The sequence below is a fragment of the Vigna umbellata genome, chromosome 4, assembly GCF_029865625.1.
Source record: "Vigna umbellata cultivar VRB3 chromosome 4, Vumbellata_1.0, whole genome shotgun sequence".
Taxonomy (NCBI): domain Eukaryota; kingdom Viridiplantae; phylum Streptophyta; class Magnoliopsida; order Fabales; family Fabaceae; genus Vigna; species Vigna umbellata.
The window spans coordinates 49,683,494-49,827,672 of record NC_142168.1 but is presented as its reverse complement, the minus strand read 5'-3'; the positions used below and the strand labels follow the sequence as shown (position 1 = coordinate 49,827,672).

General features: G+C 35.4%; 4 protein-coding genes, 1 non-coding gene and 2 pseudogenes across 7 annotated transcripts; 2 read left to right on the top strand and 5 right to left on the bottom strand.

Annotated features, from left to right (window-relative positions):
• Positions 1-1,398: 1,398 nt before the first annotated feature.
• LOC124820916 (uncharacterized) lies at positions 1,399-9,074 on the bottom strand. 2 transcript variants are annotated; one of them, XM_088114344.1, is made up of 6 exons: positions 8,938-9,074; positions 8,553-8,853; positions 7,445-7,570; positions 6,927-7,133; positions 6,254-6,306; positions 1,399-1,559 (listed from the first exon to the last, which is right to left on the bottom strand). In XM_088114344.1, exons 1-6 carry the CDS (start codon positions 8,986-8,988, stop codon positions 1,473-1,475), a joined length of 825 nt encoding a protein of 274 aa, XP_087970470.1. In that variant the 5' UTR covers positions 8,989-9,074; the 3' UTR covers positions 1,399-1,472. The 2 variants fall into 2 exon arrangements, with proteins under 2 accessions (XP_087970470.1, XP_047148662.1); XM_047292706.2 differs by lacking the exons at positions 1,399-1,559; positions 6,254-6,306 and having other exon boundaries at positions 6,615-7,133.
• Positions 9,075-30,944: 21,870 nt separating this feature from the next.
• LOC124820917 (ABC transporter I family member 17-like) lies at positions 30,945-38,014 on the bottom strand (annotated as a pseudogene). The gene is made up of 4 exons (XR_015785924.1): positions 37,859-38,014; positions 32,422-32,437; positions 31,391-31,776; positions 30,945-31,239 (listed from the first exon to the last, which is right to left on the bottom strand). The product of XR_015785924.1 is annotated as an ABC transporter I family member 17-like (transcript).
• Positions 38,015-39,020: 1,006 nt separating this feature from the next.
• Positions 39,021-43,711, bottom strand: EMB2775 (ATPase family associated with various cellular activities (AAA)). Its single transcript, XM_047292707.2, has 11 exons — positions 43,540-43,711; positions 43,344-43,454; positions 43,167-43,199; positions 42,512-42,680; positions 41,646-41,827; positions 40,534-40,670; positions 40,294-40,392; positions 40,039-40,108; positions 39,879-39,953; positions 39,565-39,610; positions 39,021-39,352 (listed from the first exon to the last, which is right to left on the bottom strand). Exons 1-11 carry the CDS (start codon positions 43,621-43,623, stop codon positions 39,294-39,296), a joined length of 1,065 nt encoding a protein of 354 aa, XP_047148663.1. The 5' UTR covers positions 43,624-43,711; the 3' UTR covers positions 39,021-39,293.
• Positions 43,712-44,973: 1,262 nt separating this feature from the next.
• LOC148200475 (E3 ubiquitin-protein ligase RDUF2 pseudogene) lies at positions 44,974-110,017 on the top strand (annotated as a pseudogene).
• A 243-nt stretch (positions 110,018-110,260) lies between these two features.
• Positions 110,261-112,827, top strand: LOC124836442 (DEAD-box ATP-dependent RNA helicase 39-like). Its single transcript, XM_047311604.2, has 5 exons — positions 110,261-110,907; positions 111,686-111,775; positions 111,891-112,067; positions 112,185-112,325; positions 112,421-112,827. The coding sequence occupies exons 1-5, from the start codon at positions 110,365-110,367 to the stop codon at positions 112,592-112,594; spliced, it is 1,125 nt and encodes a 374-aa protein (XP_047167560.2). The 5' UTR covers positions 110,261-110,364; the 3' UTR covers positions 112,595-112,827.
• An 8,999-nt stretch (positions 112,828-121,826) lies between these two features.
• TRNAI-AAU (transfer RNA isoleucine (anticodon AAU)) lies at positions 121,827-121,900 on the bottom strand. Its single transcript has one exon. It is a non-coding gene; the product is annotated as a tRNA-Ile (tRNA).
• A 7,506-nt stretch (positions 121,901-129,406) lies between these two features.
• On the bottom strand, positions 129,407-133,057 carry OTP51 (endonuclease). Its single transcript, XM_047311606.2, has 2 exons — positions 132,503-133,057; positions 129,407-131,518 (listed from the first exon to the last, which is right to left on the bottom strand). Exons 1-2 carry the CDS (start codon positions 132,959-132,961, stop codon positions 129,680-129,682), a joined length of 2,298 nt encoding a protein of 765 aa, XP_047167562.1. The 5' UTR covers positions 132,962-133,057; the 3' UTR covers positions 129,407-129,679.
• Positions 133,058-144,179: the final 11,122 nt, after the last annotated feature.

Sequence of the window (144,179 nt, the reverse complement as noted above, 5' to 3'; positions counted from 1 at the left end):
ACTACAAATGGAGTTTTTTTCTCTTAAGGAAGAAGATCTTATTGTTATAGAATTTTTCTCAAAAATTGAGTTATTTGGGATGAGGTTGACAACTTTAGGCTTGAACCTACTTGTAGCTACCCTACAAAATGCTAATGTGAGGTTGTTCCTTTACACAAAAAAAGCTAAGGACCATGCCATGTTGTTCCTTTACACAAAAAAGGCTAAGGACCATGCCATTCAGCTCTTGGTAGGATTGAATGACCAATACAACAATATTAGGTCTAGGGATGGTAAGAGATTGAGTACGAATAGTGTTTATCCGCAATCTCATCTGCAAAATGAAAACTTCACTCGCAACTCGTTTGTTACCCGCGTTAATACTCGTTTTAAAAAAACTGGTGGATATTTTAAAATCCGTGAGTATCTTCATATATCCGTAAATATTTAAAAACATATATATTATATATTTTTAAAATAAAATTTAAATAAAATTATAAAAAATATATAAAATTTAATATAAATTAAAATTTAATTTTAATTAAATTTAAACTAATAAAATATAAATTAATTTTATTTTAAATTTAATTTAATTAAATAAAATATAAATTAAATTTTTGTTTTTATTTTTTGCGGGTAACGGGTATCCATGGGTCGAGTAGTATAATACCCGTACCTGACCCGTTTATAAGCAGGTATTAAAATATTCATTATCTATAATTGTGGATAGTAAATGTCTGTGGATACCAACTATATGTCGTGGATTTTTCTCCTAGTATCCGCGAGCACGAATTTTTTTACACATTCTTCTTGTCGATCCATTATTCAAATTAATAAAATATTTTCTTATGTTGAGAGAAAAAAAACAGATTGTTGAAAATAGTTTTTTTCCATGTAGAACCTAAAATTAATGTTATTGTTTTCATAACATTAAGTCTTGATGACCTTATTACTACAATCTAATGTTGACAATAATAAAGCTTACATGTAGTTCACCCAATGGACTCTTGCACATTTTTTTACCTTTGTAATTCGTTCAAAAGAGAACTTTTAACCACCTAGATTATTGATTCATATGCAACTTCTTATATATATTTTTTCTTTTGAATTTAATTTCTTATAAGCAAATACAACCTGTAGTTGTTAGCTTGCCTGATATATCTAAGGTTATGGTCACTCATGCTGGCATTGTCAAATTCAGCCATGCTTTGTTTTTTTTTTGTTTTTTTTTTTATCAAAGATGTCTTATACACCTAGTTTTGCATATAAATTAACTTCTATTTCTAAACTAGCTTTTATTCCCAATTATGAAGCTATATTTATTTCAAATTTATGTGTTATTCAGGATCAGAATACCAAAGAGAGTACTGGTTTAGTTGACAATAATGTTGGTCTTTATGTGTTTAAAACTTCTATACAATATGAAAAACGTTAATTATGTTATTCTTTATTGTAATTCCATGAAATATAATGTTTCGATAAGATTGAGATCCCTAACTCAAAGCATTCAAGGTTATTCGCTCCATCATCCAGTTGTGTTGTTCTCTCTCTTCTCCTTGTCCTAGCCGCGGGGAGGGTGCCTGCAAAAGACACTCAGACGCTCAAGTCAGTGACTTTGCGTAATAATATTGTAATAAAGATTAATATTAGAGTAAAATTATCTGCTTTATCTGTCAGACAAATATTTATAAATTATTATAATGAGTTTACCATTAGTCTAACTCATTAATCACCAATAAATAACATTATTCCTGTTAATTGTCAATAAATGACAATTATTTTCATTAACTTCCCATTGATTTCTCAGATTAATTTCCAGACCGGTCAGTCATTTTCTTGTTGGACGGTCAGTCTCCCGATCCTTTGGCTGACCAGGTGGTCCTACGGTGCACAAGCCCCCCAAGCCCAAACGTGCTCTTTATTGGAAGAGGTGCGTCTGGGTTATTGTGAGCCTGAGAGAGACCATTCGCGTTATATTTAGGGAGTATATTTCGATGTGCTTTAAGTCTTCATTCTTCTCAGTACCGAGCAACAAACTCTAGGAGTTCTCTTTGGAACTTTTTCCTAGGTTGAGCAGTAGACGCCTGAAGTTCTTTTGGAACTTTTTCCTGTGCAAGATATTTTCATTCACAAAAATATGCGTTTAACAAAATATTAAATATTTTATTTTGATAATGAGAAGCCATTAGAACCTAACAAGGTTGGACTTTGGTGGTCCAACTACTGATGGAAGTTCTTTTTAGAACTTTTTCCTATGTTGATAGGAGTTCTTTTTAGAACTTTTTTCCCATGTTGAGCGGCGACTGATGGGAGTTCTTTTTAGAACTTTTTCCTATGTTGATAGGAGTTCTTTTTAGAAATTTTTCCCATATTAAGCATCGACTAATGAGATTTCTTTTTAGAACTTTTTCCTATGTTGATAGGAGTTCTTTTTAGAACTTTTTCCCATGTTGAGCATCAACTGATGACAGTTCTTTTTAGAACTTTTTTCTATGTTGATAAGAGTTCTTTTTAGAACTTTTTCTCATGTTATGTAGTAGACGCCATGATCCTGTTATCTGCATTGAAGAAAAATAACAATTCGATTTTGAACAGTCAGAAAAATGTAGTTAATAAAATTAAGCTAGTTTAAGTTATAAGGCCAAACAACCGGACAAGCAAGACCGTTCTGCTTTCGGTTGAATGTTTGAAGATTACAATGGAGAATTCACATTAGGATGTGTCACAGATGAGTTTGTAAGTGCTTTACTGCTGCTTTGTAACTATCTCATTAGACTCATATATGACATAACTAGGTTGTCAACTCTCCTTTGGCAAATTTCTCAATCTGCTATTCCTCCATGATCAATCATATGATCGCAATTTGGAAATAATAATGCTAAATGAAGATAATGACACCTCTTCATTTTAACAAACTAATAACAAGCATCTTGGATGTACCTTTTTCTTGTTTCCACATTAAGTGATACAAGAAAAAATTTGCCAACCTTTTTCTTCCAATGAAGTTAGTTCAATGCGCCTTTTAGGCTTGCCAATGCCTGCAACACCTTCTCCTTCTGAAAAAGCATTTCCGTTACATAATTTTAGGTCCATTACTGGGGTTTGAAGATTTATAACAAAAACTGGTTGTTGCATGTTTCTCGCCAAAAACGTTTATCTGGATAGCATAACCTAACTCAACCTCAATCTCAACCTTAGCTGCAGCCTCCTCGTCAATTAAATACTCGAACGCACCAACGGAGTACGACCTCCCATGCGTTTCCCCCTTGGTCGCCGCTTCACGGCAGCCGCTACTGCTAATTGTCCCCCCCCCCCCCCGACCTTAAGCCAAAAGCTCTTGCCATCGGCGACGTACGACGAGCGGGAGATCTTGGCGAGGTCAGACTCCGACGCGCTAACGGCGGATCGGCAAAGCGGACCCGTGAGGTTCAATTGGAACCATGGTGGAGTAAATCGGGCGCGACGGAGATTTAGGAGCGGCAGGGCCGGATTCGAGCTTTTCTTGGAAGAGGCTGTGACCTGCAAAAGACACTCCGACGCTCAAGTCAGAATTTTTCTCTATAGGTCTTTTATGATTCAATAGTAGGTCAAAAAGTACGTTTACCTCTCGAAAGTAAACCCCTATTTATAGAGTTTAAAGGAATCTGACCAATTAATTTTACCTCTTAATGATCATTAATGCAAACCTTAACTGCTTAACAGTAGCCGTTGCGACATTAATTGTGTCTTAACTCAACGGTTGTCGGGACTGAGCGGTTGCGAGACGCTTTCTTGCATATCCACCCGCTCGGTTTTATCCCTGCACTTTGTCACCCTTCTCGATCGATCCATAGTAACATATAATATTTGGCATATATTAAGATTGGTTACCCTTATGATGAAAGACTTGTTGTTATGAAACACAAACATCCTCATATATAGTTCATTGAGTCTACTAAATGTGGCATTTCTCATCTTGCAAAGCAAAATAAAATTCTTTTTCTTATAGCACTTCTCATGAATGCGAACCCTTTAAATGGATTCATGTTGATATTTGAGGTTCATGTTCAAATTCTTCTCTAAATGGTGATGGATATTCTCTTTCTATTATTATTAATGACAGTACTCAATATACTTCCTCTACATTATGAAAAACAGGGTTGAAACCCTTATACACTTAGTTAATTTCATTGCATTTATGAAAATTCAATTTGGAAAATTCGATGAGGTCATAAGTTCTGATAATGGATGAGTTTGAAATGAAAAACTATTTTAATTTTGATGGCATCACAAACCAAAACAAGTTGCATTGGAACTCCTGAACAAGACATTGTAGAAAGGAAACATCAACATGTCTTAAATGTCACTTGTGCATTAATCTTTCAATCTAACCTTTGTATGCAATTATGGAATTATGGAATTATGTTGTCATTTTGTGATTCATTTGATGAATCGTATTATCATTCTTTTTCTTAAAAATCTTTCTCCATTTGAAAAATTATATGATGAAGGGTTTGATTTGACTCAGATCCATGTATTTGGATGTTTATGTTAAAAACAAGGAATCTTCTTGCTAGCAGTGAAGATCAATTCAAATCATGATTCAGATTGGGCTAGATGCTGTAATTATTGTTGCTCTGTTAGTGGTTACATTCTCTACCTCAATCATTATCCTATATCTTGGAAGTCAAAGAAATAGCCAAATGTCTCCAGAAGTACAATGACTTAAGCACAGAGTTCTTGCTTCAACCATTTGTGAAGTACAATGACTTACTTATCTCATACAAGATCTTCAAATCCACCATACACAACCATCCCTTTTGTATAATCACAATCAGTTCGCCCTCCAAATCGCTTCTAATCAAATATTTCATAAAAGTATCAAGCACATAAAAATCAATTGTCACATTGTGAAAAAAAAAAACTATCACGATGTTATCAAACTTCTATACATATGCTTTAACCTTCAAAAAGCTAACATCTTAACCAAAATTCTTCCTCCATCAACTTTGCTCCAAGTTGGGAGTGCTCAATTATCTACTCTTACCTTGAGGGAGACTCTCAAAATTCATCAAAAAAAAAATCAAATTCTGCATGATGCGGTCACCATTTCTCCCTCTCGTTCAACACAACGACTGTTTTTATAGTTTTCTTTGTTGCGGTCTAGGACACCTTGTGTTGCACTTAAGTGCAATTTTCTGATTTTTTTTTCTATTATATATAACATACGTCTTGGCCCAGGTTTGTATATGTTAGAGTTTTGCTTTCAACAGTATTAATTTCTTTCATATTTTATAGCCTTACTTGTTTTCTTCTACTCTTTTCTTTTAGACATTTCTCAAATTTTTAATTATTTGAAGAATACATTTATAAATTGCAGCCAAATCAAACACCTGAAATTGTAAGAACTACACAAGACCTCTTAATATTAGTTGTAAATGTAATAATCTATAAAAGAAACAATAAAATTACAATAATAATTGATAAAAGAAAAACAATATTAAAACTATGTCAAATATTCCTTACAAAGTACAAAGTGATACTCAAGTTTTATTTAACAACATATCAATATTGATTGAATCTTATTCATTATATTTCAAATTTCACTCTTTTTTCCTCAAATAAAAAAAAAATCATTGTATAATTTCACATGTACCGTATTCTAAATAAGATTCAAATTATATTAAGGATTAAAACCTTAAATTGCCCTTTTTACAACATCCATACTCTTCTTTCATTTATCACAAAATGAATATCTCAAATAAAAAAACAATGAATCCTTGTTTCAATAAATCAATCAAACACCAATACTAGGGTGTTGCTCCCTCCACCTCCTAGCCTTCTCACTCCACCTCCCTAATTATCTTTAATTCCAATTATATCCTTAAAGATAAAATCTTTTATTTTTATTATTTTATTATTTTAATATTTTAATATTTAAATATAAACTAATATAAATATACATTATTAAAATACATTAAAAAGATATTCAAAAATAATAAATCAAAATATTAAAATATCTAATAAAATAATAACAGAAACATAAAATTAAAACAAAGCTTAAATGGATGACATCCTTCAACGGATGTCAACATCCGTTTAAGGCGAAACGGATGTCGACATCCGTTTTTGCCTTAAACGGATGTTGACATCCGTTGAAGGATGTCATCCGTTTAGGCTTCGTTTTCATTTTACGTTTTAGGGTTAAAGGATTATTGGAAAGATTATTGGAAGGATTATTGGAAGGGTTTAGGGTTTAGGGTTTAGGATTATTGGAAGGATTATGACTACGTACCTGGAGAGGAACCACGACAAGCACATTACACCACAAACGCACTGCACCACGTACTGCACCGAAAGCAAGAGAAAGATTGCTTGATAATTCTTTTCACGATCACTGAGCTTTGCAAAAAAATATTTTACTCATACAAGGAACTACGTAGGTTATCAGTGAAATAGGTTATAAATGAGTAAAATTAAAAAACAATAATTCTAAAAATAAAATTTTACTGAGGAGCAAAATAGTAGAGGAGAGGTGGAGGGAGAAGGCTGTGGTGGTGGAGGGAGCAACACCCCCAATACTAACGCTATATTAGTTAGTGGAGGAACCCTAAACAATAAGCTCTGCTCTGATAATGATCTACATAAACACTCCATTCTTTCCTCAATCGGTATGCAGTGTGCTCGTGGTCTTAAGAAAGGAATTGTAATTTGATCATAATTTTTTATCTTCCCTTCTAATATATACAAACCTAACATTACAAATAGCCCAAAAAAATAGTACTGTTTACATTCATTTGTAGGATGCTTTGTTATATTCATTTCATAAGTAGTGATTTTTTCTAGTAAAAGTAAAAAATTAGTCCACACAATCATAAATACTGATACAATTCACATAAAATCCGGGTGAATATCATCTTCCACCCTTTCATTAGCTATTGTCTCCAAGACAATGTTAGCACATGAACCTGAATTTTTGTCCATGTTGAAGCTTTTATTCAGTCCAAACTCTGAATTGTCATCGTACTCATTTAAGTAACCGCTCCATTTGGAGGCTATCTCAGTGCTTGTTTGCTTGAATTTTTGAGTAACCTGATCATATTGTGTCAGGTTATTTTTTCGTCTTTTTGGATTGTTTTCAATCATTGATGTAGCTCTTTGTATAACTGGATCCTCTGCATCAAAGTGAAACCACGTAAATGACACAATGTGCAAGTTATTTAATGAATTAATTAATAAATTAAAATGTTTTTAGTTTAATGACATAATTAAATTTTACAATATATTTTTTTTGTTTACCCTTAATCCTTAAGACATAAGTAGATAAAATCTCACAAAATGAAGTAACAAGCCAATAATTCTCAGTTGGTAATGCCTAAGCTAAGTGCAATAAAAAAAGGTATAAAATTTGAAGTTTTGTATGCTCTGAACCATCGGAAGAAATTGAAATATACAGAAACACATTGTAGAATAAAGGAATATGCACCTTGAGAGTTAAGGAAAAGTGTCTTCTTGAAACACTTGCCACTTCCTGCAGCATTATTCTCCGTCACCCTGCTCTTCTTGAACATACCCGTCGGCAACTCAGTCACTACAAGCCTTTCGCAATCATCTGTGCAGTTCAATCCGTCACAATTTGGAATTTAACTTCATATGTAATCACTATAAGACCAGTTAAAAACAGTATTAACATTAAAAAAATACTCTAAAAACCTTACAATTTATATATACATACATACCACATGTATAACACAATTAATATTATTAAACCTCTCCAGTTTAATTTATATTTAGTCTTAGATGTTTTCTGTAAATATATTTATACCAAATGAATGAATGAATTAAAGAGAAAAGATTTTCTTCACTTTTTACCATAATTAGAAGTAGTCTTACAAACAAATATGAGATTGGATAATAATATAAAACCATTTTACCTGAATATATAATCATTAGGCTCTAAATTAAATTCTAAAATCTATTCTTTTTAAATTTCCACCATATGATTTTAAACTGTGATCCGCAATCACAATTATGACCACAATAATGCTTTTGTAGAGTTGTCCATAACAGAATCCACCAAATTTCAGTCATACAATCTGTTGTAGTTCATCTACAGCAAATTCAAATTTCAATTTTCATTTTAATTTACAAGTGTCACCTCATTCACAACAATTTTTAATTTTTAGTTGAATTTATAAGTGTCACCTGTCAAATAGTGTGGTAGTATGGAATGTTGAAAAAAAGTAAACGAGGTACCATATGGTTTGTGCATTGGTGGGAGATTTCATAAACAGTAAAAGATACACCGATGATAAAAATAATCTTATAGTTCTTTCTAAAGTTATGTAGAAACCCTAAAAGATATATCAGTAATTAAAATACTTGTATAATCCTTTCTCATGGTTGGTACAGACAAAAAGTTTAACATTGCACAACCGCAATGCTCACAATCACAACCACAAAAACACAATTTAGAACAAAACCAGCATTTATTTTCAGGAAATTCTAAGGCAAGAAAATAAGTAAAAGTTTACCAAAAACTAATTTCTAAAATTCAGAATACAAATTTAGTGTACAAGTGCTGTAAAACAAACCATCGTTATGAAGTTGTTGCTCCTCAAGAGTGTGATGATCCTCTTGGTCGAGGTAGGCAGACCAATCGTTTCTCTTCTTTTGGCGGCTAACTTCGCCGGCGGAGATTCCTGGTGCCGGATCTAGGGTTCCGGCGAGAGGCAATTCTCCGTCGTCGAAGGACTTGCGCGACATGTTGAAGTCCTGAACGAACTTGCGAACGTCCTTAGCCATGAATCCCTGGGCAAAGACTCTTCGAACCGATTGCTTCTGGTTACAGATCGCGCAACTCCATTTGTTGCTGCTCTTCTTCTTCTGCTTCACCTGAACACATTCACCGAATAAATAAAAATAGAATTAGGATTAGAATGAGAATGAGAATAAGAATGAGAGAGAGAGTTTGTGTACCTGCATGGTGGAGCATTGGTAGCATTGGAGAGCGATGAAGAGCGTCGACATTAGATGCAAAGAGAGTTCTGTTTTCAGACGATACAGGGAAAATTGGGGAAATTTATCTTTTTTTTTTGGCGCCTAAGTTTTCCAAAGTTTGTTTTCAAATCAAACAGTTTATATTTAAATATTTTCATTTCAGAAATTATAATGGTAAGATTTGAAATTATTTTTATTTTACTGATAATTTATTTGTAAATATTTTAGTTCAAAATTTAGTTTTGGTATTTGAATCTATCATTTAGGCGTTTGAATTTATATGGAATATCCAACTTTTCAATGATTAAAAAAAACGCACTAACAAGAAGAGAATTACTTAAATCAAAATATCATAATATTTTTTTATCATGATATTGATAAAGATTAATCATAGCCCAAAGTATAATTAATATCTTAAGTGCAGAAGGTGAGTAATTTCTTCCGGCATAATTTATTTCATAATCAAAAGATTGAAAGCACGAACACGTTACTTATATTTAAAATTTTCTACTTTTTTTTATTTTAATTATAAATTCCTTTTATCTTAATTTAACATATTTTGTATTTTCAAATATTTGTTTCTAAAATCATCTTGTATCAATCTTTTGTTTAGAACTATTTTAATGTATTGAATCAAAGTTACTACAATTGTTAGATTCAATATATTAAGTGACATTGTCACATTTTCTCTAATTACATATCTCACAAAATTGGATGAATAAATTACTTGAGTTACATTTAATCTTCTCTTATATATGAATCATATATGAACATTAGAAAAGTTTATAAATAAAGAAATTATCATATATTATAATAACTTTGAATCTAAAGCATTAATTACAATGTCTAATATATATTTATACAATGTTTTGGCTATAAGATCTATAGTTTTATCTTATTCATTTTTATGACACTTGTTGCTTTTAGGGTTATTTTAAAATGTGTACCCATTATATTTAAATATTGAATAGTTGATATAAAGATAAAGAGATGTCGAAATTGAGTCTCGATTTGTTTCCACTTATAAAAAATGTTCGTGCATGGATTTGGAGAAGCACCACCATTTGTTTTTGTGGTTGTACAAATAAATGAAGGCGTGCAAATGAGAGGATGTGTCCATGTCTACTTACGTATATAATAAAAGGAAAATGTTTCTTTGACGTTTGCCAACTTTCTGACAACGCCAACGAGGCAGATGTCCATTGGCTAAATTTGAAAAAATAATTTCAATATTCAATTGATCAGGGGAGGCTATTCTGGGAAGGAAAAAATACGAAATTTGTTTTCGCGCTTTCCTTATTCTTCTTTCATTCGCGGTTTGGCTCTCTCATCTTCAAAATCTCTGTGTGGAACCCTAAAGCCTTGGCCCACCTTCGTCTCTACCGTTGGTGTTGGTCGGTCTCCCACCTCTATTATACTCCTTGTTTGTGGCGTGACCCAACACGTTGTTGTGCAACATTGAAGTTGTCTTGGACGTCCCTGTCCACCATTGGTATTGTGTTCTATTGTGGTCTTCGTGTGTTGCGCGAACCGTAAGCATATTCTCGAGCATTGGTGTTTTCGCGAACCCTGACCTTCGTGTCCACTGAACCCTAACCTTGGTGTCCACCATTTTTCCATTGTGCCTCTTTGTCGCAAGCCACCCAAGATTGAAATTTTACCCCAAGGTTGGTAGCATTAAATGTTGGTGGTTTATTATTGTTAGTGGTATTGTGACTGTTGATGTTGATTAACTTGTGAAACCCGTAAAGAAATGATTAAGTCATTGTTGTTATGTTTATTTTATTGTCTTGTTTATGTAACTTTGGTTGTTGTGTATTATTTATTTAATAAGTATTCTATGTCTTATAACTGCAGGTCAAATGACAACCTAAAAAGGAAATGTAAGATGCAATGTATTTTTTTTATAGATGATGTTTTATCTTGTGAATGTTAGTTATTGATCATGTTTTGTTAATGTTATGTAGTAGCGCCTTCGTACCTCGATGGATTCATCCAACATTGTTGAAATGAATCGCTTACTAGGAGAAGCTCATGTAGAGCGCATTAGGATGACTCCATTTAGGTGGTGTTTGCATATCCTTAGCCCTTTGGAGGTGAATTTGAAATTATTGAAGGTGATGGTCTGCCGCTGGGTTGGGCACGATGCTAGTTTTAAAGTGAGTCAACAATTGGTCTCATTCACTGATTTTGATGTTTTCATGTGCTTAGGTTTAGACATCCCTTTTGATCAATCAGTAGTTGGTAAGGTTGGTGAATTGTTTAATCCAAAAACCACTACTTTGAAGGAGTTGATGGACATGTTTAATGTGATTGCGTAGGATGAAAACATTGAGGTTGATATAGTCTGTAGGTTGTATTTTATTTTACTAGGAAGTCTGTTTATGTTTCTAACATGCCTTGTGTAGTGTTAGATGACTTGGACAGTTTGTGTATATATGATTGGGCTAGCGGTGTACATAAACATATTGTACATAATTTAAATAAATGTATGAAGAAAATAATGTCGGGAGCTATCGCCCAGTCACTGAGTCTTATTGTCAATGTGATCGTTTTGCAGGTAACATGATTTGTAATTGTTTATGTTAATGGAATGGACTACATTGTAAAACATGGCTCAGTATTTTTTTTATATTGTAGGTTTGGGCGTTTGAACGACTTTATTTGCATGGTCATTCTTCTCATAGGAGGTTCCCGCGCATATTGCAATGATTCTCGTTTAACTCAAGAACCAAAAAAATTGAATATTTATTTCAGACCGGAGATGTAAGTTTGTGTGCCTTTGTTATATGTTTTTTTTAATTATTGATGGTGTTATTTGATTAGTTTTGTTGTGTGTGATTGGTATAGGTAAATATTCATTGGTATGTAAGTAAGGAAGATCGTGAATTGTTCGCCATTCATGCTGCTTTCCACATGGATGACGGAGGGATGGTTGAAGGATCGTTGCCTGAATCATCCAGGGTTGAGGAAGCGGGCAATGAAAGCTCCGATGACGACACTTGGGAAGCAGGTGCTAAGGACAGAATGAGGAAAAACAATAAAAAAATCATAAGATTGAATGCCAAGATTGGAATTATCACGAGGGAGTTAATTGAAATTTGTCAAACTTCAATATGAAGAAGCTGCATGTGGTAATGATGAAGAAGGTGGTGGAGCTCATGAAGCACCTGTAGGTGGAGGTGATGAAGAAGCTGATGGTGGATTTGATGAAGAAGCTGCTGGGGGAACTGCTGAAGACCCTGCGCATGAAGATGACAAAGTTTCAACATCTCACCATCCAAGTGTTTGTATTGAAATTGATGATGATGGTGATGATGATGAAGGGGAGGTACCATTGGGAATCCCCCCTTTGCAAAGTTATGTTGGTGATCCAACTAGTACTGTGAATGTGGACAAGTTGTACTATGCAGCCAGCGTAAGAGACAAACAACATAGGTAATTGATGATCATGTTATTTGACATTGGTGAAAGGTGATGGTTTTTGATTGAATAATGTTTTTTTTTAGGGTTGTATGTGAAATCATTGGCTAGACCTTGATCGCAACTTCATGTTACACTTTAGCGCCATTGGAATACGTTGATAACATGGTAACTATTATGTGACATGGGTTTATGTTAAATGTTCATAGTTATGTTATTGATTGTACAATTTTAATTGTGTTGATGATAATTTATGATCATTCATTATGTAGGTGGTGTTATTTGCTACTATTATTTTTATGCACTTTGAGAAAAGGTTCTACGGTGTTGTTAAGAGGATTCTATTTAGTCCATTATACGGGGTAAGTAATATTTATTTTGATAACATATATTTGATGGTACAAATTGTGTGTAAAGCATTGAGATTTAATGAATTTTAAACTATACACAACACCCTATTCTTGGTGATTATAGGAGACGTCCCCAAAATAGACACGTGTTTACACTACATAATTACAACTCTTACTTGCGTTCTGATTTTTTTGGAGTTGGAGACATTGTCACAGCTGACTTTGTGAGTTAGGTTTAAATTGTAAGGACAATGTTTGGCTATTTTTTTTGTACATGTATTGACATTTGGTTTTCTTTGTTTGTAGTTGTTTATGCCCTTTGTACATGATGATCATTGGTGGTGCTATTAAGTGAAACTTAGCACATTACAAATATTTGTCATTGACTCATAGGGCAGGGTATCAAAGACCGGAAAAGGATTGACAAAGTTGTTGTATGTTTTCAAAATTTATGATTCCAAATAAACGTGTTATTGCCATTTAATGTGGGATTTGATTAAGTTGTTTTTGTACTTGGTAATTGGTAGGCTGAAAATGTTGAAGGATTTTTTCGCATGTTGTACAATAGATCCGAAGGGAGTATTGGACCTTTGGCTGTTGAACAAGCAAATATCTCATCCCAACCAAACTTGTAAGTTGTTATAAACATTGTATGTTGTCCATAATGTATGTTGTCAAAACTGATATATGTTGTGGTTGCATTCTTTCAGACATGATTGTGGTATTATAATGTTGAAAGCAATGGAAATTTGGATGGTGAGGAGAAATACAATGGGAAAAGCATGCCTCAATATACGAATGTAAGTAACATTACGATTGTTAGAAATAGTTGATGATTGTGGTAATTTCTAAACTGTAAAATTTTGGTTTCAGGAGGAGTTTCTTGGAATTAGAAAGAAATATGTATGGGACTGGATCCTCAACAACGAGAACATTAGAAGAATGGAAGCGCTAGCGGAATATGGATTGTTATAGGATTGATTTCATTTGTACATATTTTGTTTGTATATGACAAAGACGAGTTTTTGGCTTTGTAACAAACATTGATATTTATGTACGGATTGTTATTGCAATAAGATGTTAGCTATCATGAATAGTTATTGTGCAATGTGATTTGATTAACATTGTGTGTGTTTTGATGACAAAGTAATGGGCAACGTCACTTTTGTAGTACATGATTGTGTTAAGTTATTACATTGTTAATTTGACGATGTTTTTGTATTCGTTTGGTTGTTGTGTTGAAGGAAAATTTATGTAATATTTCCTTCGGTAATCGTTTACAATAGTACAACAATCGATTACGCGAGAAAAAATTGGATTTTGTACAGAAACGTGTACTACAGGAGCCATTTGTGGTAACCTGGGTGACCATGGTCAATAGTTTTAACTTTTTTACATGTATCTAATAGTTTTTAGTAGATTTTGATGTTCAAGTGTCAGTACAGGGTGAGAGGTCATGTATGGGCACTCCATCATGGAGGAAAGAAACAAGTTTTGTGAGATGGCCAACTTAGGTTAAGTCCTGAAACTTGTGCAGGCAAAAACGCACTGAAAATCGTTAACAGGTGGCTCGTAAACGATTACGAGAGAAAAATTTGAGTTTTGTACCGAAAGTTGTAAAACATGAGCCAGTTGTGGTAACTTGGGTGACCATGGTCAATATTTTTAACTTTTTGACATATAACCCATGGTTGTTAGTAGATTTTGATGTCCAAGTGTCAGTACAGGGTTGGCGGTCATGTATGACCACTCCATCATGGCAGAAAGAAACAAGTTTTGTGACATGACGAACTTAATTGAAGTCCTAGAAGTTATGCCCGCAAAAACACATAGGTAATTGTTTACAATTGTCTCGTAAACGATTACACGAGTGAATATTGGGTTTTTTTACAGAAACTTATATCGTAGGAGCCAGCTGTGATAACCTGGGGTACCATGGTCAATACTTTTAACTTTTTTACATGTATCCAATAGTTTATAGTAGATTCATGGAGGAAAGAAATAAGTTTTGTGAGATGACCAACTTAGGTTAAGTCCAGAAACTTATGCAGGAAAAAACACACTGGTAATCGTTTAGATGGCTCGTAAATGATTACGCGAGAAAACTTTGGGTTTTGTACCGAAAGTTTTAAAGCAGGAGCCAGTTGTGGTAACTTGGGTGACCATGGTCAATATTTTTAACTTTTTGACTTATATCCCATGGTTGTTAGTAGATTTTGATGTTCAAGTGTCAGTACAAGGTTGGAGTTCATGTATGGGCACTCCATCATGGAGGAAAGAAACAATTTTTTTAAGATGACAAACTTAGTTGAAGTCCTGGAACTTGTGCAGGCAAAAACACATTGGTAATTTTGTACAGTTGTCTCCTACACGATTGCCCGAGTGAAAATTAGGTTTTGTATAGAAACTTGTACTATATGAGCCAGCTGTGGTAACCTGGGTGACTATGGTCCATAGTTTTAACTTTTTTACATGTATCGAATAGTTTTTAGTAGACTTTGATGTTCAAGTGTCAGTACAGGGTGGGAGGTCATGTATGAACACTCCATCATGGAGGAAACAAACAAGTTTTGTGATATGACAAACTTAGGTTAAGTCTTGGAACTTGTGGAGGCAAAAAGACATTGGTAATCGTTTACAGAAAACTCGTAAACGATTACACCAGAAAAAACTGTGTTTTGCACATAATGTTGTACTACAGGAGCCAGTTGTGGTAACCTGGGTGACCAATGTCAATTTTTTTAACTTTTTGACAAATATCCAGTGGTTGTTAGTAGATTTTGATGTTCAAGTGTCAGTAAAGGGTGGGAGGTCATGTATGCGAATTCCATCAAGGAGGAAAAAAACAAGTTTTGTGAGATGACCAACTTAGATTAAGTCCTGAAACTTGTGGAGCAAAAAGACATTGGCCATCGTTTACAGGAGGCTAATAAACGATTACGCGAGAGAAAACAGGGTTTTTTTATATAATGTTGTACTGCTGGAACCAATTATTTTAACCTAGGTGACTATGGTTAATACTTTGAACTTTTTGACAAATATCCAATAGTTTTTATCAGCACAGGGTGCGAGGTCATGTTTGGGCACTCCATGCTGGAGGAAAGAAACAATGTTGGTGAGATGACCAACTTAGGTGAAGTCCTGAAACTTGTGCAAGCAAAAACACACTGGTAATCGTTTACAGTTGGCTCATAAACGATTACGCGAGAAAAATTTGGGTTTTGTACCGAAAGTTTTAAAGCAGGAGCCAGCTGTGGTAACTTGGGTGACCATGGTCAATATTTTTAACTTTTTGACATATATCCCATGGTTGTTAGTAGATTTTAATGTTCAAGTGTCAGTATAGGGTGGGAGGTAATGAATGGGCACTCCGTCATGGAGGAATGAAACAAGTTTTGTGCGATGACCAACTTAAGTTAAGTCCTGAAACTTGTGCAGGCAAAAACAAACTAGTAATCGTTTACAAATGGCTCGTAAATGGTTATGCGAGAAAGTCTGGGTTTTGTACAAAAAGTTGTAAAGCAAGATGAGTTATGGTAACATGGGTGACCATAGTCAATACTTTTAACTTTTTGACAAATGTTCAATGGTTTTTAGTAGATTTCGATGTTCAAGTGTGAGTATAGGGTAGGAGGTCATGTATGGGCACTCCATCATGGAGGAAAGAAAGAAGTTTTGTGAGATGGGCAACTTGCGTTAAGTCCTGAAACTTGTGGAGGCAAAAAGACTTTGGTAATTATTTATAGGAGGCTCGTAAATGATTACGTGAAAGAAAACTAGGTTTTGTACATAATGTTGTACTATAGGAGCCAGTTGTTCTATCCTTGGTGACCATAGTCAATACTTTTAACTTTTTGACAAATATCCAATGGTTTTTAATAGATTTTGATGTTCAAGGGTTAGTACAGGGTGAGAGGTCATGTATTGGCACTCCATCATGAAAGAAATAAACAAGTTTTGTGAGATGACCAACTTAGGTTAAGTCCTGAAACTTGTGCAGGCAAAAACACACTAGTAATCAATTACAAGAGGCTCGTAAACGTTTACGCGAGAAAAAATTGGGTATTGTACAAAAAATTGTACTACAGGAGCCAGTTGTTTTAACCTGGGTGACCATGGTCAATACTTTTAACTTTTTAACAAATATCCAATAGCTTTTATTAGATTTTGATGTTCATGTGTCAGTATAGGGTGGGAGCTCATTTTTGGACACTCCATCATGGACGAAAGAAACAAGTTTTGTGAGATGACCAACTTAGGTTAAGTCCTGAAACTTGTGTAGGCAAAAAGACATTGGTAATCGTTTACAGAAACCTCGTAAACGATTACGCGAGTAAAAACTATGATTTGTACAAAATGTTGTACTGCAGGATCCAATTGTGGTACCCTGGATGACCAATGTCAATTTTTTTTAACTTTTTGACAAATATACAATTGTTGTTAGTAGACTTTGATGTTCAAGTGTCAATAAAGGGTGAGAGGTTATGTATGGACACTCCATCATGGAGGAAAGAAACAAGTTTTGTGAGATGACCAACTTAGATTAAGTCCTGAAACTTGTGGAGGCAAAAAGACATTGGTGATCGTTTGTAGGAGGCTCGTAAACGATTACGCGAGAGAAAACTGGGTTTTTTTATAGAATGTTGTACTACTGGAGCCAGCTATTTTAACTTGGGTGACTATGGTTAATACTTTGAACCTTTTTACAAATATCCAATAGTTTTTAGTAGATTTTGATGTTCAAGGGTCAGTAGAGGATGAGAGCTCATGTTTGGGCACTCCATACTGGAGGAAAGAAACAATGTTGCTAACATGACTAAGTTAGGTGAAGTCCTGAAACTTTTGCAGGAAAAAACACACTTGTAATCGATTACAAGAGGCTTGTAAATGATTACGCATGAAAAAACTGGGTATTAAACAGAAAGTTGTATTGCAGGAGCAAGCTGTTTTAACCTGGGTGACCATGGTCAATACTTTTCACCTTTTGAAAACTATTCAATAGTTGTTAGTAGATTTCGATGTTCAAGTGTCAATACAGAGTGGGAGGTCATGGGCACTCCATCATGGAGGAAAGAAACAAGTTTGGTGAGATGATGAACTTAGTTGAAGTCCTGGAAGTTGTGCTTGCAAAATCATATTGGTAATTGTTTACAATTGTCTCGTAAACGATTACACGAGTGAAAATTGGATTTTGTACAGAAACTTGTACTGCAGGAGCCAACTGTGGAAACCTAGGTGACCACGGTTAATAATTTTAACTTTTTGACAAATATCCAATGGTTTTGACTATATTGTTCAAGGGTCAGCACAGGGTAGGAGGTCATGTGTGGGCACTCCATTACGCAAGAGGTTATCTAATTTGGTAGATTGATTTATCTATTTATCATAAATAATTTGCAAAGACTTGACGTAAACATTGATGCAAAAGAATTTTAAATATCCTTAAAGCACTTGAGTATTGAAAACAGTACAATATTTAAGAAGCAACACAGTAACCGTTGAATGTTGCTAATGAAAGTAAATAACAGTAAACAACCAATTCTAACTACGAGGTTCTTCCGATGCCTCACCAATATTGGTTGCACGAGGAATTAATACTCGAGTAAGAACGTAATGAAGTATTTTAGGTTGAACCTTCATATGCCCTGCCAATATTCTGCTATATATGTCAGCATCAGGTTTACACACGAGTTGCCTAGCACTTATAGAATCATAATGGTACTTCCACTCATCGGCAAAAGATCCTTCATAACGAACACCAGCAGATGGGAGGGAAGTGAGCTGATGAAAAAGAGAAGTGCTTATTCTGATTTTCACCATTCTCACTTCCCTTCAAATAACACCGGTATCCGAAATGGTCATGTTGTTGTAGAAGACTCGAACTAATTCTGGGTAGAAATGTCTTCTTAAAGACACAAATTCCATGAGCCCAGCGTCAGCCAATATGTCGTAGAATTGAAAATTTCTTCCTTCAAAGCAATCATCCTAGAGATATTTACTTTCCAAGATTTCATGACTGAAAAAATGTTTAGCAAACTTCTCATATTACTCATCCGACGAGAAAAGGTTATTTTTTGTAACTGGTGGGGATTCTGGTGGGGATGGTGTTGGACTACGGCGACGACAACGTCTAGCAGTAGAAGAAGATGCCATTTGTTTCTTGGTTGCGCGATCAACCATTGCAGATTTCTTAGGGTTTTTTGAGGGACAATAAGGTTGGAAGGGTACTTGAAGAACTTTAAGAGTGGGTAGTTATGAGGGGGAACAAAAGTGGGAGAAGTGGGGGGAGAAAAAGAATGGTCACATGTAGACTTTTGGCGGAAAAAGTTAGGGTTTCCTTAGTGGGCATGCTCAACCTGTTTTTGTATGGACACACTGTCATGTGTAATCGATTACAGTATTCCTGTAATCGATTACCAGATGTTTTTTGGCCTAATCATTCAGTACTTGTGATTGAAATGGATTATCAAAAATTTCATGTATTGATTTACACAACAATGTCAAACTAATGTACATATAATATAGATACAAGATGGAAGTTATATACATCAAAGAAGGTTGTTATCTAAATTGTTATGTACGCCGACAACAAATACATAAACCCAGAAGGAGGTACTTCAGATAGTTATGATACTTGGTAAGGACGGGATCAAAATTCAAGGACCTCAACACTTTTTGTGACATCAGTCCTTCTTGTCTCCTCAATCAACACAATTACAATTAAAATACATTTAACCATTTTACGTAATAAATGGAAGACACAACCAATTTAATTACTCACAGCTTGTTCTACCAATTGTGTTGAAGTTTTTTTTGGATTAAGCGTTTTTCCTTTTTTTTTGTTATTTTCTCAACTGTTGACTTCAACATGTTGGCGCGTGGTCGGCCTTTTCGCTTCACAGCTAAAGGGCTACGGAAAAGTTCATTAGGACTTCCACTTGCAGTGTCGTATGCAATATCGTTGACCGGATTGTCATACCGTAGTTCACCTCCCTCACTAATGATGTTATTTGTCATGGATGAACTGGACCCAAACATTTTAGCAAGGAAATGAAGTTCTTTTTCCAACTCATTAGAAGCAGCTTTCGATTCACAAGCTACCTCGGCTATTTCATACAATTGTTTGCACAACAATTGGTATCTTTGCATCGTCGTTCATGATTGGAAGTACTATACACCGATCTAATGAGTGTGTGCCTTATACGGATATTTTTGCTCCATCGCCATAGAACGTATTTGGAGGACACATTGTACACATCTTCCTAACCGAATACCAATATGGAATGACGACAAATGATGCCTTTAAATTCAAATAATAGGCACAAACAAATGGTATTTTGTGTTAGTGGATCTAATTGCACTTGATAAAATTTTCCGCACATTTACCCTGCCACATGCGCTCCTCTTTTATTGTGTAAGTGTTGAATAAGTTTTCTTTTAAGGTTTCTTTGATGAAACAATTCATCATAGACCGAAACTCTGTTTACACTTCGTCATACTTTGCATGTGTGTACTCTTCTTGAAATTGTCTCTCGATCGGTGAATGAGAGCCACATGCAACCGTGGTTTTGAGGGAGGAGAAGTCAACTTGTATTTTTTTGGGCCTTGACTATAAGGGCATTGTCGTATTGAACCATAAATTGGTTAAGTGTGGTACTAGAATTGATAAATCCATCAAAAAAAGCGTTCATTCCCTCACTTCTTTGAGTAGTGGACATACCCACCCAAAAATGATTTTTCAAGTAACAAGGTACCCATATTTTTCTCTCCTCATACAAACTACATAACCATTCATTGTCCTACAATCCATGTTTGGTGAGTAGTTATTCCCAACCATTCTCAAAGTTTGTTGAACAACTAGAGTCATACACAAGCGCTTTGAGATCGATTTTGATAGCCACATAATATAGCCTTGAAATTTTTCGGGCAACTTCTTCATAATGTGCCATAAACACCATCTGTGCTTTGTATTGGGAAAGAATTCTTCAATGGCATTTTCCATTGCCCTACATTGGTCGATTATAATACCATGAGGAGCCTTCTTACCCATGCATCTAAGCCAAGATTCGAACAACCATACAAATGAGGAAGTGTCCTCTGACGAGAGCAATCCACAACCAAGTAAAATGGAGTGTCGTACTTGTTTGTTAAGTACGTGGTGTCGAAAGACACGACATCACCAAATTCTTCACATGCGGCTCGACTTCTTGCATCCGCCCAAAATACGCTACAAATTATATTTCCTTCATCCAATTCAATGTCATAGAAGAACTCGTTATTTAAATATTTCATTGATGAAAAGTGTCGTAGGAGGGCTTGACCATCATCATCCTTACATAATGATCTTCTATGTTGACCAATGTAGTTTCACGCATCTCGCTTCACGAAGTCCATGTTTTCAAATCCATCTGCTTCACCGACGATGCTAAGGAAACTCTTATTACCCATGCATGCTTAATTTTCTATTGCCAGGAATTAGCTTAGAGGTATTAGGGCAAAGATCATGGTTGTGCTCTAGCACAACTGTCTTTATAAACCATTTATAATCCTTCCTTGCAATGGTTATCCCAGCTGGACATTGCTTAGTTTGACTAGGAAGTGTTTTCACCTCGAGTCTGATGGAAGACACATACTTCCCTTCCCTTGAGCAAACCAATTTCAAGTAATAGACATTGTTGTTGTCATCTTTTTTAGAAGTTCTTGTCTGTACAACAAATCCACATCTAATGGTGTAGTTTGTGTAAAAAAAATTTGCTTCGTCTATTGTCTGAAAACACATATGTAAGGTTGGCTCTAACTCCAAAAAACTGTCATTATGGTCACTAAGATTGGAATTACACTCAGCCAGTTCAGCCACATTACTTGTGTTGTTAGCCATCAGTAGAACCTATATCCAACCTGATCATAGTGGATTGAAAAAATAAACAGTGATGACTAATGTACTAAAAGTAATACTTTTTACTAATGATAAAGATTCTTTATGAGCTAATACGTCATACGAAAATGTGTATCAACATATAGCACAATGTGAACAAAAACTTTATTCCAAAAACCTTTAATACAAATCAATAATGAAAAACTATGTTCACTAATAATAGAAATCAACATATATCGTGGTCAATATTAAAATAATGAACAACATCAAATACATTCATTTAAATGACCAATGGAAATAATGAACAAGTACAGGTACCTACACAGTAGTCGTCAGTGCGCCCTTAAATGAAGCTTGACTGTTCCTCACCAACCTCCTCTGAAGGATTTACTTCGCTCTTAAATGAAGGTAATGTCGTCCTCACCAAACTGCACAACGGGATTGTTCAACGTGTGTTTAATGAAGAGAGATGTTGGAAGCCGGAAAGTTGACGTTGAAGTTTGAAGGATGAAGTTTGTTTGGACGAAAGAGCCTCACTACAAGGAAAACAAGCTACGTTCACCAAACAATGCATTGGATAAAGAAGAATGCATTAAATTTGCTGACAAAAAAGTTTTTCCTCTTTCATTCCCCACATTTGATGCAAGTCACTTTTCATTCCCCACATTTAATGCAACTTTATTCAAGCAAGATAAAAGATCTTCTCTTTCATGAGATTGTGATAAAAAGTAATTGGCACTAGAGCTGTCAAAACCGGTAACCCAACCCGACCCGACCCACCACAGGTTGACCATTTAGTGAGCTAACCCAATCCGGCTCATTTATTAGCGAGCCGAAAAAATTCGAACCCGACCCGACCCACCACGGGTTGTGGGTTAAACGAGTTGGCTCATTGGCTCACTTAATTCACTTTTTTTACACCCTCTTCTTCTAAGATTCTTATAACATGTTACTTTGATCGATCAAATTGAAACAATAATAATTGGACCAATTGATATAAAAGAAAATGAAACAAAAGAAATATATTGTTATATATATTCTAAGCTATCAAGCATAAAATTTTGCCAATTTAGTTTAATGAAACATACACAACCGTTTGACTAAGAAACTATATATAGCTGTTAACAAAAATATATAGCACAAGATAAAACTGTCATGCTTGTAGATAGGTCTAAAAATAAGATAAAACAAATGATATATTCTTGAATTATCCAATCTATAATATATCCATCTATTGAATTAGAGTCCTAAATGGATAAATTCACAGTATTATGCTCTCTTGAAGCGTCTTCTTCTTTATCTCCATTTATAATATTATCCAATCTATAATCTTAGGGTTTTATTGGCAGAGGGGAACTTTTGGAAAGACAACAACATGAAAGGCTCTATTGCTAAATAAAGGTTGTGCGTTTTGAATAATTAATTTAATTAATTTGATTCCAATAAAAAAAATAGGATTTGAATAATTAATTTAATTAATTTGATTTTGACGGCACTAACTGGCACGTTAATCAACCAAGTTATATTAGTTAAAATTAAAATCTAATTACTTGGTCCATAAGTCTTTATATAACGGACACACACCCATCGTTGTGTAATCAAGTTCTTCACTATATTTGTAAGTCATTTCAAATTTTTTGAATTGTTGTGAAGTAGTTTTATCTTCACATACATTGTTGTAGTGACGTTAACCTTAAATTCAAATTCTTGCAGATTATTAAAGGATAATTATGGATGCATGGGAAGGCCTTGCTTTTGATGATGACGTCCTTGAATCATTTTTTAAAAAATTTGATGCTTCATCATCGCCTATACCTGGTCCGACAGGTAATGTTCAAGCAGATTTCCTCAATAGGAAAACAACAGAAGAACCAAAATCGACTCAAGAATTTGCTCGTGACGTTGCTCAGGCAACACATGAATGAGATTTCAACTCAAATGCATGGAAATGGGCACAAATGTTCATTCAACACCATGGTAGGATATTTGTTACAATCATTAAAACGTAAATGTTAAGTGAGACAATATGATTTCTTCTTCACATGTCATTGACAGTTGCAAATCTCGTCACTGATGGAAAATTCGAGAACGTGAATCCCCTTAATGATGCAAAATCATTACAGATCCTACCATTTGTTGCTTGCATTGTCAAAGAGTGTAAGCCCAATGGTTTGAGAGACATGCAATTGACTATCAAGGTATCATTTGTTCCAAACTACAACATTTGTTGTTTATGTAAACTAATGGATGGTTACATGTGAGCAGGACCCAACAACAACAATGAAGGCTTCCTTGCACAGGAAAGTTCTTAAAGATCCTTAATTTGGACAAAATATCGGAGTTGGCTCCGTTTTTTTACTCAATCTTGTAACCCATCCATTGACTACTTAAATTAAATTAAGTTTTACTTACCTTTGATTGTAAATTTCATATTAATTATGTATGTTCATTTAGGTACATTCCTTTAGGGCACTTGGAAGAATGCACTACCTAAATATCATGCATCGCAACGTAGTCAAGGTTTTTCTAGCTGAAATATGTCCCCCCACAAACGACCTGGTAAAGGAAACCCCAAAACCTATTATTCGACTACCTCTCTGGGCAGAAAACAATGTGGATGTCATCCTCCGCAAATTCGTTCCTCCATCTCACGAACCATCATCATCCAAAGAACCACAGAAGAAATAGTTTTATTATGAAATTATTTGATAAGTATTTCGTAATGCAGGCGAAATTATGACTTCTACGGATGACTGTAATATTATTTTATGACCACCACTAAAACAATTTGTCAGATTACTGTAGTATTAATATCCTAGACTTTATGATGTTGTTAAGGATCACTTAATTTAATATTTAAAAATGTGATGTTATGTTACAATTGTAATGATCTTGTTCACCGTAATGCAAATTGAATTCAATGTTTGAGATTCTTTTTTGCCATACATTGTTTCTTTCCTCCATGATAGGTTGTCCAAAATCTAGTGAAAATCATTGGATATTTGTCAAAAAGTTAAAAATATTGACTGTAGTCACCCAGGTTAAGGAAGCTCGCTCCTGCAGTACAACAATTTGTACAAAACTCATTTTTCACTTGCGTAATTGTTTACAAGCCTCTTGTAAATGACTACCAGTGTGTTTTTGCCTACACGGGTTTCAGGACTTAACCTAAGTTGGTCATCTCACAAAACTTGTTTCTTTCCTCAATGATGGAGTGCTTACACATAACCTCCCACCCTCTTCTGACACTTGAAAATCAAAATCTACTAACAACCATTGGATATTTGTCAAAAAGTTAAAAATATTGACCATGGTGACCAAGTTACCACAACTGGCTCCTGCTTTACAACTTTCTGTACAAAACCTATTTTTTTCTTGCGTAATCGTTTACGAGCCTCTTATAATAGATTACCAATGTGTTTTTGCCTCCACAAGTTTCAGGACTTAACCTAAGTTGGTCATTTCACTAACATTGTTTCTTTCCTCCATCATGGTGGGCCCAAACATGACCTCTCACCCTATGCTGACCCTTGAACATCAAAATTCTACTAAAAACTATTGGATATTTGTCAAAAAGTTAAAAATATTGACTCTGGTCACCCATGTTACTGCAGTTGGCTCCTACAGTACAACAATCTGTAAAAAAACCCATTTTTAACTCGCGTAATAGTTCAGGAGTCTCTTGTAAACGATTATCACTGTGTTTTTGCCCGCATAGGATTCAAGACTTAACCTAAGTTGGTCATCTCACAAAACTTGTTTCTTTCCTCCATGATGGAGTGCCCATACATGACGTCCCACCTTGTACTGACACTTGAACATAAAAATCTACTAACAACCACTGGATATTTTTCAAAACGTTAAAACTATTGACCATGGTCACCTAGGTTACCACAACTGGTTTTTGCTTTACAACATCGTATACAAAACCCAATTTTTTCTCGCGTAATCGTTTACGAGCCTCTTGTAATGGATTACCAGTGTGTTTTTGCCTGCATAAGTTTTAGGACTTCACCTAAGTTGGTCATCTAACCAACATTGTTTCTTTCCTCCATCATGGAGTGCCCAAATATGACCTCCCACCCTCTACTAACCCTTGAACATCAAAATCTACTAAAACCTATTGGATATTTGTCAAAAAGTTAAAAGTATTGACCATGGTCACCCAGGTTAAAATAATTGGCACCTACAATACAACATTCTGTACAAAACACAGTTTTCTCACGCATAATCGTTTACGAGCCTCCTGTAAATGATTACCAATGTCTTTTTGCCTCCACAAGTTCCAAGACTTAACCTAAGTTGGTCATGTCACAAAACTTGTTTCTTTCCTCCGTGATGGAGTGCCCATACATGACCTCCCACCCTGTACTGATCATTGAACATCAAAATCTACTAAAAACTATAGGATATTTGTCAAAAAGTTAAAAGTATTGACCGTGGTCAGACTCAGGTTAAAACAGTTGGCTCATGCAATACAATTTTCTGTACAAAACCCAGTTTTTTTCTTTCATAATCGTTTATGAGCCTCTTGTAATTGATTACTAGTGTGTTTTTGCCTGCACAAGTTTCAGGACTTAATCTAAGTTCGTCATCTCACAAAACTTGTTTCTTTCCTCCATGATGGCGTGCCCACACATGACCTCCCACCCTGTACTGACCCTTGAACATCAAAATCTACAAAAAACCATTGGATATTTCTCAAAATGTTAATAGTATTAACCATGGTCACCCATGTTAAAACAGTTTGCTCCTACAGTACAACTTTCTATACAAAACCCAGTTTTTTCTGGCGTAATCATTTACGAGCCTCTTGTAATCGATTATCAGTGTGTTTTTGCCTGCACAAGTTTCAGGACTTAACCTAAGTTGGTCATCTCACAAAACTTGTTTCTTTCCTTTATGATGGAGTGCCCATACATGACCTCCCACCCTCTATTGACCCTTGAACATCAAAATATACTAAAAACTATTGGATATTTGTCAAAAAGTTAAAAGTATTGACCTTGGTCACCCAGGTTTAAACAGTTGGCTACTGTAGTACAACTTTCTATACAAAATGCCGTTTTTTCATGCGTAATTGTTTACGACCCATCTGTAAACGATTACCAGTGTGTTTTTGCTTGCACAACATTCAAGACTTCACCTAATTCGGTCATCTCACAAACATGACAATCACAATAACGAAGGGAATAACAATTCAATTAACATTAACAATAATTAATGGAAGCAAAGATGCATCTTTTATAACATTCAACAAAATTGAGTACATTACACTTATTTGTTCATCTACGTACAATGTTGTATGACTTTATATAACAAATCAATACAAAAATCACTCATTTCGGATTCTAGGCATTATAGTTCGAGTGTACGGAGTGGTAAGCGCTCTACTTTTGTAACGCTTTTATGATCCGACCCTCACAAGCTTTTGCATAGGAGGTTGGTTGGTGTACATACCAGCCGGGGAAACAAAGCCATTGTCCATGTCTGGTTCTACACAAGGCGCACTCTGTCTACCATCATCTTTATTTCTTGTTCTAGCCTTCTCTTCCGCCAACAGTCCCTCCAAAACAACAACCCTCCTTTGAAGTTCTTCAATTAGACATTCTTGCTCCTGTAAGGCACGCATAACACTTTCTTTGCGTATACTTTTTTTTTATGTTTTTTGGTGTTGGTTGGTCCTCCTTCTTATCCTCTCCAACTTTAGTAGTTGTTGTCTTCACAGAAGAAGAACAAGTTCCCTTTATTGAAGCACCAACATCATCATCAACCTGAAATTTAACAATATATATCATAGTATACAACCAATCATATTCTCATAATATCACTGAATATATCATAACATACAAAACAAAAACAGGAAACCACATACCATACTCGTCTTCATAACCGTTTTACGAAGTTGTCACCCACATTTCTATTCATCCAATGCAATATTCTAGGAAATTTCTCTATTCGACCTTCGGGAGGAATGAAATGCTCACAAAACCATACCTAAAAAATATGTAAATCTTAACATTTAGTCAAAAAGAAAATGGAAGCCACAACATCAAAAAAATTACATCTTAAATCAATAAATATCTAAATAAAAATTACCTGCAACATGTAAACGCAACCGTCAACGTAGACGTTCCTTATACCTTTACCTTTCTTCAAAGCTAAAGAAGCTTTGCATAAACTACGTAACAAATAACGATAAACTAGACTACCCCAACAATAATTAACGAGACCACTTAAATTGTCAACAATTCCAAACATTATTGGAAACACTTTTCCACTATGTTTTGGAAATAATACCTCACATATCCCTACCAATATGTACAAGCTACAAAAATGATTTTTTTTATGTTTTCTCATAAAAATTTTGTATATCAAATTCAAATCTTGTGTTCCTTTACCTATGTATTTGACACATGTACTACCTCTCATTTCGTCCTTCAAGTTAATATTTTCACCATCTGAACTCAACCTCAATCTAAAACAAAAATCCCTTTCATTCAATTGAACAACTTTATCTCCAAAAATAAACCCACCACTGGAATCAACCCCCTTAACCAATAACTCACTCAAAATATTCCTACCAAGTTTAACATTCGCACTCAAATCTAAAAACCACCAAAATGGCATCTTCGATATAAGTAACCTTGCTCCTCTGTCAATATTTCGTTCAAAGTGAAAATATACTTTGTTGAAAAAGAATGACGAACGCACAACTACCAATCAACGAAAACAAAATAAGAAAAGGGCAAATCACAAAAATGAAAACAACACTAATTTCAACACAACGACGAAAACCCAAATACAAATCGAAAACACAATCAACAAAATGGATCAACCCATTTACCTTACTCGAAGGACCATGGTCATCGAACATTGCCATTGCTCACAAAACTGACAACAACAAAAAAAGACCTTCAACAAATCTTCGACGACGAAAATGGAGGGAGAACGAAAACTGAAGAGAGAGAGAACGAAAACTGAAGAGAGAGAGGACGAGAGGAATATGAGAGAACAAAGAGAGATTAAACAGGGCAAGGGGTATTTTTGGAAGCAAATATTTTTGAATCGGAATCCCTTTTCCATGTCACAATTTAACATTACAATTTAATTATAAAAGCACCAATCATGTGCCACCACGTGGCATTATAAAAAAGTTGGCAATGGAGTGTTTTCAAAATAACGGGATCCATAATAAAATCATAGCAAGTCATGCTACAATAACAAATTAAATTAAAACATATTGGGTATGCCTGCTCCTTGTGATCCGGCCCATTATTTCTCCTTAGAGCGTTCAAGAAGTGATCTTGGACAATCAAGGCTTCATTAGTTGATTACCAATAAAAATTCTTTCAAGAAATTGTGTTAAAGTTGTTCTGATTTGATCTACACTAGAGGAGTGTGACTTTGAGATCAGATTCATCATAAACAATATGTGATTGTATATCTGTGTGGGATTGTAAGGGGTTAAGAGTTGTGATTGTTCTCGGTTGTGTAAGAGAGTGAGGTTATTCATCTCTTGTATTGTTATATTGATTTTAAGTGTGGAGAGGAGTGCATTGAGAGGGGTATCTTTGCATTCCTGTAAACTCAATCAATTATAGTGGAATCCCTTCAATTAAGATTGTTGAAGGAGGACTGGATGTAGGCTTGGGATTAGCCGAACTAGTATAGATTGTTTGTGTTGATCTTTCTCTATCCTTTCTCTCTTATTGTTGATTCATTACTTTTTTCTTATTGATTTCAAGAAAGCCAAAGAACTCATAAAGATCTTGAAAAGAACATTTTAAAAAGGGCTAAAAAAAATCCCCCCTTCTTGGCTTGAGATATAAGGCATTACTTTTCTTACACTAAGAAATGACCTTAAACTTCTGATTTCCTCTTCTAACCATTATATCAAAATCTCAACTGTCAAAACCCTAAAATTGAACCTAAAACCTTCTAAAACCACCCGATTGACTCATACATATTTTCTATCAGACTTTTTTATCAACTCAAGGTGCTAACCAGTCTCAAATAACATATAACCATACTTGAAATACCAGATTTCTCAATTCAAATACTATGCCCCAAACTTGCATATCAAAACCTTCATTTTTAACCACAAAAGTTGTCTTTATCAACTCATTACTCCTTAAACCTTTCAGTCATTTTCAAACATCAATACAACTCCATAACATATAGTTCGTGACAACAATAGCATCAAAATTTATATGACACCAGAAATCCATCATCAAATAGCCAATTACACTCATTCAAATGAACTAACATGAACATAATTATTGTAATCATAATTAAATCAACTTAACATACACACAACCACCAAACTTACACAACAAACATCATTTAAAATTAGACAACTAGCTTCCCTTACCTTAGACCGAAGCTACTGAGCTCTAAGAACGCACGCACGTTGCTTCAATCATAAGGAACTCTAGAAATACCTACGAAACAACGAATTGGAATCAGAATGAGTCCTTAGAACCTCATATTAACAAAGAACTAGAAGGAGAAATCATAAAACACATGTGACAAAAAAGATCCTTATACATGATCTCAAACAAAGAACGAAAGAGAAAAAGGAATCAAAACTTGCGTGTTCTAAAAGAAAATCTTATCGATAGAGAATGAAGATTACTCAACTATGATCTCCTAGGAACTTCCTATCGTGATGATCAAGGAGTTACATTTCTTAAAGAGAAGGAAAGAGAACTTGAAGGAAGAGTTTTAGAGAGATGGTTTGTGTTTTAATAATAAAACGAGTTTAAAAATACTATTTATATTATGAAATTATTTTAAAATAAAATACTCGATCTCATTATTTTAAAATATCTACCAATTCTAATACTCTTGTTCTAGGTTTTTACAATTATTATTATTATTATTATTATTATTATTATTACTATTATTATTATTAATTATTATTATTATTATAATACTTATTATTATTAATTATTATTATTACAATAATAATTATTATTATTATGGCTTAAATGTTTTTTTGTTCTCCAAGTTAAGTGGTTTTTTTAGTTTAGTACCCAATTTTAAAAGTGCATACATTGGGTTTCAAAGTTGTAAAAATTGTATGAATCAAGTTCTTTCTGTTAAATTGGCAGAAACAGAGTTAACTCTCAACTGAAGTGGAAAAGAAATATGCATTTTTTCTTCTCTCTTATTTGTTTTTCCTTTGCAATGCCCCAACTTTTTTTCTCTTTTTTTGTATCTTTAATGAAATACTTTTTTTTCTCTCTCTCCTTTTTTTAACCAATCTCATCCTCCACTTCCTCAAACTCTCTTATTTCCTGTCAATAATTAGCAAGTACATTCACAGTGGCTCATCTAACAACAAAACCTTCAATTCAAAAATACCAAATAAAACTAACATCACAAGCAGAAATGCAGACAAAAAATAAAGTTAAGAGACAAAAAAATAGTTTTATGTTGCCTCCGGTGAATTAGCCGAAGTCCTAGCAAGTGCAACCCTTTGTGCTTGACCCACAGAGAATTTATCCTCGGACTTATCCATGAGAGAAGCATCTAAGTCCATCATTGTCAGCAACTTGCGCCCCTCATCATCGGTTAGCTTTCTCCCTCTAAGTCGTGGTCCTTACGTCACATTGTCATCAACTGTGCCTATAGAATAGATACCCTCCAACATTATCAGAAGGTTCAACTTAAATCAACCACGAAAAACTAATCTTTCTTTCAACACATAAAGAACCAGTAAACTAGCAAATGAATATAGTGATTAATTTGGGAAGTTGAAAGGAAGAGAGGTTGTGACCTTGAAAGAGGGCGGGGAGTTGAAAGAGCATGCCAACTTTCCAGCGGAGGGAAAGAACGTCGAGATGGGAAATGTCTTGGTAGTCGAGGAAGACGGAGGCGAAGGGCAGTTCCCAGAGGCGGTTCAAGGCTCTTAAGAACGTTGACTTGCTGTTGTCATTGGGGTCTATGACCCCAACGATGACACCTTTGGGATGTCAAGGTTGATGCCTTTGAGGATTGAAACCCCACCATCGGAAACTCTGGTCAGATTTTTTATCTGGAATTTAGGTTTGGCATTTGCAGCCATTTCCAATAAGTGTTCCCTGCAATCATCTGTTAGAGTTTTGAGTCCAAAAGAGCCAAAAACAGCATCATTTGACTTTAAGAAGATTGAATCGTGCGAGGCTTACCTAGGAGAGAAGACATGTGAATGAGCTTCAAGGTTGAAGATTGAAGATGGAGGATTGAAGAAGAATACGAAAGATATAGAAAAGAGAGAAAAAGCTGAGGCATTACAGGAAAAGCAGAGGAGAGAGAAGAAAAAGTGCAGTAGCTAGGAGTTAACTCCCGTTTCTTTCCATTTAACGGAAGGGACTTGATTCATATAATTTTTACAATTTTGGGATCCTATACACTTTTTTAAAATCTGGTACTAAACTAAAAAAAATTAATTAACTCAGGGACCAAGTAAGTATTTAAGCCTATTATTATTTATGTTTCCTTGGTTGAAGATGGAATACATTCACACAGTTATAATGGAATGCATTCACACATTCATAAATGCAAGGTATTTGATGATAAATCATCTCAAATCCGCGTGAGGACCGGTGATTGGAAAAATAGTTTATCACGCAAATCTTTACTTTCAATCGCTCGCGAATCTTTCTAAACGAACATAAAATAAACTCGAAATCTGTCTTCACAAATTAACGTTGACAATAATATACTTGAAAACGAACAAAGCGAAAATGAACACCAATATGATCAACATAGTTGTCGAAACCTTCCTTCTAATAAGTTTTGTCTTTCAAAGAAACTGGTTTTGATTACCATCATTCCACCCCACCTTCATTTAAATTATCACGTACGTCACAAACTTACACCTCGTTCACTAATAACTATCTGAAAACTTAATTGTTAATGATTTAGATATCGTCAATTAAATTATTAAATTGAACAAAATTTATAAAATTTATGTCAGAACCATTAAAAACGCACCCAAAAACCCTCTAAACGGACGCCAGGTGTCAAGCGGAGGTGATCCGGAAATCAGATAGTGGAATGCAGGTGTCAGCAGATGAGCGGACGTTCGTTTTAAGCAAAACTGAGTTTTTGGAAAATTGTGTCACACTCTCTGCATGCATCTTCTTCTCCAAAACTCTGATATTTCTCATTTCTCCTCCTTCTCACTAAAAGCTCTCCCTTCTCTCTACGAAATCTTACCTTTTCCCTTCTCCGATCACCGCTCAGGCACCGTAGAAGCGTTTCCGGCGTCAAGAGCTTTAGATTGAACCGAACGGTTTCGAGTTCTGAACTGGTAAGTTCTTCTTGTCCTTAGCCGTTCGTTCTCTTGTACATGCAAACCAAGTTCTGGTTGCATGATGTCGTCTTGTCTGAGCCATTGCTGGTTTTTTGTTGTTTGGTTTAGTTTGAAGAATTTTTGAACGTGAGGGTAGAAGAAATTGTAGTCAGGCGAGCCTTAATTCTGCATTTAGGACGTTCGTTCACGCTCAGAGGTAAGGGAAGCTTATTTAATTTAATTTGGTATGTGTACTGTAGTGCATGAACGTTCGTGATGGATGATTGGAAATGACATGTGATTGTGCTATTTTCTGATATATGAAATATATGAAAAATTGATTATGATGTGAATTGTATAAAGTTATGAAACTATGTGTTAAGAAATGAGTTGAATATGAATGAATTCTGGATATGAAATTTCCCTATGATGGTGTACGTTCGTCACTGAACGGTCCTTGACCGTTCGGTAATACTAGTAACCTTGGTTAAAATTGGATTCTTTCATTTGGAAAGAATCCTAGTTGAGAACGAGCATCTTCGTGTGGTAATATTATGCTTGAGTGTTCGGCCAAGCGTAGTTGTATCTGAGTAGTCTGTGATAAACTTAAATTTGTAAATATACGTATTTGTATATTTTAGTTATTCTTAAACACTATTCCAATAGTATTTCATTATATTTATTAAGCTTTCTATTTATAAGTTTAGTAGTGCTCGGTCTCACACCAAGCGCTCGTAATGAGTAGTGCTCGGTCTTATACCAAGTGCTCGTATTCGTTTCTTGTATGATCTATCTTGATGAAAATAGCGTTCATCCAACTTCAATAGAATTTTCTCTACCGTGTTCGGTCATTGACTGGCATTCGGTTTCTAAATGTGAATCCTTCTAAGTATTTTCCTCTGAAGGTCTTAAAGTGTATACAATCATTTGGTTCCGGCTTAGAACCTTAGTATTTGGCATGATTCTTTCGGTGTTCGGTTAGAACTCTCAAGAGTCAGTTCATTTAATTGGCTCACTTTGTAAGTAACGTTCGTTCTAGTCGTTCCAGTGATATATGATTATGCTCGGTTTCTTTCTCAAACCAATAGTGACCTCTCGGTCTTATCCTATTCTAGAACTCGAGACTTCACTATCTCATTCCCTGCGTTCGTCCTAATTCTAAGTGAGGATTGAACGTTCGGTATTAAGTGTCTTTAACAATCTTTGAACAAAGAGGACATTAAGATGAGGGAGAATGAAAGATGAAGAGAATATGATATGAATGAAATGTATGGATTTTGAACGACCGTTCCGGGGAGGAACGACTCCTGAATGAATATTGAAATCTGTAAAGTATGAATGTGGTTATGCTAAGCTGGCAGTTCATCCTGATGTTCCGTGAGTACTCGTCCTCACGTAGAGGGGGTAAGTCATGTGTGGGAACGGCAGGAGGTCCTAGTCCTTAGGGTTACTTTGGACAGATAGGACTAACCTCGGGTGGCAGCTGTTGAGGGTATCCCAGTTACTACATCACCCGAGTGCACGAACGTCGTAGCTACATAGATTTCATACAGTCCAGACAGTCAGTCTAGTATTAGGCTTTGTATGAAACGTATGACGAAATCTATTTTGTGTGTGTTGATGGTATGAATTGTATGATTATATTTGAATTAAATTACATAAGCTTACCCTGTGTTCCTGTCTTGTCGTGTTTTGTACGTTCGTCTTGTCATTGCAATGATCATCCGTGTGGATGTGAGCAGAAGGAGACGAACTGTTGGAAGATGCGCTAGAAGAAGAGAACTTGGTCGAGGTAGAAGTGAAGACCGAAGAGTAGGACGTTCGGTCAGTAGTCTAGTTATTGTAAGGTGGTCGTTCGATCACTTTCCCTTTTTGTTATGTATGGTCGTTTGGTATTTTATTTTGTAAACCGTTCGGCCAGATTTGCTTATCCTATATAGCTTATGGTAATTCTTTTTGTAAGGTCGTTCGGCCGTAAGCGTACGTTCGGCTTTTAGTGTAAAGACTGATCTGAATTATTAATTAATGTGATTATTTTATTATATAGTTTTGGACTGTATTTTTGGAATGTTACAATTTAGAACCATTTTGGACACCCAAAAAAATCAATAACCACTTTAAATAAAACTTAAAAGAAAATAGATATTAAATCTTTACATTGTTAAGTTTTTAAGATTATGAAATTAAGGTATTGTACCTGCTGAGCTGAATCTTGGGATCCAAAGCCACCTTATCAGGATTACCCAACCTAAGGAATCAACTATAAATCCCCAAGATTATACATAAGTTATCTGTTATAATATAATGCTCTTAAATTATATTTATAATTTATAGCTAAAATATAAAAAGCATCTTCATTAGAAATTTATACAGTTTGTTGGTTTCGTTCAAAAGCATTATTTCTTAAAATGCATAACAAAAAGATGGTATGAGACTGAATCATGAAGTGTCAGATCGTGATACCTACACGTTGGGAATGGTTAAAATTTGCAGGCGTAAAATTTAATTGAGGTTCACCATTTCGATAACCACAATTCACAATAAATGCCAGAGGAAAAAATATATATTAAATATTATTGGAAGTGCAACACTGAGGAGACAACATATTTTTCTCCAGTTATTTGGAAATCACAAAAGTTTCTGAGCTCTTCAACTTCATTTGTTTGGATTGTTTATGATTTTAAATCATCAAGCGTGCACCAATAACATTGTGCTGGTGGCTTGGTGCTGAAGGTGGGACAACACCTTTTCTTAAGGACAAATAACCTAAATTTGTTGACATCTCAAAAGTTTCTTTTTTGGCTATATTTTTGCTCCTTGATCACAAAATTTGGTGTTTGCAAGGACACTCTCACTTTCTGCTAATAAACTGAGTAAGAATATGAAAAAAAGAGAGAAAGGGGTTTTGAGACCTAAGAAGGTATACATGACTTCTTGATGTTTGGCAAAGAGAAGTTCTTTGGCTCAAGAAACAATGAAGAGATTGATTATTGAACACATCCTTTATATAGAGAAGAAGACATTGCCTCTATTTCTTTTAAATATAAAAACTAATAATAATAATAATAATAATAATAATAATAATAATAATAATAATAATAATAATAATAATAATAATAATGGTTAATCATGTTTTCAGTTAACAAATTTAGATATAAAATTAAAATTTCTAATTGTCCCAAATTTTAATACAATTTGGTTTCTAAATTGAATAAATATGATTATTTTAATTCAACTACGTTAGATTTTGTCATCATGTTAAATTGTGTTTCATATTGTTTTCGTATTCTCATTTAGATTATTTACACATGTTTAAGTTCAAATGTCAATCTTGAACATTTGTTTAACATATAAAAAAAACTAATGTCAATGATTTAAAAAATTTACTTATTAAGTTTGGAGGCCAAAATATATCAAAATTTAAAATAAGGACATTTTGATTGTTTCGACCGATTTTATTGATTTTCAACCAGTATCGACTTAATTGAATTTCTCTAATTTTGACCAAAACTAACTCGACTAAGTTTTGGTCATGGTCATCTAAATCGAATTAGCCAATTTTCAGTCAAGGCATATTCGACCAAATTCGGACAACTTCTTATTAGGATTGAATATTGAGCGAGCTTCGTCTACGGACGATCAAGGCTGAGACTTATTCGACTGAGTTTTGACTGTGCGCGTTCCCATTAAATTTTACCAAATTTCAAAGGTTTACATAGCAATTTAGTTTATATTACAGTTCAGTTTATATTACAATTCAGTACAATGCAATTTGATAGAAACAAAAAATACTTCAGAACAAAAAATATTTTGGTTCAATTCATTTAAATGAACTAAATTTAAGTTCAGTTTAGATAAACGTTCATTACCGTTTTTAACAATAAAATTCAGCATAATTCATTTTGCCCATCCCTAAATAAAATGTGTAAAGTGATTACAATAAAACAAAACAATGTATTATCTCTTATATATACGAGTGAAAATACTACTTTTTTTTGCTATATTGTTGTATTTAATAAGTTACCGTATAATATTTATATTAGTTTTATTTTTATGTATTTATTTTAATATTATATTTAATATATATAGGTTATTATTTGAAAACAACGTTGAAAAAACAATATAGATTTACAAATATTATAATAAATATGTAAGAGAAAAATAAAGAAACCTAATTTGTATTATAAACAATCCATGTACACTTAGTTTTCAAGGAGTAGTAGGTTCTTTTCTATTATTTTTTTTCTTTATTTTTCTTATTTTTACATAATAAATATGGTAAATTGATTGTTTTTCTTCATCCCTTTTTACACAATATAGATTTCAACTTTTATTTTATGCTGATATCTAATTAAACTTTACAATAAATTTAACTCTTTAATTGCGATTGAGCCATTAAGATTTTCTTAACGTTTATAATAATAAAATATGGATTAATCTTTATTTAAATCATAGTTGGTGCACTACGAACGTATATCTCTTATGGATGTGATTCATGGTGGGATGTATGTTAGATGGATATCATAGTTAGTATTGATAGATGTCTTATTTTAGAATTTATTAGAATGTTATGGTTACTCAAAATTATCATTAGTTTCCATTGCACGCCTTTGTTTAGTTGTGGTTATGTCTCTTTTACACAAGCACTTCAGTACTTCTGTGACGTGAATAAAGGATATTGTAGGCGGTGATGATATTAACCAGTAGATTCAGTACAGTGAAAAGAGTTTCTTTTGGAAGTGATGTATATAAATATATAATATAGTGTAAATTATTAACTGTATTTTGTATTTTGAAGGATTTTAGTAATGTTATGTGTTTTGAAATACTTTATCCTGTGAAAGGAATGTAACTATAATATATTAGTATACTTGTGTAGATTTCTTCTGTCCATAGAACTAGGTTTGTTTAATACTTGAATTGTAAAATTCAAGATAGCAGAAGTATTCTATTTTCTTAGGTTCTTACGTCATATGCTTCTTCATTTGCTTCATCCCTATCATAATGGGCATTTTGAGTGTTCTGAGATGATGAAGTTACAAGTTTGAAAGTTTCATCCTTTAAACCAACATTGTAATACTCAAAAACCTTAGAGAGGAAAACAGAGTAAGGAAGCGGATACATGGCAACGCAAATGGATCTTAAATTTCTCCCTCTTGGTTGTAATGCAAAGTAAAAAAAAAAAAATTAAAAATGAAATTTGAATGTAACTATTAGAGATGAGTTGTCTAAAATGTCAGCAACACTCTCTACAACGAGATTCCCACCATGAGGAGTTGGATAAACTACTAGAGGAAGATATCAAGGAAAATATTACATAGCTACTTTAAATGAAGTGAGGAACGGCTCTCAATTACTTCCTCGTAAGCAAAATAAAGGGTAAAACAACCTTACATAAGGAAACATTAATTCACATTGGCATGAAATATCGCTTGTTTTCAAAAATGTCGTGTTTTTAATAGTCTTAAAACACAAACCGTAACCAGCTAAAATTGTGTTGTTCCGAGATTCACAAAACGACTGTTTGTTAGTATATTTCATCAGGGTTATTCATAGACTCATGATTATACACTCAACGAAATTATGTTATTAGACTTGAATCATTAAGCTTGAGGAGCTTTCCAACTACCTCGAAAGATATCAAGATAAAAACAGCTGGGTAGTTTAAAAACAAAACTAAAATCGATGAATTGCAAATAATTACACAATTATATACACATAAACAACTAAAGATATCATAATAACCCAAAAGCCTATGTACGATTTCACCAAAAGGTGTACTGTAGCATTTCTAATACACAATATTATCACTTTGATCTTTTAACTCATACAAATAAATCTCCTTATAATGCTTCCTGAGTATATAGCTTGAAGGATGTTCACCTTTCTTAACAGCTAGTCTCGCAATATTTCACATTCTAAGAAAAAACACACTTTTTAGATCATTTGTCAAATCGCATATTTTTTAGATAAAAGCCCACAAGATTGTTAATGTTCAACTATATTTATTTCACCAAAACCGATTAAATTTTCTATATGCAATTAAAATAAATGAACAAATTCACGACACATAAAATTGACGCTTTTAACACCTAAAATTTAACTTACATTAGATCAAGGACCCAAGATATTTATAATAGTGTCAAATTATGAAGCCAGTAGTATTAATACCGGCAGGCATTCCAAAACTAAATTGATAAATATTTGACGCTGGGTTAAGCAGGAGTGTCTAGCTTCATGCACAGTCCACGCAATTTAGTAAAACATTAGCACCTTTGCAGATCAAAACATCATTCTGTAACAATTGCGGCATACATGATAAAATTCCATTTTGTAAGTTGTTTACCGTACACACTTCATTTAACATGTTGAATCACTTTAAAGTATACCATCCTCTTCACCTTCAGCCGAAAGTTGCAATAAGGAAGGATTTATAAATGCTCATGAACTTGGCCACAAATGCTGCCAATGTAAACAAAATAAAAACAAGGTGGTCGGTTAGTAAGCAATTTTTTAAGGCCTATATTCACTTTGTAATTGTACAAAGGCATTACTTTAACAAGTAGATATAGAGTCCACAAAATAAATATAAACAGGCCTATAAAAGAATTCACAATCGTCAACCATAAGATGCAACTGTCAATCTGACTACCACAATCTATCAGTCAAAATACCTTCGATGTGAAAGATTGCCTTTTGTCCAAGACGCATCCGGTGTTCCTGATTCAATGAAGGGAAAATCAGGAACCACTTCTTAAAATATAATATACTAATATAACTAATTCCACGTTAATGACTAATGATGAGAAACATACGATGCGGAGAAAACACAGATGAGTTATTGTACCAAAGTACAAAGTACATTAGAAGCACAAAAGAGTATCAGTTAAATAGGAAAAAAAAATGTAGCAGCTTGAACTCTTGTAGGAGACATTACAATACCAATTCCATAAGCTCATACGAAAAACAATATTCCTAAAGCACTTACATAATATGCAGCCCAATGACATACTTCATGCTTTAGCTCTGCATCCAGCTTCCTCAACAGCTCATGAAGAAGCCTCTGAACCAACAAATATAATATAGCATCAAAATAAATGTAGAAACATAAAAAACTAAACAGTGACAATATAAAGAAACATGTTTACCTTCAAAACCATCTCCGGAGGAATACAATTTATTAGCAAGTCATAAATCTTCCCTCGAACTAGAAACAACCTAAGGTAGATGAGACAGAAGATGAAATGGGCATTGCACACCACTAAAGTCACTGCAATAACTAACTGAACATATTTGTTTACAACACAATTTCAATAGGTGATCCACGAACCTGACAAGTTACAATGTGAATTGAACATTCAATTTATCAGGAAAGAACAAAGTATATCGCTCTGAAATCAAACCTTTTGGGGCTCTGTTCTTTCATTATGTCAGATGCAATTTCAGAAATATGTTCTTCCCAGTCCATTGGAGGAATTGTTTGTTTGTTAGTGAAAGGATACCTGCAAGCATAACATGTGACAATATGTGAAAGAGATGGCTATCAGTAGTTAACTAGTTACCCCCTTAAGAGCAAAGCTTTGAAAAGGAATTGAACATTTGAAGTTATAATCCACTAATAATAGGAAGCATCCGAAACTTACTGTTGCACACGACAAGTCTCAAATGTCAATATTGCCCTCCTTAAATTCCGATTTGATTTCTCTGCAATGCGAGCAGCAAAACCAGCAGGAAGTTGCAGCTCTTCTTTCCTACCAATGAGCTCTAAAACTTCAAGAATCTGCCATATGGATTTCCAAAATTCAATAAAGATAAATATTAAATTCAGAGAATGGGTAAGCTAAATAAGATCACTGTATTTTATACTTATAATGTCCATTGAAATAGTACATTTTGTTGAATGTCAATCTGTTACTTTGAAATTTTTTATATTTAGTATTTTATGTGCAAGTATGTATATATAATTTTGCATTTTCCAAAGAATCTTATGTTGCTTGAGTTACAATCTTTTCACCTCTTCCAATCCTTAACTACCCTAGAGTTTCACAACATTACTGATTATAACTAATCCAATAGTTTTTTCATATTCAAGAAAAGATCAGGCCTAAGTATAATGATTAATTGATTATGAAAGAAAATTTTAGCATTGTTTGACATTTAGAAACTTGTAAATTTACATTTATATATTCTATAACATAAAACACAATCATCCTCTCCAACTTTCATATCAGGTTTATAATAAGAGAAAGAAAGGACTAAATAAAGGACTTATAGTTTGTTATATTTGCAATTGTTAGTCAGAGTTCTATATGTATTTGTTCCAGTTGTCAAAGAAATAAATTTCCCTTAATAAAGTATTCTGGTTAAACCCGGATGAGGCTAGGAAATGTTGACTGTGTAAACTAGAAATTCCAGTGTAGAAAAGGAGAGTGCTTCTTTCAGGGATAAACTTGTTTATCATCTTTAATGCTTGATACTTGGATAAAGAGGTATTACAGTTATCTGTTCTTGAGAAAGGGAGGAGTATTTGTTTTTCAAGCTTGAATTTGGGTATCTCTGAGAGTGAGTCATAACAGCATAGCACAGATCTTGAAAATGAATAATGCCTAACAATAATAGAAATAAGAATAAACAATAACATGCTCACAACGGAAACACATCATTAATCTACTCGAAATATCTCAAGCAAAACAACACAAAAAAACCAAATTCCTAACTTTCCTTTGCCACCATTGTATATATTAAAAATAATTACCTGTTCTTCACTTGGTGCGTTTATCCTTACATTGAGACATCTAGAGCGGATTGCTTCTGTGACTCTAGAAGAACTATTGCAGCATAGAATTAGTCTGCAATAAGCACTGTATTTTTCCATTGTTCTCCGAAGAGAATGTTGAGCCTCTCTAGAGAGTTTGTCAACATCGTTGAGCACGAGTACTGATAGAGAATGAAATCAAACACAGAAAAAGTTAAAGGTAAACAAATGTAGTCCTGACATTTATACCAAGGTGGGACAAGTTGCTAAATTGACATACACAAAAGGAAAAGGACAACTAAGATATTAGAAGACCACATTACAAAAGTAAATTAACCACTATCAACCCACGCTACATGGTCAACAATCAAAGAGAAGATGTTTTACAACATAAATCAAAATTGCAAGATAGTCTTACATGAATTACAAAAGAATCAAAAGTGAAAACGAAACTAAAATATATGTTAACCATGCAAAGGTGCTATTACACACCTTGATCAAAAATCAGAATAATTCCCAGATGAGCGTAGGTAGACCCTTTTCCACTGAATATACCTCAGTTATTATTTCTCAACAATTGTTTACAAAGGAACTAATTTTCCTTTGACAGGGCATTCCCTATTTACAATACTACAATTCTTCCTAACCTCCCATCCCCAAGGAAAAAGATTATATACAAACTTTCCAAAAGTCTCAGCCCCATAACCGCTAACTGTCACAGCTAACCACGACTATACTTAAATTTCTTTCTATAATATACTTTCCAATCCCTATCCTTATTCCTCTGTCTATCAGGATTCAGGTGCACTTTTATATTTACCTAAAACAACACTAGAGTAATGATGAAAACAAAGACTTTCAGTTACCTTTAAATCCTTTCTTCCCCTTAGTATCAATGGGTCTATTCTTAGCCATTTCTTTGATTACCTCTTGAACAACATATCTGTCTTGAAATCCTGCATCACTCGGACTTATTTCAATGTGGTTGGCACTTGACAATGTTGTCAACTCTATATCAAGAGATCTACTCCCAGCCTGAAACCAATTCACAAACAATTCAAAATAGAAACAAGCAACAACAAAAAAGAAAAAACTAATTATTTAGTTTCACCATGCATAACAAAACAATAGGAATACAATTCAAACTTATATGAAAATGACACCAGCATAAAGTTGCAAATGAATGATCCATATATGTTGCACACATGATATGTCTAAACGAAAAGAATCTAAAGAATGTTTGCTTGTTGTTCATCAAAGAGACATCTACCATTTTCCAGTAAATAAAACACAGCTCCTCCGTCAGAATACTTTTCACAACAAAAAGCTTCTCTCTCTTAATAAAAATAAAAAACCTCGTAAAAACATAAAGCCTTCTTTTGTGCTGATATGGAAAATTTTTAGGTATTGGCAGCCACTAACCACAGAGGGTAACATTAAAATCATACAAAATTCCTGAACAATAACAACATTAGAGCATTGAGTTTTAAAGCCACAACATAAAAGATGGAAGAAGCTTACATCCACTTTCCACGTCCTATTTTCCACCTTCACCTGCAAGGTTAACAAAGCCAGATTTCAGTTTCGAATGAGGGTATCCAGAAGAAAATAAAATACACCAAAATAAACTAAAATACTAAAAAAAAAAATTGTCCTTTTTTCTAGTGACAAGTAAAGCAAAGAATAGAAAAGGAAAACCTTTTCAGCACCAGATCCAAACATTTGGCGGAGAACGGCCATGATTAGGGTTTTCTTGCCAGAGCCAGAAGGGCCATAGAAGAGTAAATGGGGGCAATCTTGTTCCTTCACCTGCAATAAAAGAGTAACAAAATCGAAACAAAATTGAAAACGAGGATAAAATGCTTAATTAGGTGGAAAATGAAGGACATGGTACCAATTTCTTGAGATTGTGAGCGATATCGGTGTGGACCATAACATGGTCGAGGGTTTTGGGACGATATTTGTCTACCCACAACATCTTGGGTAAGGGTTGGTCGTGGTACTTGTGTGTTCTTCTACTGATATCTGATATAGCGAGGGCACAAAGAATGCAGACTTTGAAGTGGCGGGAAGAAAAGGAGGTTATATTTATATACCTAGCCCCATCTTTATTTACTTTTCCCAATTTTCAATAAATTACATTTATCTTTCTTCACAATGTCAAGTGTAACACCCTAACTTCTGAGTGATATAATTTTCAGTTTTTCAAGGATTTTAGGTTTGAAATTTATATTATGGACACTAAATTTCTTATCTTTTGAAGTTGTTATTTGTTTTATCTATTTTATAATATATTGGGTGTTATTATATTTAAGCATCATTAACTATTTAATTATTTTTAATATTATATATATTTACAGATATTTATTTTATTATATTACATTTAAATATTATATAGAATATTTCATTATGTTGTTGTTAAAAATCATATTTTATAAAAGGCTTAATACCCTATTTTGTCCCTAGTTTCGCTCGAAAATGTCAAATTAGTCCATCCTTTAAAAAATGCGTCAATTACGTCCTCACTTAATAAAATTTGCATCAATGAAATCCCTTCCGTTAAATCCGTACAAACGGCGTTAATTATTTTTCTCTTTCTTCTACTTCCTCAATTAACGCCGTTTGTACGGATTTAACGGAAGGGATTTCATTGATGCAAATTTTAGTAAGTGAGGACGTAATTGACACTTTTTTTAAAGGATGGACTAATTTGACATTTTCGAGCGAAACTGGGGACAAAATAAGATATTAAGCCTTTATAAAATAAGTCATTTATATGAGAAAAGTGTCTTATTTTCTAATTATATTTGAAATTACAAATTATTTATTATCTTATTTTGTTAGACATTAATAAGATAATCAAAATTATATGATAAAATGTTATTTCGTAAAATATTTAATTTTTTTTGGTTATATATTAATAAATTTAAAAAATAAATAGAACTATATAATAAAGATGTTGTTTTGAATTATTTGTAATACTTACAAGAAAATTCATGAATAATTACAGTGTACAAGTAAAGATATTTTACATTTGAAATAAACTAATTATAAAACATTTATTCAAAAATAAATATAAAATATTAAAAAATTTATATTAATAGAGTTAATAGTAGTTTTAATAGGTCCTTATTTGTGTAAAATCATCTCAAACAGGTCTTCGTATTTTTTTATCTCAATTAGGTTCCTATTTTGTAAAATGGAGTCAATTTTAACCTTGTCGTGAACTGGACGGCGTTAAATTTGGTGTTTGGTGGCTGAGCTAGCAATTATTAATCACGTGGCATAGTGAATCGTTACGTGGAATTAATTTATTTTCGTCAAAAACATGAATTCTGACACGCAACATGGAACGTCGTTGTAAGTGCTACAGTTGTACCCGCTTTGTTCACCTCTCATCGTAGGCCACCACCGCCTGCCCCCACTGCCAGAGTGGCTTCGTCGAAGAGATATGCGCCCTTTCCCCATCTTAGCCTTTCCCCGACGACCATCTTTCGCTCTGCCGACAGGGATCCCGCTACCGCCATCGTCGTCGCGATGCTGCTGGCAACCGCTCCCCTTTTAACCCAGTCATTGTTCTCCGGGGATCCGGCGATAACTCTGATGGCATTGGCCTCTCTCTGCTCCCGCCCACCATGTCAGAGTTCTTCCTCGGCTCAGGCTTTGACCGCTTAATCGAGCAATTTGCATAGATGGAGATGAACAACTCCAGTCGCCCAGAGAACCTGTTGGCGTCCAAGGCGGCGATCAAGTCCATGCCGACTGTAACACCCAAATAATTTAAGGGTATTACTAGTAGTAAAACTAAATTAATTCGATATCTCATATAAACAACAAAACTTTATTTCAATTCAATCAAAGTACGGTTCCAAACTTACAAACTTTAATCAATATAGTCTTCATCAGTGAACATAAATTCGAAATTTAACTTATAAGTCTTACACAACATATTTTTCCAATACAAATTTATTATTCTTACAAAAATCCCTGAAAGTTTTTCCCAGCATGTCTCTCATCATCTCTAAGCTTTTTCAACCGCATCTGCAACATTATCTGTTCACGTATAACATGAGTTATACGATCATAGCACAAACAAATAAGAGTAAGCTAACCATAACATACAATCATTAAACTTATTTATAATATATAATTCAATCATGTATTAACACAATTATCCCGATGTCATTGATTCATTTTTCCTTAACTTCTTCAAAATCATCCTTCTCATTTTCATAAACCTTACAAGTATACTATGCTTAGTCACGAAGCCTTATGGTCAGACTGCTCTCTGCCTGCTTCCTTAAGCCTTACCCGTATAATATGTTTTACTTTTTGAAGCCTTATTATCAGACCGCTCTTTGCCTACTTCTATAAGACTTATGAGTCATATGTTTATGTCAAAGCCTTATGGTCAGACCACTCTCTGTCTGCTTTCATAAACCTCATGTGTTACTCTGCTCATATCAAGGTCTCATGGTATAAACCAAATATACTACTCTCGGTAGTAAACATCATTTCATAATTAATGATTTCTTATATTCACCCCAATCTTTCCTAACATCAACAAATCATATCTTCTCATCCACCTAACTCAATCATGTTCGTTCTCTAATCATAAATTGATAATAACCCATTTTCGTGTCAATATCCAAAATAAAATAAACATATTTCCAGATATCATACTCTTCTTATAATCTCATCTTTTCCATAACTAGTACAAACTCAACATAATTTCACCAATCAAAGGTTATAGACCAGCCAAATTTTTATTTTTTTTATGACGTTACATAAAAATTTGTTCTTAGTACAAGTTTCACATTTAGGATCTAAACTAATAAATTGAATCATAATTTACTAGAATCTTGGATAAAAATTTCAGTTCGATCTAACCATTAATAAAGTGGAAATTTGAAATTTTGCATCCGTAATTCAGGAACATAAAATTGAGATCCTTAATAAACACCACTTAGTTTTAAAAAAAAAATGGAACAATCAAAATACATCAACATGTCTTAGCAACTACATATCTAAATTTTAGGTTAATCTAACGGTTAACGAGGTAGAGATTGAGATTTATACAATTCGAAAACATTATTCAATTGGGTTGTTGACTCTATCAAAATTGCGGAATTAATTCTCCAAGTACAGACATCCAGTTACAAATTCAAGTGGTCAAAATATAGTAATATATTTCGGGAATCATTTATCAAAATTTCCAACTTAATCTATTGGCAAAAGAAGGGGAATTTAGATTTTTTTTATATAAGTTAGAGATAGAAATAAAGTGATGGTCATTCTACCCAAAATTATAATATTATCTCCTCAAAGTACAATTCTCAAATTAAAGATCCTGACGGTCAAAGTTAATTTCTATGTCTTATAAACTATATATTAAATTTCCAGATTGATCTAATGGTAGACTAAGTAGCAATTAGAGTTTTACTAAGATAGCTTCGAAAAATGGAAAAACATGATCAAAATTTTAAATTTCACAATTTGATTGAATATTTACTCCAACAATTTTATAGTTTACTTATTCAACATAATAAAATGTATTCATCACATATTCCATACAAAATGAATATATCACAAAATAAATTAACAATAATAAATATCACAATGTAAACATTTTGGAGAACTAAGAAGTTGAATCTGACATAACGGTTAGACATCTTCTTATCCTTCTAGAAAAATGCAAGAGAAAAAGAAACACAATAAAAGTTTTGGGGAAACAAGAAGTTTATTCTGACAAAGCCGGTTAGACAACTTCTTATCCTTCAAGAAAATGCAAGAGAAAACGAAACACAATAAAGTTATGGGGAAACGAGAAGTTGAATCTGGCAAAGCCGGTTAGACAACTTCTTATCCTTCTAGAAATTGCAAGAGAAAAAGAAACACAATAAAAGTTATGGGGAAACAAGAACTTCAATCTGGCAAAGTCGGTTAGACAACTTTTTATCCTTCTAGAAAATGTAAGAGAAAAAGAAACACAATAAAAGTTATGGGGCAAACAAGAAGTTGAATCTGGCAAAGCTGGTTAGACAACTTCTTATCCTTTCAGAAAAATGCAACAAAAGTAGAATATAATTCTAAATCCATAAAGAGAATCAAAATTCTAAAAATATTCAAGATTTCAGATCATACAAAAAACACAAGACTTAAGGTTAGCTCCCTGTACCTGATTCTTGCTCCTTCTTGGATGAAGAACACCTCTTCAGAAACTCTTGCTACCTTCTCTACAATTCAGATTCTAGTCCTAATATTTCATTATTTTCGACGAAAGTCTTGCTCAATTTCACTCTCCTTCCCCCAAAACTTCATTTATCACCCGTATTTATAGTTAAAGTTAGGGTTACTGTAGCAGTATTGTAGTTGTACTACATTTTACTGTAGCAGTACTGTAGTTGTACTACAATTCACTATAGCTTGTACTACATTTTTCCTGTAGCAGTACTGTAGCAACACATGATTCACAAGGTATTCTTACTGTAGCACTGTACATATTTCATTGTAGCACTCTATATGTATTTTACTGTAGCATTATACATAATTTTTTTTTCAAACAAATTTAGTATCTTAATTACAACTATTTTCAAGGGTCTTACAATCTCCCCAACAACAAAAATTTTCGCCCTAAAAAATTAGTTATTTTAACAAAAGAGATATGGATATTCTTTTATCATAAATTCCTCTAATTCCCAAGTCATTTCATGTGTCTTCATTCCAAAGTACCTTTATCGTGCGAATATCCTTTCCTCTTAGCTTTTTCATTTTAACATCTAGTATTTGTACTGGTCCAACCTCCATTGTTAAGTTATCCTTGACCTGAATTTCATGAACTTCCAACACATACTTTGGATCTGGAATATACTTCCTCAGTTGGGATACATGAAAAACGTTATGCAAATTTGCCAATCGAGGCGGTAATGCTATCTCATAAGCCACTGGTCCAATCTTTTTGAGAATTTGATACGATCCAAGAAATTTTGGTGTTAGCTTCCTCATCTTGATAGCTCTCCCGACTCCTGTAGTTGGTGTTACTCATAAGAATATATTATCTCCTACCTCAAATTCTAACGGTCTTCTCCTTTTGTCGGCATATGACTTTTGTTTATTTTGAGTTGCTTTCATTTGATCTTGGATTAATTTTATCTTTTCTGTGGTGCTTTGTAATAACTCTGGTCCTACTGTCAGTGATTCCCCATCTTGAAACCAGCATAACAGTGTTCTACATCTTCTTCCATATAAAGCTTCATATGGCGACATACCAATACTGGAATGATAACTGTTGTTGTAAGTAAATTCTACTAATGGCAGTATCTCATTCCAACTTTTGAGATGATCCAATACACAAGTTCTTAGTAAATCCTCCAAAGATTGAATAGTTCTCTTTGTTTGACCATCAGTTTGAGGGTGATAAGCTGAACTCATCCTCAACTGTGTTCCCAGAGCATTTTGTAGCGTCTGCCAAAACCTTGAAGTAAACCTTGGATCTCTGTGTGACACAATGCTTGTAGGTATACCATGCAACCTCAGTACTTCCCCAATGTATAGCCCCGTCAACTTTTCTAGTGACATACGTTGATTAATGGGTAAAAAGTGAGCACTCTTGGTTAGTCTATCAACGATAACCCAGATAGAATCATGACCTTTTGATGATTTCGGTAAATGTGTTACAAAGTCCATTGAGATACTATCTCACTTCCATTGAGGAATGTCTAACTGTTGTAACATCCCTCATGGTTTTTTATGCTCCACTTTTGCCTTTTGACACACCAAGCAGGCTACTATAAACTCTGCCACATCCCTCTTCATACCATTCCACCAAAACAACTCCTTCAAGTCCTTATACATCTTAGTCATACCTGGATGTATGCTAAGATGACTTTTATGACCTTCCAAAATTAAACGTTTCAACTCAGTCTTTCCTGGTATACACACCCTGTTCTTAAATCGAAGAATGCCATCTTTAGTTAGAATGAACTCCTTGGCTTGATCGGTGCCCAACAACCTGATCTTTTGCTGCAACTCTTGATCCATTGACTGCTCAACCTTCACTTGTTCTAAGAAGTCACTAGTAATTGCCAAATGACCACACCATATATGATCTAGGGTCAACTACAACCCTAAGTTCATATCATGCAACTTTTCTATCAGTTCTAATTCCTTCACCATTAGTGTTGTTATCTAAGCCTAACTCATACTCAATGCATCTGCCGCCACATTGGCTTTTCCTAGGTGATATAAAATCTCGAAGTCATAGTCTTTCATATATTCCATCCATCTTCTTTGTTGGATGTTCAACTCCTTTTGGTCAAACAAGTACTTTAGACTCTTATGATCACTAAAAACTTGGAAACTTGCCCCATAGAGGTAGTGTCTCCATGTCTTTAATGCAAATACTACTGCTGCAAGTTCTATGTCATGTGTTGGGTAGTTCTTCTCATGCGCCTTCAGCTGCCTAGATGCATAAGCCACTAGTCTTATTTCTTGCATCAGAACGCACCACCATCCTTGGTATGATGCATCACCGTACACCTCAAAAGATTTGTTGGTGTCTGGAATGATTAATACTGGTGCTGACGTTAGTCGTTGCTTCATCTCTTCAAAACTTGCTTTACACTTGTCAGCCCACACAAATGGTTGATCCTTGCGAGTTAACTGAGTTAGAGGACCCATAATCTTGGAAAACCCTTCGACAAACCGTCAGTAATAACCGGCTAATCCTACAAAGCTTCGTACTTCAGTTACAGTTTTCAGTCGCTCCCACTTTAGCATAACTTCCACTATTGCTGGATCCACTGAGATTCCTTGAGCATAAATCACATGACCCAAAAATTGTACTTTCTTCAACCATAACTCACACTTTGACAGTTTCCCATAGAGTTGATGTTTTCTCAAAATTTCTAACGCCACCCTCAAATGTTTCGTATGCTCTTCCTTATTCTTCAAATAGATAAGAATATGGTCTATAAATACTACCACGAACTTATCTAAACATTACCGAAATATTATATTCATGTAGTCCATAAAAATAGTTGGAGCATTCGTCACACCAAACGACATTACTACGTACTCAAAGTATCTGTAGTGAGATCTGAAAGACGTCTTTTATACATCCTCTGTCTTGACAAGAATCTGGTGGCAACCAGATCTGAGATCAATTTTTGAAAACACCCCTACTCCTCTCAATTGATCTAATAAATCATCGATTCTTGGCAAGGGATACTTGTTCTTAAGTGTAACCTTGTTCAACTATCGATAATCCACGCACAACCTTGAACTTCCATCCTTCTTCTTTACCAGTAAGACAGGAGCTTCCCATGGAGGCACACTTGGACAAATAAACTTCTTCTCTAAGAGATCTTCGATTTGCTTTTTCAACTTCGCTAGTTCGGTAGGAGCCATTCTATATGGAGCCATAGACACTGGACTAGCTCTTGGAACTAGGTCTATTGTGAAGTTGATCTCTCGACTAGGTGGTAAACTTGGTACTTCTTCTGGAAAAACATAAACATTCTTCTAGCACTGGTATCCCGATGATTTGTTCTTCAATATTCTCTCTTTTCTCCTGAGTTATTAACACTACATAACAGGTAGCTCCAACTTCAGCAAAATCTTGTTGTTATGATTCACCCACTTTCTTTTTCTTTGGACAAACATTAGCAAAGTGTCCCGGATCATTGCAAATGAAACATCTCTTCCCTTCAACTTTTTCTGCAATAAGTTTAGGGCAGTCACGTTTGAAATGTGCTCCTCCACACTCAAAACACTTCATTGTTCCTCAATAGGATAATTGTGTTTTTTCATAAGGCTTTTTGTTGAATTTCATTGAAGGTCTAGAAACCCTATTTGGATCAACCTCTTGTTGGAAACTCTTGTTTCTCTACCAATGTTGGAAACTCTTGTATTTCTAATGGCATTGTTAAAATAGAATGACTCAATTTTTCACACCAAGAGGGGGGGGGGGGGGTGAATTAGTGAAACTTAAAAACAAAGTCTTTTAAAATATTTTTCACAAAAGGTGATGCCTTTAAAGCTTTCTTGAAACGCAAGGTAAAAGACTTTCTAATGCAACGAAAACCTAATAGAATAAGTACAGAGTAAAGTCGATTAAAAGTAAAAGATTAGGGATCAAAAAATTCAAACACTGATTTTTATACTGGTTCGGCCAACCTGCCTACATCTAGTGTCCTTCCAACCACGGGAAACAAATGCACTAAATGATCAAGGTTTTTACAACAAGGCTTTTATAGAGACCTCACGTCAAAAATATAAAACACCTCTAATCCTCTAATCAAATATAGGCAGTGCAATAACTAGACCAACAATAAGAATCCCCTCTCTTTTTGTCTAAACCCTTTGAGACACCTCTCAAAGTTAAGAACGCTGCACACTCTTCTTCCTGTAGTCACAATAGGTAACCTCAATCCAATCTTCACAAGATTGTAGACTCTGATCTCGCAGTTACACCCAAATGTGCAAAATTGATCAGCCCTTTGAATACACAACAAACTTTCTCTTCAAGAAATCACAAGGAGATGATCACTACGGTCGCTTCTTGATTCTTGGAGCTCTTTTCCTCTTTATGCAAGATAACACTTTCTGAAAATATCACAAAAACTGTTAGATTCACAAAAGTTCTTACAGAAATCAAATTCGCGTCAATTTATAGTATAACACATCTCTGACACATTTTAATCGACTAAGCTACTAATGCAGTCGAATATAGCAATTCTGTTATAGCAGTTAGCAACAATCAAAACAATTAATTGAATTCGCAATTAATGCAATCAGATGACATTTAATGCTTGGTAAACATATTTAAAAATATGACCGTTAGACAGTTATATCAAGCAACACGCATATAGTCGACTATGTAACAGTGTAAATCATAATTTTGAAAAACTTTCTCTTTGAAAAATATCACAACACACTTTGAAAAAGGTTTGTGCAAAGACACGAGTTTTAATCGACTCATCCCGTAATTAAGTCGACTTAAAACTGTTGTTTTTCTACACAATTAAAATTCAACAGTAGTGCTTGTGGTTTTTCTCATCCAGAAACATGTGTCATGCATTCATGTATAAAATCACATTTATAACACAGTGAAATGTAATGAACCACACAACAACAACACAATCATGTTCTCATATACGCATATAACATGTAAGCATAGAACATGTAACACATAGTACACATGTGTTATTAATTATGCGTTGTCATCATTAAAAACTCAAATATTACTGACATTGTGGGTTCAGCTAAACTAGTGCTCCCCCTATCAATAATCTCAACAGGCATAAGTATCTTCTTTGGCTCATGCCTTAGTCCTCCCTCGAATTTTTGACATCTCCATTCTTCTATAATATTCTAGGTATAAAATCTCGAGAGATAGTTAAATTTTAGGGTTAAATATGTTTTTAGTCCCTAAACTATCAACCGAATTTGTTTTTAGTCCCTCTTTCAAACTAAGCTACATTTTCATCCTTCTACTTAAGGAAACTATAATTTTCGTCCTCCAAAACTAACGGTGTTAAAAATTAGCTGAGGTGGCTAACGGTAGTGTGCCACATCATTTTTTTTTCTGACACGCAGTGAATCTTTCCAGCTTTTCTCCTTCCCTCAAAGGAGCTTCTCCTTCCTTGCATCTTCGTCCCGTCCACCGCCCTCGTCAACTCTTTTTCCACCTCGCCATCTTCATCCTCGTCCCTCCTTCATGGCACAACTTCTATGTTTGGGAATAAAAGTAACCAACTTTTGATCCATTATTCACAAGCAGAAAAAGAAACCCAATGAAAAATTAACCAAAATTGAAGGGACAAATTGTGGAATTCGATCATGAGTCTGATTGAAAGAAATCCCAAAAATTCAATTTCAGAGAAACAAAGAAAATAAAAATAAAAAAACAGACCATTGGGGGAAAAAAAACCTAATTTGCAGATTGGGGGCAAAAGCAACTGCTCCTTCAATTGAACCAGTGAATTCGGACAGTGAGCTTTCAAATGATTCTAGTGTAATTAACATGTCACCACAGTGAATTTTGAATGAAAATGCAAATTATGCACGCATCGTTACCCATTCCGAGATTGAGCAAAGCATAGAGCAAGCGATTTGCCAATGAGCGTCTTCTAAATCGAGCATTCCGATGAGATGAGGAAATGCTCCGAGCATTGCGAGATTCGCTCTCACTTCGGCATCTTCCTTCGCCAGCGACCTCACTCTCTCCGTCGCGATTCTCCGCATCGAGAGGTCTTCTTCGTGTAAATCATTCACCACTTGCTTCAGCTCCTCCAATGCCTCCTCTTTCCTCTTCACCTCCGCATCTGTTTTTGTCTCCGTCACGTTCAGCAAATCCGACAGATTCTCCGACCTCTCCTCCTTCTCTACATGGCTAGCCACCAAGCTAAAGTCACCAACGTTTCGTTCGCCTTTGCCACGCTGGCGATAGCGGTAGCGGAAGGTGTCGCCGTAGTTGACGGCATCGAGGATCAAGCGGCGGAGCACACAGAAGTTTGGAAGAAAACACCTAAGAGAAGAATGTGCAGAAGATGCAAGGAAGGAGACGGTGCAGAGAGAGAATTGCCGAAAAAAATTGACTGCGTGTCAGAAAAAAAAAGGATGTGAAACACTACTGTTAGCCACCTCAGCTAACGCCGTTAGTTTTGGGGGACGAAAATTGTAATTTCCTTAAGTAAAAGGATCAAAATGTAGCTTAGTTTGAAAGAGGAATTAAAAACAAATTTACTTGATAGTTTAGGAACTAAAAACATATTTAACCCTAAATTTTACCACGTACTCCTGCACTAATAGCCTTCTTTGTTGTAAAGTCAAAAACTCCGCCTCCCTTGCGAATTTGGCACTGTTTGGAAAATATTTTTCCAATAACCTTATCTTAAAGTTATCCCAATTCACAACCTCACCACGAACCGTCATCAATTGTTGCATACTTTCCCACCAATATTCAGCCTCACCCACAAAAAGAAATGTTGCATAAGTTAATTTATGTTCACTCAAGGTAAAGAAAATCTTCATGTTGTGTTAAGATCATCTAGAAGAGTTATCTATAGACAATGTATTGGTTATATGGCCAAAAGTAATAGGATAAACTCAAAGAAATTTATTAATCTGAGTAAACCTACTACTAATGCATGCTTTTACGGCAACACAATTGGTCACACTGTTATAAACTGCTATTTTAGAAATGTTGGTGTTCCAAAGGGAAAATACAAATGGGTTCCAAAGAAACAACTTCTTGCTGCTAACAAGACAGGACCCAAATTCAAATGGGTACCAACGTCAAAACCGTTTAAATGTTGTGCAGGAAAGGAGGAGTAGCTGCTGAAGCAGTATTCAACTCAAGGATGAACTATCATGATGAAATAAACAAGTTCTTGAGTCACTGGTTGTGGTAACTGTATCTAAACTTCTTCAAGCATCATGCATCATAAGTGTTTGAATGACTGATTGTTGTATGCATGCTTGAATTGTTTGTTTTCTGTGAAAATATTGCTATGCAACTTTTAATCGATTGTATTAATTGTTGAATTGAATATTTTGTGTGTATGTGTGTCTCTGTTTTTGGTAACACTTTATGAAAACATTAAATCGACTTCATCTTTAATAAAACTGATTATTAGTCTCTGTTTTGAACTTTCTTATGTTTTCAAAATTTGAATTTGATGAATTCAGGTTTTGGCACTAAAGTGGATTTTTGTGTTCCCACCAAATTTAATTTTGTGTTGATTAAAACCCTAATACACAAAAGGGTGTCATTAATCTTCTCAGCAGACATTTGAATCCTTCCTTCTAATATTCTGCAATCAATATCTCTCTCTAAACAAAAATGGCATCCAATTCATCTTAGAGGAAAAGAGTAAAGACATTTGGCACTAAATACTTGAGGCGACCATCACAGTTGGAAGGTTAAATTAGTGATGATGAAGTGTTGATGGATCGGCAAGTGTACCAAATCGCACAAGTACTATAAAATGGTAAGACCAAGTATCGTGTCCCAAGAGACTATCGACACTAGACAGTTGTGTGATAACTTGATTAATTAAGACTTAAAGAAAACGAGATCATTGGTTTCAAATGTAAAAACAGAAAATTAAATATGAATGCAAGTTGATCGATAGCAGAGTAGCACAATGATGAACGAATGTTGTTTAATATGAGATGAGTATGTTGTTGAGGTTAGATTTCGCCAAGTTCCCTCTCATGTATGTAAGAATTCTTCTTTATGCATTAATGCTAACGTCACTCACTAAATCACTTAAACCCGATCCCTCGACGAAATAAGCCTATCCTTAATCACTAGTTCATGCAATTCCTAGCATTCCTAGTAATTAAATGTGAAGGTCAAGAGCTTTAAGATGACCAAGACTCATACCCCCATCCCTAAGAAATATTACTCTTGGGAGTAATTGAACAAGAACCTAAATTGTAAGGAATCTCCCGGCACTCATGCAATTCATAAATCATGCTATTGAATGAGTTAAACAAAGCAAGCGTTGTAACATATGAATTACTCTAACAATTAATGAAAAAGCATATAATATTAAGAATCAATTCAAATACATGAGAGTTCACAAGGTTACATCATCCCCCAACAACAAATAGAGTTTAGTTCACCATAGACACGGTGAAACTAGATGAACAATGGAGAAGAATGAGATAGAAAAACCCTAAAAGTAGAAGATGGAAGGTCCCGCATCCAAATCCACCTCCATAGATTGAAAGAGTGTGCTGTTACGCTCCCTCTGCCAAAGATATAAAACCTAGGACGTCTAGGTCCTTTAAATAGAGCGAAAATAGAACAAAAACGAAGTCTGACCCATGTCGCTGGCGCTCAAGCGCCCCACTCAGGGTGCTTGGGCGGTGAGCGGTGGTTCCTGGTGCTTAAGCCTCAAAAAGAGGCGCCCAAGCTTCGTGCTTCTGACGCTCAAGCGCCCAAAAAAGGCGCCTAGGTGGTGAGCGACATTCTTCTGCACTTAAGCCTTCAAAAAAGGCGCCCAAGCTTCGAGCATTTCTCCCTTCTGGTGCTTTTCCAGGCCTTTCTGAGCTCCATCTCCTTGGAACTTCATCTCTACTTTCCATATTATCTCATTTCCTGCCAAAACAAAGGAATTTAGTCATAAATTCATCAAATTCAACCTCAGCTCTCTTATTCACACAACTTAATAGAAAAACATGATTCCAAGCAAGTTTCTAAGCAGAAAAGGGTGCATTTAGTATCAAAATTACATCACACATAACAGTATTTTCAACCGTTATCACAACCCTAAACTTAGAACTTTGCCTGTCCTTAAGCAAAACATATTGTAACTCAGCTTTTCAGAACAATTACTACAATGATTTAACATTTTTCAAAACATTTCCTTCCAAGACAAGAATCACTTTTATCAACTTAGCATAAAGATGTCAGTCAAGATGTGCAGATGCCTCAATTCAATCCAAATCAATGTGATGCTCATATACTTCAATAGGTGCTATCCTTAAGAATGATCAATCAACCAAACAAAGATGTAATAAGAAATTCAAAGAACTACTCCTCACCAAGGAAAGTGTTTCACTCAAGCACTCAAAAGTGTATCACTCAAGTACTCCAAAGTGTATCACTCAACTCAAAGGTGTATAGTGAGGTGGTGGTGTCTTTTTCACTCTGTTATCACAATGTCACACAAATTAACTTTGCCTTTCATTTAACCACAATCAAACATACTCACAAGCAAGTTCTCATCATAAGGGATTTTCATGGCTTGTAACATGGCTGGGTTAGGAAGGAAATTGATTTTTCTGGTCAGTAAAATCCTTGAGTTAAGAGAGGCATTTATGATTTCATCATTCAAGCACAAACTCACTTTCTTTTTCCCATCTTTCCCTTGCATTGAGCTTTTCTTTTCTTTTCTTTTCTTTTCATTTTTATTTTTCTTTTGATTTTACTTTTCATGTACTCACTGCTTAGCTCAATGCTTTCAATGCTTTTTCTTTTTCCTTTCTTTCTCAATTTTCCCAACAACCCCAATCTTGAACCTTTATCAATACTTCATCAAATGTTCTCAACTTAACTCAAGGTAAATATTTTCAAAAAGGGTTTTCAAAACATGCATCAGGCTCAAGGTTCAAAGGTTAGAACAAATTGTTCTCTTTTCAGTGGAAAAAAATCATGTGAAGGCTAAAAGAATAAGGGATGACAAAAAATGACCTTGATCATATGAAACCTGCAAATAAGTAGTTCAATCACAAAAAAATTGGGCAAAATCATTCATGCTTCCAAAGTAATAACAATTATTCACAAAAAACTCTGAAGCCCAAACCTTACACAGGTAAACTTTCAAGTCCCAGAATTCAGATAAACAACTTGTCCTATATCTCAATCAAATTTTACCTCAAGCATCTGTTTCATACATTATGAGCCATCACCTGTATATTAGCACATCATGCATCATCTCAACATCAATCAATACACTAGAGCATCACAAAGCAACACTTATCACAAAACACATCATAATCGAACCAGTGCAGTAAAGTTAACTCAAGCCAAGTACAATAACCTATATTAGAACATAAACACAAACATAAATTAGAAAGATAAGTTTAGAAAATTGGGTTACCTCCCAGTAAGCGCTTCTTTAACGTCACTAGCTTAACCCAATCTTCATCATCATAGCATCCATTAGTATATGTTGTCAGTAACATCCATCAGTAGATGTCTAATCACATAGCATCCATCAGTAGATGCTAATATTTCTTATCTTCATTGGTATCCCTCAGTAGACACCAATCTTTCTCATCTTCATTGGCGTCCATCAATAGATGTCTAGTCATTGTCCTCTTCCATAGCAGCATCCATCAGTAAATGTTGTCATTCATCATTCTCATCATAACAACATCCATCAGTAGATGTTGTAGAAGCATCCATCAGTAGATGTTATCATTACTGCCATCAGAAGCAGCATTTAACCTAAAAAAAAGAACTCAAACACGCAAAGAAAAAATCAAATCGAAACCACCCAATTAAATCAACTAAAATGAAAAGTTCAGAAAAATGGGCTATCATTCATCGTAGCAGCATCCATCAGTAGATGTTGTTATCTTAATCCTCTTAGCATCCCTCAGTAGATGCTGTCCAGCATCTATCAGCAAATGTTGTCATTATTGCAAAACAAAATCAAATCCACACCACACAACTAAATAAAAAAAAAAAACAAAATCAGAAACTAGGTTGCCTCCCAGCAAGCGCTTCTTTAATGTCTCTAACTTGGCCTACTGCAATTGCCTTGTGCCTCAATTGTTCCCTTTTCTGGATATTTCTTTTTCTTTTTATTGAATTTTTTAAGGAATTTAATATAACCCGGAACCCGGTGCAGTGTCCCAATCATAGAATTTAATCTTAAATTTCTTGATGATTTCCATGAAACGCTCAAACTATTTTTCCTTCTCCTTCCTATGATACTTCTTTGGGTGAGGAAGGGGTTTTTCATATGATTCTTTCTTTTTTCTCTCATCCTCCTCCTCTCTCTCTCTTTTTTCTTCCCTCTCTTTTTCCTCCTTGGAACACTCCTTAGGGTACAGAAGATTTTTCTCAATTTTTTTCTTTTCTCTCTCAACCTCTTCTTTTTCTTTTCTCTCTTCTTCGACATTCTTCCCCTTTTGTTTTCTCTCAACCTCACTTTTTTTCTCTTCTTTTTCTTCCTCTTCCTTTACATCTTTCTCTTTTTCACTCAACCTTTCTTCTTTTCTCTTTATTTTTCTCTCATCTAAAACTTTGTCACTTCTAGTGATAATGGCTTGACATTCCTCCCTAGGGTTAACTTCCATATTGCCCCCAAAATCATCCAACTTCTGAAGTATGTGACCAAGCTGCATCTCCATTCTTCTGAGTGCCGCTTCAGTGCTTTTGTGATGAGAATGAGACATCTCCATTAATTGTTGAAGTGTGTCATCCATCATCGAGCATTCCTCCCTTCTAGTGATTTTCCAGGCCTTTCTAAGCTTCATTTCCTTGGAACTTCATTTCTGTTTTCCGTATTATCTTATTTCCTGCCAAAACAAGGGAATTTAGTCATAAATTCACCAAATTCAACCTCAACTCTCTTATTTACACAACTTAACATAAAAACATGATTTCAAGCAAGTTTCTAAGCAAAAAAGGATGCATTTAGTATCAAAATTACATCACAGATAACGATATTTTCAACCGTTATCATGAAGCTCAATCCAAGTTTGTTGATTGTTGGAAATGTTACCAATAAGGAGTATTGGTAAATCTTGAAGAAATTTGTTTTGATGATGCTACAAGAAGTTTTAGTTGCAGAAGATATTAAAATTAGTTAAAAGCAATTTGTAGAAATTAAATGTAGTAGGAAATTCTTGTAAACCTTGTAAACTTGCATTTTTAACTACAATAATCGATTATGATTAAGCAATAATCGATTATCACAAGTCATACTTGAATAATCGATTATCACTTCATATAATCGATTATCACATTTTTGAAAACCTATAACGGACTTGAATAATCGATTATCACTTACAATAATCGATTATTCATGGCAGTTGGGAGCTGACCTTTGGCACTCAGTGTACTTGGCTATATATTTTGTTTTGGAGAAATTAGAAAAAAACGTTTTTGAACTGAGAAAGCTTAGAACACTGTGTGTCAGAGGAACGTTCTTAGAGAGCTTTTTGTTCATCGTTCCCTTGCTTGGTCTTGTGAAAGGAGAGGCTCGTGTATCGTGTGTGTCGATAGTCGGAGCAGACTCTCTTCAAGTTAGCAAGGTGCTCTGCCTGGTCTTGTGAAAGGAGAAGCTTGTGAATCGTTGGTCGATTGCTGGAGCGGTTCTCTTCAAGTTGGTAGAGTGGTTCTTTTCATTTTATTCCTGTTCATTTGATTGTAATCTGTTAAACCTTTTTTAGTGGAACTGTTAATCACTATTTATAGTGATTAACGACTGGACGTAGATTCTGTTGAATCGAACCAGGATAAAAATATCTGTGTGATTTTTCTATTCTCTACACTCATATTATTTTACGTATATCAACTGTTTGATTAATTTTCTGAAAGAAAATTATTTTTAGTAAAAGGACCAAATTATTTTTAATTGTGATCGAACACGCATTCCGCTCTCTGAGTTGTTAATTCCGCTGCGCTATACTCTTCGAAAAATACCCCCTCCGATACCATCAATTGGTATCAGAGCTTGCTTTGATAGTTTTTCAAAATTTGCGAAAATGGCTGGTCACAATCAAAACCATGTATATGCTGAGGGTGCTTCCATTAACAGACCTCCATTGTTTATTGGTGATAACTATGCTTTTTGGAAAGTTAGAATGGAGATTTTTATGGGGTCTGTTGATAGAGGTATTTGGGAAGCTGTACAAAATGGCCCTTATATTCCTATGAATACTATTGATGGTGTAGAGACTGAAAAACCTTATTTTAATTGGACTGCTGAAGAAAATAAACGAGCTCAGTTTGATATTAAAGCTCGCAATATAATTTCATCTGCTGTTGTACTTGATGAATTTTATAGAATTTCAGTGTGTAAGACAGCACAGGAAATGTGGGAAGTCCTCAGAGTCACTCATGAAGGAACAGAGGACGTGAAGCGCGCTAGGAAGAACACTCTCATTCAGGAATATGAGATGTTCAGAATGCAACTTGGAGAAACGATCTCTGATGTTCAAAAACGATTCACTCATATTGTGAATCATTTAACAGGGTTGGGTAAGACTTTTGATACTGATGAACTTAATGTGAAAATTCTGAAATCTCTAGACAGGTCTTGGCAACCAAAGGTGACTGCCATCTCGGAATCTCAAAATCTTACTCAGATGTCAATGCCAATCTTGTTTGGAAAGCTCCGTGAGCATGAACTTGAGCTGAGGAGATTGACTACTGAAGAGGATCAAGGCAAAAGGAAAACTCTAGCTTTCAAGTCTGAAATTTCTAAAGGAAAAAGCTCTAAGAGGATCGAAGAAGATGATTCTGATGATGAAGAAAATATGAGCTTGATGATAAAGAAATTTGCAAAGTTCATGAAAGCAAAGGGAAAGGACAAGTTTCACAAAGATAGGAAAGAAAGTCAAGAATCTCCATCAAACGTAAAGTGCTTTGGTTGTGGAGAAAGAGGGCACGTAAAATCTGAGTGTCCAAAAAGCAAGAAAAGTGAAGACAAGAAGGAAAGAAAGTTTCAAAGGAAAAAGAAAGCTTGGGAGGATAATGCCTCTAGCTCAACAAGTTCAAGTGACACAGAAGAAGAAGCCAATCTATGCCTTATGGCAGATTCTGAAGAAACTGGAAGTCAAGTAAGCGATTCCAGCTTTGAATCTAGTGAATTAGATTTACAAAAAGCTTTCTATGAATTGTTGATTCAATCTGAAAAACTTGATGTTGCACATAAAAAACTTAAGAAAGAGCACAATGAATTAAAATTGAATTATGAAAAGTTGCTTGATGATGAAGTTGTCTTAAGAAATAAAGTTAGTTCTTTAGAAACAAAATTATCTGATGCAAATGCTACTGTTGAAACTGTTGAATGCTTGTCTTGTAAGAATCATATGTTTAACATTGACATACTTGAAAATTTACTTTCTAAAGCAACCAAGTCTGTCTCACATGTTTTTAGAAGGAGCAATGTTAGAAATAAAGAAATGCATCATAAAAAGTCTAAAGTTAAGAGAACTCGTAGAGTTTGGGTTGAAAAAGGAACAACTGTAAAAACCAAACTGCATGGTGTTTGTTGCTTCTATTGTATGAAAAAAGGACATACTTCAAACAATTGTAGAATCAAACATTTTGATGTTCCTGATGGAAAATGTGCTTGGATTCCCATTATAAAGTAATTTGTCTCTAACCCTGAGGACCCAAATGAGATTGTGGGCACCAAACCTCTCTTGGATGGTTTTGCAGGTTAAGTTCTCAAAAGGAGAGGAGAGATCCATGGTATTATGCTTTCGGAAATAATGATCTAAGAGCAGGAAGTGAATCCATCAAATGGCATTCAAAGCCTTGGTTCGAACTCCATGTGATTGAGCTAAGTGTTGTTTGAACTGTGTTATTGCACTTTGTTCTGGTTATCTTTCTAATTTTACATTATTTGATTACTGTTATATTCATTTAAATGAGTTGGTTGATAGATTTTCATTGGCATTTTTAGATAATTAAGTTATTTGATGATTGAATTGGCATTTCCGTTTCAAAGATGTTTTCTGTGGAGATCTATTTATATGCATGCCATATGAGCTATGATTTGCTCCGCATAAAGCTTGATTTCAAATTGTGAAAATCACTGTAGAATAGTCTTTAAAAGCAGTTGTCGGAACTGCATTTCCTTGTTTGAGTCAATTTTCCAGTTTTTAAATTCTGGTTTGCCAATATTTCATGGATAAAATCCATTGAACCAAGATAAACAATGTTATTGAATTAAATCTGATTACTGCATATTGTTGTTTTAATTTTTATATATGTTGTTTTATATGCAGAGTTGAATTCATTGGGTTGAACAGATTGGGATATGAGAGTGCATGAATCATAGTTGTTGTTTTGAAAGTTGTAAATTGTGTTGTCAAAGTTATTTTTTTAACTGATTGTGCTAGCTAAAATGTTTTCATGTCAAACCTGTAGCAGCTGTGATCATTTCCATTTAAGCTACTGTTGCATTCATTTTAGTTTATAAATTGGTTGCTTAATCATTGATATCTTAATTGTTTGAAAAGTGGTTGTTGATTTCGTGGGTTAATTGAGTATGCTAAAAACTAAATTTGAATTGCATACTTAAGGGGGTATCTTTACTTTATGAACTTAGAAGAGAGTTAGGAGTGTTAGACATATCTTAGAATCAAAATCTATGCAAATTTTTGCATTTTTCGTAAACTTAACGCTTCATAATCGATTATCACTAAGTTATAATCGATTATTCATGCATCAAATTCAATTATGGAAAATCTTGAGCAGATAATCGATTATCATTATGCATAATCGATTATCATGCAATTCTGGGCAGTAATTATTGAACTGATAATCGATTATCACGAGCCATAATCGATTATCGCGCTGACAGTTTCAAAAATAGAGTCGTTGGAGCATCCCATAACGGCTATAAACGACCATAAACGGCTAGTTTTTCCATTTTTCTTATAAATAGCCCCCCATAATCGATTATTAGACACTCCTTTGCACCCAAATACTGCTGAAATCAAATCTAGAGCTCAAATCTTCTTCATTTCCCTTCACCTTCTCAAAATCTCATTTTCCCATTCTTGCTCCATGGCTGACTCAAGAAGGCACCGTCGCAGAACAGTTGGAGCCTCCTCTTCTTCTCAACCACGTCTTGCAAACATAGATGGATGGATTTCAGATCAAGGGAAACACGCAGACTTTGTTAATTCTTGGCAAGAAAGGAAGATCATGGCGGTAAAGTTTATTCGTCTTGACTTTTTCTGCTTCTATGGCTTTCAATTTCCAAACACTTTTGCTGAGCAGGGGTTAACGCATCTGTTAGAACAAAAAGGCTGCATTTATCCTGATCTGATAAGAGTCTTCTACTTCAACTTGCGCTATCGAGATGGGATAATATCTACTAAGTTCAAGGGAGTACGCATCATTTTAGATGATGACATATGGACCAATGTTGCTCAACTTCCCATCTGGGATGATGCTGTCAAAGTCCACTTAGGACTTGAAGATTTCAACAGGATGATGACTTTTCAATCCTTCCTACGTCATCCTGAACGACAAACAAATAGAAGGCAATTACTGGTTGGAGGTTTTAAAGTTGAAGAAAGGATGATCCACTACTTGATTGTCTGGATTTTATGTCCTAGAGCAACCAACCATGCTCAATGCTCTGAGCAGGATTTACTTCTATTGTACGGGATTCTAAATCACATACACATCGACTGGCCTGCTCTCATTGCTGACACAATGGTAAAAGCCAAGAAATCCCATTCATATCAACTTCCCTATGCTCTTCTTATCTCTAGGATTTTAGAATTCAAAGGTGTACCTGTTGAAGGAGAACTAGTTCAAAATATTGAAGCTGTGGGATCAGAAATTGGAGATACAACCTTTCGTCAAATGGGATTCATTACTAGAGGAAGAGTCCTTATTCACAAAGATGATGATCATCCTGATGTAGATGAAGATGATGACATGGACACTCATATGGCTGACCCAGTAAGTGCTGCTGCTCCGTCTGATGCTGGACCATCCAACATACCCTCCTCTTCCTCAACTTTTATGGAAGAACATTTTGCAAGGTTATCTAAACAATTGGAGGATATGAGTCTTGCACAAAAGACTCACTTTGAGGAGATTTATGAGTGGCAACGATCTGTTGATGAGTACATGGTTGATCAATTTCTTGATCTTGATGTTCGTCTATCTAACATCGAGAATCATCTCAACATTCAACCTCCCGAGAGATCTCCTAGTCCTGAGTTTTATATATAGGTTCTATGTTAGACTGTTTTGTTGTTTACTTGCCATTTCATCTATGTTATAATTCTGTCTGTTATGTGTCTTCTTATAATGTAATCTTTATTTTCATAAATAAAATGATCTCTTGATTATATGCATCCTTTGATTAATTGAGGGGGAGATCATATTTAGGGGGAGCCTTTAACATCCGATCTTTTTGCTTCTGATCAAAAAGGGGGAGAAGAATAATACAAGGGGAGAAGTATAAATTATTACAGGTATTGCTAACCTTGTTGTTGTTTGTTAGCTTGTATGTTTTGCAGGTAAGCCAAACTTGCTTTTAAAATTGAATTTTTGATCATCATCAAAAAGGGGGAGATTGTTACCAATAAGGAGTATTGGTAAATCTTGAAGAAATTTGTTTTGATGATGCTACAAGAAGTTTTAGTTGCAGAAGATATTAGAATTAGTTAAAAGCAATTTGTAGAAATTAAATGTAGTAGGAAATTCTTGTAAACCTTGTAAACTTGCATTTTTAGCTACAATAATCGATTATGATTAAGCAATAATCGATTATCACAAGTCATACTTGAATAATCGATTATCACTTCATATAATCGATTATCACATTTTTGAAAACCTATAACGGACTTGAATAATCGATTATCACTTACAATAATCGATTATTCATGGCAGTTGGGAGCTGACCTTTGGCACTCAGTGTACTTGGCTATATATTTTGTTTTGGAGAAATTAGAAAAAAACGTTTTTGAACTGAGAAAGCTTAGAACACTGTGTGTCAGAGGAACGTTCTTAGAGAGCTTTTTGTTCATCGTTCCCTTGCTTGGTCTTGTGAAAGGAGAGGCTCGTGTATCGTGTGTGTCGATAGTCGGAGCAGACTCTCTTCAAGTTAGCAAGGTGCTCTGCCTGGTCTTGTGAAAGGAGAAGCTTGTGAATCGTTGGTCGATTGCTGGAGTGGTTCTCTTCAAGTTGGTAGAGTGGTTCTTTTCATTTTATTCCTGTTCATTTGATTGTAATCTGTTAAACCTTTTTTAGTGGAACTGTTAATCACTATTTATAGTGATTAACGACTGGACGTAGATTCTGTTGAATCGAACCAGGATAAAAATATCTGTGTGATTTTTCTATTCTCTACACTTATATTATTTTACGTATATCAACTGTTTGATTAATTTTCTGAAAGAAAATTATTTTTACTAAAAGGACCAAATTATTTTTAATTGTGATCGAACACGCATTCCGCTCTCTGAGTTGTTAATTCCGTTGCGCTATACTCTTCGAAAAATACCCCCTCCGATACCATCAGGAAAATGAGAAAATTAAGTACGCATAAATTCTTGAAACTTAGCTTCTTCAGGAATGAAGGTTTCCAATTTCAAGGTTGGTTAAAACTCCAAGGGTGAAGAAATTCATTGAGATGGCCGATCCTTGGTATCCATAATTAGTAAAGGTGTTTTATTGCAATATAAAGATAAGTGAAGGAACGATATGCTCAAGGGTTAAAGGTGTAGACATCAAACTTATAAATGAAGTATGAAGTGATATAGCAGGGTTCAAAATAGAAGGAGAAAGGTGTCATTTGGGTATGGATGACTTTCACAAATTCTCGGTATATTAGGATAGTTTGAGAAACCCTAAAGATGTCCATGATTATTCTCATTACAAGACTTAAGGAATGAAGAAGGATGATCGACTAGCTGTTTTTGCTATCTCTTGGATATTAATGTCGAGAGGTAGTAACCATGCACAAGCAACAACTGAAGACCTGTACTTGCTTAAGGATTTTAAATAAAATATCCAGGTAAACTTGCCTGCAACGATTTCGGATAACATGTTAAAAGTAACCCGACTGGAATCTACAATGCTGCCTTACTATGTCTTCATTTCCAAGATCCTCATTCATTTTGGAGTTGACTATGTTGATGAATATAGTGAAACATACAATAGAAACAACTTGATTAACAAGTCTGCTTTACATAAAATGGGCATGCAACATACTTCAGAGGGATGGGTGTTCAAGGTTGAGGCCACTAAAGAAGACGAAGAAGCAGAAGGATCATCTTCAATTCCATACAGGGCTAAGTCTGAATTTGAAAGGACAATACTAAGAGAAATGAAGTCTCTCAAGATTTTGTGTCAGAAAACCAGAGATGATATTGCTAAAATAAAAGAACATCTAAATTTGGAAAATCAGAATGAAAAGATTGCAACTGAAGAGGAATCAGGTGGGGAAGGTAGTTCACATGGAATAAGCTCTGAAGAAGAATTGCAGGAAGAGGAAAGTATGGATGAAGATGTCGTTGATGAATGTAATAGTCACATGCCTCTCGGAACATATCTGAAGAAAAATAAGAAAAAGATAAAAAATTAATGAATCTGTTGTTTCTGTCTAAAGCTTTTTGTTTTTCTATTTTGGTTGTATTAGATGACTCTATATGTCATCTTTATTTTGTCTCTATCTGATTGTATTTCATGTTTCATATCAATGAAATAAGAATTTATGGTTAAATAAATCTGTGATTGAATTAAACTGAATAAGATTAAATCGATCACACTATGCTTGTATGTGAATGAAATATTGATTAATGTTACTTTCATACATTTGCATACTCACATAATAATTCCTGTATTACATTGATTTTAAAATGATTGATCTCGAAACACTTGGAAAGGTTTTGCAGGAATATCACTTGCTGACTGGATAGAACTGGATAATCTGATATATGCTACAACAAGACATCGACTTTGACTAAGATCAAATCGATTCAACATCAATACGAGTTTAAAGATTCCAAAACTGGAATATTTGATATCTTTAAATCTTGCTTTAATTAATGTTGATTATTTATTCTTATATCTCTATGCTTATCTGCTGCATAAAATATCTGAGATGATAAGAGTTTGAAATGTGTTGTTTGATTGAATCAGTATCACCATGTTATTACTGTGAATTATATGGTTTGATACTGTGTTATTCACACTGATATATGCTCTGACAATTTCTGTTTACTGCATTATTCATGGAATCCTGCCTGATGTGTTTTCTCAGTGTTCTCTTTTTGTAGTTTTCACATTTTATTGTGCATGTATTTTAGCTTGTAAGAAGCATGAGTTACTATAAATACCCAGCTCCTCTCTTGTATTGGGACTTTTGAGCTTAATGAGAATTTGATTTTCTGACCTTCAGAAATAATTCTCTCTTAAAAGTCACATGCTAGAGAGTCCAAAGACTCCCTCTAGCCACCTTCCTTGCACACTGCCTCCATTTTCATTTTCCTTGATTTCCACGGTGCTCCACTTATCTCTCTCACCTCCTTGCTACCTCTCCTTCGCTGCCACCTCGCATGCGTCAGCGCTCTCCATTTCCTTCTTCAGCCACGCGTCAGCTCCTTCATTCCACATCATTGGCTTTTCTTCTTGCACATCGGACACGCACATCCACATTCTCTCTCTCGTGAGAGCATTTCTCCAACTCGCAGAACCACATCTCATTCTTCCTCTCGAGGGTTCTTCACAGTAAGCCATTTTTCTTCCTAGAATCTCCTTCTTCCTTCATTTCTTTGCTTCGTCTCAGCCATTACAGACCTCTCCACCGAACATCTTCATCCAAACTTAGGGTTCCTTCATCATTCTCACTTTGCCTTTCGATTTCACCGATTGTTTTCCCCTTTCTACCATTTAATCCACTTTCCACCGCACAATCTAGGTTTTCCACCGTTTAAACCTTAGATCTTAGGATTTTCTTGAGTCTGTTCATAGTTTAGTAGGTTTCCTTCGAGTCAGCTCTCGATTTAGAGCTTCATCATCATTTTTCATCTTTTCCGCTGCGTTCATCTCTAGAGGAAGCTTCGGAGGAGCTCGCGACACACACATTTGTCATCTCCATGGAGGCTCTTCCATCAAGTGGTCATCAGAGCTTTGGTCGTCCACGCGTCAAAGGTAAGTATCATGTTTCTGTTTTCTTCGTTGTTTGAGTTTTGTTTTCTTGATTCGGTCTTGTCTGAGTCATGTTTCGTTCATTTGATTCTGAGTCGTGGTTATTTTTGTTCATTCTCCGCGTTGTTTTATGATTCCTTTAATGTCTTGTGTTGTTTCGCTATTCTGAGTTTCCTTCACTTATGCGTTGTTCATTACATCTCTCTATTGTCTTGATTTGTTATTCTGATTAGAGTTGTTGTGTATCTTCTCTATTAGTGTATTGTGCATCTTCATTCAGTGAAGTTCATGTGTTTATGTTTCCAAGTTGACTTGTTCTGTACATGTTTGTGTCATCCTGTGCTCGAGTCATTATTTTTTTAGTCTTATTATCATTTTATTCGGTGCAGTCTTCTTGTTTGAGTATTTTATTTTCTAAGTCCTTTTGTGTTTTGTCATAGTCATGTTAGTTGATTTTTCTTGTTCATAACTTCAAGTTGTACTTCTTATTTGAGTTGTGTTTGTGGTGATCTGATTGTATGTTCAATGTGCAAACCGTATGAGCTATGACATTCAATACTGAGAGATCGGATGCATGAAATGAGCAGTAGATCTGATTTGAATTTTCTATTGTGAATTTCTGGTTTTAATAAGCTGTTGAATCTGAACATTGAAGCTATTATGCATTTTTAAAATTGAGCTGGAATGCTGAGATGACTAGTAACAAAGTGCCAACCAGAAAAGTCGTGATATGCTCAGCATTAGCTTGGTTGTTATTGTGAAAGTCACAGCAGAAATTACTTGCAAGCAGTAGGCCGAACTGCATATTTCATTGCTTGAGTCTTTTGCTTTGTTTTTGTTCATTTCAGTAGTAGATCATTGCTGGAATTTTGTATATTCAATCCTAGAGTCATTGCCAACCATTTTTTTACACTTTCTAAACTACAGAACTAAGTTGTTTCAATGCTTGTTAATCACCGTTTTGGTCCAAAACAAAATAAAGGCATGAGTTGAGTAAATCAGTTCAAAAGAGGGAAATTCTGAAAAGAAAAACAAGGAACTAAACATGTGAATTTGAGTAAAAGCCTATGAAATTGTGTAAACTGGCCTTGAATGATCAAAACAAGCATCATTAAACTTGTTCGAGTGGATTTCAGTGTGCAATTGTGTCCAGAATTGAAATTGCTAAAAATAGCTATTGGACAAGTTCAATTTTGCATCTGAAACCTGTGTTCACCAACCAGTTCTGCAATTCCTTGCTGCATTTTTTTATTTGCTTTCTTAATCAATTCTAGATCCCTTGCTAGGTTCTATTTGTGTGCTCACCTTATTCTTTGCTTTGTTTCTTGTTTGTCTTGATTGACTTTCCTGGTTTTGTCTCAATGTATGTGCATTTTATTCTGTTGTTCTTTAATTGAGCTTTTGTTTGCTTTTGAAATCTGGTCTAGAGTTGATCTCGAGTCAGTTGCTCTGCTGCATTGTCATTGCTTTGTGGTTGTCTATTCTGTCATTGTCATTATCCTTGTGATTCAACTCTTTTGAGTGGGTGATATGTTCTGTTCTGCATATCACTTTGCTTAGCCTAGCCTTTTCTGAAATGAGAAGCTGTACACTCTGGTTTTTGGCATTTGAAAGAAGGTTTGTGTGTTTGGTAGCATCTTAGGTGGTGGTGCTCTGAAAGACTCTCAAGCCTTGAACTGCCAAGGGAGAATCTCCCTTCCAAAGCTTTTCATTTATGTGCTTTAAATTTCAAAAGAGAAGCCTGAGTGTTGTGAGTTTTGTAAGGTTGATTTAGCCTAATTTCCTTGGCACTTTGTATAAGAGAATCCATTTTTACATAACTGTGTTTTAACTGTTTACTTCTGCATTTAAATAGTTGCAACAAGTTAGAAGTTGGGTCTTGAATCTGATGAAGATTGAGTACATTGGCCTATGAGTTCATATCAGAATTTCAATGAGATGATTTGAGAGCTTAAACAGCTAAGATTTATTTGTGCAGATTTCCATTCTGTTTAAATTCATTGTTTAATCTTAGCTGAATTTTCTGCATTACATCATATCACTCTTTGTCCATTGGCTTGATCAGGTTTTGATTAATTTGGAATGATTGTTTAATCAGTTTGGTTTCAGCCTTGAATTATACCCATTTGCATCTGGTTTAATATCCATGTTTATGTGTATTTTGCTGGAATTGGTGTAATTTCTATGTGCATATTTGAACTGAATCAGTGTAGGGAGAAAGTGTAGAATAGCTGTGTTGTTGTGTGCAGAGTTGATAAATATTTGGAGTCAAGAATTTTAAGCAGCAGCAGAATTTTAAGCAGCAGCAGAATTTCAATAGAGTTTAAAGCAAGCTGGACCAACCATTTAATTAGGGGAGTTGCTTAACTTTCTTACCTCTGGATTGCTTAACTGTTTATGTCTTTGATGGAAATTGATAGCATTGATGGTTGCTCTGCTGAATTGAGTGTGAATATTTGATTGCAGTTTGTAACTTGAGAGCAAAAGAAATTTATATAGCTGCATCAAGTGCAGGAGACTAGGAGAAAAGGGAAGAATCTTTTATATTGTGTAAAGTTAATCCTCTTGATGTCTATGTGGAAACGGTGCACTAATCCAAATTGTGATTTGTGATTGTAGGATGGGACTGGCAAGGAGATTCAAGACAATTGATTTCAGAAGCAACAAAGTTGATCAACAAAGCTAAATGAAGTGGACCAGGACCGTAACAGCCTAGCATAGTTGTTTTCTTTGTATTTGATTTGTTCAAATTGTTTGTAATAGGCTTGTGTTAGCCTACTATTAGCTTTAGCTTGTTTTGTAAAATGACCTTTTATAAAGTCCAAATGCTTTGGAAGAGTCCTTGGTGCTCTTTCAAACTCTTGGCAACTTTACTTGCTTTAATTTTAGCATAGCTAGACAGGTGAGTGTGTCTTGATTAGCTAAAGCTACAAGCCTCACCATAGGAGTAGACTTTAAATATTGATTTGATTTGTGTTTCACGTAGGGTTATTAGAGTCGCTGGTCTCTTAATTGTTTTGATTGTTTGAATTTTTGATATGATCACGTTTTAGGGATGGATAGGCTAAAAGAGATTAAACTCTAAGCCTTACCACATTAGAGTCCGTAATTACGAGTCTAGTCTTTGAATGTGTTTGTTTTTTGAGTCGTGTCCTTTGATTTTAGTTTAAGGGGTAATTAGTTAGTAGCCTAAGACATTTCTGGCAAGGCAAAACTTGGTACTTAAGTAGCTCTTTAGCTCACCTCTCTTACCTGGGACTTGTCTAAGTGAAAGTTTTTAACCCTTTAAATCAAGAAAACTCTTAAAAACAAAGATGTCTTCTCATAGTTCATATAGGTCTTCTAGGTTAGATAATGTTGATGAAATGTTTAAACAAGCTAGGAATCTTCCATCCTTTGGTAAAGACATAGGTGCATTAACATACCTAGCTTGGGAAAAAGAAATTGATAAAATAAATCCTTGGTTTTATGGAGAGAGTGAATATTATGTCCTTAGCATATATCTCTCTAAGTTAGAAGAACATGCAAGTGAGTGGTGGGATGAAAGACAATATCATGTTAGGAAAGGTAGGAAGTCTTCCATACGTGATTGGCATGATTTAAAAGCTTGCATGAGAAGAAAGTTTGTGCCTTCAAGTATTAAAAGAAACCTGGAACTAATTAGGGATTGCATTGATGATGGAAAATTATTTCTTGAGAGTTTAAATGATCATGGGTTTCTTTGTAGAGAATTAGAATTTGGGGCAAGACTTAAAGAGATCAAGGATAAGAAAAGAGAAAGAGAGATTGAGAGAAAAGAAAAGGAAGAAAGGAAAGAAGAAGAAAAGAGAGAGAAGAAAGAGAGAGAGAAGAAAACGAGAAAAGAGAAGAGAGAAGAAGATAAAAGAAAAGAAGAAGAGAGAAAAGAAAAAGAGAGAAAAGAAGAAGAAAAGAGAGAAAGGCAAGAAAGAGAGAAGAAAGAAAAGGATAAATTGTTACTGATAACAAATCCTATTCTTTCAAAGACCATGGAACCTAAAAGGAAGGTTTCCAAATCTTTACTTCTTTTCCAATAATTGATTATTTTTCAATTTTTAACTTCTCTTTCAAACAAATTGTCATCTCATATTCTATGCAAACTTTTTCAAAATATGACAATTCAAATCTTGAATTATTCTTATCTTTTAGGAAAGAAATCAAGACAAAAGTGAATTTAGACTTCTAGAATTTCCAAATGTGATAAAACAAAATATTAGAAGTCCTTATTTCCTTGTTTTTATAGAAAAATTCTTTCTTGGATTAATATTAATTGAAAATATATTTGATGTTTATTGCAGATTTGTGTTTGATCCAGGAGGAAGAAAAAATGGATATAAAAGAATAAGGCCACTCCAAGATGGCCATGCTCCCAAAGATTGTGTGGAGCTTCTTCATAAGGCGATTGCCAAATTTGAGGACAAATCTTTTTTTTAAAGAGGGAGGGTATGATGGAATCCTGCCTGATGTGTTTTCTTAGTGTTCTCTTTTTGTAGTTTTCACATTTTATTGTGCATGTATTTTAGCTTGTAAGAAGCATGAGTTACTATAAATACCCAGCTCCTCTCTTGTATTGGGACTTTTGAGCTTAATGAGAATTTGATTTTCTGACCTTCAGAAATAATTCTCTCTTAAAAGTCACATGCTAGAGAGTCCAAAGACTCCCTCTAGCCACCTTCCTTGCACACTGCCTCCATTTTCATTTTCCTTGATTTCCACGGTGCTCCACTTATCTCTCTCACCTCCTTGCTACCTCTCCTTCGCTGCCACCTCGCATGCGTCAGCGCTCTCCATTTCCTTCTTCAGCCACGCGTCAGCTCCTTCATTCCACATCATTGGCTTTTCTTCTTGCACATCGGACACGCACATCCACATTCTCTCTCTCGTGAGAGCATTTCTCCATCTCGCAGAACCACATCTCATTCTTCCTCTCGAGGGTTCTTCACAGTAAGCCATTTTTCTTCCTAGAATCTCCTTCTTCCTTCATTTCTTTGCTTCGTCTCAGCCATTACAGACCTCTCCACCGAACATCTTCATCCAAACTTAGGGTTCCTTCATCATTCTCACTTTGCCTTTCGATTTCACCGATTGTTTTCCCCTTTCTACCATTTAATCCACTTTCCACCGCACAATCTAGGTTTTCCACCGTTTAAACCTTAGATCTTAGGATTTTCTTGAGTCTGTTCATAGTTTAGTAGGTTTCCTTCGAGTCAGCTCTCGATTTAGAGCTTCATCATCATTTTTCATCTTTTTCGCTGCGTTCATATCTGGAGGAAGCTTCTGAGGAGCTCGCGACACGCACATTCGTCATCTCCTTGGAGGCTCTTCCATCAATTATGCATCTGTATTTTGATATTGAAATATGCATAATGATAGGGGGAGCATTGCATATCATTGATATATTTCACATGCATTCATTTAAGGGGGAGAATATCTTAATTTCATGTGAATATTCTTGTCAGGGGGAGCATCATTACTTGTTTTATGATTATCTAATGAATCTCTGTTTGCTTGATTATCTGTCTATCAATACCTTTGTGTGCTTACCTTTCTTTCTAATGCCCAAAGGGGGAGAATTTTTGGTTGATTGATTGATAATTTGTATTGAGTTGTTTAACATGGTTGATTATTAATCATGGTTGTGCATCATAAAAAAAGGGGGAGATTGTTGAGATTGTTGATAGGGGGAGCACTGGTTTAGCTTAAACCATAATCTTAGTGATATCTTAGTTTTTGACGATGACAACACATAATTAATAACACACATGTATTTGGTGTTACATGTTCTATGCTTAAATGTTATATGCATTTTTGAGAACATGATTGTGTTGTTTATGTTGTTCATTGCATTTCACTGTGTTATATATGTGATTTTATACATTGTCAATACCCAATTTCGTCCGGATTATTTTTATAGCATTTTTATTATTCATTTACCTATTTCCTTTTTTAGTTCTATTTATTTTATCTTATTGTTTTTTATTACCCTTTTTCTTTATTGCTTATTTTGTTTTTATTCTATCTCTTTTTATTTATTTTACTTTTTTTTCTTTTCTTTTCTTTTCTTTTCTTTTATTTATTTATTATTTTTTTTTATTCTTTGTTTTAATTTTAATTCTTATTTTTTATTTTTATTTCTTATTTTTTGATTTATTTTAATTTTAATTAAATTTTTATCTTTTCATTTTGTTTATAATTAAAAAATTATTATTAGTTAAAAGGTTTTAAAATTAAATTAAATTAAATTAAAAAAAAATGAATCAAAAGTGAGAAAAGGACAAATTGGCAAAAAGGAGGGGACACAGTGGAGGAAAACGATTTTCTGCTGCGAGGAGACAAATTGGTTTTGGGGCAGGCAAGGACAAGGCAAGTTTTGGGGAGAGCAGAGGCTTGATTTGGTTTGGCAAGAGGCCCAGCAGAGGCACAGCACAGCAGAGGGATTGGCAATTCGCAAAAAGCAATGGAGAAGAGAAAGTGAAGGGAGTACACAAAAATGGGGGAGGGGACTCATTTTTTTGGAAGAGGCGAGCATAACAAAGACTGACCCTCTCTGAAAGCGAAAAAAACTCCCCTCACTGTATCAAGGATCAAGGACCAGGAGAAGCCAGCTTCCTGGGAGGTTTAGACCTGCACCGAGAGAAGAGAAAGAGATTATCACCGAAAAAAAACTTCAGCACTCAGGTAAGTCGTCCACCTCAGTTCTCCATCCTAGTTTGATCCTAATGATAATCCTTGGCTTGCTGCGATGACTCTATGTTAATGTTCACATACTCAATATGCTTGCATTTTTTCTTCTTGCTACGTTGACTGCTTAATGTTTCTATTACCAACGTATCTCCATTCCCTTTCCATGAGCACATGAACGCGCCTTACACCACAAGGCTTCACTGAAATTCCTTTTCTCCTGAGTTCTGGTCTTTCATAACACTCAACGTCCCTTTTCATCTTCTTAACACTTATCCATAAAACATCATGATGGTCAAATCCAGAGAAGCATTGTTTCCTTTTTTGCTAAAGGCGCCATCGCCATAGCATTCGTCTTGCCTCTCTTGGCCTGGGCAGCCATTTGCCTTCTCGCATATACCCCGTCCTAACTCATGCATCCCACCTCCGTCCTCAACCTGCACAAAACAGCGCCACAGAAATAAAAACAATTACTAAGAACCAAGACTCATTCTCCTGCCGTTTCATACTCTCTGCCTAGCAAGACGCCTATGCTCTTCATCTGAATCCAACATCATTTTTCACCTACATCAATCCAAAGCATAGAAAAATCAACTCAAAAATCCCCTACCTGTTCTCTCCTTTTGTTTTCTGCCTTTCTGCAATCACACAACAATGTATAAATCGAGGGCTGGAGAGCATGGGTTTCGAATGAATGCGACGGAGTTGGGGAAGCAAGGCTTGGTCGCTGTTGATGGCGTGACGGCGTTGAGTTCCCACGGCCTGGGCTGTTGAGGTGATGGACAAATTTACGAACACCAAATTATGATGTCACAAACTTGTTTTTCAATCGGCAAGTGTGACTGAATCGTTCAAGTAATAAAACTTGGTAAGACCAAGTATCGTTCTTCCCAAAGGACTCACGGCCTAGTTTAGTTATGTGGTTTCTTGATTAACTAAGACTTACAAACGAAATATTCGGGGTTTAAAATGCAAGACAGAAAATAAACATGTATGCATGTATTTTGATCAATGGCAAAAAGCAAAAGATAAACACTTTCAATGAAATATAGATATGAATATGTTGTTGGGGGTCAATTTCATCTTATCCACTCTCATATATTTTTAGGAATTCAACAGTCAAATCATCATTGTTAATGCCACTCTCTAATGTACCTTTCCAGAAGGCTTCTCCCTAATCACGAGTTCATACAATTCCTAGCATTCCTAATGATCAGTTCATAAGTACAGGAGCTTAACGACAACCAATATAAAATTGGGAGAACTTCCCCGGATCTAGACTTCCCCGTACGTGCCCGTATCGACAAAACCAATAATCATGCATCGAATGAGTTAAACAATGCAAGCATTAAGCAAAGAGGAAAAACCCTAACTAATGATGAAAGAAAGCATAAGTCTTAATTAAAAGATGTAAAAACAGATTCCATATATGAGAGTTTCACAAGACTACATTGATTCCCCAACAAACATACAGAGTTTAGTTCACCATATTCATGGTGAACCTAGATGAATTACAATGAAAGAATGAAAGAATAAACCCTAAAAAGGTGAAGAGGAAGCCTCAGCATCCAAGATCCTCCTTCAAAGGGGTGGAAGAGAGAGTGTTTGCTTCGTTCCAGCCAGAGATGCCTAACCCTAGGAAACCCTAAAGCTTATATATCATTCGTAAATTACAAAAAGTCAAGTCCAAGCCCATTAAAGTGTCGCTCAGCGGTAAAATACCGCTCAGCGGTGAGTACGTGACTTGTTTTCTCCCCTCAGCGGCCATTTTGCCCCTCAGCGGACCTCACGTGACTTCCAGAGTGCCGCTCAGCGGTAAACTACCGCTCAGCGGTGAGTGCGTGACTTGTTCTCTCCCCTCAGCGGCCATTTTTCCCCTCAGCGGACCTCCCGCAAGCTCCTGAGTGCCGCTCAGCGGTAAACTGCCGCTGAGCGGTGACTTCGGCTTCTCCTTTTTGCACTTTTTGTTGTCTTTTCTGATTTCATCTCTCTCCTTCTTCACTTCTTTCACCAAATTCACCTTAAAACCTGCACAAAAACATTGAAATCAAGCATAAACCTGTCCAGCTCTCTTATTTCTAAAAACATGAAGAAAAGCATGATTTCAAGCTAGTTTCTAAGTGTAAAGGTTGCTTTTAGTGTCAATTTTAATCATGAAAATAACAGTTTTTCAACTGTTATCACAACCCCAAACTTAGAACTTTGCTTGTCCTCAAGCAAACAAGATGTAACTCTATCTTCAACCAATTCATATGATGGTTCACTCATTCAAAAATCCTCTTTTTCAAGATAAGTAACAACTTCACTTAAACTTCTGACCAAGAGTTCAATCAAGATGTGCACATGCTTTAGTGTTCACAAAGTCATTTAAATTCCAACAAATGCTATTTTCATGAATGATCAATCAATTAAGCATGGATGTTCATATGTTCATGTAATATTTCCTCACTAAGTCAAGTGTTTCACTCACACTCAAGTGTATAAGAGATGATCACTCATTCACTCTACTATCACAATGTCACATGAATCAACTTTGCCTTTCATTTTACCACAATCAAAAACATTCACAAGCATGCATCATCACAAGGACTTTTCTATGGCTTATAACGTGGCTGGGCTAACAAGAAAATTGGTTTTTCTAGATCACAAAACCCTTGAGTTAATAGACTCATAACAATACAATCATCTTATTCATACCCAACTCTCTTTTTGCCTTTGCATTGAGCTTTACTTCTTTTTCTTTTCTTTTCTTTTTCTTTGCACATTCTTACTTTTTAGCTCTTAGCTCAATGCTTTTCATATTTTCCCAACAACCCCAAACTTGAACATTTAACAATACCACACAATATCTTCTACTTAACTCAAGGTAAAGATTTTCAACTAAGGGTTTTCAGTGTATATTCAAGGCTAAGGGTTCAAAGGATAGAACACACAGTGTTCTCTTTTAGTGGGCTAATTTTATGAATTTGGCCAATAAAAAGGTTTTCAACAAATGGCCTTGATCACATGATGCAAAACAAGCAATTGATTCAATCATAGAAAACCTGGGCAAAACCATTCATGCTTTCAAAGTAATAACATTCAACAATAACAACTCTGGAGCTCAAAATCTCATATATGCTCATTCACATTTGACATACACATCCTGCTTAATTTCACAATCACAATCATGATATCATGCATTTGTTCACAAAGCTTGTGAATCACCTGTATAAGCATTTTAATGTGCACATCATCTCAACATCAATTAATCATAAACATCATTCAGTATTATTTATCACACAATCACAGTTAATAGCAAACCATCATAACAAACCAGGTGTTCAATAAAGTACATCAAACCCTAGTCTAAAAATAAAAAATACTTACAAAACACTGGGTTGCCTCCCAGTGAGCGCTTGTTTAACGTCACGAGCCTGACCCAAACTTTCAAGGATCAACCAACAACATCATTGTGGAAAATTGTTGCACCTCTCCCCCTAGATAAGGTTTGAGACGTTGACCATTCACCACCTAACTTCTTTGTGGATCAGCAGCAACTGGATTAAATATTTCAATTGCTCCATGCGGATGCACTTCTTTTATCACATATGGTCCTGACCATTTTGACTTCAGCTTCCCAGGAAATATCTTCAATCTTGAATTGAACAATAATACCTGTTGTCCTGGATTGAAAACTCTATTCACCAACTTTCTGTCATGATAAAATTTAATTTTGTCTTTGTAAGCCTTGGATGAATCATATGCATGTAATCGCATTTCTTCAAGCTCCAAAATCTGCCGTCTGCGTGTGCATTTATGCTCCAATTCTACAGGCAAATGGCATGCTTTCCCATAGACTAATTGAAATGGTGATAATCCCATAGACGTCTTCATTGCTGTCCTATAAGCCCAAAGAGCATCATCCAATTTGAGAGACCAATCCTTTCTTGATGAAGTCACTGTTTTTTCCAGGATCCGTTTTATCTCCCTGTTAGATACCTCAGCTTGTCCATTGGTTTGTGGATGATAAGGTGCAGCTACCTTATGTTTTACTCCATAGTGTTTGAGTACTTTCTCTAGCTGATAATTGCAAAAATGAGATCCTCCATCACTGATCAACACTCTTGGAGTGCCAAAACGTGAGAATATCTGCCTCTTCAGGAATTTAATTACCGTGCTAGCATCATTTTTAGGACAAGCTAATGCTTCCACCCATTTACTCACATAATCCACTGCTACCAGAATATATTCATTGTTGAAAGATGGAGGGAAGGGTCCAACAAAGTCAATACCCCAACAATCAAAAACCTCAACCTCTAAAATACCTTGTAAAGGCATCTCATGACGTTTAGTGATTGTCCCTGCTCTTTGACATTTGTCACAATTTTTAGCATGATTATGAGCATCTTTAAACAAAGTTGGCCAATAAAATCCTGATTGAAGGACTTTTGCTGCTGTTCTTTCTCCATTAAAATGTCCTCCATAAGGTGAATCATGACAATGCCAAAGAATTCCTTCTGCTTCTTCATTTGTAACACATCTCCTCAGAAGATTATCTGCTCCAATTTTGAACAAATAAGGATCATCCCAAACAAACTGCTTGGCATCATGCAAAAATTTCTTTCTTTGTTGCCAAGTTAAGTCTTCCGGCATGACCCTTGCAGCTTTGAAATTAGCCATATCAACAAACCAGGGTCTCTGCTGAATATACATGAGTGATTCATCTGAAAAAGATTCCCAGATTTCAGACTCCTTGCTAGTGACTTCATTATTGACTAACCGTGACAAATGATCAGCAATTAAGTTTTCACTTCCTTTCTTATCACGGATGTCTACATCAAATTCTTGCAATAGTAAAACCCATCTAATCAGACGTGGCTTAGAATCTGGTTTTGTCAACAAATATTTGATAGCTGCATGATCTGTATAGACAGTTACCTTGGACCCAATAAGATAAGGTCTAAATTTCTCTAGAGCATACACAATAGCAAGAAATTCTTTCTCGGTTGTAGCATAATTCAATTGAGCATCATTCAGAACCTTGCTAGCATAATAAATTGGATGAAACTTTTGTTCTTTCCGCTGGCCAAGGACAACTCCTATTGCATAATCACTTGCATCACACATTAATTCAAAGTTTTGATTCCAATCTGGTGCTACAATTACTGGAGCTGACACTAACTTCTTCTTCAATGTGTCAAAAGCTTTCAAACAATCTTCATTCATCACAAAAAGTGCATCCTTCATCAAAAGATTACTCAATGGTTTAGCAATTTTTGAGAAATCCTTGATGAATCTTCTATAAAACCCAGCATGACCAAGAAAACTTCTAATCCCCTTTACATTTGTTGGTGGAGGTAGTTTCTCAATGACTTCTACTTTAGCTTTGTCTACCTCAATTCCTTTAGCAGAGATTTTATGCCCCAATACAATTCCTTCAGTTACCATGAAATGACATTTTTCCCAATTCAAAACAAGATTTGTCTGAACACATCTTTTGAGGACAGTGTTCAAATTAGCCAAACATCTTTGGAAAGAATTTCCAAAAACTGAGAAATCATCCATAAATACTTCAATGCATTTTTCTAAAAGATCCGCAAAAATTGCCTGCATACACCTCTGAAACGTAGCTGGAGCATTACATAATCCAAAAGGCATCTTTCTATACGCAAAGATACCAAAAGGACAAGTAAAAGTCGTCTTCTCCTGGTCTTTTGGATCCACCACAATTTGATTATATCCAGAATATCCATCTAGAAAACAATAGAAAGCCTGCCCTGATAACCTTTCTAGCATCTGATCCATGAAAGGAAGAGGAAAATGATCTTTCCTAGTAGCTTTATTCAGCTTCCTGTAATCAATGCACATACGCCAACCAGTAACTGTCCGAGTAGGAATAAGTTCATTCTTATCATTATAAATTACTGTCATCCCACCTTTCTTTGGAACTACCTGTACTGGACTCACCCATTCACTGTCAGAGATTGGATAGATGATACCAGCTTCTAACAGTTTTAACACTTCTTTTCTGACAACCTCCTTCATAACAGGATTTAACCTTCTCTGTGGTTGAGCACTTGGTTTATAATCTTCTTCCATAAAAATTTTGTGCATGCAGTAAGTTGGGCTAATACCTTTGAGATCTGATATTGACCACCCAATTTCTTCTTTGTTGGCTTTCAGAATTTCTATCAATTGCTCTTCTTCTTGTAGAGATAAAGAGTTATTGATGATGACTGGCTTTGTTCCATCTTCTTCTAGAAACACATATTTCAGATGTGATGGCAATCTTTTTAATTCTGGTGTCTGTGTTTTGACTGTTTCTTCCTTATCAATTATTTCAAATATTGGATCTTCCTCTGGACTCTTTTTCAATGTTTCCAAGTCCATCAGACATTCATCAATCAATTTCTCTTCTTCTTCATCTAAATCTTCACATGCATCAATGAGAGTTTTTTCCAATGGAGAAATATTTCGCACCATCCTTTCTTGCACCATACAAACTTCGTCAAGTTCATCAAATTGAAAGCATGCTTTGTCATCATTTGGATATGTCATGGCCTTGGATACGTCAAAAGTGACTTCTTCATCGTCAACTCTCAATTTAAGCTTACCATTCTCTACATCAATCAAAACTCTAGCAGTCTTCATAAAAGGTCTCCCAAGAATAAGAGGAACATCACTAGTTCCTTCCATCTCCATCACAATAAAATCCACTGGGAATACAAATTTGTCAACCTTCACTAGAACATCTTCAACCACTCCATATGGATACTTAAGAGACCTGTCCGCCAATTGAAGAGCCATTCTGGTTGGTTTAATTTCCAGCCCCTGAATTGTTCTGCACATGGATAGCGGCATTAGATTAATGCTAGCTCCCAAATCAATCAATGCTCTTCCAACTTTCACATCTCCTATGGTGCATGGAATAGTGAAGCTTCCTGGATCTTTAAGTTTAGGAGGTAGTTTCTGTATGATTGCACTGCAGTTGCCCTGTATATTGATAGTTTCCTTCTCAATATACTTGTGTTTCTTTGTGAGGAGTTCCTTCAAAAATTTCGCATATGCTGGCATCTGTTGCAATGCTTCAGAGAATGGTATAGTGATCTCCAACTTCTTAAATAATTCCATGAATCTTTCCAACTGCTTTTCTTTTTCCTTCCTTGAATAACTCTTTGGATAAGGAAGTGGCTTTTCATACTCTTTTTCTTTCTGTCTCTCCTCTCTTTCTTCTCTCTCTTTTTTTTCTCTCTTCTCCTCTTCTTCTTTTTCCTTTTTCTCTCTCTCAACTCTTTCTTTCCACTCACATGTTTCTTTTTCACTCTCACTCTCATTTTCTTTCTCTTCTCTTTCTTTTTGTCTCTCCTCTAACACTCTACCACTTCTAGTCACAACAGTTTTACACTCCTTTCCAAGATTATCATGTTTCATCTCGTCAACTATTCTCTCAACATAAACTTCCATTTTTTTAAATGCAACATCCACATTATGACAATAAGACGCATTCGTCTTCAAGAATCTTTGGAAAGTCTCTTCAAGCTTTGTTGTTTTCTCAACTGGAGTAAATTGCATCTGCCATTTTGGTTGTTGCACTTGAACCATTGAGACCTGTTGTATTTCCTGTGGTATTTGAGAAAGTTTCATAGTTACTTCTTCAAGCTGTTGAGAGATAATTCTATTTTGAATAAGCAAAGCCTCATTTAATTGTAACAACTCCTTCTGACTAAAATCTCCTTTTTCAATGTTGAGTTCATTGTCATTAGTAGCCATATTTTCAATAATTTCAGTTGCTTCCTCTGGAGTTTTCCATTTAATGTTTCCTCCTGCTGAGGCATGAAGCATCATCTTAGCTTGTGAACCAAGACCTCCAAGGAAAGTTAGGACTACTTCTTCTTCTTTGAAGCCATGCGTGGGTGTTTTTCTTAGCAGACTTTTGTATCTATCCCATGCATGCCCCAGTGATTCTTCCATGCCCTGCTTAAATGAAGATATCTCTTGCTTGCCTTTTGTCACCTTTGATTGTGGAAAGTACTTGTTCAAAAACTTTGTTACCACTGCTTCCCACTCTGTGAAACTTCCTTCTGGAAAAGAGTTCAACCAAAGCTTAGCATTGCCTCCCAATGAGAAAGGAAACAAACTAAGTTTGATTGCTTCGTCTGGCACCCCATTGATTTTCACTGTGTTGCAAATTTCACTAAATGTAGTAAGGTGCTCATATGGGCTTTCATGAGATAACCCATTAAATTGATTACTCTTCACCAGTTGGATCAGTGCTGGTTTGACCTCCATATTGGCTGCATTGACTCTAGGTCTAGCTATGCTGTTAAAATGTTGAGGTCCAGCTACATTGGTGTAATCAGCAAGAGTTCTTCTGATATTATTATTCTCCATATTTTCTGTGCTATTGTCAGAACCTTGTGGTGATGGTTGCAACAGAGTTTCCGGAGGAGGGAAAAGTTCTCTAGATGTTCTGATTCTTCTCCTCCGTCTACTGTCTTCTAATCCTTCAAGCAGAGGTTCTGTTGTTTTCTTGCTCCTAGTTCGAATTGCCTCCTGCATACACAAGAACACAAAACCCTAGAAAAGATTTGGTTAGCACAAAAAGATATAAAAGAAAATATAATATTCAGAAAATAAAGACAGAAAACAGAAAAACAAAAAACAAAAAAAAAATAATAAAATAAAATAAAATAAATTCGAAATTTAAAAATAAAATAAAAAAAATAAGTCAAAGATAATCAATAATCACACAAATTAACCAGTTAAACCACGAGTCCCCGGCAACGGCGCCAAAAACTTGATGGACAAATTTATGAACACCAAATTATGATGTCACAAACTTGTTTTTCAATCGGCAAGTGTGACCGAATCGTTCAAGTAATAAAACTTGGTAAGACCAAGTATCGTTCTTCCCAAAGGACTCACGGCCTAGTTTAGTTATGTGGTTTCTTGATTAACTAAGACTTACAAACGAAATATTCGGGGTTTAAAATGCAAGACAGAAAATAAACATGTATGCATGTATTTTGATCAATGGCAAAAAGCAAAAGATAAACACTTTCAATGAAATATAGATATGAATATGTTGTTGGGGGTCAATTTCATCTTATCCACTCTCATATATTTTTTGGAATTCAACAGTCAAATCATCATTGTTAATGCCACTCTCTAATGTACCTTTCCAGAAGGCTTCTCCCTAATCACGAGTTCATACAATTCCTAGCATTCCTAATGATCAGTTCATAAGTACAGGAGCTTAACGACAACCAATATAAAATTGGGAGAACTTCCCCGGATCTAGACTTCCCCGTACGTGCCCGTATCGACAAAACCAATAATCATGCATCGAATGAGTTAAACAATGCAAGCATTAAGCAAAGAGGAAAAACCCTAACTAATGATGAAAGAAAGCATAAGTCTTAATTAAAAGATGTAAAAACAGATTCCATATATGAGAGTTTCACAAGACTACATTGATTCCCCAACAAACATACAGAGTTTAGTTCACCATATTCATGGTGAACCTAGATGAATTACAATGAAAGAATGAAAGAATAAACACTAAAAAGGTGAAGAGGAAGCCTCAGCATCCAAGATCCTCCTTCAAAGGGGTGGAAGAGAGAGTGTTTGCTTCGTTCCAGCCAGAGATGCCTAACCCTAGGAAACCCTAAAGCTTATATATCATTCGTAAATTACAAAAAGTCAAGTCCAAGCCCATTAAAGTGCCGCTCAGCGGTAAAATACCGCTCAGCGGTGAGTACATGACTTGTTTTCTCCCCTCAGCGGCCATTTTGCCCCTCAGCGGACCTCACGTGACTTCCAGAGTGCCGCTCAGCGGTAAACTACCGCTCAGCGGTGAGTGCGTGACTTGTTCTCTCCCCTCAGCGTCCATTTAGCCCCTCAGCGGACCTCCCGCAAGCTCCTGAGTGCCGCTCAGCGGTAAACTGCCGCTGAGCGGTGACTTCGGCTTCTCCTTTTTGCACTTTTTGTTGTCTTTTCTGATTTCATCTCTCTCCTTCTTCACTTCTTTCACCAAATTCACCTTAAAACCTGCACAAAAACACTGAAATCAAGCATAAACCTGTCCAGCTCTCTTATTTCTAAAAACATGAAGAAAAGCATGATTTCAAGCTATTTTCTAAGTGTAAAGGTTGCTTTTAGTGTCAATTTTAATCATGAAAATAACAGTTTTTCAACTGTTATCATGAGGGGAACTCTGTGGCGCGATGATGGAGGAGACGAGGGCGTTATCGCGACGGTCACGGGGGTTGGCGGTCCTGGTGGCGCTTGCGATGAAGGCGGACGACGCGATTTTAGGGCTTAGGGGGGCGTTTCTGTGGCGGCGGCTCATGATGATGGCGGAAGAGAAGCGGCGGCAGGCGGTGCCCAAGGTGGAAAAGCCTCAACCCTAGGCTAGTGCGAGAGAGAGAAGGGGAGAGAACGTCGTGGCCGGCCGTGGTTCCGGTGGCGCTTGGGGTCGCCGCCGACGCCGAGACGGGTGGAAGGTGGTGGTGCGGTGGCTGGTTGGAAGAAGTAGTGGCGCAGGTGTTCAAGGGAGGCAATCCCAGCCCTAGGCTAGTCCGATCAGAGAAAGGGACCCTGGGTTTCTCATGTGCTGATTGTGAATGGTGGAATGAGTTGAAAATGCTGAACCCTTGGGGGATTCTAGGTCAGAAAAGCCACCCCGGGCCGGTGCTGGGCCGAGCCCAGAAATAAACGCACGTTATTAAGCCTCTTTTGAACGTTCGTCACCGGCCTCCTCTCCAAACGTCCGTCCGGCTACTTCTTGGACGGACTGTTTGGTGACCAGCTCCAACAACGAACGCTCGTCATTCCGCCTTCTTTCTCAGTGTCCGCTCGTCATCTCCCCAACGAGCGCTCGTCACTCAGCCTCCATTTCTCAACGTCCGTACGTCATCTCACCCAACGAGCGCTCATCATTCCGCCTTCTTTCCCAGTGTCCGCTCGTCATCTCCCCAACGAGCGCTCGTCATTCAGCTTTCTTTCCCAGTGTCCGCTCGTCATCTCCCCAACGAGCGCTCGTTATTCAGCCTCCATTTCTCAACGTCCGTACGTCATCTCACCCAACGAGCGCTCGTCATTCAGCAACATTTTTGAACATCCGTTCATAATCTCCCCAACGAGCGCTCGTCTTTCAGCCACATTTTTGAACGTTCGTTATCTCCCCCAATGAACGCTCGTTATTCCGCCTCATTCTCATCGTACGTTCGTCACCTCCCCCAACGAACGCTCGTCATTCTGAATCCTTTACCAACGTCCGTTCGTCGGGCCGTTCGACACTCCCTTTCTCATTTGGGCCCCCCATTATTTGCTTTATTTACTTATTTGTTTTTTTTATTTCTCTTTTTATTTCATTTATCTTGTTTATCTTATTTCATTTTTTTTATTTTATTTTATTTTTAATTTATTTATTATATTTTCATTGTATTTTTTTGTCTTATTTTATTTTATTTTTATTTTATCTATTTATTCTAGATATCTACTTATCCTAAAATATATGTTTAATAATACAATATTTATAGCCTAAATAAAAGAATTTACAGAAATACATTTAAAGGTTTAGGCACATGTGTGATCGCACGCATCGTCCTTAGGCTAAAACCTTTTCTTCTTCTTTTCTCAAATAATAATAAAAATATTTTAAAAGGTTTAGGCACATGTGTGATCGCACGCATCGTCCTTGCGCTAAAACCTTTTCTTCTTCTTTTCTCAAATAATAACAAAAATATTTTAAAAGGTTTAGGCACATGTGTGATCGCACGCATCGTCCTTGTGCTAAAACCTTTTCTTCTTCTTTTCTCAAATAATAACAAAAATATTTTGCTGACACACTCCAGCCGCCATTTTATGAGCATATGGTTGGGAATGTATCTGTCAATTTCGCTAACACCATCATCATTGGTGAGAGGATAGAAATTGGATTGAAAAACGGGAAGATAGCCTATGGCCCACCTGCAGCTACAAACTACAAAAAGCTCAGTTTTAATCAGGGAAAGAAAAAAGAGGGGGAGGTACATGCTGCGTCGGTAATGCCTATGTGGAGAGGACGAGCTCCCGATCCTAATTATCGACCATGCTTAAACCCACCTCCTTATGCTGCTAACACCACATTTGCTCACCAAGCTAGGCCTCAACAACAACAAGCGTATTATCCACCGCAGCGTATCCCAACCGAAGCTTCAAGACCGGCCGCCAACATGGGCCCAAATCTGAATGTGGGTCACAACAACAACCCAAGGGGAAATCAATTTGTTAGGTTCACCCCAATCCCTATGACCTACACTGAATTGTTACCTAACCTAGCCAAAAAAGGGCTGGTCGCCATTTGCCCGATGAAGCCTGTACAGCCGCCATACCCTAGGGGTTATGACGCAAATGCCAGGTGTAGTTATCATGCAGGAGGCGTTGGCCACTCGACCGAAGGATGTATGGCTCTCAAATACAAAGTTCAGGCTCTGATAGATTCAGGTTGGTTAAAGTTTCAAGAGGACCAGCCCAGCGTCGATACTAATCCATTGTCCGGGCACGGGAGTTCCTCGACGAACGCCGTCGAGGTTGGAAACCATGATCTGATAAGAGATGTGGGCGAAATCCGAAGTTCTAGGAGGTTTATCTTTGAAGCTTTGTTGAAGAAGGGCCTAGTGAAGGGCGATTATGATCTGGGTATAGCGTGCGCACTCCATCCGGAGGCCGGGCACTCTATCGATGAATGTATGGAATTCGAGATTTTTCTACAAGACTTACTTGATAGAAATCTGATGCAAGTGTGCCGCAAGGTCGGAGAGGAAGAAGTATTTGCACAAATTGGTGGAGAATCTGATGTGACTCTACCCGAACCTTTGGTGATCCATTTTACTAGGACCACCCCTGCACTGGTAACTGAAGGAAATCCGTCTGTGGTCATCCGAGTGCCAACTCCTTTCCCTTATAAGAACGAGAAAGTCGTCCCATGGAGATATGGGGCAACTGCATTAGATGAGGGAGAATATGCAAATCTGACTGTGGAAAACATATCAGGCATTGGTGGAATGACCAGAAGTGGTCGAATCTTTACACCACCAGAATTGGCGAGAGAAAGAACCAATGATAGGGAAGTAACAATGGCTGCAAAAGCAAAGGAGTTCTTGAGGGGGAAGAACGTGGAGGCCGAGGAGACCCCCGACAAAGAGGAGAAGAGGGAAATATCTGAAGAAGAAGTTGGTGAATTCCTAAAGTTCATACAACAGAGTGAATACAAAGTGGTGGCACAGTTGAACCGCATGCCTGCCCGGATCTCCTTGCTAGAATTACTCATGCACTCTACCTCCCACCGAAAGTTGTTGATGAAGATACTCAGTGAGGCTCATGTGGAGCAAGGTATTTCTCTGAACAAGTTCGAGGGCATTGTTGGCAACATCGTTGCTAATAATTACCTCACCTTCACTGATGAAGAGATACCTGTTGAGGGGAGAGGTCATAACAAAGCCCTTCATGTCTCTGTGAAATGCCTAGATCATGTGATAGCACGTGTCTTAGTGGATAATGGATCCTCCCTGAACGTCATGCCAAAAGCAACCTTGGAGAAGCTACCCAGTGACGAAACGCATATGAAGCCAAGTTCTATGATTGTGAGAGCCTTTGATGGTAGTAAGAGGGAAGTGATGGGAGAGGTAGAACTACCAGTCCAAGTCGGTCCGTGTGTCTTTCAAGTGACATTCCAAGTCATGGACATCCTCCCGACCTATAGTTGTCTGTTGGGTCGCCCATGGATCCATTCTGCAGGGGTTGTGCCTTCTACACTACACCAAAAGTTGAAGTATGTTATGGGAGACAAGCTGGTGATAGTGGCAGGAGATGAGGATTTCCTGGTGAGCGGACCATCATCCTCCCGTTATATTGAAGCAGCCGAGGAAGCTCTCGAGACAACTTTCCAATCTCTGGAGATCGTGGGAAACACCTATGTGGAGCCATTCGCGGTCAACCCGCATCTGTCGCGTGCTTCTATCATGATGGCCAAAGTCATGCTAAAAGAAGGTTATATGCATGGGAAAGGTTTGGGTAGGTATGGACAGGGGCGAGCATTCCCTCGTCGAGAACAAGAATAGGTATGGCCTGGGACACAAGCCCACCAAGGAGGATAGGAGAAGGCTGATAGAAGAAAGGAGAGAGCGCAGTCTGGCTCGGATGGAAAGACAGGAGCCCAAAGTGGGAAGAATTCGTATCTGTGACCTCAAGGACAGCTTTCGCAGCGCTGGTTGGGTTAACGTCGGCCACATAGCAGCTGTGGGAGATGAAGATGGATCGGAAGGTTCCATTTTCGTGTGGGCCTGCTCCCCGGATGCACGACTCGACAACTGGAAGATGCTGGATTTGCCCGTGATGCTTAATTTGAATAAGATGTAATAACTTTAATTAATCCTATAGCTTTACCCAGGGCTTTAGGATTCATGACTTACGGGTTGACGCTTTTAGTTTGTTATGCTCAGCGCGATAATCAAAGTGTGTTTGTTTGTGTTTTATCATCATTTTGCATTCCTCGTCGTTTTTCCGTTTATTTATTTCCTTTTCGTAAACTTAAATAATGCAGATATGACAATGAATGTTTTGAAAGTAATTATGTCGATATTCCTGATTTTGGGCGCCCTATCAATAATACGGAAGATGATTGTGATGATGACCCGGAACCCCCTCCTGAACTGTTAAGACTAGTGGAACAAGAGTGTAAGGAGATGAAACCTCACCAGGAAGATGTTGAAGTACTCAATTTAGGGAATGAGGATGAGGTAAAGGAGGTGAAGATCGGTACAGCCATGAAAGTAGAAGTGAAAGAAAAATTGTGTGTCTTATTAAGGGAGTTCAGGGATGTGTTTGCTTGGTCTTACAATGACATGCCAGGCCTCGATATAGATATTGTACAACACAAGCTCCCACTCAAGCCGGAATGCCCACCGGTAAAGCAAAAGCTAAGAAGAATGAAACCGGAAGTGTCCTTGAAGATCAAGGAGGAGGTACAGAAGCAATTCGATGCAGGGTTTCTAGCTGTGGCGAGATACCCAGAATGGGTAGCAAACATTGTACCGGTGCCTAAGAGGGATGGTAAAGTTTGGATGTGTGTCGATTATCGAGATTTGAATCGCGCAAGCCCAAAGGATAATTTCCCATTACCACGCATCAACACCCTAGTTGATAATACAACCAAGTATTCATTGTTTTCGTTCATGGATGGTTTTTCGGGGTATAACCAGATCAAGATGGCGCCAGAAGATATGGAAAAAACGACGTTTATTACATTGTGGGGCACATTTTGTTATAAAGTGATGTCTTTTGGACTCAAGAATGCTGGGGCAACATATCAAAGGGCGATGGTGGCACTTTTCCATGATATAATGCACAAGGAGATTGAAGTTTATGTGGACGACATGATCGCAAAGTCCGAATCGGAAGAAGAACACGTCCTCAACTTGAGAAAGTTATTCAAGAGATTGAGGAAGCATAAGCTTAGACTGAATCCCGCCAAATGTACATTTGGAGTGAAATCCGGGAAATTGTTGGGCTTTATTGTCAACCAGAGGGGGATAGAGGTGGATCCAGACAAAGTGCGAGCGATAATGGAAATGCCTGCGCCTAAAACGGAAAAAGAAGTTCGAGGGTTTTTGGGTAGATTGAATTACATTGCTAGATTCATCTCCCAATTAACTGCTACTTGTGAACCACTTTTTAAGTTGTTACGAAAGAATCAGGCTGTGGTGTGGAATGAGGATTGTCAGGCCGCTTTTGAGAGAGTCAAACAATACTTACAGGACCCTCCTGTATTACGTCCACCAGAACCAGGAAGGCCACTCATTTTGTATTTGACTGTATTGGACAAGTCAATGGGTTGTGTGTTGGGTCAGCATGATGAGGATGGCAAAAGAGAGCACGCTATATATTACTTGAGCAAGAAGTTCACAGACTGCGAACAACGATATTCATCGTTAGAGCGGACTTGCTGCGCATTGGCATGGGCCGCTCATCGTTTAAGGCAATACATGTTGAGTCATTCCACATGGTTGATATCCAAGATGGATCCTATCAAGTATATTTTTGAAAAGCCTGCTCTTACTGGAAGGATAGCTCGATGGCAGATGCTATTGTCAGAATACGACATCGTATATGTCACTCAGAAATCTGTCAAGGGTAGCGCACTAGCAGAATACCTGGCTCATCAACCCCTTTGTGATTATCAACCAATGCAACCTGAATTTCCCGATGAGGATATCATGGCTTTATTCGAAGAGAACAAAGAATACCGAAACGAAAAAGCATGGACAGTGTTATTCGACGGAGCCTCGAATGTGATGGGACATGGAATAGGGGCAGTGCTTATCTCCCCAGAGCGTCAGTATATACCAATGACGGCAAGGTTGTGTTTTAGCTGCACAAATAACATCGCTGAATATGAAGCTTGCGCCATGGGTATTCGAGTAGCAATTGAGTCTAAGGCAAAAATTCTGGATGTGTATGGAGATTCAGCTTTGGTAATCCATCAATTGAAAGGAGAATGGGAAACTAGGGATACAAAATTAATTCCCTACCAAGCTTACATCAGGGGATTAATGGAGTATTTCGATTCCATCACATTTAACCATATACCGCGAGAAGATAATCAATTAGCAGACTCACTGGCTACCTTGTCGTCAATGTTTGAAGTTGATCAAGATGCAGAATTACCAAGAATCAAAATGAAAAGCCATGCAGAGCCAGCATATTGCCACTTCATCGAGGAGGAGTTAGACGGTAAACCTTGGTACTTTGATATCAAGCGTTATCTTAAAACCCGAGAATACCCTGAGGATGCGTCTGAAAACGATAAAAGAGCACTAAGAAGGTTGGCCAGCAGTTTCATCTGTAGTGGGGATGTTTTATACAAGAGAAACCATGACATGGTCCTCCTCAGATGTGTGGATGCAAAGGAAGCCGAGTTGATATTGAAAGAAGTGCACGAAGGTACATTTGGTACACACATGAATGGACATTCGATGGCTAGGAAGATCTTAAGAGCTGGTTACTTCTGGTTGACCATGGAAAATGATTGTTGCATACACGTGAGAAAGTGTGAGAAATGTCAGATATATGCAGATAATATCAGTGTGCCACCCACTGCTCTGAACGTGTTGTCTGCACCATGGCCATTTTCGATGTGGGGAATAGATGTCATCGGAGCTATAGAACCAAAAGCGTCAAATGGACATCGCTTCATACTAGTCGCAATCGACTATTTCACCAAGTGGGTTGAGGTTGCTTCGTATGCCAACGTGACTAGAAAGGTTGTGGTTAGATTCATAAGGAAGGAGTTGATCTGTAGGTATGGGCTACCTAACAAGATCATCACTGATAACGCTACCAACCTGAACAATCAGATGATGGCGGAGTTATGTGAGGAATTCAAAATTCACCACCATAATTCCTCTCCTTATCGTCCAAAGATGAATGGGGCAGTGGAGGCTGCTAACAAGAACATCAAAAAGATTGTGCAGAAGATGGTGGTCACCTACAAGGATTGGCACGAAATGCTTCCTTTCGCTTTGCACGGATACCGCACATCAGTACGAACATCAACTGGGGCCACGCCGTTCTCGCTAGTTATGGGATGGAAGCGGTACTTCCATTTGAGGTCGAAATTCCCTCCTTACGCGTGTTAATGGAAACTAAGTTAGAGGAAGCTGAGTGGGTTCAAACCCGATTCGACCAACTCAACCTTATCGAAGAGAAAAGGTTAACAGCAGTGTGTCATGGACAGCTGTATCAAAGGAGAATGAAAAAGGCGTTTGACAAAAGGGTGCACCCAAGAGAGTTTCATGAAGGCGAACTGGTGTTGAAGAGGATTTTGCCCATCCAAAAAGATCATCGAGGCAAGTGGACCCCAAACTATGAAGGGCCGTTTGTGGTGAAGAAAGCATTCTCTGGTGGGGCACTAATTCTCACAAGGATGGATGGGGAGGAATTACCGTTACCGGTTAATTCTGATGCGGTCAAAAAGTTCTATGTATGATGATTCCGTGATAGGGGTTGCCGTTAGCGAATATTAACATTGCCTTTTAAATTGTTGTAATCTGTGTTATTTCATTCAATAAATACCGCATATTAATTTTTGTTCATACTTTCTGAAATTATTGCATGTCGCGCTGAGCTGTTTAGGTAAATAAAGAGGAATGAAAACGAAAATAATTGAACGAATGTCAATAAAAGCATCACGGGTATTCAGTCGGCTTAGCTCGGTCCTGGTGGGTGTCGTAAAAAAAATAAATAAAAAAATAAAAAAATAAAAAAAAAATAAGAAAAGACACATGTTGAATTCGTTGTCAATGAGGTTGTCAGGGGCATAGTGTTTTCGAAAAGCAAAAGCAAAATAAATTTTGAAAACACCAAAGTTGGGTCTTCTCCTGATGCAAGGTTTCGGGGTAACCATCGTTCTTTTCCGGCTAGAGCATCTGCATTCATACTACTTGAACCCTCAACCTTTTCGTTTCCCATTAAAACAAAGGATTGTCATGAATACAATACTGGGGCAGTGTTCATCATGGTACACATCCCCAACGATCTGTTGATTGGGAGATTAAAAAATAAATAAAAAAAAGGAAAGAAAAGAAAGAAAAAATAATGAAGTCGATGTGTCAACCACTACCGAGTTTTATTCCAGGGCTAAAGTCGCGAGAAAGTAAGGTAAGCAAAGATTCAGAGTGACGTGTGGCCATTTTTTTTCTTTATCCAAACGTTAAAAGAAGTTTATCCAATTGCACCCCTTTTGAGCCATAAATTATAATTGTTTTCATCACCCCCGACAAGAATCATTAGCACATCGATGTCAACCTAAAGGGTACATCAAGGGCATCCAAAATCAAGGAGGGGATTTCTGAAAAAAAGAGAAAAGAGAAAAAGAAATAAAAAATATATAAAGTCTCAAAGAAGTACACAACAGAGACAACGAAGCAAGCGACCCAAAAGGGGAAGAAAAGAAAGAAAAAAACAGCAATGAAAATAAAAGGATGCCCGAAGTTTCAAATCTTTAGGGATAGTTGACTCGACACCTTACAAATGATTCTTGTTGAAACAATTTAACCGCCAAACACTTATTTGAGCCTTCATTATCCATTTCTTTCAAAACCCTTTGACCTTTAGCCACGGTACAAGCCAATAAAAGTCCACGCTGACTAAAGACTGTTTGTCCTAATCTTTCTCACGAATTTAACCCTGAAACGAAATGATGTGGTGAATGACACAATCACTCAAAAGAAAAGAAAAAAGAAGGAAAGAAAATAAAAACATCGAAAAAAAAAGAGAAAAGACAAAAAATGTGAAGTCTCCCCGTCAATCAAGAATCACCAAATTGGGGCAACCCTTCCTACCCGAACCTTTCCCCCTCTCCAAATCAAGTTTACTATACGCAACAAAGTTGGGGCAGCCCTTGCGGGCCATGCATGTGTAGATACTAACAACACCTCCCAAAGTAAGAAAAATTCAAATGCTAACGTTACCCACAGGTAATCATTCAACCATCTACCTTTCATACTCATCTCCCGCACCTTTTCAGGTTCAAGCTAGTGCTAGAGGGAATTTGAACCCCTAGTTACGTTCTCTTCCTTTCATCAAAGAACCCACTGCTTCTTGACATTATTTTGATTGAATGCATTTCGAACGGACATCGCGTTTGACGTCAACATTGACAACGGATTCCAGGCATAGAATTTTAAAAAAAAAAAAGAGAAAAAAAGTGTAAGAAAGAGAAAGCGAGAGCAAAAGAAGGGAACGAAACCAATGGCTCATATGCATTCATGCACCATCATAACATAACATCATTTCATAGAAAGCAAAGAAAATTGTTCAAAAATTCGTAAGGGGAAAATGAAGTGGTGAAAAAGGTTAGCAGACCTTTATATCTAAATCTCTGTAATGTTTTGCTCAGTATTTACCAATGTTTCTTCAAAAAAGATTTGAATCCAAGAGTTTCTTCTACGATAGCACACCTCAAGGCACTCGTCGAGCCTATTGATCCTCACATCATTCATCCACAGGGTTTGTACACCCTCCACGAGGTTAGTACACCTCACATCATTCATCCATAGGGTTTGTACACCCTCCACGAGGTTAGTACACCTCACATCATTCATCCACAGGGTTTGTACACCCTCCACGAGGTTAGTACACCTCACATCATTCATCCACAGGGTTTGTACACCCTCCAAGAGGTTAGTACACCTCACATCATTCATCCATAGGGTTTGTACACCCTCCAAGAGGTTAGTACACCTCACATCATTCATCCACAGGGTTTGTACACCCTCCAAGAGGTTAGTACACCTCACATCATTCATCCACAGGGTTTGTACACCCTCCAAGAGGTTAGTACACCTCACATCATTCATCCACAGGGTTTGTACACCCTCCAAGAGGATAGTACACCTCACATCATTCATCCATAGGGTTTGTACACCCTCTAAGAGGTTAGTACACCTCACATCATTCATCCACAGGGTTTGTACACCCTCCACGAGGTTAGTACACCTCATATCATTCATCCATAGGGTTAGTACACCTCACATCATTCGTTCAGGGTTTGTACACCCTCCACGAGGTTTGTACACCTCGTTCCGCTCAAGCACGGTTTTGGTTCAGCGTTTCAAGCCCAGTCCTTTCTGGCGCCTCTAGTTTTTCTGTGATTTTGGGCCCTCTGCTCGGCAATGGTCGTTTATGTTGCAATTTCACATTCTTCATCGATTTGTTTAACTTATGTTTCGTATTCATTTTACTTCATTTTGCTTCCTTAGAAATCCAGACGAAATTAGTATTTCTATCTTTACTTATCTTTTACTAAATAATATGAAGACATCACATTGTCATATTATCTAGTAAAATCTAAGCAAAGAGGGGAAGCTGTCAATACCCAATTTCGTCCGGATTATTTTTATAGCATTTTTATTATTCATTTACCTATTTCCTTTTTTAGTTCTATTTATTTTATCTTATTGTTTTTTATTACCCTTTTTCTTTATTGCTTATTTTGTTTTTATTCTATCTCTTTTTATTTATTTTACTTTTTTTTCTTTTCTTTTCTTTTCTTTTCTTTTATTTATTTATTTTTTTATTTTTTATTTTTTTTTATTCTTCGTTTTAATTTTAATTCTTATTTTTTATTTTTATTTCTTATTTTTTGATTTATTTTAATTTTAATTAAATTTTTATCTTTTCATTTTGTTTATAATTAAAAAATTATTATTAGTTAAAAGGTTTTAAAATTAAATTAAATTAAATTAAAAAAAATGAATCAAAAAGTGAGAAAAGGACAAATTGGCAAAAAGGAGGGGACACAGTGGAGGAAAACAGTTTTCTGTTGCGAGGAGACAAATTGGTTTTGGGGCAGGCAAGGACAAGGCAAGTTTTGGGGAGAGCAGAGGCTTGATTTAGTTTGGCAGAAGGCACAGCAGAGGCACAGCACAGTAGAGGGATTGGCAATTCGCAAAAAGCAATGGAGAAGAGAAAGTGAAGGGAGTACACAAAAAAGGGGGAGGGGACTCATTTTTTTGGAAGAGGCGAGCATAACAAAGACTGACCCTCTCTGAAAGCGAAAAAAACTCCCCTCACTGTATCAAGGATCGAGGACCAGGAGAAGCCAGCTTCCTGGGAGGTTTAGACCTGCACCGAGAGAAGAGAAAGAGATTATCACCGAAAAAAACTTCAGCACTCAGGTAAGTCGTCCACCTCAGTTCTCCATCCTAGTTTGATCCTAATGATAATCCTTGGCTTGCTGCGATGACTCTATGTTAATGTTCACATACTCAATATGCTTGCATTTTTTCTTCTTGCTACGTTGACTGCTTGATGTTTCTATTACCAACGTATCTCCATTCCCTTTCCATGAGCACATGAACGCGCCTTACACCACAAGGCTTCACTGAAATTCCTTTTCTCCTGAATTCTGGTCTTTCATAACACTCAACGTCCCTTTTCATCTTCTTAACACTTATCCATAAAACATCATGATGGTCAAATCCAGAGAAGCATTGTTTCCTTTTTTGCTCAAGGCGCCATCGCCATAGCATTCGTCTTGCCTCTCTCGGCCTGGGCAGCCATTCGCCTTCTCGCATATACCCTGTCCTAACTCATTCATCCCACCTCCGTCCTCAACCTGCACAAAACAGCGCCACAGAAATAAAAACAATTACTAAGAACCAAGACTCATTCTCCTGCCGTTTCATACTCTCTGCCTAGCAAGACGCCTATGCTCTTCATCTGAATCCAACATCATTTTTCACCTGCATCAATCCAAAGCATAGAAAAATCAACTCACAAATCCCCTACCTGTTCTCTCCTTTTGTTTTCTGCCTTTCTGCTATCACACAACAATGTATAAATCGAGGGCTGGAGAGCATGGGCTTCGAATGAATGCGATGGAGGTGGGGAAGCAAGGCTTGGTCGCTGTTGATGGCGTGACGGCGTTGAGTTCCCACGGCCTGGGCTGTTGAGGGGAACTCTGGGGCGCGATGATGGAGGAGACGAGGGCGTTGTCGCGACGGTCACGGGGGTTGGCGGTCCTGGTGGCGCTTGCGATGAAGGCGGACGACGCGATTTTAGGGCTTAGGGGGGCGTTTCTGTGGCGGCGGCTCATGACGACGGCGGAAGAGAAGCGGCGGCAGGCGATGCCCAAGGTGGAAAAGCCTCAACCCTAGGCTAGTGCGAGAGAGAGAAGGGGAGAGAACGCCGTGGCCGGCCGTGGTTCCGGTGGCGCTTGGGGTCGCCGCCAACGCCGAGACGGGTGGAAGGTGGTGGCGCAGTGGCTGGTTGGAAGAAGTAGTGGCGCAGGTGTTCAAGGGAGGCAATCCCAGCCCTAGGCTAGTCCGATCAGAGAAAGGGACCCTGGGTTTCTCATGTGCTGATTGTGAATGGTGGAATGAGTTGAAAATGCTGAACCCCTGGGGGATTCTAGGTAAGAAAAGCCACCCCGGGCCGGTGCTGGGCCGAGCCCAGAAATAAACGCACGTTATTAAGCCTCTTTTGAACGTTCGTCACCGGCCTCCTCTCCAAAAGTCCGTCCGGCCACTTCTTGGACGGACTGTTTGGTGACCAGCTCCAACAACGAACGCTCGTCATTCCGCCTTCTTTCTCAGTGTCCGCTCGTCATCTCCCCAACGAGCGCTCGTCACTCAGCCTCCATTTCTCAACGTCCGTACGTCATCTCACCCAACGAGCGCTCGTCATTCCGCCTTCTTTCCCAGTGTCCGCTCGTCATCTCCCCAACGAGCGCTCGTCATTCAGCTTTCTTTCCCAGTGTCCGCTCGTCATCTCCCCAACGAGCGCTCGTCATTCAGCTTTCTTTCCCAGTGTCCGCTCGTCATCTCCCCAACGAGCGCTCGTCATTCAGCCTCCATTTCTCAACGTCCGTACGTCATCTCACCCAACGAGCGCTCGTCATTCAGCAACATTTTTGAACGTCCGTTCATAATCTCCCCAACGAGCGCTCGTCTTTCAGCCACATTTTTGAACGTTCGTTATCTCCCCCAATGAGCGCTCGTTATTCCGCCTCATTCTCATCGTACGTTCGTCACCTCCCCCAACGAACGCTCGTCATTCTGAATCCTTTACCAACGTCCGTTCGTCGGGCCGTTCGGCACTCCCTTTCTCATTTGGGCCCCCCATTATTTGCTTTATTTACTTATTTGTTTTTTTTATTTCTCTTTTTATTTCATTTATTTTGTTTATCTTATTTCATTTGTTTTTTTATTTTATTTTATTTTTAATTTATTTATTATATTTTCATTGTATTTTTTTGTCTTATTTTATTTTATTTTTATTTTATCTATTTATTCTAGATATCTACTTATCCTAAAATATATGTTTAATAATACAATATTTATAGCCTAAATAAAAGAATTTACAGAAATACATTTAAAGGTTTAGGCACATGTGTGATCGCACGCATCGTCCTTGTGCTAAAACCTTTTCTTCTTCTTTTCTCAAATAATAATAAAAATATTTTAAAAGGTTTAGGCACATGTGTGATCGCACGCATCGTCCTTGCGCTAAAACCTTTTCTTCTTCTTTTCTCAAATAATAACAAAAATATTTTAAAAGGTTTAGGCACATGTGTGATCGCACGCATCGTCCTTGTGCTAAAACCTTTTCTTCTTCTTTTCTCAAATAATAACAAAAATATTTTAAAAGGTTTAGGCACATGTGTGATCGCACGCATCGTCCTTGTGATAAAACCTTTTCTTCTTCTCTTCTAAAAAATATACAAATATAAAAATATTTTAAAGGTTTAGGCACATGTGTGATCGCACGCATCGTCCTTGTGCTAAAACCTTTTCTGCTTCTTTTCTCAAATAATAACAAAAATATTTTAAAAGGTTTAGGCACATGTGTGATCGCACGCATCGTCCTTGTGCTAAAACCTTTTCTTCTTCTCTTCTCAAATAATATTAAAATATTTTAAAGGTTTAGGCACATGTGTGATCGTTCGCATCTGATAACAGTTGAAAAACTGTTATTTTCATGCTTAAAGTTGATACTAAAAGCAACCTTTAGACTTAGAAACTAGCTTGAAATCATGCCTTTTGTTTATATTTTCAGAAATAAGAGAGCTGGACAAGTTTATGCTTGATTTAAGTGTTTTTGTGCAGGTTTTGAGGTGAATTTGGTGAAAGAAGTGAAGAATGAGAGAGATGACATTAGAAAAGATAAGAAAGAGTGCAAAAAGAGAAGACGAAGGCACCGCTCAGCGGTATTTTACCGCTGAGCGGCACTCAAGAGGTGACGTTGGAACCGCTGAGGGGCAAAATGGCCGCTGAGGGGAAGAAAGAAGACGCGCAATCACCGCTGAGCGGTAAATACCGCTGAGCGGCACTTTTTGGGCTTGGACTTTTGTAATCTTTTGTAACTCTAGATTAGTATATAAGGGCTTGCACGTCCTATAGTTAGGCATCTTTGGCAGAAACGAGGCAAACACTCTCTCTTTCACCCCTTTGAAGGAGGATCTTGGATGCTCAGGCTACCTCTTCACCTTTATTGGGTTTATTCTTTCATACTTTCATTGTAATTCATCTAGGTTCACCATGAATATGGTGAACTAAACCTTGTATGTTTGTTGGGGAGTCAAAGTAATCTCTTGAAGCTCTCATATATGGATTTGTTGAGTACATCTTTGAATTAAGACATATGCTTTCTTTCATCATTAGTTAGGGTTTTTCCTCTTTGCTCAATGCTTGCATTGTTTAACTCATTCTAATGCATGATTATTGGTTTTGTTGATACGGACACGTACGGGGAAATCTAGATCCGGGGAATTTCTCCCAATATTATACTGACAATATTATATTGGTTGCCTTTAAGCTCCTGCACTCATGAACTAATCATTAGGAATGCTAGGAATTGTATGAACTATATGATTAGGGAGAAGCCATCTAGAATGGTACATTAGAGAGTGGCATTAACAATGATGATTTGAATGTTGAATTCCTAAAATATATGAGAGTGGATGAGATGAAATTGACCCCCAACAACATATTCATTCATATATTTCCTTGAAAGTGTTTATCTTTTGTCTTTGTCATTGATCAATTCATGCATACATATTTAATTTTCGTTTTTGCATATTAAACTTCAATTATTGTGTTCTTAAGTTTTAGCTAATCAACAAATCACATAACTAAACTAGGCCGTGAGTCCTTTGGGAGAACGATACTTGGTCTTACCAAGTTTATTACTTGAAACGATTCGGTCATACTTACCGATTGTGAAACAAGTTTGTGACATCATATTTTGGTGCTTACAAATTTGTCCATCAAGTTTTTGGCGCCGTTGCCGGGGATTCATGGTTTAACTGGTTAATTTGTGTGATTATTGATTATCTTTGACTTTAATTTTGAATTTCTGTTTTATTTTTCTGTTTTTCTGTTATTTTATCTTTTAGATTAGATTTTATCTTTTAGGATTAGATTTTATTTGGTTAGATTTTATTTTATCTTTTAGGTTAGATTAGATTTTATTTTATTTTATCTTTTAGGTTAGGTTAGATTTTATTGTATTTTATCTTTTAGGTTAGGTTAGATTTTATTTTATCTTTTTAGATTAGGTTAGATTTTATTTTATTTTATTTTATTTTATTTTATTCTATCTTATTCTATCTTATCTTCTGAATCTTTTATCTTCTGAATCTATATCTTCTTCTCTATTTTTTTGTGCTAACAAATATTTTCTAGAGTTTTGTGCCTAATGTTTGCAGGATGCAATTCGAACAAGAATTTAATAGGCACTCAATTCTACTAAGGTAATTTCAATCACTGGTGGGATCTCACTCAAGCATGGATGATGATCAATTTTGGCAAGCTGTCGAACAATTTAAGAATCTACCACCACAGCAAAGGCAGAAAAAACCCTCTCTATCGGGAAGAAGGATAACGTTGGAGGAGGCAGTTCAACAGTACATACAGATACCTGATCGTCATCACAAAACCACTCAAGCTGCCGAAGAATTTGATAGGCTGCCACCACAACAATGGCAGCAACAACCCTCTCCATCAGTAAATTTGGATGACACCCAACAATTTTTGAAAAATTTGGAGATACACCTTAGTTTCATTACTCAAAAATTGAATGTTAAGGTTAATACTGAAGTTAACCTTAAGGAGGAAGGTCAAGTCATTGTCACTGAAAGTGACAAGATTTTTGCTGAGAAAGAAATAGAGAGAGATGAGGAAAAGATAGAGAGAGAAGAAAAAGAAGAGTTGAGTGAGAAAGATAAAGATGATGAAAAAGAAAAAGAAGTAGTTGAGAGAGAAGAGAGAAAGAAAATTTGTGTGAAAATAAAGAAGTTGAGGAGAAAAAGAGAAAGGAAAAACAGAAAATTTAGGGAGAGAAAAAGGAAGAAAAAGAAGATGAGAGGAAAGAAGAAGAAATCACATGAAAAATCACATCCTCATCTAAAGAAGAATCATAGGAAGGAAAAGAAATTCAAGTGCTTTATGGAAATCTTCAAGAAATTGGAGATTAAAGTTCCTATGATTGAGACACTGCAACAGGTTCCCGGTTTGATCAAATTTCTGAAGAAGTTCAGTAGAAAGAAAAAAAAAAAAAAAAGAAGAAGGAACTTGAGCTTACTGGGTCAAGCTAATGACGTTAAAAGAGCGCTTGCTGGGAGGCAACCCAGTAGATTTACAAACTTTTGATTTGGTTTTATAATTTGTAATTTGTGAACATTATTCTGGACATTATTTTGTTGGATTTAGCATCTACTGAAGGATGCTAGGTGGTTAAGTATCTACTGAAGGATACTAAGTTTGTAACACCTACTGATGGGTGTTGGTGAGAAGATTTTGCACCTACTGATGGGTGCTGGTAAGTTTGAAACACCTACTGATGGGTGTTGGTGGATTTTGGGTCAGGCTCGTGACGTTAAACAAGCGCTACCTGGGAGGCAACCCAGTTGATTGATTGTTTTTTGTTTGTTTATTTTTAGGATTTGCATAAGCATTTTTAACATTGAATTGCAGGGAACCTATGAGGGGTATGCTAGGAAGGCACGTAGGTCAAGAAAAGAAGGAGAAGGGCACATCAAGAAAGTGCCGCTGAGCGGCAATTACCGCTGAGCGGTACTATCGCAGATGGGCTTAAGTTCCCCTTAGCGGAACCCGAGCCCATTGGGGTAATTTTAAACCCTAAGCTGCGCGTTTTTACATTCTTTCAAGCTCTTCTCTGCACTAAGACTCCCACATATCTCCTCTTAGGTTTCCCACATCTTTTTACTCTTCCCTCTTTAGAAAATTTCTCTTCCACTCACTTTTACACTAGTGTGCTATCAAAGTTTGGGGTTGGAAGAGAGCATTCTAGTTTGGAAGCATTCTCATATCATCTAGCATCTCCACCCAAGTAAGTAAAATGCATTTTGTTCATTCTAGGGTTCTTGAAATTGACTGTGATTGTCAAAGCATGAATATTTAGGGGTTTTGATTTCTATGCATGATTTGATGATATATTTGATGTTTGAACCGATTAAACTGCTTGATTATGAACTGGAAAACTGAAAATTGCATTTGGGTGGAGTTAGGACAGTTTAAAAACGAGATTTGCAAAAATCTGCAGATCACCGCTGAGCGGCATTTACCGCTGAGCGGCACTCTGCCAGATTTTCTTTTTTTGGTTTGTTGCGTGTTTGAATGTGGCACTGGTGGCGCTGAGGGGAAATTCTGGCCCTCAGCGGTGGTTTAGCTTCAAAAGGAGTTTTGTTTTGTGTTTACTAATGATTAACATCATGTTCTGTGGTTTTGGATTTATGTTTGAATGCAGGAATGGCATCCTCTTCAGGAAAGAGATTGAAAACCATGGCAACCAAGAGAAAGGAAAAGGAACCAGAGCAGCCCCATAATGGCAGGTTCCTCTCTAGGAAACATGAGAAGCACTTTAGGGTGGTTCAGGACAGGTGGACTATGGATGAATTCCATAATGTGGTAGCTTGGCCAGAAGAACCATGGCATGGAGGAGCTGAAGCAGCTGAAGCTTCAGCCCGAGACATGGATGAAGATGAAGCTGAGGAGGAGGATGCATTTGATGAAGATGATGATGAAGAGGAAGAGGAAGATACAGAGAGCTCGGACTGATGAGGAGCTGAGATAGCATTTACTGATGAATGCTATCATATGATTATGCTTTTGTGGTTTAAGTTTTCTGAACTTATTTGTTTTTGTTTTTAGATTAGGGTTTGATGTACTCTATTGAACACCTGGTTTGTTATGATGGTTTGCTATTAACTGTGATTGTGTGATAAGTAATGCTTGATGATGCTTATTGATTGATTGATGTTGAGATGATGTGCACATTAAAATGCTTATACAGGTGATTCACAAGCTTTGTGAACAAATGCATAATATCATGATTGTGATTGTGAAATTAAGCAGGATGTGCATGTCAAATGTGAATGAGCTTATATGTGAGGTTTTGAGCTCCAGAGTTGTTATTGTTGAATGCTGTTACTTTGAAAGCATGAATGACTTTGCCCAGGTTTTCTATGATTGAATCAATTGCTTGTTTTGCATCATATGATCAAAGGCCGTGTTTTTGAAACCCTTTTTATTGGCCAAATTCATAAAGTTAGCCTTCTAAAAGAGAACACGTTGTGTTCTATCCTTTGAACCCTTAGCCTTAAATATACACTGAACACCCTTGATTGAAAATCTTTACCTTGAGTTAAGTAGAAGATCTTGTGTGGTATTGTTAAATGTTCAAGTTTGGGGTTATTGGGGAAACATGAAAAAGGAAAAAGCATTGAGCTAACAGCTAAAAAGTAAGAATATGCAAAGAAAAGAAAAGAAAAAGAAGCAAAGCTCAATGCAAATGCAAAAGCAAAGGCAAAAGAAAGTTGGGAATGAATAAGAAGATTGTGTTGTTATGATTCTCTTAACTCAAGGATTTTGTGATCCAGAAAAACCAATTTTCTTGTTAGCCCAGCCACATTATAAGCCATTGAAAAGTCCTTGTGATGATGCATGCTTGTGAATGTATTTGATTGTGGTTAAATGAAAGGCAAAGTTGATTCATGTGACATTGTGATAGTGGAGTGAATGAGTGAAACACTTTACCTCTTATACACTTGTGTGTTGAGTGAAACACTTTACCTAGTGAGGAAATATTCCATAAGCACATGAACATCCATGCTTAATTGATTGATCATTCATGAAAAATAGCATTTGTTGGAATTTAAATGACTTTGTGAACACTAAAGCATGTGCACATCTTGATTGAACTCTTGGTCTTAAGTTTGAGTGAAGTTATTACTTATCTTGAAAAGAGGATTTTGAATGAGTGAACCATCATATGAATTGGTTGGAGATGGAGTTACATTTTATTTGCTTGAGGACAAGCAAAGTTCTAAGTTTGGGGTTGTGATAACAGTTGAAAAACTGTTATTTTCATGCTTAAAGTTGATACTAAAAGCAACCTTTAGACTTAGAAACTAGCTTGAAATCATGCCTTTTGTTTATATTTTCAGAAATAAGAGAGCTGGACAGGTTTATGCTTGATTTAAGTGTTTTTGTGCAGGTTTTGAGGTGAATTTGGTGAAAGAAGTGAAGAATGAGAGAGATGACATTAGAAAAGATAAGAAAGAGTGCAAAAAGAGAAGACGAAGGCACCGCTCAGCGGTATTTTACCGCTGAGCGGCACTCAAGAGGTGACGTTGGAACCGCTGAGGGGCAAAATGGCCGCTGAGGGGAAGAAAGAAGACGCGCAATCACCGCTGAGCGGTAAATACCGCTGAGCGGCACTTTTTGGGCTTGGACTTTTGTAATCTTTTGTAACTCTAGATTAGTATATAAGGGCTTGCACGTCCTATAGTTAGGCATCTTTGGCAGAAACGAGGCAAACACTCTCTCTTTCACCCCTTTGAAGGAGGATCTTGGATGCTCAGGCTACCTCTTCACCTTTATTGGGTTTATTCTTTCATACTTTCATTGTAATTCATCTAGGTTCACCATGAATATGGTGAACTAAACCTTGTATGTTTGTTGGGGAGTCAAAGTAATCTCTTGAAGCTCTCATATATGGATTTGTTGAGTACATCTTTGAATTAAGACATATGCTTTCTTTCATCATTAGTTAGGGTTTTTCCTCTTTGCTCAATGCTTGCATTGTTTAACTCATTCTAATGCATGATTATTGGTTTTGTTGATACGGACACGTACGGGGAAATCTAGATCCGGGGAATTTCTCCCAATATTATACTGACAATATTATATTGGTTGCCTTTAAGCTCCTGCACTCATGAACTAATCATTAGGAATGCTAGGAATTGTATGAACTATATGATTAGGGAGAAGCCATCTAGAATGGTACATTAGAGAGTGGCATTAACAATGATGATTTGAATGTTGAATTCCTAAAATATATGAGAGTGGATGAGATGAAATTGACCCCCAACAACATATTCATTCATATATTTCCTTGAAAGTGTTTATCTTTTGTCTTTGTCATTGATCAATTCATGCATACATATTTAATTTTCGTTTTTGCATATTAAACTTCAATTATTGTGTTCTTAAGTTTTAGCTAATCAACAAATCACATAACTAAACTAGGCCGTGAGTCCTTTGGGAGAACGATACTTGGTCTTACCAAGTTTATTACTTGAAACGATTCGGTCATACTTGCCGATTGTGAAACAAGTTTGTGACATCATATTTTGGTGCTTACAAATTTGTCCATCAGCATCATCCTTGTGCTAAAAACTTTTCTCCTTCTCACATAAAAATACCAAAATATAAAACATTCATATCTTCAAACGACAATCAACCTTTTACCTAGAACTACGTGATGCTTGATTCTCCATCAAGATTGGAGATACGTAGGAGCAAGGCTAGTCCTTGTCAGGTTCACTTCCCAAAAATCCCAAAATCATTTCAAAACGAATTTTCAATCAATTTCTCAAACAAATCTCTCAAACATTTTCAAAAAGAACTACGTAACCCTGATTTCTCATTTTGAATGAGAATACGTAGGAGCAAGGTCAATCCTTGTCGGGCCCAAAAAACTAAAAAAAAATGTATTTTGTTTATTTAGAATTTTATTTTAGGGGATAGTTAAACATTTTGAAAACCACATCACATTGGCGCATTTAGTTAAAGGTACTGCCTTAGGGCAGGCGTTGTAGGGTGCTAACACCTTCCCTACACCTAACCGACTCCCGAACCCAGAATCTGGTTCTGGTAGACCATGCCTTATCCTTTTTATGGTTTTTCCGTAGTTTCCCAGAATAAACTATGGTGGCGACTCCAAAATCTCTTTTTCGAAACCTAAATTTCTTTTTTGGATCGTCGTCCCGTCGCGATTCCGGTTGCGACATACATGAATGCATGACACATGTTTTTGAAAAAGAAAAACCACAAGCACTTTTGTTGAACTTAAATTGTGTGGCAAAACAACAGTTTTAAGTTGATTTCATTATGGGGTGAGTCGATTAAAACTCGTGTCTTTGCACAAAATTTTTCAAGTGTGCTATGAGAGTTTTTCAAAGAGAAAAGTTTTCAAAACAGTTTTACTCTGTTATAAAGTCGATTACATGCGTGTTGCATTCGACTGAGTTTGATATGTTTTGAATAACTGTTAATGCTTGATATAACTGTCACAACGGCTATATTTTTAAATATGTTGACCAATCATTAAATGAAATTCGATTGCATTAATTGTACATTCAATTAACTACATTGATTGCTGCTAACTACTATAACAGAATTGCTATATTCGACTGCATTAGTAGCTTAGTCGATTAAAATGCGTCAGAGTTGTGTTTATCTATAAATTGATGCGAATTTGATTTTTGTCGAACTTTTGTGAATCTAATAGTTTGTGATAACTTTTGCAGAAAGTGCATTCTTACAAAAAGAGAGAAAGAGCTCCAAGAAACAAGAAGTGACTATGGTGATCATCTACTTGTGGATTCTTGAAGAGCAAGTTAACTGCACGTACAAAGGTTGATCATATATGCACATTGGGTGTAACTGAGAGATCAGAGGATACAATATTGTCAAGATTGGACTGAGGTTCCCTGTTATGATTACAAGAAGAAGAGCGTGTTGTGTTCTTGACTTTGAGGGTGGCTCAAAGGGTTTGGACTGAAGGAGAGGGGATTCTTGCTGCTAGTTTGTTTGTATACTGTCTATATTTTGATTAGAGGGTTAGAGAGGTGTTTTATATTTTTGACGTGAGGTCGCTATAAAAGCTTTGTTGTAAAAACCTTGATCATTGTAGTGCATTGACTTCTTGTGGTTGGAAGGAGACTGGATGTGAGCTTGGCCGAACCAGTATAAAAACTCAGTGTTTGATCTTTCTATCCCTACACTCTTTTATTCAGTCGACTTCTTACTGTACTCAATCGATTTAATTTCCGCTACATAAACAAGTCTTTTACCTTGTGTTTCAAGAAAGTTATAAAGGCATCGCTTTTGGTGAAAAAGATTTTGAAAGTTTTAAATTTTATACTTCACCAATTCACCCCCCTCTTGGTGTGAGAAATTGAGCATTCTTTTTTAACACAAGAGAAAAACAAACACAATAAAAGTTCTGGGGAAACGAGAAGTTGAATCTGACAAAGCTGGTTAGACAACTTCTTATCCTTCTAGAAAATGCAAGAGAAAAAGAAACACTAAAAGTTATGGGGAAACAAGAAGTTGAACTGGCAAAGCCGGTTAGACAACTTCTTATCCTTCCAGAAAATGTAAGAGAAAAAGAAACACAATAAAAGTTTTGGGGAAACAAGAAGTTTAGGGTTTAGGGTTTAGGGCTTAGGGGGATTCGCCAGTTCAACCCTAAACCCTAAACCCTAAACCCAAGAAGTTGAATCTGGCAAAGCCGGTTAAACAACTTCTTATCCTTCTAGAAAAATGCAACAGAAGCAAAATATCATTCTAAATCCATAAAGAGAATCAAAATTCTAAAAATATTCAAGATTTCAGATCATACAAAAAACACAAGACTTAAGGTTAGCTCCCCGTACCTGATTCTTGCTCCTTCTTGGATGAAGAACACCTCTTCAGAAGCTCTTGCTACCTTCTCTACAACTCATATTCTAGTCCTAATATCTCCTTATTTTCGATGAAAGTCTTGCCCAATTTCACTCTCCTTCCCTAAAACTTCATTTCTCACCCCTATTTATAGATGAAGTTAGGGTTACTGTAGCAGTACTATAGTTGTACTACATTTTACTGTAGCAGTACTATAGCTTTACTACAATTCACTATAGCAGTCCTGTTGCTTGTACTACATTTTTCCTGTAGGAGTACTGTAGCAACACATGATTCATGAGGTATTCTTACTGTAGCATTGTACATATTTCACTATAGCACTATACGTATTTTAGTGTATCATTATACATAAAATTACTAATTTTTTTTCAAAAAAGTATAGTATCTTAATTACAACTATTTTCAAGGGTCTTACACCGAAGGTCGAGATCGGTGAAGCGTAGGTCAAGACCGAGGCACACTACGCCGTGTGCAAGGAAGCATTTGAGCTCCACGTGGAGGCGCGCGAGTTACCAAGCAAACATATTTACCACTCTGATTGCATCCTCCCGTGGCTCTCCATGCAAAACTCGTGTCCGATGTGCCGCCACGAGCTTCTTTCCGATTTGGAAAGTAAGGCTCTGAGTTAGATCGACCAGGAGTCGATAGGGTTAACTATTTTGAGGCTTCGAGGAGGGGGATTCACCGTGGGTCGATTTTCTGGTAATCATTTCCCGATGGAAGTGGGTGGGTTCTCCGGGTGTAATAAGACTTTTGTGTCATGTGATTAATAATTGCTAACTCAACATGCCACTAGATACCAAATTTAACGTCGTCTAGTTTAATTAACAACAAAGTTAAAATTGATTTAATTTTACAGAAATAAGGACCTAATTAAGATAAAAAAATTCAAAAACCTGTTTGAGACTATTCTAGCCAAATAAGGAGATCCGAATTATTAAACCTTAAAATTTCTATATTAAACAAGAATGAGTAAAGTAATATATTCCTTACTAAAACCTCACATGACAAATCGCTCAAAAGCTCGAGTATACCCTACGGCCATAAAAACCCAAAACTCCCATTTCCCACACTGTATTTCGAAGAACGAAAAGAGAACGCAGAAGAATAGAGAAACATGTCAAGAAGAGGCAGAGTGCTTCTTAGCCAGTCTTTTTCTCTGCTCTCACCGGTAAAGCACAATCCTTTATCAAAATCAACACCACTCACTTCTTTATTACGAAGTAGCATCACATTCTCAACTTCTTCCTCCTCCATAACCCCTCCTATTGAAGAGTCAAAGACTTCATCTTCCAAGTCCCAAAGGGATTCACTGATTTTGGAACAGTTCAAGCAAAGAAAACTCAAAGGGTCCCCAAAAGACTCCAAGGGTACCCCTCAAGTGGGTTCAACTTCAGTTCCATTAAGTTCAGATGCTTATACTGAAAAGGTGGTCCAAAAGGGTGTGCAGAATGACGATGAACCCACCATGGTTGTTAGAAGTTTCAAGGAGTTGGGTGTGAGTGAGGACCTTGTTGAGGTAATGGAGGAGATTGGAGGGTTTATTCCCAGTGAGATACAGTGTGTGGTTATTCCTGCTATCTTGGAAGGGAAGAGTGTGTTGCTGAGTTCACCATCTGAACCTGACAGAACTTTGGCCTTCTTGTTGCCCCTTATTCAGGTTACTTTAATTCTCTTCATTTTCCTTCCAAGGTTTTGACTTTTGAGCCTTAGATCAAATTCCTTGAGTTGAGTGGATACTAGATACTGAAATTTGGGAATGCATTCACTTTGCAGGCTGGGTTAAATTTTTGTAGTTTGTTTATTTTTATTTATCTGGTATTTCACCTAGTTCATATGACCATTGTTGTTGCGTTATTTGTTTGGTATTTGTATTGGTATGGGTTTCAAGTTTGTAGAAAATACCGGAATTTTGTTACTTGGAAGGTGATGTCAAGTGAAATTGGTTCATAACCAACCATGTTATGGCATAGAAGGATTCTTGTATGTCTCATCTATTGGAACTCTGTTATATAAAATTGATTTTTAACTTGAGAATTGCACTAAGAAAACAAATTTCCCAAGTCAACTTATTATGATCGAATTAGTGATTTATCTTAGAATCATTGTATTGAGTTGAATTATAAAATATCTCCATTTCAAATGTTTTCTTATGTCAATTTTACAAATGGGTGGCACTATCAAGTTTGCACCCATGTTTATATATATATATATATATATATATTACAATTTGGTCATATTTCAAGATTATATAAGATCTCTAATAGGGTTGAATAATTTAATACTTATAAAGTTAGTGACAGTTTTTTTAGCGTCATTTTCATCACATCAACACAAACGATGATAGCTGTTATCTACTTTTGCTGTTCTGTTCCTGCCATGTTTATTATTTTCCTTAGAGAAAAAATGGAGTAAATTAAATATGTCAACTTGTACAGTTGCTAAGACGGGATGGAGAGTTGCTTGGTTCAAATTCAAAACATCCACAAGCCGTCGTGCTTTGTGCTACGGAGGAGAAAGCTGCACAGGTGACTCAATTTCTACTATGTATTATCTCACCGTCTTGTCTATTTAGTTCTGTAGAGTACCTTCCTGGTATTTATGAACTGATCATGTTCCTTTCAAAATTTATTGGCATTTCAGTGCTTCAATGCTGCAAAGTATATCATCCATAACACAAAATTGAAGTCTGCAAAGGATTGTGCTTCACCAGATAATGGGCAGTCGCAAGCCTCAATTGGCCTAATGATAGGAACACCTTGTGAGATTCTTCAATATATTGAAGAGGGCAGCATTGTTCCTTCTGAAATAAGATACTTGGTTAGTAATTATCACTTAAAAATATTTGTGTCATAATCTATGTAGAGCTCGCAGGTTACCAGTTCTTGGAAGCTCCTATCATTGATCACACTACTCTTTTTCATGCTTCTTGAGCAGGTATTGGATGAGGCAGATTGCATGCTTGGTAGTGGCCTTGGTCGTGAAATCCATAAAATTCTCAGACCATTACAAGATCATGAATCAAAATCTGCTGTCAAAAAATTACAAACTATTCTGGCCATTTCAACCATGGCTGAGGTATGATGACAAATTATGTTGTTTTAGTGCTTAATGTGCTTAGACCTCCATCATAATACTGGTCATTTTTATGATTTATCTTTTCCATATGTCAGGTTTTGGGTGAACAATCTCCTATTGTAAAGCATCTTGAGTGCCATCATGAAGGAAATATTTCTGCAATGTCTATAGAAATGGAACAAACAGAAGTCTTTCATTTCACAGCGTCTCTTCATGCTCTTCAGAAAAAAGTGACAGAGGCCATGGATTCCCTTTTGCAACAAGAATAACTAACATCTTGATCTACAATTTCTGACTCGCAACAAAAGAAAAGTCAAAATAGGTTTTATGATCTTTCTTATAGAAACTAAATATGAAATTGGTTGTGCCCTTGTATGTTATTATCATGTTCTTCTAACACTGAAGCACCAAATACCACATTCTTCAGTTTAACCTTTTATGTTTATATACCATCATGTTTTAAATGTTTCTAAAGTGATAAGCAAGATGTGAGTTTTGTGTACGAGTTTTATAGCGTACCCTCTATGTGAAGAAGTCTTTTCTTAAAAGTTAATTTATCATTTTCTTTCAAGATAATCACATTAATTTATTGACGTCATCTAATCAAGACATATTTCTATTTCATTATCAACTAACAAGTCAGTAATTTCAAAATTGATGATTAAAAACTATATTTATACTTGTTGAATTTTAAGAAAAAGATATGAATAGTGATCGATATTGGTTCATTTCCATTCCCATCAAATCTAAAAGAAGAAAAACCAAACTGTCTTCAAAAATTGGAAAATGGATTTCGTAATAGCAGTCATTTTTTAGATTGAATTTTTTTTCGATAGACATTAAATGTGTAACCTTATAGGGGTGTCTAATGTCAAATAAGGTGTTATAGCAAATAAGGTGTTATAGGGGTCTCCAATGACAAATAAGGTATAAACGTCGGTTTTCTCAGGATCAGAAGTCAAATGGTTTGCAAACAGAATCGAAAAGTCCCTGTTTTATTACCTTTAGATGTTAACATGAAAGGGGGGTCGATGTCTTATACATATTAGAGGTCGGATCTCCTTCTCCGAACGTCAATAAGTTGCGAAAATATCTCAAAAGTAACGCCAAAATGAATTCTTTTAGCAATTAGATGTCGATGGTGAAGGAGGACCGATGTCTAATGTCCTTTTAAACCCCAAAAACTCATAACTCGAGCCTCACTTTCTTTCATGTTTTTGTTTGAGTTTTGGCTTCATTCACGTTCGCCATTGATGCTAGAAGGTATGTTTGATTGATTTTCTTCCAATTTAATTTCTTTTTGCATCCATTAACTTTAGTTTGCACTAATTAAATTTCGTTTGCACCGATTAATTTTGGCTTATGATGCAGTTTTGTGCGCAAGTTTACGAATCTCAACGGCGACATTGAGGGCCCAATCTCCATTGCTTGAAACTCATAGTATATACAATTTTATGATGTGCTAAAATGATTTTTTGTATTTCAGGTGTGGTAATAATGCAAAAACAAATTATTATTAAAAAAACAAAAGGGACGTCAGTTTAAGTAGGATCCGTTATCAAAATTAACGTCCGGGAAAAGAGATCCAACGTCACATTAACTTCTTCCAATAAGACCTCGGATGAACTAGATGTTGAATGTCGAAAATAACATACGTTAAGAGTCTTTTTTTCAATAATGAATGCATCATCTTTTTATCCTTTTCTCGTTAACCGACATGGATTTTCATTATCATTTTCATTTTCTCATACTAAAAAATTAGTGGAAGTTGGAAACACTTTGTACACCTGGCTACGTGCTGTAGAATTATGATAACAGTAGAGTGAGTAGTTTCTGTTTCTATGTGTGTCAAATTATGATTTTTTTTCTCCTACTAAATAAACCACATGTCACAACAATTCTAATTTCTGTGTCTCGAATTTTGATTTCCTTGTTCCCTACAAAATAAACCATAGGCCACAACAATGCTAATGAAGAGAAGCTAGATAAACAGTTAAAAGTTGTTGAGTACGGTTTGACTCACAAAGTCAATAGCTTAAGGGGGAAAGTGGGAAAACATTGATAAAAAATGACAGGAAAAGAGATTTAAAGATGAAACTAGAGCAATGATTATCTTGGTTGGTAGATTTTGACTAGATTTGTGTACAAGGATGAATGGCAAGGAAGAAGGAAGAAAACAACATTATTGATACTGCATAGATCGTTTTACAACACAACCTAGGAGAGGGCTATATAACAGAAGGAAAACAAACAACAAAAGAGAACTAATAGCTACTAACAGCAGAACATAACTAAGCCAATACCTTCTTCAAGAAGGGAGGAAGACGATGTTTTCAATGCCTAGCTTGGAAAGATGCTAAGAAAACCATTAAGAGGTAAAGACATTCTGACATGAATCAACTTGATTGTTCCTCTTTCTACTTGCTCCCTGATGTAGTGAAGATAAATTTCGAAATGTTTGGTTCTTTCAAGGTGAGAAGGGTTGGTGGCAATGTGAATAACAGTCTTGTTGTCACAGTAGACAACTGAATAGGGTGTTCTAATGTTGAAATCAGTTGACAGGGTTCTCATCCAAGTAACTTCTGTAAATACCGAAGCTAGGGATATGTATTCAACTTCAATTAATGACTTGCTGATGTTCTTTTGTCTTTTAACCTTCCAAGATACTAAGGAATTGCCTAAGAAGATTCAAAAACATATTGTAGATCCTCTACTATCAATGCATATGAGCACCAATAGCATCAACATAGACATGAAGTTTGGTGTTAGAGTTTGCTTTGAATAGAATACCTTGGCCAACAATATGCTTTATTAAGTCTCTTAGAAGAATATGTGTAGCATTCATTTGTTCAGAATTTGGATTAGATAGAAACTGGCTCAGTTGGTGAACAACGTATATGGTTATATACAAGAGCCTCCAAACGAGTCTTCTGTGTGTGTCGGGGATTGACAAGAGGAGTTCCAGCTTCAAATTATTTTCTAAAGGTATAGTTGAAGGCTAGCAAGCAAGGATGCCGCAATCTTAGAGAATAGACATAGTGTAATATCATTGACACATGAAAATTCTAGCTTTAGATTTTGACAGTTGAACAAGGAAAAACTTCAAGTCTTCTAGATCTTTCAACTTGAAGTTGTCTTGCAGCATGAATTTGACAGAGTTGATGACTTTGTGGCTTGGACTAGCAATAATAATGCAATCTACATAGACAAGGATAGTAATGAAAGTGGTGTTTTATCCCTATGTGAAGTTTTTTTCTTTTGAGGCCATGTCCATGTATAGATTTGTGTAACTTGCAAATTAAAAGCAGTGGATGTGGAAAAGATTTCTTTCGGTAAGATTACCATTGAGAAAGGAAGTCTTGATATCTTGTGTTAGATGCCAAAGTGTGAGTAGCAGCCAGATAAAAGGAGAAAAATCTTATAGACGAAAAAATTTCTTTAAAATCTATATTATATTGTTATGTAAAAGTTTATAATTTATTGTTTACATAACCGAAAACAATATTTATCAATATATTTATTTCTATCCATAAAATTCTATTAGTATTTGTGAAAATTTTTATGGTGTTTATTTGAAAAACATCATTAAACACTCAAAATAATAACAGAGAATTTGATACTTGTATGGTATGCAATATGGACCGTTCGGTCCATCCACTTAAAGTCGTTCGATCCAACCGCTACAACAAATGTTGGCCCATAATTGGGCCAACGTTTAAGTTATTATTGGGCTAATAGTCCAGCAGACGGATAAAATGATTAAAGATATTGATAAGTTGTTTATCAGTAACCAACCGAATCTAAAGGTAAGTTTGTTTTTATTTTATTGGATCTATGTTGGTTTAGGATCCATAAGACACTTATAAATATAAGATCAAGGCCGAAAGCCAGGTACGTTAAACTTACGTTCAACTGAGACTCCACTACATTCTACTTACGTCCGATCAGGACTTAAATACTAAATTGTGTTAAATAGTTCATTAAACCGCTCCTAACTTGAGCGTCAGAGTGCCTTTTGCAGGTATCTCCCTCTCCGGTCAAGAGTACAATCGATCGGAGAAGGTGACAATCGAACGGAGCAGGCGACGGCCGAACAGAGTAGTCAACAAGCGAGCGATCCAAACGAGCGGTTCAGGTGACTCAGGCATCAGAAAGTAGGAAAGTCACGTTAGAAAAGGTACGTTTCTCGTTCCTACAAATCCCTACCGAAACATTTTGGCGCCCACCGTGGGGCCGAGCGGCATCCCGCTGAAACCACAAGGAACCATACAAGGACGCAGTCTCAACATCATCATGTCGACTAGGCCCCTACATATTGATCCCGATTGAAGAAACTCTCACCATCAATGCAGCAAGCTTCTACGGCTTTACAGATAAATATTTTGATAATTATTCTTCCTTGCTGAATGATTTAATTTAAATATCTTAATTCGATATTATAATATTATTCAAGACTTATTCAAGGTCCAATGACGCACTCACCACTTAGCCAAATTTGGCATCAAGTGTTCAATCATTCAAATATTATGTCATTCGACCTCACAACAATTCAGCCATTCAGCCTCACAGGTATTCGGCCCTTCGGCCTCAACTGCTCGGCCTTACAAGGCCTCAGATACTTTAGCCAATTATGGTATCAATACTTTGACTATTCAACCATTCGGCCATTCTGCCTAACAGTACAGATGAAAGGATCATGCCCACGAATTACTTGGCAAATCGGGAACTTACCGCTCGGGCCACCTCACAAAACCCAGGGACGTTATCCAAAAAACTCCTGGTCCAAACCGAGTGGTGATAAAAGTTCTCAACAAACTGTCACTCTCGTAAACAAAAACCAGGGACATTATCTGAAAAACTCCTAGTCCAAACCAAGCAGTGATAAAAGTTCTCAACAAACTGTCACTCTCGTAAACAAAACCCAGGGACGTTATTCGAAAAACTTCTGGTCCAAACCGAGCGGTGATAAAAGTTCTCAACGAACTGTCACTCTCGTAAACAAAACCCAGGGACATTATCCGAAAAACTCCTGGTCCAAACCGAGCGGTGATAAAAGTTCTCAACGAACTATCACTCTCATAAACAAAACCTAGGGACTTTATCCGAAAAACTCCTGGTCCAAACCGAGTGATGATAAAAGTTCTCAACGAACTGTCACTCTCGTAAACAAAACTCAGGGACGTTATCCGAAAAACTCCTGGTCAAACCCGAGCAGTGATACAAGTTCTCAACGATCTTTCACTCTCGTAAACAAAACCCAGGGACGTTATCCGAAAAACTCAGGGTCCAACACAACGGAAAAGATCTCTCTCAGGCTCATATAAGTCCTATAGTTAACCTTGGCTAAAGCTGAACGGATTAACTCGGACTTGGGGGGCATATGTATGGTATGCAATATGGGTCGTTCGGTCCATCCACTCAAAGTCGTTCGATCCAACTGCTACACCAAATGTTGACCCATAATTGGGCCAACGTTTAAGTTATTATTGGGCTAATAGTCCAGCAGACGATAAAATGATTAAAGATATTGATAACTGATTAAATATATTGATAAGCTATTTATCAATAACCAACCGAATCTAAAGATAAGTCTGTTTTTATTTTATTGGATCTATGTTGGTTTAGGATCCATGAGACTCTTATAAATATAAGGTCAAGGCCGAAAGGCAGGTACGTTCCACTTACATTCAATTGAAACTCCACTACATTCTACTTACGTTCGATCAGGACTTAAATATTAAACTGTGTTAAACAATTCATTAAACCGCTCATAACTTGAGCGTCAGAATGCCTTTTTCAGGTACCTCCCCCTCTAGTCAAGAATACAATCGATCGGAGAAGGTGACAATCGAGCGGAGCAGGCGACGGCCGAACAAAGTAGTCAACAAGCAAGCGATTCAGGCGAGTCAAGCATCAGAAAGCAGGAAAGTCACGTCAGAAAATGTACGTTTCTCGATCCTAAAAATCCCTACCGAATATATTATATATTGTTTTAAGTAGTTTGTTGTTGTCCTTCTTTTCCATATATATATATATATATATATATATATATATATATATATATATATATATATATATATATTTAATTTATGTCGTTCATGTTTTTCTTTTGACTTGGTTGAGAATTTTTTTAACGATATAAAAACTTGATTTTAGATTAAAGTCTTCTTTAAATTGGTAGATTCAATCCATATTTAAGGAAAAACTACAAAGTGGTATAACAAGTTATAACTTCAACTAACACTTAGAAGATGTTACATCACTCACCCATTTTTATATAGCCTAGTCTAACATGTTATTATTTCATGGATATAAATTGAGAGTTTGGCTTTAGGGTTTTGAATATTTGTCTTTGTTCGTTAGTTTTCTTTTTAATAATAGTTTTAAAGAAAAAATTCACGACAAGAAAGTGAATTGGAAAATATAAAATTTTTAAGTACTCAATTAATCGTAAAAAAATGTTAAAAGATTAATTAAAAATTTTCAAATTATCTAGAAGTTAAAACATAGTCTATGTGTTAAAACATCAGCCTAATTTCATTCCCCTCTTTAATTGATGAAGATGTAAAATAAAATATGTAATAACTAGTAAAATAAAGTATTAGTATATATGTGTTTTAAAATAATGAGACCAAGTGTTTTAAAGTTAAAATAATTCAATAATATAAATAAAATTTTTTAAACTCGTCTCATTACTTAAAACACAAATCATCTCTCTAAAAATCTTCTCCTTAATTCTCTCTCACTTCTCTTTACGATATCTGACTCCTCGATCCTCTGTTTGACAGTTAGGAACTTTATAGGAGATTACTGTTGAGTAATCTTCATTTATATCCGATTAATTCTTAGTATTGAGCAAGTAAGTTTCGACTCATTTTTACTTTCGTTCTTAGGTTGAAATCGTACATGTTGATTCTTTGTCGCATGAGTCTTGTCTTATCTTTTCCTAGTTTTTTGTCAATCTTAGGTCTTAAGGACTCACTCTGACCATAATTTGATGATTTGTAGGCGTTTATAGAGTTCCTTGAGTTTGAAATAATGGTTGGACGTTCTTAGAGCTGTAGTAGTTCTTTGAGGTAAGGGAAGCTAGTTATTGTCTCATGTTAAATTATAAAGTATGAATTGATAATATTTGGAGTGTGTGATATGTGGATGTTGAGTACTTAAGTTTGAATTGGGGTTTAATGTGAATTATAGTTGTGAAATTGTGTTTTGTCACATGATGATTTTGGATGTGTATGACTCTATGCTAAATTTACAATTTGTAATGTTTTGAGCTGTTGAGATGTTCTTGGTTGTGTTCAGTTTAGTTAAAAGTGGAGGTGTATTGAATTAGCATGAGTAATAGAGGTTGTGGTCAAAATAAGAGGTTTTGCATAAGTTAGTTTTGAGTTAAGGGTTAAAAAGAGGAAGTTCAGTTTTAGGGTCTTTTTAGAGGTGATTTATAACTGGTTAGAGTGACGAATGTATTGGAATTTGATTTAGAAAGGAGTAATAATGAGTTGGTAGTGTTTTGGTTAGTCTTAAGTTGATTTTTGGGGGTTTGGAGAGTAGTGATATTTTGAAGTATAGGTTCTGGGTTAAATTGGTCAATTTATAGAGTATTGGTAAGTCATTTCTATCTTGTTAGAGTCCTTAAACTACTTAAAAATGAGCTAGAATAGGTAGAATGCGATTTTGGTCTCTAAGTTGAGAATTTAGTTGTTTTTTAGTTGATACCTTGTTGTAAACAGTTCATTATTAGTTTAAGATAAGTTATACACTTTTGTTTAGGTCTAAAATATATTATAATCCAATCAAGAAGTGTTAAAAGTTGGTAAAAATTATTTAAATAGGTAATGAGTGGTTTAAGAGTGTTAATTTTGCAGGTTTAGTATAGCAGAATTATGTAGTCCGACTGGGCGAGCAGAAAAAGATAATTGGGCGAGTTTATGGGAGTTCAAGCAGTGGGGTTCTAGAGGTTGGGCGAGCCAACTCGCTTAGCTTGGGAAGCTTGCTGTTTTGGAGCTCACTAAGTGAGTGGAGGAACTTGCTGGATAAGTATTTGGGGTTTTTGGCAGAGAGTTGCAGAGACGGAGCGAGCCAACTCTTTTAGCTTGGGAGGCTTGTTGTTTTGTCTCTCGCTGGGCAAGCAGAGGTTGTTAGCTAGGCGAGTGGGTTTGTGTTCTTGGGTGTTTTTGAATCCTTTTAATTATGTGTATAGTTTTTAAAATATATATATTGGTTGTTGTATGATCTATGGAATTGTTTAGAACTTATGTTTAAATGGAATTAGGTGTGTAAGAGTCCTAAGAAGGATTCTTAATGGTTGTATCAAAGTATTGTAAGTATGAATGCAGGGAGCTTAGTCTTTGAGTTCATCTTTACACTCTAATGATCATCAATTCTCACGTAGAGAGGGGCGATGCATGTGATGAGAGTAGTAGGAGGTCCTAGTCCATGGGCTTTACCTTGGCCTAAGGCGTTGGTTAATGGACTAACCTTGTGTGACAGTTTGGGGTAGGTCAGCTGTTTTACCACTACGAGTGCATGAACTATATAACTCGACATTCATATTATATCCACATGAGTTAGGTCTATGTTTGTGGTGTGATTCTAGCATGTGTAAAGTTCTTGGGTCGAAGTGTGATATATGTTAGAATTGAACTATAATGTGTTATTTCTATTTATACTAGCTTACCTTTTTATTTGTGTTTTGTTGATATTTTCTTGTGTTAGATGTTTTGATTATGACCATCTAGTGAATGTGAGCAGATGTTGACGAGGTATTTGTGGAGCAGGTGCTAGGAGGAGAGATGACAAATATTTAATCTTCTTTAAACTAGATTTATGTATATATATTTTTGATATAGTTAGTTTATATATATAAAGTTTAATTTATGGTTATGTTTTGTATAATTATAATGAAAACTCTATTTCTTATTTTGTCAACGGTTTTATTTTATTAATTATGCTACAAGTGTTTTATAGTTTAATACTATGTAATTTGGATATTACAAAATATACCATACCAAAGATACATTAAACATGATCAATAATTATCACGTCATACTTTAGTTAAACTTAGAGTAAGATATAAATCTTTATTGAAAATAATATATATTTTAACATTATAGAATATAATAATTAAATGATTATTAGGAAACATAAGATAGCTTAATATATAATACCCAATACTAATTGGATGGAACTTCTAAAGAATTGTAAAGTTTTTTCACAGGGTATTAGATAATACCAATAATGTATCAATGCAAAATAAAATATGTCAAAGATGCACATTAAATATATAGAATTGGTTGGGTAGATTACAGAAGAATGAACTTTTTGTTTTATTTTCTAAAATATAAAAAAAAAAGTTTACTTTGATTTCATGATTAGTATCAAATGTTTGCTTTTTTATAAGGAGATAAAATGTTTTTAGACAAGCTCTTCAAAGGCATCCCAAAAATGTGAATATATACATAGTTTGAAAAGGTAGGACAAAACCTAAATGTGAAAACATGGCCCATGCAGGTCTCGAACCTGCGACCTTCGCGTTATTAGCACGACGCTCTAACCAGCTGAGCTAATAGGCCACTTTTGTTTAAGTTTTTTGATGAAAGTTTCAAATTCTAAACATGCAAACTCTAAAAATAAGAAAGTAATCTATTAATTTTCTTTGATTTGAATATATTCAAGAATGTAATCAATTAAAGGTTTGAATGAAGTTCAATTTTAAAATAATATCCTAATTCATATCAATAATTAAAGTTTGATTGATGTAGTGAAGAAATTTGTGAAAAAAGATTTCATTTTTTTAATTTGATGAATAAAATTTGGTAAAAAACGAAAAAAATTACAAATATCAATAAATAATAAATTATCATATATATATATATATATATATATATATATATATATATATATATATATATATATATATATATATATATATTAAAGTTTATCTTATTTGAATGAGGATTATGTTATGCTCAAGAGTACAATGGATAAAGTTTGGAGGATTTGAAGGAAGATTAATTTTAAAATAATATTCTAATGAAGATCATACTTAAAGTTTGATTGATGTGGGGAAGAAATTGGTTTAATGTCTCAATAGGTTTTTATTTTCATCCAGAATTTGAAATATGTCCCTTTCTTTTTCGGCATCTCAATTGAGTCCTTATTGTTGTAAAATTGAATCAAATAGGACCTTTCCGTCAAATTGAAATGACGCCGTTAAGAAGAATATGCTTTATTTCTGGGTGAAAATAATGACGGTGTCATTTCAATTTGACGGAAAGGTCCTATTTGATTCAATTTTACAAAAATAAGGACTCAATTGAGATGCCGAAAAAGAAATGGAACTATTTCAAATTCTGGGTGGAAATAGGGACCTATTGAGACATTAAACCGAAAGAAATTTGTTAAAAAAATTTGTATTTTTTTTAGGAATTCGATAAACTAAATATTTGTCAAACAGCCACAAAATTATAAATATCATTAAAAAAAAAGAATAAATATTGTTTTTAAGGTTTGCACGAAAAGTAAGTAGATAATTTTCGATTACGAGAAATTAGTGGTTCAAAAATAACTGTACACTGTAAAGAAGTGATTCTTGTAATTGTTTTAAGGATAAAAAGTTATATGCATAACACTTAATTTATTGATTTTTTGTAAAGTCAAGATAATTAACAAATTACTCAGACTATGTAAGCTTTATTTATAACAATTCAATTAAGTTGTATGTATTTCTCGTTTCTAATATTTATTAAATTTTTATTTACTGTAAATCGTAATTAAAAATAGTCAAATTTATGTTATTCTTAATTTTTCTATTACCAATTCATTCATTTAAATATCTAAATTGATCCAAATTAAAATTTCAAATAGAAATAACTGATTTAAAACTCTTTAAAACTTCATAAAAAATTTATCATTCAAATAAATTTATCTTCATAAAAAAGAATTACACTTTATTATCTGCAAAATATCACAATACTGTTAGAATCACAAAAGTTCTTAGAAAGATCAAGTTTGCGTCAATTTATAGATTTTCACAATTCAGACGCATTTTAATCGAATGCAGTCGAATGTAACAGTTCAGTCAAAGCAGTTAGCAGCAATTAATGCAATTAATTGAATGTGCAATTAGTGCAATCGATCTATAATAAATGCTTGGTCAACATATATAAAAATATAGTCGTTGTAACATTTAACACAAGCATTAACAGATTTTCAAAACTTTAACAGACTTAGTCGAATGCAAGTTGCATATAATTGACTATGTAACACAGTTAAACATAGTTTTGAAAAATTCTTCTTTGAAAAACTTCACAACACACTTTTAACAAGTTTGTGCAAAGCCACAAGTTTTAATGATTCACCCTATAATGAAGTCGACTTAAAATTATTATTTTGTCACACAATAAAAAGTTCAATATAAGTGCTTGTGGTTTTCATTCTATAAAACACCAGACATGCATTCACCAATAAAATCAATTATATAGCACAGTGAAATGCAATGTAATAACACAATCATGTTCTCCATGCTTTAAACAGATTTATACATTGATTAAAACATGTAGCATATAAGCAATAGAACATGTAACACATAAACATCACATGTGTTATTAATTATTGTCAGCACCGAATTTCGTCCGGATAAGTAAATAAATAAATTAAAGAATAAAAAGATAATAATTAATGGTGGATAAAAATGATAAAATAATAACTTTAATACACGACACAATATTTTTGAAATATTAGTTTAATGTTAATAATTTGAATCAACATTATGCCAATAATTATAAGCACTAATTAAAATAGTATATTAATATAATTTGCTGCGTCAGTTGCTTAATAATTATAATCAATGTCTTGAATATTATTTGTTTTGTTTTCTGGCAACCAAGACCATTTCTTTCCCTATGTTCATTGTTAATTAATTCTCAATTAAGGCAAGATTACCATAATATTACAATGTGTGTATATAAATACACACTTTGTGATAGATGAAAAAAAAATAGAGAGAAATACTCTGAAATAATAAAGATAGAAAGAGTACGGAAGAGTATAGAGAAAAGTAAGTTCTCACGGTAGAGGAACTCTACCAAAAGAAACTACCAAGGGAGAACTCGGAGAATACTTAGAGCCAAAAATGTATGTCATCTCTACACCATTCTCTTTTTACTGTACTTTGAAGGTTTTTTGTTAAAAGATTTTATTTTATTGTTTTTTTCATAAAAAAAGGAATATCTTTTCGCGTTTTTGGTATTGGTCATATCTCCCACATAACGTGATATGTATTTTTTTAAGAAATAAATAATAAATAAACAATTTCTTATCACATATTTTCGTATAAAATATAATTATAAGTCATAAAATAAATTTTATAAGTACTTGTCGGCCTTTGGCCAGTTTCATTCTTTTTTTCCCACCATTTTCAAAATAAAAGAATTTCTTCAAAATAAAAAAAAACAATGTAAATCCTAATCGAGTTCACTTTTCAAACATCCAAAATAATCCATAATAATTTTCAAACAAACTCAGAAACCTTTTTCTACGTAAAGAACTACGTGATCCCTGATTGTCCATCATAAATGGATATACGTAGGAGCAAAGGTCAATCATTGTCGGGTTCATAAAACAAAAAAAAAAAATTTTGTTTCTTAATAGTTTTTTTATATTATTTTTTTAGGGAAAATTAAACATTTTGAGAAACCATGTCAACTTTATACATTAACATTTAATTAATGGTACTGCCTTTGGGCAGACGTAGTAGGGTGCTAACACCTTCCTTAAGCGTAACCGATTCCCGAACCTAAAATCTAGTTTTCGTAGACCATGTCTTATTTTATGGTTTTTCATAGTTTTTCCATAATAAATTATGGTGGCGACTCCCAAAACTTTTTCTCAAACCTGTTTTTGTTTTCGGCTCGCCGTCCCGTCGCGATCCCGGTATCGACAATTATGTTGTCATCATAAAAAACCAGAAGCTCTAAGATTGTAGATTCAGCTAAACCAGTACTCTTTCTATCAACATTCTCAACAATATATATATATATATATATATATATATATATATATATATTAAGAATTATTATTACTTATAATACTATTTTATATATTTTTTACGAATTAATTTAGTATTATTCATTTATCTAAGTTAAAAGATTTTAAGATTATTAATTTAAAAATAAACTCAATTATTTATTTTGAACTTGGAATAATTTTTTAAATTTATCTTCGTAAAAAGAATAACAATTTATTGTTTTATTCTCCATTGATGAATGAGTTTAAATAAAAGTATTTAAAATATTTAATATTTCTTAGAAATGATATATTTAATTAAAAATATTATGATTTAAAGTAACATTATTTAAAATTAAAACTTAATTAAGTTTAAAAAAATTAAGACTCGATTAAATTCCAAAAGTCCTCATCAATTTGAATATTTTTAGTTGAGTGTTTATTAATTTTTTGTTTTGCTTTTTGAGTTCTCAAAATATTTATATATTTTGATATAGTCCTTTTTATTTGGATGACATAATTATTATCTTATTTTTTTCATTTTACTTAGATGTCTTCATGTATTAAAAAATGTAAAGTAAGGGGTTAATATAAAACTATTATTGTGGTTGATGTAAAATGACACGTGACTTCTAGTGTTGTTATTGAAAACGTGTTAAATAATGAGGTTGTCAAATTGTTCTTTTTTTTGCTACTTTTCATGTTCTCATGCTACTTACTTGTCATGTTATCACCTATAATGATTAAAAGATTGTCCTCGTCATCGTACCATTCTTGTTATTCAACACATTTTCAATAAAAATAATAATAGTCACTTTTCGTTTTACGTTAACCATAATATAATTTTTGCTTAATAACCTATTTTGTTCCCAGTTTCGTTCGAAAATGTCAAATTAGTCCGTCCTTTAAAAAATGCATCAATTACTTCTTCACTTAATAAAATTTGCATCAATGAAATCCCTTCCGTTAAATCCGTACAAACGGCGTTAATTATTTTTAATAATTAACGCCGTTTGTACGGATTTAACGGAAGGGATTTCATTGATGCAAATTTTATTAAGTGAGGACGTAATTGACGCATTTTGTAAATGATGGACTAATTTAACATTTTTGAGCGAAACTGAGAATAAAATAGGGTATTAAGCCTATAATTTTATACTAACTACAAAACCTCACATTTGATAATATTTGAAAACAAATAAGAAAAATATTGGGTAAGATAACAACCACGTCACAATTGATCAACAAATACTTAATTAAAAAATATAAAAATTTTAGGTTGCTTCACCAATTCTTCACGCATGTTTTATCAACTCTAGAAAGAATGATTTCCTTTATACAAATCTATGCTTTACTTAGTTTAAACTAAAGGTTCTCTAATTAAGATTTGATATGTATAATAAACTATTAAGTGTTGCTTGAAGAAGAGAAATTTATGTAATTCTTGCATTAAGCACATGTAATGCATCTTCAACATCAAAGATTTTCAAACATAAGTCATTCAAGTAAAGTCTGAAGTAGATTCAACAACCAGAAAAAGATTTTCAACGGCTAATTTTATTCCACGATTAAAGATAAGAGTTTGAGTTGCATAAAATATTTATGGGCCTAAGTAGCATGGTAAGAAACATTATTTGTGTTTATCTAACAAACAAAAGAGAGGATTTAACCTTGTAAACTTCAAAAATGACTTATTGAAATAATACTCCTATTAAGCCAAAATAGATTACATTTTGAAATAATACTCATATAAAGTTAATAGTAATTACGATCCAAAATAATACTTGTTTGTATTTCACAATATTAGTAAACCTAATCGAGAACTTGACTAATGGTTCAAGAATTGGATATAATCTACAATATTAAAAAAAACTAACATAAAAATATTGTATAATCTTTCCGTCTCTTTCCTAATAAGTTACATTACATGTTTTTTTTTTGTTAACTAAAGAATGAGAGTATCTATGAAATTCTTTTTAGAACTCACCGAGAGATAGTTTGTCATAAAAAACTATCATCTAACTACCTATTATGAGACAATACTCTCCAAAATGTATTAAAAGGATTTTGAACCACAATTCAACTCTCTTCTTCTTGTGTTTCTTTTGTTTTTCACAAATTTCAATAATTGTAAAATGATTATGTATTTTGATTTTATTTCTAAGGAGTGTGATTTCAATGAGACGGATTCTTAAATAATATTTTAGTATCAATATTTTTGGGCTTATTCAATATGATTTTTAGCTCTTTTTTTTTTCTCAATTTAGTATTATAAATCTAAAAGGATTCAATATACTTTTCGTCAAATTGGTATAATTTGAAAGGTAACCATGTGTTAGTATATTTGTTTTAGTCTTTTTCTTCTCTCTCCGTTTCGATTTCTTCTCCAAACGTACCATTGTCTCCTTTTTTCACTTCCTCCATATCTCACTGGCTCGCTCCTCAACCTTTATTAGTCTTGTCCTCGAGCCTTCACTTTCGTCAAAAGCAAAATGTAAGAGAAAGAAATATGTCGACATCAAGAGATGAGGAACAAAGGCTTTGAAAGGAAAAATCAGAAGAGAGTGAGTGAAACAAAACAAAATGGTCAAGGAGGTTGATGGTGAAGAGATACAATGGAAAAAGTGTGCATTTAAAAAAAGAAACAAAACGAAAAGAAAATAAAACAAAACAAAACCCAAAAAACGAAAAATAAAATAAAAATTAAAGACTAACATATCATTATCTTTTAAATAATGTTAACATAGAAAAAAGGATTATATAAAAAGATATTCGCGGACAAAATTTCCAACGAATAGTTAATACTCGCGGATATTTACTACCCACGTGGGTTACGGATAGCGGATATTTTAATACTCGCTTATAAACGAATCAGATACAAGTATTATATTATTCATATTCGCAGATATCCGCTACCCGCAAAAAATAAAAATAAATATTTAATTTATATTTTATCAAGTTAAATTTAATTAAAATTAACATTAATTAAAATTAACATTAATTTATATTTTATATGGTTAAATTTAATTAAAATTAAATTTTAATTTATATTTAATTTAATTTAATTTATATTTTATGTATTTTTTATAATTTTATTTAAATTTTATTTTAATAATTTATAAAAATATATTTTTTTAAATATTTGTGGATATCCACGGATATCCACATATATCCGCGGGTTTTAAAATACCCGCAAATATTTTTTTTCCAAATATCCATGCAGGTAGTAGGATGAATTTTTTTTTGTCGAATCGGGTTGCGGATAGACACTATCTGTGCCCGACCCGACCCGTTGTCATCCTTAATCGTATATATAATTTTAAATAAAATAAAAATTAAATTGAAAATAAGAAAATTAAAGAATTATATTAAATAAATTTCAAAATAGTGAGACCAAAACAATAGTTAAAGTTTAAATATTTGGAAGAATCTATGTATGTCCCTTTCTTATTGAATCAAAGTTATTCGATATATATAATCAGTCATTCCAAATAAATATCAGTCATTCAAAATAAATGGTACACAAACGGTATATCTAATTCAATCGTTCAAAAGAAATAACATTAGATCAAGGTTAATTATTAATGTATAGAATGAAGACTGAAACATCTTATCCAAGTCATTCGTTCAAAGTAATTTATTTTTAAAAATGTTAATTAATTGTATATTTTATTAAATATTAAAAATTTCAATAATTTTTCATTATACATTATCTCATATATAACAAATTTAAATTTTTGATTTAAAATTAAATTTTAAAGTATATCAATTTTAAATTCGGTATAAAAATAATTTATAAACATTGAAGCTATTTCTGAAATATATATTTCAATTTAAAATTTAACCCATTTATTTAGATTTAGATTTACAAAATCCAAATCATTTTTTTATATATGGACTTAGATTTCATAATGATTCAATTAGTTTGACTAAAATTAAAAATTGAATCAACTGGTTAATACATTGCTACTGTTTAGTTAAAAGATTATTTTTATAATTACAGCAAAACAAACCATTTTTGTTATTATAAGTCTCACTAATAATTACTCTTTTAAAGCACTTTATTTTAAGCCTGAAACAAAGTCAACGAACATTGCATATGACAAAATAATCAGAGGAACATCGTCACTCATGCAGTTAGTTTGCAGTTACCATTTACAATATTGAGATGAATTATGAACATTTCTATTACTGCCACAACCATAATAAACAAAACTAATATGAACTGTGACAATTTCCAAATCCTTTGCAGCCCTATCAATCATGACTTCAATATACAAAATTGGTTGAAGGAAAGCTCCTCAAAAACCTTCGCCAAAACACGACGATGTAGTATCATCATTTTTTTATTCGCCTGAATCACTATTGAATTTAATTTCTTCAGCTGCCATTGCATAATGTTTCTCCGTTTCATCACCTACTTCAGGAAAATCTCTATCTTCAATCATATATGGCTCAACCAATTTCCAGAACCAGGTTGAATGGCTTCCCAAAATACCAATCCAAAATACCCTTCCTTTTCTCTTGACTTTACAATCCATGGACATGGCTTTAAACTTTTTGACAATGTTCTCTACACCTTCCTGGCTTCCCTTGATTTTCAGAAATATATCCCCTGATGAATTTCGATGCCCACCATACATGTACCAGTATGCCAGAACACATGGTGACATCCACCTATGGATTAGTTTTGGAATGGTAGGTTCACCATTTGCCCAAAACTGATCTGCATAAAAGCCAAAATGAGAGCTTACAATGGTACAAAACTTATCTGGTACATTCTCACTGTCATCACTTGGCTTACAAGAAGGATGCAGCCACTCATAAAACTGGCGATATATATGACTCTTGAGGACATAATGACTGTTTGAATTGCCATCAAAATCAAAGCGAATAATGTGATTCCTCCTTGGATCATCAGAATCAATCCGCAAACCACCTAAAAGCAACCCAATCAAGATTTCTCTCTGCTCTTTGCTCAACTTCAGGTTTATTGGTCTTTTAACAACTTTCCTTTTCAAGCTAAGGATATAATCAAGCTTTTCCATTAATGGGGATTCAATTTCATACTTTTTTAGACACATAAAATCGTAGATCTTCTCAGCTTTCATGTGATTTCCTGATGAAAGGTATCCACTTAAGATGGTGTTACATGATCGAGCATTAACACCAATAAAGGCATCACTGTTCATTCGGTTAAATATATCCTGAGCCTTGTCAATATTACCAATTTTCACCAAATAATCCAGATATATAGTGTATGTAGCACAGTTAGGACGACATTTTTCCAGGCACTGGGATAATGCCTCTTCTAATTTATCATATAACTCCAAATTGTAGTACATGCTTAGTAAATGCACATATGATGGCGTGAGGGGCTTCAGACCACTCTTGACAAAATCTGCCATTATCGACTCTGCCAATTCTGATTCTTGTGCTTTGCATAATATCTCTATTATTTGATTATATGCCGCAACATCTGCTTTTCCGAGTTTTGACTGCATTTCTCTAAATATTTCCAATGACTTCATAGGCATGCCAACTTTTGAGTATGCTTCCATTTTATACACAAAAGCCAAAGCTGGGGGATCACTTTCAAACTTAAGAAGTTTGACCCAAGTTTTCTCAGCTTCCTCTACCTCCCCTTCCCTTGCACATATCCTCAAGATTGATAGTAGCACCTCTCTATCCTCCTCATATCCAGCACATTGCATTGCTTCCCTCAATTCTGCTATCCTTTCTTTATCTATGGAATCCTGATAGCTGTGCAGCCAAATTAGGCCCGCATAAATATCTTTCTGCACATCAAGTCTAGTTGTAACCATATGATGAAATATATACTCAGCTTGCTTAAGGTAATGCTTTGACAAGATCCCTGGATTGCTTACAATAGCCTTGAAAAGGGAATTATGTAAGCTAAGACGGGGCTGGTAACCACCCAACTGAATCATACGATTATAAATGCCGCATGCTTCATCTAAACAGCCTTGAACAGGAGCACTAAGATATGCAACGACTAATATATGGAATGTTGACTCACTAGGAACGCGGCCTTGATTGATAATATCATCAAATACTTCACGGCACTTTGAAAACTTTCGCTCTTTACCCAAATAATCTGCTAGCTTGGTAGCAAGAGCAAAATCAAACCGATACCAATTTCGTTGCATCATCCACTTGTATACCTTTATGAGGGAAAAAATAATCAAACTTGTGAACAAACATAACAGCTTATGATGAGATTTTGTAAAATGTTTTGGTCAAGTAATAAACCAAATAACAATTTATAGCTGAATACTAATTCCAAACAGTAAAAGAAACAAAGAATAAACAATCAATTCACATGAAGGAAAGATAGATTTAATTTCATAAAATAATATTCCAGGTACAAAACATTTCCAAAGTCAACATGAACGCAATGGGTTTTCATGCTTATGGCTCTGCAAATGAAGCATCAGAAATCTAGGCACACCACCTCTTACTGATAATCAACCAATAACCACAAAAAGCATTCCCCAAGTATATGATAAATTATGGTCAACACCCACTCTCAAAGCACCATTACATCTAGGCATCAATTTCATAAATTTCAAAATCAACATTTTCAATATCAAATAATTTACCCTGTTCTCTCAATACTGTCTTCCCTTCTTTCATATTCACTAAAACCATTTGATACAAACATAAAATAGCAAATTGGTAATGAATTGAATTTATATGCTCCATCGATATAATATAACAACAACTTGAATTCCTTAGATGTATGTGTCGAAATGTTTCACACATATAAATTACACCCGTCCAGTTTAATGCGTACGGTTCTCATCAATCCCTACAACTTAATTTTCAATTTCATCATCGCTCCCTCAGAATAAAAATACTACATTAAAATTCCCACTTTATTTATTTATTTTTTGTTTGAACCAGTTTCTCTCCTGTCAGAAGCCAATAACTAACTTTTCTATATAGTGTAATTCATTCGCCTACGAGAAAAAGCATCTTCTATAAATAAATAATAGTAATAATTTTTCCAAAGGTTCAGCAATTGAGCCTCTCACAACAGGTTTAATCCTCAAGATTATTCCGCAAAGTTATAATGCAAGTTCCAAATTACAAATCAACTCTGAAGTCATGGTCATGGTCATGAGAGAAGAGAAGAAGAGGAAGACCTTGAAGGCGGTCTCGTTCTCCCGAATACGCAAGCAGTGGACGATGATGTAGGCGGCATCTTCCTGCGTCATCCACTTCCTCTGCGCGTTCAGTATTTTAACCAGCATCCCTGCCTTGTGCGCTGGCAGCTCCTTGCACAGCCACGCCACTCTCGCCCTTCGCCATTCCTCTGGCACCGCGCTCAGTTCCCCCACCTCCACTTCCGGGCCCCGCAGCCGCCTCGACTCCAGTTCTGCTGACCGCAGAGCCTCTTGCTCCGGTGCCGTTACGGCAAGACGCCGCAACTGTGGCAGCCGCAACTGTAGAAGCCGCGGCGAGGAGAGGAAAGGGAGGGTGAGGTGATGCGACAGAGAGAAGGTGAGAGAGCGGAAGGAAGAACGCATGGAGGAAGTTGTGAAGTGAGAGGTAAGGTTAGGGGTGGAGAAGATAGATAGGGTTAGGGTTTGAGGGAAGGGCATGTTTGGTTACACTCTGCTTTGTTGCTACAATCTGTCTCACCTTCTTCTTCATGCAGCTGACAAAAGATTGTTACAAACCAAAATGTATGATATAATTTCCTATTTTAGATATATTAAATGATTTTAAGACGTTTTCTTTAGGTTGAGATGACTTTTTGTATATTTTGTGGGAGGGTGTGAAGGAGAGACTCAATTGTAAATTATTATCTTCTCATTGTTGTTTTAATCTATTTTACAATACATGGGGTGTTATGATAATAGTTTTAAAAATGATATTTTATATAAATAGCATCTTTTAAATAATGATATTCAATTATTTTATATTAAAAATTTAAAATATAAATAAAAACTTTATAAATAAGTTTTATTACCTAAAATTATATTATTTTTTTAAAAAAAATCTAGAATTCTTTATCTCATTTTAAAGATTCTAATATCCTTTTAAAGATCAAATATCCTATGAGTAATTTTTGAGACAAGATCTTTAATTCTATGCAATCAGTTTGGTCTTTACTTTTTTCCTTTGTTTATATGTTTTTCTTTTTCTGTACATTTAAGCATTTCTAGCTTGTGAGGCCCGAATCTTTTATAAGACTTTACTAATTGGTGGTTTTAACGGTATGTCTTGATTATGTTTCTATTGTTTGTAGGAATAAATAGAATTTCATGTGCCTTTGGAACTAGTTTATGACCTCTAGAACGATTTGGTCATCTGTCAGGTAAGGAAAGCTATTTATATTGATTTTAACTAATAAGCAAGTTATAATTGTATATCCACCTCCTTAGCTAGGTTGGGTCAAAGCTAGAAGGAAGCAAATGGAGATGGTCCCTTAGAGTGTTATGGTGCGAAAAATGGTCAGAATGAAGGTCTAAGGTGGCGCAAATGGTAGTGGGATAGAGGTAGGCTCATGGCCTTAGGTGAAAGAATGGTGGTGATGTGATGTTTAGAGGCTCAAAGAGAGGTTAGACCAAATCAATGAGGAAGGTGACTAGAGGGGCCTCTAGGGTTGCTCCAGTCTTGGTCAAGGAGAATTAATGTGCCCAAATTTAGGCAGTATAATTGTGAAGTAAACAACATCACAAACTAAGTATGAATATGCAAAAAGATAAATGTAACAGTGAATAGTTCAGTTTGCATTCATACAACAGATATACTCAATCAATTACAATCCAGCACACAATTTCTAGATTAATCACTAGATTGAAATGCAAAACAACTTAATTCCATTCATAGATATTAACCAAAATAAGTACAAGTGAAACCAAAAGATGCATTGCTAGGTGAAATAGAACAAAATCCAAAACAGTCATGACTAAATATTACTAAGACTCTGAACAATTATTTTGAGTCAGATATTTCTATATAATCTTCATTTGTTTTGATTTCTTCATGTTCAGTGACATCCTCAGATGTTTCGCCAAAGGCATTGGTTCTTAATGCATAATCCAATTTCCTATGTAGATCGAACAATGACCTTTGTACGTTGAACAATTTATCATCTTGTCTCTTGAATTGATCAACCACAAACTTTTCAAATTCTGATTGAGGCTTGAAGTAGTACGTGGACTTATCAACACCAATGGGCTCAATCTCTTCCACTTCAACAACATGCTCATCTTTGAAGGACCAACCTTTTTCATCTTTTCATAGCCCCATATAATGAAAGCCAACTTCTGAATTACATTCTTCTTTGAGCAGTTCAAGGTAACTTCATTTGATACATCTACTCCATGATGCCTCATAATTCTGCTGATGAAGACAACATATATAGGGAAGATGATACACATGTTGTCTGGTAATTTTTGTCATGTGATCGCTCATCATAAAAATGTAATTTGTTGGAACTTTGGCACGTAAAGCATGCAACAAATACACATCCTCAGTTGTAAGTTGAGCATGATTTCCACCTCTTGGCAGTAAAGTCCAGGCTATGATAAATGCACAAAGTCGCTCATTCTTTTCTAGTCCTCCAACCTTGAAGAGAGTGAAGTCTCCTGGCTCTTTAGGAGACCTTAAGCAGTCTTTGTAGATGACCATTTTGTTAATTCCTCAAATACCCAAATGTGACTTAATCCCCTTCAAGATGAAATCCTACGACTGTCTTCCAAATAGTTTCATCAATGCGGATGTCTACACCTTTTACTCGAGAAAGAATGCGACTGTCTTCAACCCTCAAGTTTGCATAAAATACCTTAACCAGTTCTGGATAGTAGTCCCCTTCTAGTTCAACAAATTTGGCTAAACTAGAGTAAACCAACCATTCCTGGAAAAAGAATCCTTCATTGCGAAAATACAGAATACTCAAAGTCTTGTGCTTTATAACTTCCTTGAAATCCCAGAAACACACAAAATCAGTTCCCTTTTAATTGTCACTAAACCAACCAATATGATCAGCTTTCCTTTCAATCGGTGCAGAACATTTTCCCTAGCGTGAAGATGAAGAAGCCATCACAGATTTTGGACTCATAGATATAATCTTACTCAGATAGGGTTTACAGACTAAGCAATGAGACAATGTGATTCATGACTAAGTGAAACAATTTTTGTAAAAGGCCTAATTGATTAGGTTTAGGCTCGTTTGAATTTTTTTTGAATGTTTGAAAACCCAGTAATACTTTAATCGATTTGATTAGCTCTGAAATCGGTTAAGTTTAAACCAATCTCAGATTTTTAACAAAGTAGAGAAACACTATAAACAAATTAATCGATTTCATTACTAATGCAATCGGTTAAAAGTCGTGAAAACAATTTTTAAACTAATTTTGCAAAGCAGACAAGCATACATCATACACACACATCAATACACATTCACAGATCAGAACAATGATGTATGAGCTATAGATATAACAACATTTGTTACCAAAGATCATACTCAAGAGATTTTTAAATGTCCTTTGAAATTTCTCCTTGAGTGTTGTTTGCTACTAGTCCAATTTATTTTCCTGCAAAACTTTCAAAAGGTTTGGATACAAGTACCTAAATGAACTTGAGGCCTTTCTTGTTAGTTACAGGAGATTGTTCTTTGGGAATCCACTTGAATTTTCCCTTTGGAACACCAACTTTGTTATAATAGCAATTTCTAATAGTATGACCAATATGAAGGTTTTACTCAAATCAATAAATTTTTTCGAGTTAACTCTTTCATTTTTAGCTTTATATCTTATTCCCTGTCTATTGATTGCTCTCCCTTGTGATCTTAATACAACTTCTAAATTAGATCTACCAAGAGTAAATTTAGCCAGTGTACTAGTTAGATATTCAATCTTTTCAACATGAGCATGACATTCTTTACAATTCTTCTCAACAATCTTAATTTTTGTTTTAGCAGTTGCAGCAGATTGTAAAGCTTGATCAAGTTCAATTTTCAACTTATCCTTTTCATCAACAAGGTTATTTATTCTGTATTCAAAATATCTTCTATCAGAATTTAATCGATTAACCTTGTATTGTAGTTTCATTGCCTTAGCATGTAGTTCTTGAAACACATCCAGCAGTTGATCATATCTGACTTCAATAGGCTCGTTTTCAAAGTTGTTGTTGTTGCTTTTTGAACACACTGATCCAGCCATGAGACATAAGTTTGTCTCTTCTTCTAGACTTTGATCATCATCACTAGACAAGTCTTCATCACTATTTTCCCATGCAATGTATGCTTTCCTTTGCTTATTCCTCCTTCTATCCTGATTGTATTTCACATCAGCTTTCTGCTTCATCTTCAAATATGGACAGTCAAGCTTGATGTGTCCTTCCTTTCCACACTCATAACATGTTCATCACTTCTTTCTCTGGTATATTTGTATCAGAATCTACATCAGACTTATTTCTCCTAGAGGCTTTCTTGCTGGTTGCTTTGAGAGCAATTAACTGTTTTTGTTCAGTTTCCTCTTCTTCTTTCAATATTCCCAACTCCAATTCATGTTCCCTAAGCTTACCAAAAAGTGTAGCCATATTCATAGTGGTTAGATCTCTTAATTCAGATATAGTTGTTACCTTTGGTTGCTAACTTCTGTTAAGACTCTTTAAGATCTTTATATTGATTTCTTCTATCTCAAAAACTTTGCCAAGCACAATCAGATGGTTGACAATGTGGGTGAATCTTTTTTGTACATCATAGATAGTCTCTCCAACCTTCATCCTGAACATTTTGTATTCCTGGATTAGAGAGTTCTTTCTATCTCTTTCCACTTCATTAGTCCCTTCATGAGTCACCTCTAGGAATTCCCACATTTCCTTGGCACTCTTGCATGTTGACACCCTGAAAAACTCTTCTATTTTCCTCTTGATTCCACTCAGAAAAGTTTTTCAAAAGGTTTTCCATCAACTAATTTTGTGGGTTTACAAGGACCATTTAAAACAATATCGCATATGCCCTTATCACAATATTCAAGAAAGATTCTAATTATAATTTTCCAGAATGGATAATTTTCTCCTGCAAATAGAGGAGGTATGTTTGTAGAAACACCTTCACCGAAGGTTTGAGAAATAGAGGCCATTAGGATCAAATAATCAATTTCACAAAAAGGGTAATCGATTATTTTTCAAATAACTTTTGAAAAGCCAGCTCTGATGCCAATTGTTAGAAATGAAGTGCCTTGTTTCTCAACACCAAGAAGGGGAGGGGGTGAATTGGGGAACAATAAAAACACAAACTTTTTAAATCTTTTCGCAAACTTAGAATGATCTTTAACTTTCTTGTAATCTAAGTAATACGCGTATTGTTAAGATGTCGACAAGTGTACCGAATCGTATCAAGTAATAATAATTGGTAAGATCAAGTATGGTTTCCCAAGAGACTCACGACACTAAACAGTCATGTAATTTCTTAACTAATTAAGACTTTGAAGAACAACTTTAGGATTTTGGATAAGGAAGGGGCTTCTTCTCAATTATTTTTTTCTTTTTCCTCTCATCCTCTTCTCCTTTCTTTCTCCTCTCATCTTTCTCACCTTCTTTTCTCTTAGCCTCTTCTTTTCTCTGTTTATTCATCTATTCTTTTTCACTCAACTCAACTTTTTCTTTTCTCTCATCTAACATCCGTATTAGCCCCAAAACTCCTGTCAGGCATCTCCTCCAACTTCTTAGCTAGTTGATCAACCTATATCTCCAAATTTCTAATGGCAGCTTCAGTGCTTTTGTGATTGGAGATTGACACTTGCATGAACTGTTGGAGTGTCTTCTCTAACTTTGCAGTTATTTCATATAAGGAAGTTTGTTGTTGCCATTGTTGTTGTTGTGGTCTGTTGAATTGCCCAGCTTGCCCTTGACCCATACTTGGGTGAGGTTTCCATCCTTGGTTGTAATTACCTGGACGAAATTGATTACCTTGACCCATAAAATTGACTTCCTCTTGGGTAACTTCTGGCATAACACATTGGCCATTAATATGATCTCCACCACACAACTCACAAAGTTGTTGTTGAACTTGAGAAACGTTCTGCAACTCCCTTGGCAATTGAGAGATTTTCTTCATCAAAGTTTCCTGTTGTTGAGTCATAATCTTATTCTATGCCAACAGAGCATCTTGAGATTGTAGCTGCGTAACTCCTTTTTGTTGAAGTTGAGTTCTTTCACTATGCATCTCATTTTCATTTGTAGCCATATTTTCAATCAACTCATAGGCTTCCTCTAGAGTCTTGCACTTGATATTACCTCCAGTTGAGGCATCTAGCATCAATTTAGTTTGTGAGCTTAGACCTCCAAGGAATAGAATGACTACTGTAGGATCATCAAAGCCATGTGTGGGCGTCTTTCTCAACAAGCCTTTAAATCGATCCCATGCTTGACCTAATGTTTCATCCATGCCCTACCTGAAAGAAGAAATTTCCTGCTTACCTTTGTTTACTTTTGACGATGGGAAGTATTTGTTCAGAAACTTTGCAACCACGGCTTCCCACTCAATAAAACTATTCTCTGAAAAAGAGTTCAACCACATCTTAGCATTGCCTCCCAAAGAGAAAGGAAACAAGCTCAATCTAATAGCTTCATTTGGCACGCCATTAATCTTCACAGTATTGCATATTTCATTGAATGTGGTCAGATGCTCATATGGATTTCAATATGATAATCTATTGAATTGGTTGCTCTTCACCAATTGAATCAATGCAGGCTTCATCTCCATATTTTCAGCATTAACCCTCAGTCTTGCAATGCTATTAAAATGATGAAGGCCAATAACTGTCGCATAATCTGTCAGGGTACGTCTACCATTCTACTCTTTACAATATTTTCTGTTTCCAGGTCAGATCTTTGAGGTGATGGTTGTAAAAGAGTCTCAAGAGAAGGGAAAAGTTCTCTGGACGTCCTGTTCCTCCTTTTTCTTCTACTATTGTCCAGACCCACAAGAAGAGGTTCAGAAACATTCGTGCTTCTAGTCCGAATTGTACCCTACATACACTAGAGAACAAAACACTAGAGCACCGAATCAACACTAACAGATAAAAAAATAAAAAATAAATATAAAAATATAAAATTTAAAGATAAAAAGATAAAATTAAAGATAAAGTCTAATCGGTTAAGAATCACACAAAAGTATAGTTTAAACCACGAGTTCTCGGAATGACGCCAAAAACTTGTTAAGATGTCGGCAAGTGTATCAAATCGTATCAGGTAATAATAATTGGTAAGACCAAGTATCGTTTCCCAAGAGACTCATGGCATTAAAGAGTCATGTGATTTCTTAACTAATTAAGACTTTGAAGAACAACATTAGGGTTTTGAATGCAAAAACAAGAAAGTAAATATGAATGCACTTTTGATCAATTGAAGAAAACACAAAGATGAATGGATGATAATGAAAATATGAGATGAATATGTTGTAGGGTTTATCTTTCACCTAGTTTACTCTCAAGCATATATGAATTCATCTTCTTCATTTAATGTTAATATCACTTTCTAAATTCCTTAAAACCCGATGTCTCGGCGAAGAAAGTCTATCCTTAATTACTATATCACAATGTCTTGTATGACTAGTAATTAATTCTGCATTACAATTAGAAGCTTAAGATAACCAAAACTCATATCCCTATGTCTAGGCAATACTGCTTTTGGGAGCAATTCTCCATATCTAGGTTTCCTCGTATGTGTCTGTATCACGAAAACCAATGATCATGTCATGAATGATTTAAACATAACAAGCCTAGAGAAAAGAAGAATAACCCTAACAATTATTGAAAAAAGCATAAATAAATTGGAATCAATTCAAATACATGAGAGTTCACAAGGTTACATCATCCCCCAACAACAAATTGAATTTAGTTCCCCCTTGTCATGGGGAAACTAGATGAACAATGGAATGAGAATGAAAGATAAACCCTAAAAACCGAATAGGAGAGCTTCTGCATCCACTTTTACCTCTAGAGAGTTGGAAAAATCTGAATTTGTGTCAATTCTGTCAAAAGATACTCCCTCTAGAACGTCCAAGTCATACAACTGAATTGGATCATGGGCCAACGTTGACACCGCTCAACGCCCCAACTTAGGGCGCCTAGGCGAGCTTGCGAGAGGAGTGGCGCTCAACGCCCTAGGAAGGGCGCCCAGGCATGAAACATTACTTGAAGACCAGCGCTCAGTGTCCCTGAAAAGACGCACAGGCGTGAGGGCCCCAGAAAAGGACGCCCAAGCCTCCTGCGACCTTTAGCAGCCTTCTCTTCTGATGCTCCTTTTGTCCTTTTTGAGTTCCAACTTCTCGACATTTAACTCCTCTTCAAATTCATCCCAGTTTCCTACAAAATCAAGGGAATTTAGTGATAAAATCTTCAAGTATAACCTCAACTCTCTTATTCACCAAAATAAGCTAACAACAAGAGAACAAACAAGTTTCTAAGTCAAAAAAGGTTCATTTATTATCAAAATTTAATCCCAAATAACGGTGAAATCAACCGTTATCACGTATGCAATGAAAGTAAAACAGATAAGGAGAGAAATAAAAACAGAGGATTTAGACTTGTTTAGCCTCAATGCCTACATCCAGTTTCCCTTCCAATCAACCTTAGATTGAAGGATCTTTCACTATAATGATTTGAGTTTTACACCAAAGGTTTTACAGAGACTTTCTCAAATCTAAACACCTCTCATACTCAACAATCAAATATAGAAAGATAACACATGTATAAAGAACCACAGGTCTTCACTGCAGAACCCTTTGAGAACACCTCTCAAAGTACCAAGAGCTCCTCACTCTTCTTCCTGGCTGCACGCACAAGGAAACAGCACAATCCAAGATTGCAGAAAACAAAGTCTGATCAATTAGAAATACACCTCACTCGTGGAGTATTTGATCAGCAATGTAAATCCAGATTTGTTCTTCATGAAATCTTCAAGATGTATCAAACTCTATGAATCTTGTTTATTGAAGCGTCTCAACACTTGTAACAATTTTCTAAAATCAAAGATACTACAATAAAAATTGATATTACCGAAGGTCAACATCAATCCGTAATGAGCGACATCTGTCAATAAATTCAATTTACCGACGACCAAACATCCGTTGGTAAAAGTTTCGTTAGTAAAATTTATTGACGGATTTTTTATTCCGTCAGTAATTACCGAATGCTTTTTCTATCGGTAAATACCAAATAGGTAAATCCATCGGTAATTATCGAAGGAAAAATTCGTCAGTACATATCCTGATCTGGTTCATCTTCTTCCCCGTTCTCCCTCTTCCTCTCTTTCTTTCTTTCATTATTACCGATGCAACTCTTCTTCTTCCTTCTATTTCTTCATTTTTATTTTATTTTTATCAATATAGAAGATTGAATACATTAAATGTAGGGATAAACTTTGGTGTTGGCCGAACTTGGAGCAAAGCGTGTGGAGGTTGCAGTGGGTGGTGGTGGCTATGCGCGGTGGTGGCAGTGTGCAGTGGTGGTAGTGCGCGGTAGTGGCAGTGCACGGTGGTGACAATGCGAGGTGGTGGCAAGGGCGCCTAGGCTGAAGCACGATGGAGGCGGCTTGACTAAACGGAGCGTCGACTTTACTAAACGGAGATGGAGCCTCTCTTGATTTGTATCTGCAATGGAGTGAAAGAGAAGAATAAGATGAAATGGAAGATGTATGTTGTAGGAGAAGAAAAAGCTCCCTCATGAAAATGAGGAAGAAATGTGAGAGTGAGAGATATATAACGAGTCTAGCCCGCGGACAGAGAGGAAAAATGGGCAAAAAAATTTCCGCTCGTTTTATCAATAGATTTACCGACGGGTTTTTCCATCGATAAGTTAAATAGTGAGTGAGAAAACTCTCGTCCATTTTACCGATGGACTTACCGATGAATTTTTTCGTGAGTAATGTATGATACATTTACCAACGGATTTACCGACTGAAAAATCCCTCGATAAATGCAAAACCCATTACCAACGGCAAAATCTGTCGGTAACAAAATTTTGAAATCTGTCGTTAAAATCGTCAGTAATTTAAACTTTAGAATGATCAAATCATTACAGAGTTATGTGTAATGCATTAATTTATAGTTTTTCTCATGACATACCGAAAACAATCGATTACGTTAGTAATGTAATCGAGTACATTAGTAGAACATGTAACAAAATTACAATTAACACAATTCCAATTGAATCACAATTAAAGTAATCGATTTGTAATAAATGTTAGTCAAACATATTTAAAAATATGACCGTTATTTCATATTGTTATTTCATATATGACTAAGCTTGAAAATAGTTTTCAAACTATAAGAGACTTAATTGATTACATAACTAGTTTTAAGTTCTTCACTTAGATATATTTTGAAAACTTTTTCTCTTCAAAACCCAAAAAAATTTCGTCCTCGAAAATTACACTGAAAGGAATCATGTGTTATGAAAAAAATTCATAAACTACCTAAAAACCTATTCCCATGTACAGATCATATTATTTTGTCACCATAAGTCCAAATAAAATTATAAAATCCTTCGAATTTACTGGTTTAGTTTCGAAAATGTAAAAGAACCCATGCGCTTTTCCTATCATGGTCCATCAATGCATAATTTCAAAATAGAAAACGAACCAAAAACAAACAAGTACACAACAACCTATTAAACTAAAAAAAACAGTTTGCACTATTAAAAAACAACAACCAAACATTATCACTTAAACCATTCAAAACAGATTGCAATATTCACCCAACAACCACATTTATTCTAGAAGCTAAATTAAACAATTTATCATTCCAAAATATCTCAAAACAACCCTTAAATCACTACACCAAAGGCCAATTTTTTTTTTCCAAACCACACCATAACTCAAAAATAACAAGTTTAAGGCTTCAATTCATTTTAATTTACATGTCAAAATGCACTATTTCCAGAACTAAAACCAATACATCAAACAGATTTTTAACCCTTTAATCTCATTGCACCAAAACAATTTTCATGAATTAAAAATATTGTACTAAACTGAGTCTAATCATCAATTATAAAAAAAAATTCTACAAAAGAAAAAAAATAATTGCACCAAAGATTATTTTTCAGTGTCAAATTTCTTTTTAGAAGCATGACCAGTTTCTAAAACTAAGTGTCAATTACCTACTCAATATATGCACCGCATGAAAAAAAACATTTTTCAAAAGAAAAAAACACTGTACTAAAAACATTTTCTATACTAAAACCAATGCACAAAAAATTGATTTCATTGTCAACTTCCTTTTAAAACATGCATCAGGTTTAATAAATATTACCATTTATTTCAGAAAATCAAACAAAATAAACACGCAGTGTGTTGGGTGCATGACAAAGAAGAACTAAGAATTCAGGTTTGGAGAAAATGAGCCACATAAAATTGATGGATTTTACTGATTATGGCATTTAAATAAGGATGTAAGAGGAATTTACCTGTGATTTGAATCGCGAGATGTGATTAAAAAAGTAAAGTGGAGGGATTGGATGAATTAAATCCATACTTTAATTGCCATGAAAAAAAGGATTCTCTTTATCCTAATCCTTCTAAACCATTCACTCAGGCTAACTAAAATTATATGCATAACCCCTAACCTCATGGCATAAAAAAAAACAGTATGACAACACTCCAAAAAAAAACTTCATTAATTTCCAATATATTTTAAAACACATATATAATAATATCTTTATCTTTTATATGCATCACATAATATATATATATATATATATATATATATATATATATATATATATATATATATATATATATAACAAAAACAAACAAACTACTGCAATTTTCTAAACTCAAAATTAAATTTTGTATTTACACTAT

What these genes read in the sequence shown, in the direction of transcription:
- LOC124820916 (XM_088114344.1), bottom strand. Translation starts at nt 8,988, where the DNA reads ATGTCGACGCTCTTCATCGCTCTCCAATGCTACCAATGCTCCACCATG. An exon ending in ACCAATGCTCCACCATGCAG is followed by an intron (nt 8,854 to 8,937) that starts GTACACAAACTC and finishes GAATGTGTTCAG; the next exon opens with GTGAAGCAGAAGAAGAAGAG. An exon ending in CAACATGGACAAAAATTCAG is followed by an intron (nt 6,307 to 6,926) that starts GTTCATGTGCTA and finishes CTTTCGGTGCAG; the next exon opens with TACGTGGTGCAGTGCGTTTG.
- EMB2775 (XM_047292707.2), bottom strand. Translation starts at nt 43,623, where the DNA reads ATGTTGTGGGTAGACAAATATCGTCCCAAAACCCTCGACCATGTTATG. An exon ending in TTGGATCTGGTGCTGAAAAG is followed by an intron (nt 43,200 to 43,343) that starts GTTTTCCTTTTC and finishes TTAACCTTGCAG; the next exon opens with GTGAAGGTGGAAAATAGGAC. An exon ending in GAGACTTGTCGTGTGCAACA is followed by an intron (nt 40,393 to 40,533) that starts GTAAGTTTCGGA and finishes TTATGCTTGCAG; the next exon opens with GTATCCTTTCACTAACAAAC.
- LOC124836442 (XM_047311604.2), top strand. Translation starts at nt 110,365, where the DNA reads ATGTCAAGAAGAGGCAGAGTGCTTCTTAGCCAGTCTTTTTCTCTGCTC. An exon ending in TCTTGTTGCCCCTTATTCAG is followed by an intron (nt 110,908 to 111,685) that starts GTTACTTTAATT and finishes CAACTTGTACAG; the next exon opens with TTGCTAAGACGGGATGGAGA. An exon ending in CCATTTCAACCATGGCTGAG is followed by an intron (nt 112,326 to 112,420) that starts GTATGATGACAA and finishes TCCATATGTCAG; the next exon opens with GTTTTGGGTGAACAATCTCC.
- OTP51 (XM_047311606.2), bottom strand. Translation starts at nt 132,961, where the DNA reads ATGCCCTTCCCTCAAACCCTAACCCTATCTATCTTCTCCACCCCTAAC. An exon ending in AGAACGAGACCGCCTTCAAG is followed by an intron (nt 131,519 to 132,502) that starts GTCTTCCTCTTC and finishes TCCCTCATAAAG; the next exon opens with GTATACAAGTGGATGATGCA.